The sequence below is a fragment of the Phaethon aethereus genome, assembly GCF_964289735.1.
Source record: "Phaethon aethereus genome assembly, chromosome: 3".
In the NCBI taxonomy this organism is placed as follows: domain Eukaryota; kingdom Metazoa; phylum Chordata; class Aves; order Phaethontiformes; family Phaethontidae; genus Phaethon; species Phaethon aethereus.
The window spans coordinates 21,328,152-21,472,330 of record NC_138576.1 but is presented as its reverse complement, the minus strand read 5'-3'; the positions used below and the strand labels follow the sequence as shown (position 1 = coordinate 21,472,330).

General features: G+C 38.2%; 1 protein-coding gene across 1 annotated transcript; it reads right to left on the bottom strand.

Annotated features, from left to right (window-relative positions):
* Positions 1-46,778: 46,778 nt before the first annotated feature.
* On the bottom strand, positions 46,779-135,235 carry PXDN (peroxidasin; the record flags this gene model as incomplete). The annotated part of the gene is made up of 23 exons (XM_081997757.1): positions 46,779-46,901; positions 47,548-47,661; positions 48,705-48,837; positions 51,305-51,425; positions 62,368-62,576; positions 64,831-64,965; positions 65,880-67,383; positions 71,923-72,080; positions 72,511-72,619; positions 76,314-76,470; positions 77,483-77,595; positions 80,019-80,177; positions 81,171-81,287; positions 82,625-82,897; positions 83,850-84,019; positions 86,136-86,253; positions 87,553-87,722; positions 89,689-89,760; positions 90,352-90,423; positions 97,495-97,566; positions 105,248-105,319; positions 106,755-106,826; positions 135,012-135,235. The coding sequence occupies 23 exons, from the start codon at positions 135,233-135,235 to the stop codon at positions 46,779-46,781; spliced, it is 4,467 nt and encodes a 1,488-aa protein (XP_081853883.1).
* Positions 135,236-144,179: the final 8,944 nt, after the last annotated feature.

The following is a 144,179-nucleotide window of genomic DNA, read 5'->3' as shown; positions in this document are numbered from 1 at the left end:
GTGGACAGGCCAAGGATTGACTAGACACTAGATCAGAGCTGGCAAAAATCCTCATAGTTGTACTAGGTTGATTCATGCTGACTGAAGATCTAACAGTACATCGTCCACTAATAAAGGAAGGCATACACGAGGCAATGTGCTAAAACTTTTGATAGCTTTCTCTGCACTGAATATACATTACTTACAGAAGACTTCAGAATTTATTCTGGCAACATTCAAAAACATCTACTTGCAAAATTTTTGGTCAAGCCATTCTGGCAGCAAATATTTTGGATACATTTGAAAAGTATTGTCCATGGCAATCTTTTATTGAAAAAACCAAATATCTTGGCAAAAAGTGTGCACAAAAACTTTCATCTGCAGACAGCAGAAATGCAAGCACTTTTCATTAGGAATAAAATTTATTTTAGCAATTAGACATTAGAAAAAGAACTTTCAGACTAGCATTACAGTAAATTCAAGGGACTGCTACCGATTACATCTATATATAATTTCAGTGAGATCCTTTCTGATGTGAATTTAACGTATCTAAAGCTGATATTTTAGCTTTTCATCCATCATAAAAATACTGTATAATGCCAAAGGAAGTACTTGCTTCACATACATAGAGTTATTCTTCTGACATCTCTAAGACATTTGCCACCTTCTAATTTAAGCAGGAACATCTATTATTGTAAATAACACTTGTGTAATTTTGTTAATGTAAATAATGTGTCCCCTGTGGCTCTAGAATGCCCTAATTTTAAGATCCCAGTTGCAGCGATTCAACTAAAAGATTCAAATCTGAAATAGAACAGATAAGAAGAAAAATAGCAGATGTTCAAGAATCTGAAGTGTATCTTTGTTCCACAGTTCTTTAAGCTGTTGCATTGTCAGGAAATCTCTTCTGCTAGTTGTTTGGTTTCACCAATTTTTAATTTGATGTCATACAATACCCCCATGAATGATTTTTATATAGATTCTCTTCCCTGTTTCTATGGGACAACTGTTCTTAAATGCTGTTTCTTCGATATGTAAAAAAAAAAAAATTGAACCAACCCTTTTCCCAGATCATAGGGGTTTTTTTCTAATTAAGTATTTACTGTCTTCACCTGTTGATTTATAGCTAATGTAACAGAATTGCAACTATGCAAAAATCATGAAGGTAGGAGTAGTCAAAATTGGCCAGTTAGTGTTGGCCCACTGTCAGGCTGATTTCTGCTTTACTCCTAAACCAAACCTGTGATTCTCTGCCATGATTAAAAGCTGACATAGGAAGTAATTCTTAAAATTAATGTAGCCCTTTATCCTTCAGCTTTCCTTGATGACATGCTCTGCTAGACCTGCATGTAGAGAATACGTTTGAAAGCCCAAAGTCACAAAAAGTAGCAGAAACACAATATTTGAAATCTGTGGTTCGGATCTCCAGCTGGTACAAACTTTACCTCACTGCAAATACTGACATAAGAACCTGTTTGCAGTGTTCTTTGGTTCTACAGTTCTCATGTCCAAGAACATGGAACTGGATTTTTTTAGTTTATTCTCCTCTCCCTGGATTGGGTGCATCATGGAGATGGGAAAGCCATCACTTCACACACAAGTGGGACATTTCTGAACGCATCTGTTTGCACAAACAAAACAACACGGTGCCCAGTGAGGGCTATGTTAAGGTTCACATTAGACAGAGTTATGGAGCTTTACCTGGTGATTCTCCAAGTATTATTCCTACCTACATTGCTACTATGCACACAGCTGCTATTCTTCACAGAATAGCATTTTACCTATGCAAGGTGCAGACACCTCTTCTTGCCTTGAGATAGACTATCTTCTGGAGAAATGTTTTCTAGGCCACAAATGCTTGTGGATATAAAGGCATTCATGGCTGGACAGCATTATGGTAGCACCATACTAAGATTGTCTGAATAGAGTTCCTGAGTAAATGATGGAAAAACAAGTGCTTTATGAAACAAAAAAGAAGTTAGGACATTAAAAATCCTATTATAAAAGAACTTTAAATGTCTTTGTCCATTGACTTCTGTGCAATTACCACTGGGTGATTCCTATTGCATCTTTATGTTACTAAAAAGCTTATTGCCACACATTGTAATTTCCCAGCTTTGAGGTTGGTTTGTACCTTTCAAAAAATTTCCACAAATATTTCTTGAGAACGTTATATTTACCAGTATGTGCCTGATTCACAGCTTACTGTGGTGAATAGAAATACTCCCAGTAACATCACTGTGCATCAGTTTGTAAATTCATTGCAAAACATTAGAAATTATAACAGGAATCAACAAGAAATGATACGATTACGTTATATGACTTAGAATTTGGGGAAAAATAATGAATGGGGAAGACTGCCTGATTTGCATTAATAAACATACAGTATAATTATTCAATTAATCAAATGAATACAATACATTTTTGACAACTGAAATAGTGTGAAACGTTCACAAGAACAGCTCAACTCTCATATATATTGCCTCAGGCAGATATATTGGCAAATGTCCTTCAATATTCCAGCTTCTTTTTGGTTTTGGGTATTCACATGGACAATTAAAACATTCATTGTCTCAGCCTGAAGCCAAGCAAGGCTTTACTGGAATCCTTTAGCTGCCAGATGAGCGGAGTCCCAGTACTTTCACATTTTTTTTTTGCATCCCACTGCAAAAAAATGACTGCCAAGGTTAACTTGTCAGATATTTGTAAAGAGCAGTAAATCTCACAGTGAGAAAGGTATTTCCCATTATTCAGTTAAAAAAAAATAATCTCATTGGAATATGTGTGAGAGGGAACACAAACTGTGCTTTGAAGCCTGAGACTTTTTCAAGACTGAGTGTCTTGAGTCTTTGCACCAAAAAACATTTGTAAAGAATTAATAGGTGAATGGGAGCTAGGAATTCAGCAGCCATTATGGAGCGAATTATAGATAGTAGTCTGAGGCTTTCCAAGGCACAGCCAGTTTTATATACTAAGAGAACAAATATATTAGCTTAATTTCTTCTGGTCTGGCTATGAATATAGCTCACAATTAGTTTATAGTTTCTTTTGGGTGGTTGTTCTGATTTTTCTAAATATCTAAATAAAATTCCTTCATCAGTGTTTTCGGGCCCATACCACTCCTGTTCTTGTATATGGAGCAGTTCCATATTGGATTGCTTATGATATTTTCTTACTGCAAGCTAAAATCAGTCAGAAACACCTGTGATTTTTGCATTCTTTCAGCATCTTGGTATTTATAAGGCAGGATCTGATATTTACACTGTAATAGCAGTAACCTTGCTAGTCCTCTAGGAAAAGAATAAAAAATGTAATCAAAACTGTGGGCAGTATCATTTTTAATCAAGATAAGAATGAAACTGAAATGGGCAAAGGCTTGAGGATTGCTCCACAGACCTAAAAGAAACAACAGAACCTATTGATTTTTTCTACACAACCTTTGTTTCCCCACCCAAGGAATGAGATGGAGTTTCCTATTCTCTTCTAGCTCAAGTGATGGAGCTTTCAGAAAACTTTTTCTACTTGCCCTCATTTGACAGAGGAATTCCACAGATGAGGCTTTACTTTCTTCCCTAGAAACAGTTTCAAATTTCATATAGCCTGTGATCACTACCGTAGATTAGAGAACATACATTTTATCTGAACTTGGGTTATAACTATGGTGATGGACAGTGCATGTGTTCACACTCATCTTCCTATTACTTATTGCAACAGGCTGCCAAAAAAAAGTAAATATCAGATTGTGCATGAGGTTTCATTCAGATTCTTCTCTGTGTTGTCAACCATCACTTATGGGTACGAAAATAGCTCCTTCCATCTCCATTTTCACACATCTTTTAGAATGTAGATGACAGAAGAGAGAAAAAAATAGATGTGATTATTTTCACATTGATAGCACTTAACAACAGTGCTCATAAATAGAAATAGGGAAGTAGAAAAAATAAAATTGAAAAACCAAATGAAAAATTGTAAGTGCAATACAACTGCCATGAACTCAACAGAGTTGACTTGGAACACAGCTGAGCTCTAAACTGTACAATAAGTAAGCCCAAATAATTCAACAGGCTTACTAGCTTCCCTAAGTATGCAAACTGAAACAAGAGAAATTCTCTTTCTACACTCATTCTCATGGTAGATATCAGTAGAACATCAACTGTGATCTAGATTCTGTTTTCTTCCGTACCTGGCGCCAGAAGAAATGTCTTGGATACGAAATTAAATCATTCATTAAATGAAATTAATCTAATTGATTATTAGAATCTTAAAACCAGTAGTATATCACCTATACGGGAATAATTTTCTGGTGAGGTAACTCTTTTCACCAAAAATACTCTGAAAGGTTTAAGGATCAGTGCTTTAGAAGACAGAGTACAAAATGGAATATTACTTGCTGTGTTTTGAAAATCTCTGACTTATTCTACAGACTACGATAAGCAGCTCTGTGAACATCAGCCCAATAAATCAGGAAAAGAAATCTATTTTATGGAGAAATCAATATGAATGAAATGCAAAAATGTGATGCTGACAGTACTTAAATACCCTTGAAATTTCATCATGTATTACACAGTAGTTCTCTCATTCAATGGGAGTGTATACCCAAGAAAGAGAAATCCCATTGTGTGAGATGAAGAGGAATTGGTTGTATGAGTAAAAATTAATGGTAAAGTAAGTACAAAAAATAAGTTTGTTTACGCTTGCTACACCAAGCACAATAAAGTCCAAAGTAGTAAATATCTAATTAGTGCTTTGAAAGGAGACATTTCCCAAAGCTGAAAAGAATTATGAGTCAAGTCAGCAAGCAGAAAGAATTTAAGCAGATAAATCATATGGCAATTGGGAATCAATTATGGACGTTTTGCTCCTTGTCCAGAAAGTCATAATCCTGTAAGCAATAAAGAAATCTGACTAAAAAAACCCCAACAAACAAAATGAGAAGATAGCTATAAAACCAGAGGGATGTCTAGAAAATTGGGAAAACTGATACTAAAAAATATAGATTAGAAGTTGGAAAATGGGAAGGAAAAATATACAAAAAATTAATCCCAAACAAGAATAAGGACAATGAGAAAGCACACTTCAGTACATAAAAACTAAAGTTGCATAGGTCTGTTCTACAGAAATAATACATCCATAAAATGATACAGAAAATGCAAAAAAAGATGGCCAGTATTTGAATGTGGAAGGAATCACAGTAATGCTTCAGCATGGACAGACATAATGCCTTCAGAATGATAGTTCTAAAAACATAGTCCCATTCTTTGTCTCAGAATTTTAAAATCAAATCAGATTAAGCAGTATCTATTTTTTCACCGATCCAACAAAAAATACATTTTTAATGGCAACTTTCATATTTTCCTTCATCCATCACCTTCTCCATCCTTTTGTGTTATTTTTATCCTATGAATGCTTTCATTTTCTACAGAGCTCATCCTTTGCTAGTTGTGTCTCAGGTGTCATCCTAAGTGTCTAAAGCAAAAGGCTTTTGGTTACTTCTGTGTTAACAAATCAAGCAGTGCCAGGGAACATTCCTGGGCACTGGAACTTGAACATGTTAAATTCTCAGAACATTCCCTGGCACCATGTTGCCTGGGCCAACTGTTACTCTATCAAATGATTTCCAGGCATGACCTGAGTGTTAGTGCAAGCTAGGGACTCATCTTGAGGGATGTACACCCTGCTTTGGTGTCTAAGATGGTGATGGATTCTCTTCCATGCCACTCGACCTCAGTGCCAGAGGATAGTCCCAGGTACATAGTTTCCTTGTAAATATGTAGCTTTTTATGCCAGGTCAAATAAAGACATATTCCGAATTAATGCCTCAGATCCTGTGCCAATGCCCTGTCATATTTTTGGCCATGAGTTTTAACTGTTCCCAGAGTGGAGTCACTTTATTTGACTATTTTCAAGCTGTATTTTGGGTTTAATTATCCTGGTACTATAAACCTCAGTTTTCTGTCCACTTTTCTCACTTATTGGGATCCTGATAATATAAGTTTCCCGTAGACAGTTTTATTAGCCATAGCATGCCCCTTTCCCTTGTAAAAACTAGGTTTAGTTCAGAGTGACCCTTGACTCTTTCTCAGTCATTTTAATCTGTCTTACTTTACTTTCTTTTTTCCCTGGCTTTGTTAGTTCCCAGCCCTGCAAAACAAATCTAGGAGCTTTGCAAATTATAGGACACTATGCAAAAACCTTGAAACCTGTAGTTTTCGATATAGTCTTTCAAGCTTAGAATGATCTAGGCAGGGAGCTGCTGACTTTTTCCTGATGAAGGTTCCCATTTAATGACAGTAGTATAGGTATGAAACAAGCATTTCATGAACTCATGGCACAGTCTACCTGAATAACATTTAAAGTATAACCTTTGTGAACCAGAAGTCTGCCTGTCTAAAATCAGTGCCCGAGTTCCCTGTTTAGTGGATGGAGACACCTCCAGAAACCAGAAGAGAGCGAGCCATTCTGCCCTGCAGAAGCACCTTCTACAGCTCCAGTGGCATACAACACGCCCACCTTCCTCTTAAGACTTTGAGTAATTTAGAAGTCTTCATCTGCCTTTAAAAGTACACAGAACAAGGGTGCAGTCTATCCTTGACTTTTACTTGATAAGACTATGTGTAACCATATTCAGTGGACATATTTTATTTTGGCCTAACAGATTAATGATTAGAGAATTCAAGCAGCAAAGAATAAATTTGTGTTCTTGACTCAACTTTGTTCAAAAGAGAAATCTTTAAGCACACAAACATGGAGTAGCTGGGTGGAAGCTCCTTGCCTTCCATTCTCTTTTGAAGGTAAAATGCTAAGCACTGAAGTAAGCCAGATCTTGTGCTGGGACAGTAAGCAAGGAGGCACCACCCTCCTATGCTGTTGCTCAAGTGATCAGGTGAGACAAAGCAGAGACAGAGATCTGGTGCCTGCTTGCAGGAAAGTTTTATTTGTTTTGTTAATTGTCTAAAATAAAACATACGAACCTTCCAAGAAACAAGATCTGAAAACCTAAACTGTCCCAGCACTAGCCATTCAGCAACATCTAGGCACCTCTTCCCTACTCTTTTTTCACACAAAGAAGTTTGTAGACTGAACTGCACAATGGGCTTGAGTTGAATTGAATAATATTCTCCTCCACACTCATGAATTACAAATTAAGTAACCATCTAGCAAGGGGAGTTCAATGTCTTTGCATTGAAACCTGTGCCTCCCACTTTCTGAATTAGCGCTTTAACCATCTGGGTATCTTACAGGAAATAAGTGCTATGGATGTCTGTTGAAACATGGACAAAAGCAAACCTTCCTGAAGAACAAACTTTCTGCAGGTGAATGAAAAATGCCAGAAAAATGTGATGGGAACTTCCAAGCTAAGTTAGGATGTGTGTAATAAATATTGATTGACTTTTAGGCATCTTGAAGTTAAGACTGTTGAGATGCCTGTCTGAAACCTAAATTTGTTTTAGGAATTCAAATTCTAACTTGGGAAGGAAGAAAGACCTTGGGACTACATCTATGCTACTAAGTTAAAAATATCCAGGAACTGTTTTTGACACCTAGGCAACCTGGTTGACAGCCCATGTCATTAGTAATAAATGTTGTTACCCCTCCAAAGCAGGGTGGCTTCATCCAAACTGCAAACTGGAATTATTATAGCACTGTTTAATTTATTGCTATAGATGTTTTAGGTGGAATGGATCTCATCCAAAATTATCAAAGTTCCGTATCTAAAACAATCTTCAGCAAAGTACTGTATTTTACCAGCTGTTTTTCTTCTCTGTTTTCTTCCACAAATCCATACATTTCTTCTATGTTTCATTAATGAAACCCATGCGCCTTAGCTGGGTCTGTGATTATATGATCAATATTGTTAGAACAAAGAAGATATACATTATCCACACTACATATTTTTTCTCATTTTCCAAGAAGTGGTCATCTTAACACACTCACAACCTTCTATTAGCCTGGATCTTCATTTACAGCTGTTATTGCTATAAGTGGGAGTTGGATATGGGGATTAAAAACAAGCTATTTCCTTTGGGGGCTGATGTTAATACTTCTGTTTAACAACACTGAGTCATCATGTTTGCTCCAATGCTGTTCACTTACTGTGTGCTAAACTGAAAAATCCACATAGTTCTGCCATTCCAGCTCACAATTTTAGCAGAATTTCTCTCTCCTCTGAACACCACATTTTGTTTCCAGTGCATGAATTTTGTTAACTTGAATATACTCTGTGTCATGAGACATTCCCATAGGTTTTATGGGCTGTGAAGAGTGAATACATTTTGACAAGATTCAGACATGACATTACTGAAGCCAAAAAGCTTAGCTGTTTTCCAAAAAGTATTAGACCTTTGTATGAATGGTAAAATTATCCAGAGGATAGAAAAGATTCAGAGAACTATTCTTTGATATATAAGTCCTCAGGTTTTAAGGCATGAACCAGCTTCCAGCTGTTGAAGGAGAAGGAACTGTATGTAGTGGACACCAGTGACAAGTGGCATTTCTCAAGGGTTGGTATGGGGACCAGTGCTGTTTAACACCTTTGTCAGCAACGTGGACAGTGGGATTGAGTGCACGCCAAGCAAGTTTGTAGATGACACCAAGCTGAGTGGTGTGGTTGACATGCTGGAGGGACAGGATGCCATCCAGAGGAACCTAGACAGGCTTGAGAGGTGGGCCCATGCGAACCTCATGAAGTTCAACAAGGCCAAGTGCAAGGTCCTGCACATAGGTCAGGACAATCCCAAGCACAAATACAAGCTGGACAGAGAATGGATTGAGAGCAGCCCTGCCTAGAAGGACAGAGGGATGAAAAGCTGGACATGAGGTGGCAATGTACACTCACAGCCTGGAAGGCCAACTGTGTCCTGGGCTGCATCCAAAGAAGCGTGGCCAGCAGGTCGAGGGAAGTGATTCTGCCTCTGTACTCCACTGTGGTGAGACCCCACCTGGAATCCTGCATCCAGCTCTGGAGCTCTCAGCACAGGAAAGACATGGACCTGTTGGAGTGGCTCCAGGTGGAGGCCACAACAATGATCAGAGGGATGGAACAGCTCTGCTGTGAGGACGGGCTGAGACAGTTGGTGTTGTTCAGCCTGGAGAAGAGAAGGCTCCGGGGAGACCTTTTTGCAGCCTTCCAGTACTTCAAGGGGGCTTCTAAGAAAGATGGGGACAGACATTTTAGCAGGCCCTGTTGTGATAGGACAAGGGGTAATGGTTTTAGACTAAAAGAGGGCAGATTTCGACTAGATCTAAGGAAGAAATTTTTCACCATGAGACTGGTGAAAGACTGGCACAGGTTCCCCAGAGAAGTGGTAGATGCCCCATCCCTGGAAGTGTTCAAGGTCAGGGTGGATGGGGCTTTGAGAAACCTGGTCTAGTGCAAGGTGTCTTTGCTCATGGCAGTGGGGTTGGAACTAGATGATCTTTAAGGTCGCTTCCAACACAAACCATTCTGTGATTCTACGATCTGCCACAGCAGCCTGTTACACCAAGCTGAAACATCTGCTTTCAGCCACTGCTGGGCTGAAATACACACAGCTGTCTGACGATAATTAACATCTTTTGTTGCTTTCACCATTATTAACATTCTCCACAAACATTTCCTACAATTATTCAGTTTAACATAGTGAATTTGCCAGTGTCATAGCCATTGTTTATTATCATCTTTCATCATGTATGTCTGTACAAATGACTGCATATGTAAAAAGGTGGGAAACAAGTCAGCGTATGCATCCAAATCAGAAAGTCAAGTGTAAGAAATGCATTCAGCAACAGGGGAAAAAAATAAATCCAGAAAAGTCATGCAAATTTTGCAAGTCAAGCAACAGTGGCTGACTTTTCAGTTTCTCTGTTTGACTGCCAATTGAAAAAGTAGAGAATCAAATAGTAAGATATCCAGTCCTGTCAAAATTTGCTGAGAATCTACTGAAGCTCAAACAGTAAAAATTTCCAGGAAAACTGCAATCACATTGTATGTTTTCTTCAGAGAGGTCTTACAGCAAAGCAGATTGGACCCGTTCACATGATTAATTACAATGGCTTGCCAGGAGTATCCACACCATCAGGATCCAAAAATGAGAGCAGAAGGGATAGCAAAGCTACAAAATAGGCTGTGAAAAAAGTTTGAAGGAAGGCAGAAGTGAATAGGGAGCCAGCAAATTAGCTGTCAGGCCGGAGAAAACAAGACAGGAAAAGGAGTAGCTCAACAGGAGACAGAACGTTCAAGGCTTCAAGCTGTCATAATAGAACAGCTGGAACAGAAGAGCCTTTTCCTATGGTGGCTATTTCTTCACATTTCTCTTTTATGCTGGGATCTTGGGAGAAAAAACAGACTCCATGTATGCCTTCCCTTTTCTTTGTTCAGAAATTCACTGGAATATGGGGACTCAGGTGATGTGAAAATCATTTAAGACAAATAAATTAGAAGTTATATCAGCAAAGATGCTTGCCAGTGAAATGCTTTCTAACATGACCTAGCAAGCTGATGATGTTTCGTCCAAGTGTGAACATGTACAGCATTCACCTAGTTTTGAATATCCATTAAAACTGACGGCAGTTAAAAAAAAAGAGGTCTCCTAACAGGAAACAGGCAAAATTGCCTAAATCTTTGAACGCTGCTCTGGGACGAATGCATTTTTTTCCCAGTTCTGCAAAGAACTGCTGTTTTTTCTCCACCTGTCAAGTTTCTCAGGTCATATTTGACAGTAATGAAGTGTCATATAAGAAATAAATGCACCATAAACTTGATAAAGAGACTCGATTAAAAAATGCTATTAATTTTAATTAAGAGTGTTTGAATTAAAGTAAATATCAGTTGCTGCCATGGGCTTTTGTGGGTTTTCTCAATTAATAAAAGCAAATAGCTTCAGTTACTGGTGTTTCCTACCCTTCTCTTTTTTCTTCTGTTCCCCTATCCCCTAGTTAAAAGTGATGTGAAAGCAATATTAAAGAAACTAAAATCTATCATTGCTTGGTTTGCATGTTGTTAAGGATCAAAGAATTTTAGTTGGTAGATATCTCTGGAGGCCGTCTAACCCAAGGGTGTCTCTGTCCTATTCCCCAGGTTATTGATAAGGGTAGCAAACAGCACTGACCCCAGCATCAGCCCCACAGGAACACAATTTGTAATTAGCCACAACTTAGATTGCAAACCACTGACCACTGTCCTTTGAGACCAGAGAGATCCATCCATTCAGTTCATACAACAATTTTACAGGAATGATATGCAAGATTGCGTTTAAAGCTTTGCTAAAATCAAATGAAACAACATCCACTGTAGCAAAGAGAAGTCATTCTAATGCCAGCAATTAGCCTCAGCAATTTTTCTGCAACGTTGTGGATCCAGGCCTCTGGCAAGCCGTGAATCTCCCAAGACAGCAAGTCTGGTCAGCAGACAGGTGCTGCCTTGCCCCCGCGAAGGCAGTCTCTGACCACTGCCACCCACTGCTTCCTCCTTGCAACAGAGACCCTCAGACCAGGCACGGCCAGCTGCAACACCTCCCTCAGGTAGCCTGGAGCATTTCTTATGAAAGGTGAATTCTAACTGATCTGGAACAAAACTTTGTTTCTATGAACTCCATGCTTTGCCTTGTAAAAATTATTTTTCCTTCAGTTTTAAGGAGTGTGACAAAAAGGTTTGAGGACAGGTGAAAATAATTTATTTTTGGACAGAACAATACAAAAGAAAATACAGAGTGATCAGCTAAGCTTAATCTCTTTATATGAATTTTGGACATGCCAGATGCCTAGATACTGGCTGTCCATTCTGGAGACATTCTGAAGTTAGTGATCAGGATTAAGATATTTTGATAATGAGTCTAAAGAACTGGGTGAGCAAATAATTACATGAAAGAGACATCCTGAAAGCAATACCCAGAAAAGTATGGAGATTATAGCCATCATCCCTGAAACTGAAATATTGTAAGATTTTTTTTGATATATTAATGATCCAGAAATGGAATACAAATGTTTTTCTCATTTAGAATGAAAAATAACCCCAAGAACTAAACAGTCCTACTCCCATATGTTGAAAGAAAATTTGATTTTATTTTTCCTTGACATATCATAAAACATTTCTCTGAAAAAAAAGCATGAAAGAGATGTTGAAAGAGTTCAACAAATTCAGTTCAGAATTTGTTAAAATATTTAATGTTAGGCAACAAAGGGCACTCCTGGAGTTCTCTAACAAGTGAAGACCTTATTAAACTTAGATTGTAAAAGATCATTGCATTTGAAGGAAAATTCCCAGTCATTATTTAGACTTTGGCAAGTAACTCTGTTGAGAAAAACTGAGATTTTGTATCCCTCACCAAGTGTGTACAATCATCTTGTACCTTTAAATGCTCCTTACAAGGACATTCATTATGGATTTTAATTTTTCTCCATAACAAAGAGAAAGTCCATTACCTAACACACCATGTCCTAGAATTTTTGTGAAATCCCTACATTTTCCTTTGTAATCTCAACATCCCATTTTCTCTTTTCAGAGAAGGGAGGAACTATGAGAAAATCCTTTACATTGCATTTACATGAAGATGAAAACGATCATTTCCCTTTCAGCAATGGAGTTCCTCCTCCTGCTAGGATATATTAAAGTCTTAAATTTGCAATTAGAACACATAAGTATCTATCAGGATGACAGGCTAAGTTCCAATTACAGTGTAAGGAGTGCTAAAGTGTGCTGTCAATGGAGCCTGGGGAGCACTTCAGTTCCCCTCTATTAAATGCATAGGTGTTGATTCAGTTTATCAGAGGGTTCCAGTGCTAACTGAAAGGTCCTGTGGTCTCCTGTTTGACACCTTGCTGCCATCCTGTAGGGCACAGACATCCCCAAGTTCCTGTACTCCCTCTCTCATTCTGCTGTGGACGTCTAGGTCAGCCTAGGGCATCTCATATGGCACTCAGGGTCCACTGTGCTGATAGGCTGATTAAGTAAATAATCCTCAAACACTCAGAAATCACACTGAATTGTATCTTCATTGCCTGGAGTGGAAGTTGGCTGCAGTGGAAGTTTAAGCACTTTAAATGCCTGGCGATATTTGCCCCCAAGCATCTCAACGGATGTGTCTCCAGTGCCATCAGTGTCTGGGCTACCCTAATGCAGAGTGGCAGAAGTGGCACTGCCAGACATTACCTGTGGTAATGAGGCATCAGTGACAGTGGCTTTAGCCACCTTCCACTAGCAAGAGTGGTTCTAAAAATAGGCTTACAGCAGAATCACTGAGCACTTTCAGAGAATACAATGTAATTCAGCAAGAATGAATGTCAAGTTCTGCACATAAGTAAGAGCAATCATCTGTATAATGACAGGATGAGTAATTAAGATCTCTGGTGCTACAGAAAAGGGTCTCTGAACTACAGTGAGTCACAAGTTGAAAATGATTCAACGTTAGGCTGCTACAAAACAAAAGAGCATACCATACTAGGATACATAAGCAATAGTTTTGTCTGCAAAACTTGTGAAGTAACTCTCATTCTACTTGTCAGGAGTAAGACGTCAAGGAGAACACTGTGTCCATTTTTGGGTAGCACAGAAGAATGTGGGTCAGTCCAGACGAGCAACAAGAATGACTGAAGGTCTTAAAAATATGGCCCATAAAGAAAGGTTGAAGGAATTAGGATTGGGTAATCTACATAGGGCTGAGGGGAGAAAACTTGGCATGACTTAATTTTTCCTGTCTTTAACAGAGAGAACAAGGAGGAGAGAAAGACAAAGCCATTTCTGATGCTAATCCCTACTGAAGACTTCAGGCCACTATGATTTATTTCTCCCATTCGTGTGCATCAGGAGCAGGGTCCATGCAGCCAGTTCGTCCATCACTACTGCTTAGCTCACCCTCATGAGCCAGACTTTTGGCAGGAGAAGGCGCTCTGGAAACGTGGAGCTACTGCCAAATACTGAGTTCTGTCCAATCTTGTAAGCTTTTTTCCCCCTATACTGGGTATCAGCCTGCATTTGTAGAAAGACTGTTTATACCACATAAAGAGCTGCCTGTGTCAGAAACAGAGGCAAGCTACACAAATCATTTCATGAAGAAGCTTGACCATTTCTCTGTTTCTTTAAAGGCAGAATCAGACTACCAGCTGAGATTTAAACGGTACTGCAGAGTTGTACACAAAATGTATTTCTATCTAAAAAAATAAAAATAAAAAAGAAATCCATTGATCAAAACCTGATGTCAGGGAGCAGCAAGGGCCAACTGCTGCCTAAAGGCATGAGAGTCGAAGGTGATCCAGCATAAGCCATGCCCTCACCAAGAGTGCACAGTCCCACAGGGGTTGAGCACTACAGGCAGAGCGTGGGCTGGTAGCAAGGTCCATCAATGGCCCCAGATCCAAGGTCCACAGTCGATGCTGGGGATCCCATCAGTAGCAAAAGGAGATGGGGGTGGGGAAATGGCTGCGGTCAGTGGCAAAATATTTTGGACAGGGACAGAGCTGAGGCTCTGAAATGAGGTCCTGGGCCTAAAGGCAGGGAAGCGGGGAGGCCCAGTGGAGGCCAGGCAGGACCAGTAAGATCTGTTGGTATGCTCAGGGCCCTGGAAAGTTTCAAAGGAACAAGAAATTACATATTGATTTAACACACACCTGACTGATTGTAAGGATATCTGTATTTCAAAATAGTTGACTCCACATAGCACTTGTAAGTCCTAAAGATGACAGATGAAATTCAATAAATGCAATCATTTCTTCACCACTATTGAATTCAGATATAGACAATTCTACCAAGACCAAAACATCAGATATATTTGCTTGTAAATACGCGCTGAGGGAAAGATTTTTGATCTTGACTTAACCCTGAAGGTTTAAGTTTACCAGAATTACAGTTTGGGTTAATCACAGAACCAACCATACCAACATCTTTTTTAACAGTTATGTGGTTTTAGCAGAAATCTCATTAAATCTCCTGATAATTGTTTGGGGTTTTTTTGCAATCCGGCTGCATCTTAAATGGGAAACAGGCTCATCAAGCTTTGGAATCTTGCTGGAAACCATAAGCATAGGAGTGATGTTGAAGCTGGGAATTCAAATGTTTCCCCGCCCTTCTTGGCCACAGATAAGATGAGCTGGATATGACATCCTAGTTTCGATCCATCTGTTCTTTCAGGCACTATCAGATGCATAGATCATTTAACTGACAGCAAATTCTGAGAATAATTTGTATTACTTGCATTCTGCAATATCCTCAGTGATCTCTTCTCATTCCTCACTTCACCCACGGACACAGACTTAGCTATTCATCATGTGTTCCTCACCTCATTGTACTATGAGACAGCTGTGCTCTCATGACTTGCTTTAGACCACTTGGCTGCAAAAGCTGGCTGGCGATCCTGTACAGCTGTAACCTTGGCCTGCTAACTTTCTAATGAAAGCCATGCCACCGCGGGTACCAGAGGGAAAACAAATACCCTTTTGTCCATGGAAACTCTGGCAGGGAAGCAGATTCACTTTTGTTTCAATAACAAATTTCCTTTGACTGCAGCCCTCCCTCAGTCACTCCTTTGATTTTTTTCACAGTTAGTCAAGTTGACTGAATAGCCAAGGGCAGGAGAAGTTCTACAGTACTTCAGGCTACAGCTGCCAATTATTTGAAACAAAGTCTATGAACAATTAGCAAAGAAACTCTGCTAAAGGAATTCTTAGAGTACTGCCTTATTGGGAGGTGTTTTCATTCCTCGAACTGGTTTCTTTTTCGTACACACACATATTCAATAGAAAAGCCTTGAGCAGTGAGGAATGTCTGGCATTTCTGCTGTCAGTGTGCATGTACATTGGAGTGCGATATTTTTAGAAGCCCATCACATCCAAGTATGCATGAATTCTCACGTAACCTCATAGTGCGAACAGCTCACAAAGTCAGGGATGTGAGGACTTAGATTAAGCACACAACTTGGTTGCTGCTGAGTGTCCAGCAAATACTGAAGATGTGAAGTTTTCCACACAAACACATGCTACATATTCCAATCCAGGGAAAAAATATGCTGTAAGACTCAAACAGAGTAGAGAAGCAGGAAAGGGTATGGTAGCTTGGGTATGGCAGAGCTCTGCAGCACAGAGCTAAAATTCATTAGCCTGCAGCCTGCATGGGGAAAGCTGAACATTCAGTGCACAGTAGATATCCACATGTCTTTTGTAAGCATATCTAAGTTGTTTCTCTCTTAGGGGAGATTTTTTGTAAATAGGAGATTTCTGCTGGGTCTACTGTAGTGTCCTGACCCATACCCAGAAATGAAGCCTTATTTCTTCTCTCTTGCCTTGACCATCTGGCAAAGAGCATTTAAGTGCCTTCACACCAGAAGAAAACAGGGTCAGCTTTATAAAGATGAGCCAGGGAAGGTGTCACAAATAAGTGGTTTAGGCCACTTAGAAAATCACTGCCAAAGATATTAGAAATCAAATTATTTTAATATAAATTGGTAAAAAAGCACAACTTTACAGAATTTGATGGCAAGGTCCACTCAATTACTTATTCAACATGGAAAAAGTATACAAAGAGAAACCAAATTACAATTAACTTTTACATGTGGATAGGGAGGAATGATTTACATGGAGTCAGGGAAATCGAATGGGGTTGGTGTGACTTATGTGTAGGTAGGGAAAGGAAGCGAGGGAGAACCTTCCGTTGAGTGACTAGTTTCAGAGTGGACCGAAATCCACTCCTAGTCCCAGACTTGGTCAATGGTTTATGACTAAGGTTGGGTACAGGGAAAGATAAGGGATGCCCTCCTGTTGAGTCACAAGGTTCAGAGTGGTCCCCCTTGCTTTCTAAACTTTCTCAGAGACGAATCTAGGTGCAGCTGAATCCACTCCGAGTCACAGACTTGGTCAACGGTTTATGACTAAAGAAATTAACTATTGGGGATATTGGTGTGGTGATGTAGTCTATGATTTTGTGCTTTGTGTAACTTTATGATGGTAACAATCTAATACAAAATAGCAGCAATTAAAATTCACTAACACTATTAAGGTAAATCACAGTATTAAATCATACAATTTCCTAATAAAGCTTAGCAACCTAACAACTTAAAACTCACTAAGATTCTCTAATTACACATGCACACACATGCAGACGTAGATATAGAGTTAGAAACATGTAAAGAGATACAAAGAAAAGATATATATACTGAGAGAGAGAGATACAAAGGTACCTATTAAAAGTTCCCCTTGAATACAGTGAAATACTCACATCAAATGCTCTGCATTTCTCAACGTGTGAAGAGTTCAGCTTCAACAGGGATTTCAGCCCAGGTTTGTGCCGTCCTCTGAGTTGATCACAAACTTGAGAGTTCATGATCTCTGAGAGATGTCCCACTCATAGCGAGGTGCTGGTCGCAAGCCCAGGAGACCTCAAAGGGCCTCACTTGGGACTGCTATTTATAGGGACGGGAGATGATTGACTTTAAGCATCAGTGAACTTCCATCCTGACCACAACCCAGACAGGTAATTTCTCAAGTCTTCAGTAGCACTGGTACCGGTAGTTCCAGGGCTGTCAGGTTATAATTAGTCCTGTTCTTGTTCCTCAGCCTGGTCAGACAACCACGTTCCTGATACAATCAGTCCCATCATCCACCTCAGCTGTGCCAGAGTGCTTAGTACGGTCGAGGTGATCTCAACCACCAAACTCTTTGTTCAAAGGCCAAATCTTGCCAGGCAACTGAATTTCTCAGGTTGTAGAGCAGCCCAAGTGCAAGGCGAGGAGGGTGGGGGAGAACACACCACCACAGAAGGTCAGCTTCCAAGAATGTCTAGTTTGAGACATAAGAAGGTGAACTTCAGAGAAAGGGGAAAGTTTGGACTATAACCTTTCTGGAGCATTTTCAATTTCCTTTTATTTTCAAAAGGACAAGAATTCCATTTATTACAATACCAAAGCCTAGCAAATGTAAGGAAAACTTTTAAGAAAATATCCCAGTGTTAGAGATAGAGGTTTTACTGGTTGAGCTCCAGAACAATTTTACAACAAGCTTCCACTTAAAGAGGGTACTGTTTTAAAGATAGGGTGAGAGTTTCTAAATTGCTGAGTGATTTTAGATCCTTGCAATTTTGTAGGCCAAGCAGAGGACAGTTTAAAGAGCCTTGCATCAGCCTAGCACTGAAACATCCAAAATCACTTGACACATAAATGATTAGGTGCACTGAAAAATAAACATGACCATATTCCACCAGGGAACTTTTGAAAAAACTAATTTTTTTGCAGTAAAAGAGGGCAGAAATAAATGTGAACCATGGGTCAAGTATTTTTTAACTTTTTTTCATTAAAGTGCTTAATCAGACTTTAAGTACCTAATTTAATCACCAAAGCTTGGGCCTAAAGCCATTTGCTGAGTGAAATCCAAGTTTAGAACATAAATACAACATTCCTGCATAATACAGCTTTGATCTAATGACTAATAACAAGGAAGGATTCTTGTTCTATTACTCCCAGAACACAAATGAAATGGCCTTTGTGTTAACTTTCTCTAATCTCTATTACATCTGTATGTCTTGTAGGTCCAAGAGAGTGAGACAAAAGTAATTATAATTCTGTTAGCTTAAGGACAATCTCTGCTTTTGGATCCAGAAAAAAAGGGCTGGTTGAAGTGACTTCTTTGCTTTTTTTTTCCTTTTTTAAAGTTTGTTTAAAAAGAGAGAATGAAGAAATGGGAAAAAAGTGTGCTAATGAGATGACCAGTGCTACTCATTGCTTCTTGTGAACTTGTCTAGAATTCAGGCATTTTTCCTTGGGAGAGGAGATAAAGTCTTAAATAAATAAAGATAACGTGGTATCACGCTACTGGAATTGTGCAGGCTCATAGAGCAGCCTGCAAAAATGCTGTGGAAGAATATGCTGAATGTCTTTCTAGTCCCTATGGTAACCACTGGAGCAATAAGTTGTTTTGAGGACAAGTGGAAAAAAATGCTATGAGAAAAACAGACCCTTCCTGCTACAGCAAGGAAAAGGCATGATCTCTGCAGCCTCCTAGCAATAACGTACACTGTGATTATAACTCTGCAAACAGAGATCCAAGTGTCACAAAGGGGATGAAAAATAAAGAGCTGGCCCAAGACTCTGTGGTTTTATGATGGCGCTTGAGGTACAGAGGTAATTTTCAGCCTGTAATTAATATTTCCCTGCTACTGCCAAGGCTTCCACAGACTAATCTCTCCTCTTTCAGGGTTCCTAATTGGATATCCTCTGAACAAAGTCCCATGGCTCTAAGTAATACAATGATCACAATAAAATCACCACTTAGTAGCAGTTCTCCAAATACTTCCCAAGCACCGTAGGTGGCTCTGCTGCTGTTCCTTCATTTCCTAAATTCTCACTTTCTCCCATGACCATTTCATCATTTTGCTCAGTGCTCAACATCAATCATCTTCAGAGGTGCATCCAAGCCACTGCCAGGCATGAGTGGGATTTCCTTACTCCAGGGCAGAAATACCTATTAGCATCAGCATAACATATCTGCAGCATTTCCTGTCAGAGCTCATGAAGCTGAATTTCTTGTCACAGCATTATCTTATGTGAATTTTCACAAGTGAAAAATATGAGTTGCTCATAATTGAATGTGTAAAAGATCGGTTTGGTATACTGAAGGTAAGGAATCATGTTGTTTCTGCTGCAGTGCTCTCAGAGACCAGGAAGGAAATGTTCCCAAGGAACACGGGGGAAAGGAAGAGGATCTGGAGCATGAATTTGCAGCAGAGAATTGGAGGAACTAGCTGGGGAAGATGAACACCTGGCATAGTAATTGAAGTTCATAACATGATCTTACCTTTGGACATCATATATGTACCAAACATTTAAACCCATATATGTTAAATACAATTTCTCAAAACATATATCTATACTCCAAAATATATAAAAATGTCACCAGTATACAATACATTAATAACAATAGTAATGAACAATTCATAAACTGATAAATATTATACCCAATTTAAACGATTGTCTAAATAACTAATTGAGCATCCCACAATCCTCAAACTAGCAAAATAGGTTTTTCTACCAAATTTGTTATTGCTTAAAAGTATTTCCTCACTCCAAAGGTTGAAGAGCTCTCTCCTGCAACTCACCAGAGCAATGACTGCCACTGAAAGAGTCCCTTCATGTTACACCTCTGATCCAGGAAACACTTGCTTTAAATACAAATTTAGAAATTCTTCATCTCCTCATTCGCAGCAGCCATTGCCCCTTGAAATATCTCTCTCCCATCACTTGAAAGGTAGGAAGAAAAAATCCAACATGCTTGGTTTGTTATATAGAGAAAATATATTCTTCCTTCCTGTATAGCACTTCCAGAATTTCAGCAACAGATGTTACTGAACCACCAAAGCTTCTGAGACCAGAAGGGTTGCAAATTCCCTTCCTCCTGCCCCAGATGGGGTAAACTGTTGTCTAGGCATTTTTTGACCGATATCTCCTAGGCAGAAATAGGTGCACATGTGCTCCACAACACAAATAGGATGAGCTGGACACAGATCCAGGACACATGGAGCCCACTGCATATGTGATGCATAGACTGACCTCTCTGAGCAGAAGTGTACATTTGCAGTAGGTCTGGTCCATCCAAAACATGAGCTATCAGTGAACCATATGCACAATACAGTTAATACAGCAGTCCCAATATACACAATGCACTCCTAGCCTCCATTGTAGTAGCTATAGTTAGCGGCTAACATAAGACAAAAAGTCCTCACAGATCACTGTCATCCTCAAATTCTATTCAGATAAAATTTTCAGGTTGAAAAGAGGACATGCCCATGTCCATCTGGTACAGAAGTCTACTTCTAGGGAATATTAACAGCATGTACCAATTTTCCACCCAAATCTAGAAATTATGTTTCATCTATTATATCTCACGAGGCAGAAATTTTTAGTTATTTTTATTATTGCCACTCTTGACACAGGGACCTCAAACCCCCATGCTTAATTTTGCTGCATTTATTTATTTGCCAACACCCCGTCTCTCTCATTGGAGAACACAAGTCTCAGAATAGTCATGGCCATGAAAGAACACCGTTAGCAGCAGCATGAAGAAGATGGTTAGAAGATCCAGTTTTGACAAATCTTCAAAGCAAGGACAGATGCACGCTTATGACCCTTTTATCTCCTTTCTCCTTTATCAAAACTCACTGCTACTCTTAGCAGGGTGTTCCAGGCATCCCAAACAGCATGAGGTCTCTCAGTGTACCTTGTAAAATCAGTGAAAGTCCCTGGGTCTGCAGGGTCATGTGGGAATAAATAGTGTCACTTCAGTCACATGAACACATAATTAATCAGACAATAAAAAAATTGCTGGGCTTACAAAGTTGTACTCTTTCTCCAGTTACACTGGACTTCGTCACTTCCAACAAACTGTTGTGAGAGTATGACAAAAGGAAAGCAAGGTCTTTGGATTATGAGAGCTTGCTAATATGCAGTATGAGGACTGCAAATATTGGTAATATCCTGGACTGGGCACCCAATTCAGATATCCGAGCAAAGGGCTGTTTTTCACTTCTGCACGTGCTGAGGGAGAGCCTAAGGAAGCTGTACAAAGTCAGACTGGAGATCATTGCTCTCCCCCACCACACACTTCCTGGCCAAAAATAGGAAGGGAAATAACGAAGAATATAAATAAGGGAAAACAAATACAACAAGACTGAAAAGAGGTTACAGTAAAACAGAAATTGGAAACTGGCATAAGTTAAAGACAAGAAACAGTCTAAATAGAGGCTGGCTGGCATCAGTTCAAGCTATGGGACTTAAAATAATTTAGACAGTCACCTTTAAAAAGAAGTCATAAAAATGCCTTGGCTGTATCAACAACTTACACCCTTCTATACAGTAAAATCTCTGTTTCTCTTTCTTTCTTTTTCCTTTTTCCTCTGTTTTCTCAGGCATCTTGTCATTTCTCTCTCAGGTCCTAGTCCTCACATATAATTTTCCTCAAGTTCAGAAATGTATTATTTAGACTACTTAAAAACAGGGTTTTTTGATTACACTCATAAGCAATGGTATTTTTCTGGATCTTTGACAAGAGGTGAAATTTTTAAATACGAAGTTAACACAACACAATTATTTGACACAATCATTTTTACAGTATTATGGCTCAAAATAATAACAAGGCAGTTAAAAGTATAAACACTTCCGACGAGATAAAAATGCTTAAACATTGCTATCAAGAAAGATGAACAAATAAGAAAAACTAACATATGAAAATGGGGTTACCATAATAAACAGTCTGGTATCTTCAAGGCGAACTTTTATTTATTGTTTAAATGGGGATAAAATGTTGTAGAAAATTATTTTTAAAAAGCTTTTACAAAATGCTCTGTCACAGAACACATGAATGATGTTGGCTATCAACAGGTAGCCAGGTAGAAATAAGCTAAAATATCCACTGTGAGGTCATAACGATTTCCCAGGACCTGTTTGAAAATGTGAAGTGTGTCACAAGAGGGGTTTTCCTGATGAAATAATGTATAAATAGCTTCAATAAAGTAAGCAAGGGAGTTAATTCTGGCAGAAGGGATCTGCACTGAGTTACTGAGAACTTGCTCTCTCCTCGTGTATCTTTTGCTGACAATTTAAATCAATGGATATTACAACTTAAACCACCAGAGAGGAGTCAAACCTGGGACTGGCAACTTATTACCTCATTCCTAATCATAGATTTTGGGCTGCCAGGAACCTCCTCTGTCCCTTTTTGGCTCAGAAGAGGACACCGTTCAACCCATCTGTCTACCCCACTGCCTTCTTACCCCTTTGCACACACGTACACACAGAGGAAGATCTAGCTACAGCTAGCTAGTTTAGAGAACATAATTTGTTCCAAGCTGTTATGTTTCTCAAGTGAATATCAGATGAATTCATAATTGTGGGAACTCTTGAAACATTTCCAGCTTTACACAACATATTTGTTTTAGGGCTCTGGTGACGTCTGTAAAGTGTGGGTCTGCTGAGATTTGGAACAGATGCATTATTTTCCTCAGCCACCTGGAAGAAAGTAAAATATTGAGAAAAGCTGGTTTATAAGGGCTCCCTGGTGTCCACATACTGGTCTGGTAATAAGGGAAAAAATTATTTCTGATTTTTTTCAACTGCAAAACAAATGGCTAAACATATAATTGTTGCTTTCTTTCAAGGAAATAAAAATGCCAGGAGACTTGCAAGGCTTAAAATTAACACACAGTAGCTTGCCTAGTGTCCTGTTTTGGGGGGACATTAAGGATTTGGGAATGTATTCTTCAGACTGTTCCTGAAACTTGAAACTGAAGAGAGAAAAACCTCAAACCTGTGTGCAAGTCCAGGGTAAACTAGACAGCTTTAGCAGGAGTTAGAGGAAATTCAGGAGGTTGGTTTAAGTTCTTAAACTCTTTTACTGGGGGAAAGACACACTTGAAGTATACACTTGAGGTAGCAAGCAAAAGATCTCTGCAAAAAAAGGGGCCAATTCAAATGGCAGCCCAGAGAGTGGGGTTTTATCAAGACAGAGGGATGTTCAGCTTGTTGCAAATGTCCTTGAAATTAAGAGGCAATCTACGTCCCTGTCGTGGTTTAGCCCCAGCCGGCAACTAAGCACCACGCAGCCGCTCGCTCACTCCCCCTCCCGCAGTGGGACAGGGAAGAGAATTGGGAAAAAAAAACTCGTGGGTTGAGATAAACACGGTTTAATAGGACAGAAAGAAAGAAGGGAACAACAATGATAATACCAACAAAGGAATGTACAAGAACAAGTGATGCCCAATACAGCGATTGCTCACCACACAGTGATCGACAGCCTGTCCCCGAGCAGCGATTTCCGCCCCCCCGGCCAACTCCAGTTTATGTACTGGGCATGACGTTCCATGGTAGGGAATATCTCTTTGGCCAGTCTGGGTCAGCTGTCCCGGCTGTGTCCCCTCCCAGCTCCCCGTGCACCCCCAGCCTGCTCACTGGCAGGCCAGCACAAGAAGCTGGACTGTCCTTGTCTGCTCAGCAACAACCCAAAACATCAGCACATTATCAACAATTTCTCATCCCAAATCCAAAACACAGTCTCACACCAGCTTCTGTGAGGAAAACCAGCTCTATCCTGGCTGAAACCAGGACAGTCCCATACACAAACATCACCAGCCATGTCATTTGCTGAAGTCTTGCTTTGCTTCCCCTCAGTACAATTTATTGTGGCAAAACAGTTTGCAGTCCTCATTCCCTCCTTTGAAAGACATGTGTCTGACTTTATTTTTAGGCTGAAAAAAGGAAGCCTGTGCCCTGCAACCCTGACCCTGTGTGCAGACTGAGTGGACTTCATCTACCGATGATGGTGACTTTGCAGCTGGAGCAGAGCCTCAGGCATGGATCAGGAGCACCTGAGGAAATCCTGCTAAGCTGCAGAGGACTCCAAGGCTTAATTTGCTGTTCCACTCAAAAATAGTTGCATGGCCTCAGAGAGTCAGTGGTGGCCTTCATAACAAGAAATGCCAAAGTTAGCTCAAGATGGAGCTTCTCTTACGTAGTTGTCATTTCTTAACGACTGTGTATAATGAATCTTCCTGTATGCAGAGGCCACAGGTTGCTACAGGCCAATCTACAGAACCTGCATATTTAGTTCAAGCCTTTAAAGCACCCCTGTGGTGTCCCTCAGTTTTGCCCATGCTATAGCACATATCAAATACATGACTCATTTCTTTGTCTCAGATTGCTCTTATTTCTCTGACTTGGAGAAGCCAGCAGTCTGACTTACCTTTGCCTTTTGCATTGATAAGCTATGAACAACCAAGTTACCGCATTATATCCCTAGAATATCAGATTTGCAATCAGGTGAGAAGAGCTGTTTGAGCAAATGACTGATCTTTGCCTTCTCTTTTGTTGACAAAACTTGAAAACACAAATATTTTTGTCTAGATGACTTTAGGATTTCTCAGGTGGCCACGGAGATACTTATTACTTTTTAAAAGTCTTTTAAAATGTCTTCACAGGCCGACCAGAGCTTTCCCACATTAAGATATACAAGGTGTTATTTGAATTTGTTTCACAAATTGACCTGAAATGTCATCACTGTTAAGTAAATGAGGTAAGGTGTTTCTTAACTACTGCTGGGAATAGAGGGGGAGATAGTATACACAGCAAAAAACACTTGTCAGAGACAAGAGATTTTGTCCAAGATATACACATTTCAGCAGCAAATGTAAAAACCTCACCAAACATCCTAACCTGCTGGCCTAAAAATGATATGTTTGAGTAGATAATGTTCTAAAAGAGACAAGTATCTGACCAGCTGTGTTTGCAAGCTTTACGACCCTGAATCTACCTCTCCTTTACCTGTTACAGCTCAGCTCCAAGACATATACATTGGCATTCCCAAAGAACTAGGTTTTAGACCTGTATTTATTTTTTGCATTTTCTTTGGAACTGTGGAATTTTAGAGAAAACAATCTGCATCTATAATCAAGAGAACATCAAGTTTAGCTGAAATTTTGTTTTTTCTCTGCACCTTATAGATTGAATGTCACTGATTAAAATATGATTTTGTAACAAATTTTTATGCATCACTAACAAAATTCTTACATTGTTCTTGTGTGCTGGCCATTGCATAGGACCAACTCTTTTCCACGGTCAGCTCATCTCACCTTTGAATTATTATGACAGTTACATGGCAAGTGCTGTATAAAGGAATCAATGTGAGAGAAGCAGTTGAAAAAAAGATTAATAAAATGCTTCTTTCTCAAGCCTGCCCTCCACAAAGTAAGCTAGAATATGAAGACGTTTAGTTATAATACTAAGAAAATAAAATACAGAATATATTCTTTTCCCCTCACCCCCAAAAGTCTAAATCTTCATTATCTAACAATCTATAATTAACTACATCTGCAAAACTGCATTGCTGCATTTGAAAATCCCAAAGGTCCTAGTGCAATTTCTAACAGATGTATCATTGCTCTTACACAAAGGGAAATAAAGGTTCCATCACTTCTTCAGCCCACTAACCACAAGAAATAGGTCAAGTTATATATCCAACATCTGCTGATGATATCATGTCCCAGTTTGTTTTCCTGCATCTTACATGGACCTAGAACTAGGTCTGACTGTGAAGCTCAGCAAAAAATTGCACTACAGTTCAATTCTTATTGCCTTTTCAGAAATGTTATGAATAATTTCATTAAAATGATAATGTATTTATGAAGTCTATTATTAAATGAGCCATTTGTCATCCTTGTAACATGGAAATAATCCAGGTATCAAGTTTACAGGAAATGTCTGCTTATGTTAGACTCAAAATTGCTCTGCTGGGGCTTGTTGACATGCTTGATTCTTCCAACTAAGCCCAACTTGGAGCCAAGTGGGAGTGAGATGAGCAGACTTGGATAAAAAAGCTAGTGGAAGAAGAAAGATTAAGATGAGGAGTTAAGGATGCAAGGAGGGAAAAAAGAACAAGCAACGAAGGTGGCAGAGCAGTAGAGAAGGCAAGCTGAAGAGTGCATTGAGAACTGACAGCAGGGCTAGATCCAAATAAGGATTGTCAGTTAATGTAGGAATTACATAGAATTGTAGCATGCAAGCAGCTCACATAATTGCCACTTAACCCAGGCATCATCTAGTCCACTGCTTTTTAGATGTCTAAAAATTACCAGCCTTTAAGCCTGATGGTGCTAAGTTTTTGGAGAGTGCTAGTTGTAACGAGCTGAAAGTGTGCAGGTTCTTTCTAACAAAACACTCGAGTTTGCAGGTATGGAGCCTGGCATTGTTTTATTTACTGTCATACAGGTCTTCATCATCCTGATCCCTTGGTGTCTGCTGTGTGTCAGCATCACTGCCCTGGCTGACGATCAGCTGCTCTTGCATTTAGAGCAGCCTGGCCTTGGGATAAAGTTGTTCTCAAGTCACTACAGGATTTTGCTGTGAATTTTCTCTGTGTTCATTCCACAAACATTTAATAGTAGACAACAGCTAGTTCTCAGCCTCTCAAGTACTCCTCTGCCACTTTACAAGTCATCAAATCAGTGTAAAAGCACTAAAAAACATAAAGTCTCAGTAGAGTTTTAAATTAAGTGTTAGCAATTAGCTGAAAATTAGCAGTAGCATGGTTTTTCTCAGTTATATATGAAGGAAAATGTGAATTCATAGAAGTGATTGTTTTAAAAGGATAGCAAAAGTGTATGCTCAGTGCTGTTCCTTGGAACAAGGTATGGTACTTTGGGCTCCATAGAAAATGGAATATAAAGTCCAGACAGGGGTGATATTTAATACATAACCTAAACCTCAGGGCATCCCTTTGGGTTAGTGTAGGTTGCTTACTATCCAGAACATTCTTTTTCATATATCCCATTTTCAGTTTCTTTACTTTCCTTACGCATTTTATTAAGCTTAATATCCAACACGTATATTTCAGACATTTTTGCAGGATCTGAGTACCTTAAAGATAAACATATATTTAAGGAAGTTCTTGAATTTTAAGGCAGTTACTTTTGAATGTTTTCAAGCTACTAGTCAGCTGGTGTGCTGACTTCTGTAGATTCCTAGAATCTTCACACTTGCAATTTGGACCTCTTATTTACCCACAGGCCCAAAAGTCACAGTACCCTCTGACCAATCACTTTGGGTATAAATGAATATAGAAGGGCCATAGAGGGATCCTGTTTAATGTCATTAATGATCTAGATGATGGGGCAGAGTGTACCCTCAGCAAGTTTGTGAGTGACATGAAAATGGGAAGAGAAGCTAATACACCAGAGGGTACCCTGTCATCCAGAGGGACCTCGAGAGGCTGGAAAAATTGGCCAACAGGAATCTCATGAAGTTCAGCAAGAAGTGCTAAGTTCTGCACCTGGGAAGGATATATCCCAGGCACCAGTATATGCTGGGGGCCATCCAGCTGGAAAGCAGCTTTGCATAAGAGGACCTGGGGGTCCTGGTAGACCCCAAGTTGACGATGAGCCAGCATTAAGGGACTGGAGCATCTCTTCTGTGAGGAAAGGCTGAGAGAACCAGGACTGTTTAGCATAAAAAAGAGAAGGCTCAAGGGCCTTATCTTATCAATGTGTATAAACATCTGTAGGGAGGACGCAAAGAGCACAAAGCCAGGCTCTCTTCAGTGGTGTCCAGCAACAGGATCAGTGGCAACGGGCACGAACTGAAACACAGGAGGTTCCCTCTGAACATCAGGAAACACTTTTTTTACTGTGAGGGTGACTGAGCACTGGAACAAGTTGCCCAGAGAAGTTGTGGAATCTCCCTCCTTGGAGATATTCAAAAGTCATCTGGACATGGTCCTGAGCAACCAGCTCTTAGGTGGCCCTGCTTGAACAGGGTTGAAGCAAAGGTCCCTTTCAATCCCAACCATTCTGTGATTCTGTGACCAAGCACTTGATGCCTGAATATAGTTTAAATACTAACATCAACAGCATATTTTCAGTGTTTCTTTTCCTTTGGCAGAATGCAAAGCCAACCTAGGTTCAAAATTTCTACAGATATGAGTAAACCAGTTTGACATTTGTTTAGTCAGACTTGCCCAATGAACTCACAGGAAAGGGAATTTCACTATTACCTTTAGTTTGTAATGATAGCTTGTATTATAGCGTCTAGTGTTTGCAAGCACTACTAAGAGAGTTCAACGTCAAGTGATGTTGGAGTTCATCAAAGAGCGGATACTGGATATTCATACTGCCATATAAAATCAAATAACATGATTTTTACATTTAGTTGTCAATGGATTGATCAAAACCAGAAAAGTTGCTACATTGGAAAAGGCAGGACGATCATGTGATATCAATGTAATTTGTATTTTAATTTGCTCAAAACAATGCATCCCTTTATCTGATAATCCTCTTCCTCATGCTTTTCTTCCTCTATCAGTTTTTGAATACATCCTGTTCCTCAGTGAGAGTTAAGGACACACATCTCTGTTTCAAGGTCCCACTGATGGTTTCAATATTTAGCTACAGAAATTGTTACCCTGTATTAATAATAAAGTAAACCCTTATTTCTATGACGGGTATATATTTTTGCAAAACAGCAAGAGTATTGTAAAAAGATTGCTGATGCTGCACTTTGGGAAGGCCAGTGGGGACTACTACACAGCTAATGCAAATTAAGACACTAATGCTGGTTTTCATTTGGGGATGTCTTATAAAACGCTGTTCTGTAACATGAAATGGGAACGGCGGAAACACAGTCGTGTTATGTGTTTTACCATTAGAAAAGTAGACCAGCACAGTGATAATTCAAGGAGTTTTCAAACAGACTAAAAAGTTGGACTGTTTCTAACATGTATTCTGTTATAACAACAGCATGCTTGTTCCACCATAAGGTACTTAAATGTAAAATGCCCACTGAGCAAGACTGGAATATCACTCCTAGACTCTTGTATACTCTTACACGTATGCTCTTGTATATGTTTGTAAGACAAATTTCACTTAAGCAGAAAAACAAAACAAAACAAACCAAACCCCAAACCACCCCCCCCCCATCTGCAGGTCTCCTGCAATTGTCTTGGCCCCTGAGCAGAGTCTGACAAGGGCAATCTGTGGTGACACTGTGAAAGACACTTCAGTTCTGGCATGAGGCTGCTAGAAACATGATTTCTGTGATGAAAATCCAAATCTGAAGCAAATTCTAAAAGAACAAGAGGGCAGTGCTTAATCCCTATCTAACAACAAATTCCTGAGATGTCCAAAGTGATGTAATTGTAACATTTCTGATGTTGCTATTTTTTACATCACAGTAAAAACAATATTAATGTTTTTACTGAACTGTAATAAAATATCTATGCTGTTAATTTCAAAAAGAAATAGTAAAATCACAGACACAAAAGTAATTAATCATGAATAGTTGCCCTTCCCACAGAATTGGTCTTATTCAGCACTCAGGCAACTCTTTCTTGTGGACCCTGTAAAAATCCCTGAAAAATAGAAAACTTGGATTATTTTATGGAAACGTGCAAAAAGCACACTGTGAAGGTCCAGAGTTGTAAATAAAGCAAAACCTACACGGTATTTCACCTTTCATACCAAGAGGGTTTTATCTCATATCTTTCTCTGACCATAATTTTAGTGGTATTTCTCATACAGTAGCTATCTTCAGACAGAGATCCACTCATTTGAAAAATGCTATATTGATTCTGCTGTCTACTATTGTACACAGTATTTTCTGTCAACAACATCTAGATGACTAGAAGGTTGTTCTTCCTAATAGAAATATATATATTAATATAACTTCACTTGTGATGTTACAACACCAAATAGTTAATGGTCATTCAGAAAATTTGCCACAGTATAACAAGATCACTGCTGATTATCTTATGAATATTACAGTAAAAACACCCAGGCAAATGAGATAAGGAATTTGAAGATTGACAGATGGTAAGAGCACATCTAGGAAATACCTTGCTTAGTTTTACCTCTGCTCAACTTTTTGTAGGGCAACCTCTAACTAAAACTCTTAAATTGAACTAAAACTGTTAATCCCTTTTGGGGGAAGGGAATGAAAATGTAATTCATGCCGAAAAAGATATAGGTATCTTCAGTCAGAAGAATTTTGTGGTGCTTAGTTGCTGGCTGGGGTTAAACCACGACAAATTTGAATTCAACATCAGAATGAATTAACCTGTCTCTCATCCTGCTCTTCACCAGGTGCATTTATGAAATGGGGCATCTCTACAACTTTATCAAGATGCCTATGATGCAGAACTTGAAAGAAATAAACTCTACTGAGGAAGATTGGACATTGCATGGCTGTGGAAGCTCTAGCTTGTTAAGAAAGTGGAAGCATGTCTCATCTGATCCCATGTCTGCCTGGGAAAACTTAAGGAAGGAATGGATGACAACAGGCTGTGAATTCAATGTTTTCTGGAAAAATTCAGACCTAAAGTTGTCTGAAAAAATAAAAATTTTGATGAAAGATGGGCTTGAACATTCATTCAACATCTCAGAAAGTTAAACTGGTGAAAACTTAATTCTATCTGTTAGCAGTGCCAACATGCTTATGTATGTCTTGTCTGACAATGATGATTTTTAGTCCACTAGGGTTCAGGGAAATTCTGGGATGTTCTATGATTATTTTCAAACTATATTAACTGACATTTTTTCTTCAGTTTAATTTCGGTGGGTGAGGTTCAAGTGATTTGATGATTTATTTCTAAACAGGTATAGGCTGTCTGACAGGAACTAGATATATGTAAGTATGGTCTCACTGTTACTAAGTCTTCACATGCCTAATTCCATCTACATTAAAGGAAGAAAGAAAGGACAGAGAATGTAATTTCTAATCCTTAATCTCCCCTGCAGAGCAGCTGCTGGGAAATGACAAGCACTGCAATGGTATTATCAACCACTCTCAGACCTGGAAAACTTCTATGATAATCAGATCATCTAAGACACAGCTTCCCGTTCTGGTTAGAAGTTCAGAGGTGTTATAAATGGTAGATTTGCCTTTGTTTGGTCAACCAAATTCCGATTTGAACTAAAGGCAAAGACAGTAAAAATTAAAAACAAATAGGAAAGGGAAAAAATACAGAAGGGAACAACAGCAAGCTTTCTCTGAGACACAAAATACCACTAGTGAGCTTCAGAAGATTTTAAAAGACTTTAGAGGCCTGCATTACTATGTCTTTTTTACAGATGCAAGACCTAGACATTGAGAGATTAAACGAGTTGCCCAAGCATGCCAAAAGCTAATCCAAGAATAAAACCATCGTGTTTCTTATCTTCAAGGCCACCCTGCCTCCAGTTAACTATCCAAGATTTAGCCAGACAATGGTTAAGAGAGGTTTTTCCCTCTTTCTGACTTGGTCCAGGATATTTTATTAGAATCATGATGACAAATAATATCAATGCAGAACCCGGCAACTCTGGAGAAAGGAGGGCCAGCAGCTCCGTTAGTCACATGTCCCTTCTAACCATCCAGCAATCCAGATGGTTTCTTTAGAGCGCTTCAGATAAACAATCTCTACAAACATGTTGCAGCCAAAACCGTTTAAATTACCCATTCAAAACACAACTCATTTTGATGTGTTTAACAGTAAAACTGCCTCCTCTAAATTCCATTTAACTTCTTGGGCTAACTCACAGCTTAACAGGAAGAGTTGAAAACCATTTTCTCTCTTTCTTATTCTAGTTTGGACAACTAATTCTACTTCTGACATTTACTTAAAATAAAAAAGTTTTATTTTAGTTACATCATTTATATAAAACACATAAAATACAGGATGTTGTATACAGACTGTAGAGTACTCTTAAACAGCACATTTCCACTTCTCAGTACACAGGTCTGTGCTGCTTTCAGGTAAGGGAAACAGAACTGTTACAGAGAATAGAAAAAACAGTTACTGAAAAGCAACTAAATTATGGATCAATATGTAAAAAATACTGAAGTTAATATCAGATTCTGGCAACAGGACTCCTAATCAGGATAATACTGCCATGTTACTATCACTGCTATCATAATCAGTAAAGAAATTTTTCCTAATATCTAGTCTAAACCTCCCCTGGTACAACTTGAGGCCATTTCCTCTTGTTCTATCGTTAGTTACTTGGAAGAAGAGACCAACACCCACCTCACCACAACCCCCTTTCAGGTAGTTGTAGAGAGCGATAAGGTCTCCCCTCAGCCTCCTCTTCTCCAGGCTGAACAACCCCAGTTCCCTCAGCCACTCCTCATAAGACTTGTACTCCAGACCCCTCACCAGCTTCGTTGCCTTCTCTGGACACGCTCCAGCACCTCAGCATCCTTCTTGTAGTGAGGGGCCCAAAACTGAACACAGGATTCGAGGTGCAGCCTCACCAGTGGAGGACCCAGCATTTGATCTTGTTAATCTTCATACAGTTGACCTCAGCCCATTGATCCAGCCTGTCCAGATCCCTCTGCAGAGCCCTCCTACCCTCCAGCAGATCAACACTCCCACCCAGCTTGGTGTCATCTGCAAACTTACTGAGGGAGCACTCGATCCCCTCATCCAGATCACTGATAAAGATATTGAACAAGACCGGCCCCAGAACCGAGCCCTGGGGAACACCGCTTGTGACCAGCTGCCAGCCAGATTTAACAGCATTCACCACAACTCTCTGGGCTCGGCCATCCAGCCAGTTCCTCACCCAGCAGAGTAAAGCTGTCTAAGCCACAAGCCACCAGTTTCTCCAGGAAAATGCTGTGGGAGACGCTGTCAAAGGCTTTACTAAAGTCCAGGTAGACAACATCCACAGCCTTTCCCTCATCCACTAGGCGGGTCACCTGGTCATAGAAGGAGATTAGGTCAGTCAAGCAGGACCTGCCTTTCATGAACCCATGCTGGCTGGGCCTGATCCCTTGGTTGTCCTGCACATGCCCTGTGTACCCTCAAGATGAACCTCTCAATAATCTTCCCCAGCACAGAGGTCAGGCTGACAGGCCTGTAGTTCCCAGCATCCTCCTTCCAGCCCTTCTTGTAGATGGGTGTCACATTGGCAAGCCTCCAGTCTTCTGGGACCTCCCCTGTTAACAAGGTCTGCTGATAAATGATGGAGAGTGGTTTGGCAAGCTCCTCTGCCAGCTCTCTCAGTACTCTCGGGTGGATCCCATCAGGCTCCATAGACTTGTGGGTGTCCAGGTGGCTTAGAAGGTCCTTAACTGCTTCCTCCTGGATTATGGGCAGGTTATTGTGCTCTCCATCCCCATCTTCCAGCTCAGGGGGCTGAATACCCAGTGGATACCTGGTCTGGCTATTAAAGACTGAGGCAAAGAAGGCATTAAGTACCTCAGCCTTGTCCTCCTCCTTGGTGACAATGTTCCCCCCCACATCCAGTAAGGGGTGGAGATTCTCCTTGCCTCTCTTTTTGTTGTTAATATATTTGTAGAAGCATTTTTCGTTATCCTTTACGACTGTGGCCAGATTGAGCTCTAGCTGGGCTTTTGCCTTTCTAATTTTGTCTCTGCTTGACCTAACGAGATCCTTGTACTCTTCTTGAGTAGCCTTCCCCTTCTTCCAGAGGTGATAAACTCTCCTCTTTTCCCTGAGTCCCAGCAAAAGCTCCCTGTTCAGCCAGGCCAGTTGTCTTCCCGACAGCTCTTACAGCACATGGGGATCGCCTGTTCCTGCGCCTTTAAGATTTCCTTCTTGAAGACTGTCCAGCCTTCCTGGACCCCTTTGTCCTTCAGGACTGTCTCCCAAGGGACTCTGTCCACCAGTGACCTGAACAGGCCAAAGTCTGCCCTCCGGAAGTCCATGGTAGCAGTTTTGCTGACCTCTCTCCTTACTTCGCTCACAATTGAGAATTCTGTCACATCATGGTCGCTAAACCCAAAACGACCTCCGACCACCACATCTCCCACCAGTCCTTCTTTGTTCATAAACAGCAGGTTAAGCAGGGCACCTCCCTGGTAGGCTCAGTACCTATCATTAGAACAGGCTGCCCAGGGAGCTGGTGGAGTCATCATCACTGGAAGTATTGGAAAAACATGTGGATGTGGCACTTCAGGACATGGTTTAGTGGCATGGTGGTGTTGGGTTGGTGGTTGGAGTTGATGATCTTAAAGGTCTTTTCCAACCTTAGCGATTCTGTGATTCTGTGATGAGCAAAGTAAATTTAGTAACACAGTAATAGCAACTTACCACCTAAAGAAAACCCATTTCAAATACTGCAGATGATAGTTCTTACACCTTTCACAAAGAACGGCACTTTCTAGATACTGATGAATAAATCAGCATAAAAATAGAAGCAGGTATGATATGTTTAGATATGTTGCAATTCTTGCAACTAAGCAATTATATATTTATTTATTTATTTATGTGCACCCTGCATTTAATTTTGTGAAAATTTTACCATGAACTGAACCAATGAATCTCTTCAGTTTACTTCAGGGATTATTCCACACTTTGAGGAATTGAATAGAGTTGCCCAATGTTCAGGAACCCTTTTTCTCCCCCAAAACTGCATTCTATTTAAACCACCGCAAACAACTCCTTCCTTTCATTCTTCCAAATACTTCCTTCAAAATAACTGTGAATTGTTGTCTTATTTGGTCACTTCATGATGGTTGTTTGGCAAAAGCTCTTTTAACCTTCCTTTTGAAATCAGTCCCTATGGTACCATAAATGTTGTTTTTCTCTTAGATCCACCCCCTTTGACGTAATACTTTGGACAGGACTTTGGATCCTTTTTTTAGGTGCAGGGTCACCAGTGTCATGTAAGAGAGAGTCATGCAGACAATAGATATCTCTAGATAGGCATAAGAAATATATGCATTGTAGAAATAAGTACATGTAATCACTACACTCACAGAAGACTTTAACTCATTATAAAATAAAATACTTCATAATTAAAAGAAAATATGTGTAATAAAGGAATACCATAGTCAGTGGAAGTTTCCTTCCTGCCTCCAGCTGGAAATTCATGTATTCCATAGAGATATTTTAACTAATTGGCTCTCAAGTTTACAAGACAAAAGGGAAGTATAGTTTTTCTGCCTGATTGCCAGAGATTTTATTCAGGGCCTGAGAGACAAATGTATTCATGTAAGTCATGATCCTGTGCATGCTTCCTTGGTGTGCTGTGCCAAGACTGATGTAACAAGCTTTGGGAATCTTCACTGAAGACCAAAATGTGCTAATAGAGATCTGAGATAGCAGCCTTCATCCTGACAGTCTGGCAAGATGCCTAGGAGAATTCACTATATCTGCTGGGAGAGCTACAGATATTCTCTAAAGAGTGAGTGGTTTCCTGAAATCTGGCCAAAAACACATCAGTTAGTTTTTACACAGATTTCAATTTCATTTGTAGCTAGGCGCTCACAGGGATGGACCTTGTGTAATAAAAATTACCTAGAAAAAAATTAAAAATATTTTCTAGGATAATGTCACCAAGGCTTTTATTATAAAATTACAAACCTGACGGTCTGCTGTAAAAGGAATTCCTTTAGTGAAATCCTGTCTGTAAACTGTAGTCACATACTATCCCTAGCAATCTAATTAGGACAGATTTGTAAGTAAATTGGTTATAAATGTTCCTTGGGCTACTTCTGTTTTCAGCAACTGCAACTGCAACTTTTTGGTTTATTCAGTTCTGTTGTACTGGGTACATGTGTAAACAAGCAAGAGTCAGCACACGAGCCTGGGATGTTACAGAGGATGGGATTTCTTCCAGATAAAAGTATATTGTTCAGTTCTATCATACTGACCTATAGTAGACTGACGTTACTGAAACTGATCTTGTGATCCCGTAGCTTAGACACCAAATTCCTTCTCCCTCTTAACACACAAAATCCAGACCTACAGGAATATTATAAGCTCAACGAATGGGCCCATGTGAACCTCATGAGGTTCAACAGAGCCAAGTGCAGGGTCCTGCAACCCGGGTAAGGGCAACCCCCGCTGTCAATACAGGCTGAGGGATGAAGGGATTGAGAGCAGCCCTGCTGAGAAGGACGTGGGGGTACTGGTGGATGAAAAGCTGGACATGAGCTGGCGATGTGCGCTCACAGCCCAGAAGGCCAACCTTATCCTGGGCTGCATCCAAAGCAGCGTGGCCAGCAGGTCGAGGGAGGGGATTCTGCCCCTCTGCTCTGCTCTGGTGAGACCCCACCTGGAGTCCTGTGTCCAGCTCTGGAGCCCTCAGCACAGGAAAGACATGGACCTGTTGGAGTGGGTCCAGATGAAGGCCACAACAATGATCAGAAGGATGGAACACCTCTCCTGTGAAGACAGGCTGAGAGAGTTGGGGTTGTTCAGCCTGGAGAAGAGAAGGCTCCGGGGACACCTTATAGCAGCTTTCCAGTACTTCAAGGGGGCTTCTAAGAAAGATGGGGACAGACTTTTTAGCAGGGCCTGAAGCAACAGGACAAGTGGTAATGGTTTTAAACTAAAAAAGGGTAGATTTTGACTAGATATAAGGAAGAAATCTTTCACCATGAGAGTGGTGGAACCCTGTCCCAGGTTGCCCAGAGAGGTGGTAGATGCCTCATCCCTGGAAACATTGAAGGTCAGGCTGGATGGGGGCTGGACGGTCAATCTGATCTAGTTGCAGATGTCCCTACTCATGGCAGTGGGGTTGGACTAGATGACCTTTAAAGGTCCCTTCCAACACAAACTATTCTATGATTCTATGATTAGACTATTTGGGGTGCAATCCTGGCCCTGTGAGGGTCCCTCCCAGGACTGATCATTCAGTGTTGATGACAATACCATGTTTTCTTAGCAGAGACCAGATTCCAGCCCTGTCTTCTATCTCCTGTTAACAGATTTTAATGTGATTTCAGAATGAAAAACATGCCACCTGGATGGGTGAAGACAGGAAGGCAAAATAGAAAAATAACGGTCCATTTAGGGAAGCAGTTTCTCCAGCATTTTTGCAAGAACATACATTATCAAAATCTTAAATCATAAGTGCTTAAAATTTCCATAATCCCACAGGAAAATTAAAGAACATAATTTTAAAACAGCTGAAATGAGCTGGCAGTCATTGCCCTCAGCTTTCTTCAGACCAGACTTAGCACTGCTATCTTGTTTGCTTTGCAAGAATCTGTAAATGTGAAACTATACCATTTTCTATGAAGTCTGGGATGAACACTCTAGTTTGTATTATAGTAATAAGCAGTCAACCACTCAGTGTTTGGTTTACAAAATAAATGTCTGACTGTTGTGGTATTTGCATTTTCTTCTATCCCACAATCTCTCTTTTATTTTTACTGTTGAAAGTAGCAATTAATATAAAAATGCTAGTAACACTTATGTGTATAAATATTCTCATTTTCCAAATAATAAATATTACAGGTTTTAAGGTAGCCATAGTTATATACTATTGCTAATCTGAATGCTTCTAGAAGACAGGTAAAATGGTTTGCGGTGTTTCTAATGGAGAAGCAAAGCCATTATCAGTAATTCTGCACAGAACAGAGTGATACTCCTTTCTACCCTTTTGTAAGCAAGTAATTATCACAAAACCTGCCAAGACTGGCACTTACTTGCAGTGTTAGTCTCAACAGAGACACCAAGGCTTGAATAAACTCAGGTCTTTGTCTGTGTCTGAATAATTTTCCAGAGCTGTGGTGGAGTTCACTGGCACTGGGAAGTTCTCACATCTGCAAACCACGGCTGTTCAGTAGGCCAACAAGGCATTTTATTTTCCAGTGGTGCAAATCCAACACTAAAATATGCAAAATTCCTAACCACAGCTATAGCTTAATGTAGCCCAAACTCTTTAAACTTCTAATATAAACATTTTCCTAAAACATATTTTTCTGCTCTTTCATAAGTGTGGGCTATTCTTGTTTTAATTTAATTTAAATTAAAAACAGAACTACAGGCTGCCATACAGACAAGCTTGTGGCCTGAAAGAGAGACAAGATTATCGCTAGGAACACACAACCTACATAGTATGTTACTACAGTGCAAATCCCGACTTTCCTATCAAAGCCTCTCTCTAAAAGCTGTCGTACTGTTATATAGGGTATCAAGGGTGAAGCAAACAGCAGCAGATGGGGAAAAAACACCAGCGACTGTCACCAGCCTTTTTCTTTTTGTGAACAACTTCTTACCATAGAAAGGAAGCAGCAGCTCAGCCTTTCTTTATTTTTCCTTTACTTTCCTGCTTTCTCAAGTATGATCAGTCATACTTGGCTGATTTTTGCTACAAGGACTGTCAGAGAGGGACTCACCTGTAGCTGCAGCAGAAGGTTTATAGCAGATTAAATAATTTGAAACCTTAAGTAAATTACTTTAATGAAAATCAAAACAATTACAGATAAATATGGATTGCTTTCTAGACTGTGTTTATACAATTAGCATAACACAGATAAATACAAGATTATGCATGGGGGAATAAGGAATGTCACTCCTACTAACATAATTTGGGGCTGTAAAATAGCTAAAACCAGGTTTAGGATCTGACTGAATATGAATTTTTGGTGAGATATAGTAAGTGTGATCTTAAACTCTGAATGTGCACCCATAAAGCCTTGAAATTTTTAAAATACAAAATAAGAAGCAGGATCTACTTTGCAAACAGAAGTGAAAGTAAGGGTCAGGATGAGCAGTGCAGGGCTGAATACCTGCACATACACACATAAACTGTTGCAGGCTGAAATTCTTTGCGAAAGTAAGTAACCCACTATTAAAATTTACATTATGGTGATGCAGAAGTAAGATTTTAAAACTTTCAGTCAATGTATTTTTAAGACATTATTAAAACACAAGTCAGTGTCTTAATGTAGTGAACACTGTATGAATTGAGATTAACATGCTGTGCAGACACTAGATAAGACTGCAGTGACTTTAAAAAGGGCTTTAAAAGTCTATTAATGTAAATCGATAGGTAGAAGCTATGCCCATTTTTATTATTCCCAATGTGCAAAATGCTTGATCTTAAAGGTGATGTTTCCTGAATACATCTGAAGTTCAAATGGAAAACATTAGCTGCTTGTGAGGTGAGATGTGGGGTAACAGCAGCATTCCACCACAGAAAAAAAGAAAGAACAGAAGATGAAGGTTTGAAAAATCCACATTAATATTTGCCTGCACCAGAAACAAGCTGTCATTTTCTGACCTCAAGGCACTTATTGTTTGTTATTGACTGAATTGATCACCGATATAAAAGAAAATCCAAATAATCCCATGGCAATCTTTAAATCCTCTCGATATAAGAGCCTAGCCTGGCAACAAGCTGTATGCAATCATGCAAAGCCAGTTCAGCTGAAAGAAAATATATATTCCACTCCTACGATGTCTCCAGTCTGCTGCCCTGCATTCAAGAAAGTCTTTCTACAAAGCTTAATTAAAAAAAAAAAAAGTCTTCATTTTCAGTGACAGCATTTGAGATTTTAAATAAAAGCATAGGCTGCAAAATAACTCAATTTCAGCCAGAGGGAGAGAAAACCCTTGATTAAAACAGTTTGAGTAGTCCTTCGGTAGCTGGAATTGTTCTCTACATACGAAAGCTGTCACCCTTGCCTCCCACGTGTAGCAAGAAGATGGCTTTCTACAGCAAAGATGACTCAGGAAAGAGCGAGCCCTCAGCTTGGTGTCTCCTCACAGAGTTCCTTGGAACTGTGAAACCCGTATTATGGAAATTCGTGACAGTGCCAAATCTGGCACCTAAGCACGGGGAAAGGACAGGAACCCCAGGATGCCCCTTTGGCTAATGTTTCTGACTGGCTGGCTCTGAACCCTCTTCTGAAGTAGCCCGTTCAGGCCTCCAAGTCCTCCTTCAGCAGCTAGGACCTGCTGTTCTGAGGGGTCAGGCTGATGACTTGCCCCAATAAACCTTTTGTCTCATAGTCTGGAGTTCATATTCAAGTCCCTTGGCTGTGGAAGCATGGAGGAGAAAAAAAGAAAAGGTGTTCTTCACCGGAAGAGAGGCAATGCCTCCCAGCGGAGGCAGGGGACTAAAAGCCTGCCTTACTACCACGCCAGCAGCCGGTCCAGTGAGCGAAATTGATTCCCGGTGCCTGGGGATTCTCTGTTGCAGTCTAGTATATGTGTTGCTGTGGTATATTTAATCAGTTCCTATATTCCTGATGAGCTGTTGCATTCTGCCCGAAAAAATTCAGAGTACTTGATGAAATCTTTCTGGTTTTTCTCCCCACCAAAACAAAGCAATAGTTTCTTTTCCTTTCTCAGGACAACTCCTGATTACTTTTTCCCTCTGGGTACTTTTTTCATGCTAATCTCTATGAAAAGAGACATGAAGCACTTTACTGTGCTGATCCTTGGATGGCTGCGAGCCAGGTTAACAACAGACAACATCTCATAAAGATATAAGTAGGTAATGGGATTTATTTTGGCAACAGAGCAACATTTTTAAAGCATGTGACTTGTGGGAATGTAAAGTTCTATCACTGAGGGAGGCATCAAATAGACAGAAACATCTTTACTTGAAGGCAACAATTAGGTTTATTCCTTTATCACAGGAATTGCTGTTCTGTTCCATTTCTGAATCTAAACAGAGATATTCAATTCATAACTTCTCAGCTAAACACAGCTGGCCAGATCTGCTTGTGACTAGACACATCGGATCTGTACTCTGCTCCATCTGTTAGCAGGCTGGAATGCTAAAGCGCAATGAAAGGACCATTCATAACACTGCTGGGTGGACAGCAAAGATGTTGGGCAGAAAAGAAAAGGAGAAATATGTTGGAGGTGCAGGTTTCCTTGCCTTGTCATGGCAGGCTGAGTGTGAAAAACGGAAGGAAAAGGAACCACTGCTTGAAATTAAGCAGCCAGGGTAATTGCAAAATAACAGTCTGATAATTGCTAGGATGTCTGCTTTAGAATATGGTATTAGCAGACAACGCTGCCTTTTCATGACTCAGTACAATCTCCTGACAGGTACATCATAATGCATAACTGATTACAACAGTATTAGTATCTAGTAATTCATTACATGATTAGTAATTTATTGGTTCCCATCAGAACATTTTTTCCTTCCACTGAGAGTCTGACAAATTTTCAGCATGAATGAGATATGTGTATATGGTCATATTGGTGTTTTTTGTTGACATATTCTACCAAGCTTTTTGTCACATATCAGATCTCTTTTTTTTTTTTGTACATAACAAAAATTAGCATAGTGAATTCTGAAATATACTTCACTGAACCCCACATTGTAGATGAGAGAACTCATGAGAAGACAGTAAACAGTCTTTCTTTCTACTGGTAATTTTATAATTGTACTACCCTGTACATGCAAAACATTTAATCTGTTTTAACAATATTACAACAGAATAATGCAGACTTTTTGAGAAAATTGGTCAAATACCCCAGCTTTTGATACCTTATTCTAGTTTCCAAACTAAAACCATGGAACAGTCCCAACATGTCTAAAAATTTCACTGTAAAGATTACTGATTTGGTAAAAACTACAGGGAAAAAAGCATGGAACTAGTAGCGGATTAAAAAGAAAGTATAAGGAAAAATATTTTTAGATCATATAATGACATGCATTATGGCAGCAAAATATTATTTTACAAAACAAAGTTACTGAGTATGGGAGGTCATTCCCTATAAGACAACTTTAATCATACTGCAGCCAAATGATTCTTAGCTGTAATCAACCTAAAGGAATAAGGTCAATTTACCCAGTTTATTTCAAATATAACTGAAACTTTCTCAGCATATATCAGTATCAACCCAAGAGTTTTATTCTAAATGTCTAAACTTTGTGGTTTGCTTTTTTTTTTATAACTGTTAGCAAACTTCTGGTCAATTAACTCTGTTGAACCTTGGCTGTTGTCTTGTTTGGACTAAGGCAAAGTTACTTACTGAAACAAAACGTTCTCTTCAAGTCTCTGCCTGCTTTAGTCTCATGGTAAACAAAAAAGTTGTTGAAATGTAAATATTGGCGTATTATTAGATTAGGCTTAGCAATTCAGGAACTGACTATGTCTGTTAAAAGAAGCATGCATGACTCATTTAAATTATGAGAAAAATGTATACCAGTACTTTGCCAAACTAGTTTTATCTGAATTTGGAGAAAAAAGTAATCTGCCCTAAAATTTTTATAGGATCGTGACTGAACACTATTCATCAACATTTTGGAAGAGCAACAGAATATTTCAGCAGCCTGCTGGAAAATACATAAATTACCCTATTGCAGTTCTGCTTTTCTAGATTTCCCTTATCAAATACTCAAACTACAGTGAACCACAGCCAACTGCAACTTGAAAACGATTCTTAATTGTATATCTTAAAGTCCATCTTTAATTTCTCCCATTTCACTGTAAGGCAACTTAGAATTATATTCATTGTAATGATATTGTATCACAAAATGCTTTACTGTATGAAGTTGTGAAGAAACAGATGAATCTCAGGTGGATCTAACAAAGGAATGGACCCAGTGCCCTAGGGATCCCAACACTTCACCAAGGGATGCGATGGTTTAACCCCAGTCGGCAACTAAGCCCAACACAGCTGCTCACTCACTCCCTCCCATCAGGATGGGGGAGAGAATCCTTGTGGGTTGAGAGAAAGATAGTTTAATAAATAAAGCAAAAGCTGCGCACTTAAGCAAAGCAAAATAAGGAATTCATTCACTGCTTCCTATCGGCAGGCAGGTGTTCAGCCATCTCCAGGAAAGCAGGGCTCCATCACATGTAACGTTTACCTGAGAAGACAAACGTCCCCTCTTCTTCCCCCAGCTTTATCTGCTGAGCATGACATCAAATGTCGTGGGATATCCCTTTGGTCTGTTGGGGTCAGCTGTCCCAGCTGTGTCCCTTCCCAACATCTTGTGCACCCCCATCCTACTCGCTGGTGGGGTGGGGTGAGGAGCAGAAAAGGCCTTGACTCTGTGTAAGCACTGCCCAGCAATAGCGTAAACCTCCCTGTGTTATCAACACTGTTTTCAGCACAAATCCAAAACATAACCCCATACTAGCTGCTATGAAGAAAATTGACTCTATCCCAGCCAAAATCAGCTCATGGTGTGAGTAAACAATGAATGTAGACTCAAGTGCATTGGAAGACACGTCATGACTGGATCTATGTGAAGACATGAAGAAGTGAAGAAAGTGTGTAATAGCAGGCTGTATGTAAGTATTATGAAATTCCCATAAAAATTGGGAAAAAAATGTTCATCACTAGGAGTTTTCAAATACACATTTGTGCTAGGAAGAAAATGTATTTTTGTATATCCTTTCTGAGTATACATGTATTTTTTTCCCATCACCTAGAAGAAAACAATGAATAGATACTTAAATTCTATGTGTCATAATATTAAAGAACTTACTGAATCTACATGATTTGTTACCTCATTGTTTAGTTCCCAGAAAAGGAGTCTTCATGATGAGCATGGTGAGACAGTGGAACAGGTTGCCGAAAGAAGTTGTGGATGCCCCATCCCAGGAAGTGTTCAAGGTCAGGTTGGATGGGGCTTTGAGCAACTTGGTCTAGTGTCCCTGCCCATGGCAGGGTGGTGGAAGTAGATGATCATTAAGGTCCCTTCCAACCCAAACCATTCTATGATTCTATGACAATCCTGCATAAAGTAAGTAACATGGATCTTTGATAAAAGCCTGCACCCTGGACTCTTCAGTCAATAATCTAAACAACATGTGTATTAAGAAGAAATCACTTGGAATTTACTTGGAAATGTGGCCCATTTTATTTTAATTGAAAAGCATTCATTATACAGTGCAAACAGTTCTTTGGTAAATTTACTGATTAAAACAAAAACAACAAAGACTTTGTTTTAGGTAACATTAAAAAAGAAAATAAATATGTAAATTTGCAACATATTACAGCAATATTCTCACAGTGGATACTGAGGAAATGGTCATCTAGCCATTGGCCACTGTTTCAGAAATGTTGAAATCAATGCTGATTCTGCAGACACTGCAATAATACTGAATTAGTACAACCCATGACTGATTACATTTTAAACTGTGGATAAAGACCTGTTTTTCCTGAATGGTTTATACTCAGTTGGATGGCAGAAAATAACTCAATATTACACTTTTTTAAGCACATCCAGACTCCTAAGCCCACTTTATATACCATATGAATAAACAGTGAACAATGAAGAAAACCTCCCACTTTACTCTGGAGGCTGGAGAAAAGGAACAATCAGATATAAGGTACTATTTTATAATGTATAAATGGAAACTCTCTTCTCCTATAAGCGGAAATCTTGAGAAAGTTTATTTAATATAAAATTGGAATAAAAGAATGCAAGTAGTAACCAGCTGGATGTATTACTGCCTTATTTAACTGTTTAGACAGTTAAATTATATTTGGGTTAGCTCTGCAATCCTTCCTCTTTGAGGAATTCCTGCTATAGGTCAATGGGAGTTCCATCTGAGTTGGAATTACAGGACGAGACATGTGGTTTGGACTCTCAACAAAAGTCAACAAAATACCAGAGTATCAAAGAAATACAGGAATGACAGCCTCTAGGAACCATATGATACTCAAACACGCTCGCCACACACAATTTCTAAAAGTATTAACATAGAAAAATTACATAAGTCAAAACATTGTATATAAAATCAATTAAAATATTCTTAAAAATATAAATTGTAGTTCCATGTGTACCTCTACCACACACCTTTAACACACCATTCACATGTACATATTGCTCCTACCATAGTACGAAACAAGTTTCTGTAGCTTTAAAGATACACCAAAGTTTGAATGTGTTTCACGGTATCAGTTTATCAAATTAGAAATTATTAATGTTAGTAATCAGAGAAATTATGTGCCAAAATATTATAGTGGAACTCATATTGCTGTGCTAGGTTAGTTATTAGACAGGTATTTGATCTACCATGCAATAATTAAGTATTCAGTCTGTTGGCATAATCTGAAATGTTTAAGATGAGAATGTTTTATTTTGTGCAGATTTCTTTGATACCCAAATCTCTGTTCCCTAAATTTGAACAATAAACACAGAGGTCAGTGAACTATATAACTAAAGAAGAGCTCTGGTTCTAGTTAGTCCTGACTTAGGACTTAAGAACAGAGCCACAAATTCTAACATATTAAGTATTCAGGGAGAGAATCAATTCTGAATAAAGACAAAAAAGCTGTAAAATGAGGTATGATAGTTGCCCTTCAATGAATATGGCATATAACTCCTGGTCAAAAATATGCAGTTTGTATTCTAAAAAGTACAACTTTGAAATGCTAGTGTAGACATATACTCTATAATGTTAAAACATTTATTAAATGGGAAGTCCATTGGCAGACCATTTTTAACATGAATGATAAAAATATCGAGGTAAAAATATATATGTATTAGATGAAACTGGAAAAAAACCCTAAAAAATCAAATACCTTGTCAGAAAAAGTAGTCAATCCACAATTAATCATGATGCTTGATTTTGATTGTTCTTTTTTTCAACAAACAGTGCCACAATATAATCAGGAACATATGCCTATTGACAATATGCACAATGAATCAGTAGGAATCTTTGTATACAAAATGGCATGTGACATCTTTTCACATTTTTATAACAGGGCCATACAAATACATGAGATCTTGATCTGACATCAAGAGAAGCATGCTTTAAAATGGGACTGGATGGTCATGTTACAATGATTTAAAATAAATGAAACAAAAAAAAAAAGTTGCCAAGCAAGTACATATGTTTTGACAAAAAGGATTATGTTGATTTTAAGATCAAATGCTACTCTGTCATGTGTTTTCCTAGAATGAGGAACACTGTCAATTACATCTGTAATATGCATTCATTTGCTTTTTGTATCTTCCAATTACATTTATTTATATTTCCTTACTAATTCTAGCTTATTTGGTTTGAAATTTTTGATTAATTTTGCTCCTTGCATTAATGAAAGGATGTCGAAAGGTGTCATGTAGTTTTCTTTATTTCCTTGCTGGACCAGATGCAGAAATGATAGTGTGATTCAACAGAATTTCCACGCGTAGATGGGTTTGCAGAAACTGGCCCTCTACGGCATTGCTCTGGGCACAGTGACCTTGTGTTTTCCTTTTCCCTGCATTTACTAAAAATAACAAAGAGCTAAATATCAAGTCAGACTGGTACTGAAAAGGGATAGTAAACTTTTAATATTGCTAATTAAAGATAGGAAACAAAGTGTTCATTTTAGAGTAAGTCTTAAGCTCAGTCGTTTTGGGTACCTAAAACTACCTGACAGTGTTCTTTTAAAGTAGCACCACTTTGAGTTTGTCTAACCTGAGAAGTTTAACAGACGATTAACTTTGACCTGTTTGCTAATTTCCCTTTCATTAATTTTTGCATTGTGATTACCTTCATGGGCAGAAAATAAAGTGATACATTATGTTATACTGTTACAGCACCATTAGAATGTTGTAAATCTTGATTTATAGCTGTTGTTAAGACTGTAGTTACCTGTTTTTGCCATCAGCAGGCATTGATATGATTTGAGGAGTATGCACCCTAAATTCTTAAAAAGCAGACTTATGGCTTCTTTTTATTAATATTTTGTTTTAAGCAGACTGGACAGCAATCTCCTTTAACCTTCACAGGTGCTTCGCAGTCAGCCAGAGGGCATGATTCTACAAAACAGGTAATCTGACCAACCTGTGTCAAGAAAAAAAAGTAACAAACCCAGAACATACTTAGCTACAAGTACCAAGCAAGAAATATATTTTTCATAGTACTGAAGAATATGTTCTCATTCATCCTCTCCAAGATCTTGGCTACTAATATCTACTCCATGTAGTTTACTTCAGTGTAAACTGATACTGAGAAGGCTCTTTGTATTTTACCATCTTTAATGGGGCCGTATACCATTTTATCTAACATTCAGGCAAGAAACTCTGGGATATCAAGTACTGACATATTTCTTTAACTACCTTCTTTACAATTTCACCGCGATAAAAGAAAATTAAAGTCTAGCACTAAGTTAGATGAGCCTTCATTGATTTTTATCCATTTTAGTAGACCTTTTCAAGAAGTCTCTTACTTCGCAGTTAATTTCGCCAGTTACAACTATACATCAGTGAAAATGAAAATATAATAAAAATATATAAAGGCTGGATTGAAAACTGGTGTCAAGGGCAGGGTTATCTGAACAATATACTCTTTCGCACCACATAACTAAAGGTCCATAAAAAAACAATTAGCAACTATTACCCAGAAATTAGAAAGCACAAAACTGGAACTGCTGTTTTAGAAGCAGAACCTGATATAATTTCTATCTCAAAATGGATTTCCACATACTTACTTTGCATTCACACACAGTACAAGGGTCCCTTTTCCAGGTTTCATTGCTGGAATACGATTTACCCTTTTCATCAGTGCAATCAGTTTTACTGAGGCGTGATTCAAGTTTTTTTATCTGAAAACATTAAAAAAAGTTAATAACTGAATCCAATAAAGGTTTTATTTTATTTTTATTTCCTCTTATGCTACATAATCCGTGATAATACTTGTCTGGGTTTTTCTTCTCAGTACTTAGTTTTCATAATGCTAAAAGATTGGAAACAGGTAATACGTATGGAAACAGCCTTTCAAAAGAAAACTAATAAAAGATACGTATTTCCAACCATGGATACATCTTTTCCTACCATTGGTTTGCGGATTGTGTGCTTCTTGGGAACAATAATTAGGAAGGCACAATTTTTAATTTAATTTAATCCCTCAGTCTTTTTTACATACAAAAAAGACAGAACTGACTGTGAACACAGCATTTCCACTGTCAAAAAGGAAGCATTGAAGATGAGTGCAACAATGATTAAGTAACATCATCAACGATGGAATCAGGTTACCATGCAAACAAATATAAAATTCATATCTGTAAATTACATGGAAAAGCTGCTTTGAAGGAACTTAATTATTCTAGGCAAACATTTTGGCCTACTTTGGATATTCTGTCTTATCTGGTATACATTTTTAAAACTGAATCCCATTATGTCTGAGTTATTCTGAATAGAGAGTTTATGCCACATCATAAAGGCCTTCTCCAAGTGATCTAGATCTTAACTATGTTAACAGCTGTATGTAGTCTGGCATATTCTTATTAAGTCTACATTTTAATAACAGTTTTACACAGGTTCTATACATTTCAGGTAGGAAAAAAAGATTTTACTAACTCTACAGACAAATATTCAGAGAAAGGCTAATCCCATGTTTAGTATACAATGGTTACACAAGGCTTCAGGTTCAAAAGTCAAGAGGGTCTAAATGTAGAACATTTCAGTATGATTTCAAAAGAACATAGGGATAAAGAACAATAACACACCATGTTCTGTGTTGTGTTTTGTTTGAGTTACTATGTGGTGCTTTTTGGCTGCAGTCGATGTCTAAACATGAGAGGACTAATGTTAGGAAAACATTATAAATTAAATCTACAATTAGAAACTATCCATTATAGCACCTTACCTGGTTTCTGAGACTTGAAATAGTTTTCTGCATTTCCAAAACAAATTCTTTGAAGTCATTCACTGCAGGCATGTTTGTATTCTCATTAGGTGCTGATGTGGCATTACGAAAATATTTACTCTGTTTCACAGAACTGCAACAAATGAATGCCAAGTCAGGGTATTCATCTAACCCATTTTTATTTGGCTAGATATTTGAGAACACACAGCAAAAATGTAAAAGAGCAACCAGCAAAGGTAGGAATTGTATGAACCACAACAGCACACGAGACCCACTGGTGCTGAAGACAGCCTCAGGTCAGGTGAGCTGTGAATTACTGTTAATATCAGAGCAACAGGGAATTTCTTGTACTTGGAAGAATAAAGTATGTATTTCACGCAGTGGGACACACAAAGTTGCCATCAGTGACACTGTAGAGCATCACTGGGTAATCTCTTGAGCCTCCAATATGAAAGCAGACAAAAGTGAGAGAGTCTTAAAAAAATATTACTTCCACATGAAATTCACAATTCGCATTCGGATTCCTAGTTTCTCCCTCTATGTGCTCATTAGCAAAATATGTATTTAAAGAAATATGACTTTAAAAAGGAAAAAGTTGGTTTTCATAAATAAATGAGAAGTACTTTTGGATATGAACATATTCCTGTGTTCCATTTTAACTAACATTTGAAATCAATACTGCTTATCGTACACAAAATCTAGAGTCTATTGTCTATAGCACTTCCCAGCTGATATCTGAGAAGAGATGTACAACACTAAATTATGTTAATCAATTCAGTCTGTTCATGGGAAAAAGTTATCAAAGGAACTGTCCATAACTAATAATATATTATTTGGCACTACTTAAAAAACGTGTATTGGAAACCAAAGATAACACTAATTATTAAGTCACTTATTACATTAAGATCCTCAAATCCATACAAGCGTTCCTATTTTGTTAGTGTGTTTTCTCCAGAGCTAAGGGATACCCAAAGAATGAACTGGCAAAGAAACCCTCGCTCATATAATAAAGGTCAAGATTTATAATCTTTTTTCAAAAATTAAAACAGCACTTATTGGCAGGTATTCAAACTACTTGGTTTCCCATAGTTTTTCATCTAAATTAAAGAAAAAGAACTCTAAACAACGTAACATGCCAAAATTCAAGTAAACCAGCTGCTATTGTACAACAAAAGGTTTAATCTTCCCCACCTGCTCAAGTTATTGAAAATGAGAAGGAAAAAAAAGGAGAAAAAATCTTCTCACCACAAATGCAATTTAAGTACAACAAGGAGCATGAGAACTGACGAGAATGTTAAACGACTGAGGTTGTTTTAGCTTTATTTATGCTATAAATAAAGTATTGTAAATTTAGTATTTTGTAGCCCTAATTTGTAATTGGACAGTTTTTGAGCTTCATTTCTGAAACACAATCAAACAGCAAGTTAACAAAAACAAGATGCTTCTCAGATATAAGCATTTATTTTTTCTTGCTTTCATTTTTGATGTAACCTTTCTGCAGTTTTAGAATTATGGTACTAGCATCTTCAAGAAGTGAATTGCTGTTTCATAAGTTTAAAAAATTCTAACAATTTACTTGCAAAGATGGATGAAACATCCTTTTTCAATGTTTACTTCAAAGGAACCTTTCTTTTTCTATTGTTTGTAAGTAAGCTTATACTATAGGCTTATACTTTAACTTATACCTTATACCTAAAGGCTCTGTTACTTCAGGAGAGTTTCCTATTAATTAAGTGAAATATAATGGTGGTGTTTCTTCAGTGTTATAACATACACATGAGTATTTGAAACTGCTGAAATAAATTTACTTGTCTACATATCTGTCTGGCCAGAGTGGGTATGCTCCTGCCTGGTTGTCTCAGCCAAGCAGATGATTTTATTTGCTGAAAGGACACATGCTATATGGAAAGAGCTATAATTCGAAAGAGTCTCAGATTCACTCATCATGAAGGATCTTCACAAGAAATGTTCGGTCTAAGCAGAAATAATTTCATTTCTCTGATTCATAGATAAATTTTGATTCTGTGGAAATTGCAGGGACCCTGTGCAGTTGATCACTTTTGACTGACATTGTGATTTACTTCCTTGATAGAGTATTTGTGGATTAGGGAGTTATAAACAACATTGTCTATAGCACTACTATTCTCCATTCCTGCTCTGAGTATTTTGGTAATAGAAGCAATCCCTACAATTATCACAGATTTTTACGCTAGTGTTGTCAACACTTGGTTTCCTCCTAGTTCTACAGAAGGACCTAGCAGCTCCAAGGAGGAAAGGAAATAACTCAGTTTGGTTACTGCAGGCATAGCAGGAATGTGGGATTCCAAATCTCCCAAATTATGCTTCCTCACTGAGTTTTTTCATGAAAAGCACAGGAAGAACAAAAGCACTATACTGTGTCACTCACAATTTGCACTTGAAAAAAAAAGTGGTTTACTGTTAGCAGACATGCAGAAGTGTCCGAATGAAATACATCAACCATAAACTTGAGAAAGCAGATGCTGGAAAAAAGTGGTATGCACATACAAAGAAATCATTCCGTTTCATTCAATTTTTAAAACAAATGTTTTTTCATACTTCTTTAAAAAAAAAAATCTCACCTTACTGTTTTGGACATTTTCATTTTCTTCAAGGGCTTGTCCTCCTGAAAGCTGTAATCAAGAGAACGTCTCCCCCGAAAATGATATGAAAATGCATTAAACTGTCCTCTAGTTCTGCAGTCTGAAATTAGACAAGAAATTAAACATTATAAACCACAGTATAATCCAGCAGTTATAATATTAATAGGGTTTTACAGTATCTTCTGAATTGGCAAAGGCAATTCATACACTCAGTCTGATTCCTCTGGAATCAGTTTGACGGCAGCTGAATATGTCTCAGTGATACAACATTTAAGCCAGCTGGATACAGAGAATTTTATTATTCACAGACCAGCTTTTTGGTATGAAACAAAGGAATAAAGATTATTTTCACAAATATATCAGTGCTACTTTAACTATTCTTTTCACTTCTGAAATTACCACTCTCTTGGCTTTTAATTATTTCTGCTTTTTGGAATGGAGTAGTTACATATGGAGGAAAACAGTAACAGAAAAAACAGCCTGTTGCTTCCTCATCTATTCCAGGCATTATTACTTGTTATTTTTGGCATTTGAAAAAGAATCTTTAATTAAATCCTGGAGAATATTTGCAGACACACTATATTGGTTGACCAGCCCTATTTCCAAATTTGAGGGATTTGAAGGTATCACCAGTCACTTAGACTCTAAGACCCCACTGCAGAGTGAAAACCTCAAGCCTGAGATAATCATGACAAATCTTCTCTGAAGATTCTAAGGGGAAGTCTTCACAGGATGAAGTATGTTTTTCCTTCAATTCACTTATTTAGCCTTCCAAACACAGTGAGTATTTGGAAGGCATCCCATTTAAAAAAGAAAAGGAATACAAAACAAAACTGGAACAGCATTTTGGAGAAGAGACAATGAGAAAATAGAAGTTTTCTCATTTTTGTTCACAGAAGCTTTAAAACAAAAAGTTACAATGGGCCAAGCTGCAGCGGTAACCAACAGCATGTTCAACTGTTAGGAGCAGAGAATCTGCTAAAAAAACAGAAGGGAAAGAGAAATGCAGAATCCCATGGACATACCCCAGCTAAGTCTGGTATTAGCAGAATGAGCCATCAAAGCAACTGGACAGGGGAAAAAGTCATTTCCCCTAAAGTTTCTCTTAACTTGCACCAGAACAAATTTATTCAGAAAGTCAATAACATTTTATAAAGTATTTTTCTGGAATTTAGGAGTAGCTAGATGGAATACCTACAGTATTAACACATATTATTGCACAAGTTTCAAGTCAAGAAAAGAGCCTCAAAACACTGTTGGACTGAGCGACTTGAGAAACTAATATAAAGTTCTTGTCTCATGTAAAATGAAAAAATAATACCATTGATTGCTCTGTGATTATGCAAAAGTAAGTATCTTGGACTACTTTTAATTGTACTGGACTTTTACTTAAATTGGACTATTTCAGTTTCCCTGTTAGGAAAAACTTTCTTTGTCCATGGCTTAATATCAATTAGAGATAGAAAAAAAAAAGACTGACAAAAAAAAAAAGTACTGATTGATTTTCAGTTCAAAACCAATACCTACAGACCATTCTTGAACATGATCTATTCACGCAATTCTTCTTCCCTTTTCTTTCCTTGCAGCTTGGCCCATTCTTCAGTATATTACCTTCCTCCTATAATAACACCACCACCAAAGGACTAGAATATATTTACTGCCAACATATTGTTCATTCTTCTTGGGTGTTCTGCCGTTTCTCAGACAATCTTCTTGCTGCTTACTCAGAAACTAAGGTCCTTCAGACAGGAACAGACCGCTGTGTCTGTAAGATGCTTAGCATCAAGGCTTTTTTAATCACCCTTAGACATTTCTATATTTAGTATGGTGAGAAAGGGGGTCACACTGAAGGGCTGTGCTGATTTTGGCTGGGATAGAGTTAATTTTCTTCATAGTCCTAGTATGGGGCTATGTTATGGATTTGTGCTGAAAAGAGTGTTGATAACACAGGGATGTTTTCGTTACTGCTAAGCAGTGCTTACACAGCATCAAGGTCTCTTCTGCTCCTCACACCACCCCACCAGCAAGTAGGATGGGGGTGTACAAGACTCTGGGAGGGGACAGAGCTGGGACAGCTGACCCCAACTGACCGAAGCAATATCCCACGCCATCTGATGTCATGCTTAGCAAATAAAGATGGAGGAAGAAGAAAGGGGGGATGTTCGGAGTGATGCCGTTTGTCTTCCCAAGTCACCGTTATGTGTGACAGAGCCCTGCTTTCCTGGAGATGGCTGAACACCTGCCTGCCCATGGGAAGTGGTGAATGAATTCCTTGTCTTGCTTTGCTTGTATGCGCAGCTTTTGCTTTGCCTATTAAACTGTCCTTATCTCAACCCACGAGGTTTCTCATTTTTACTCTTCAGATTCTCTCCCCTGCCCCACCAGGGGGGAGTGAGTGAGCGACTGTGGGGAGCTTAGTTGCTGGCTGGGGTTAAACCATGACAAACGCCATTGGAGAAAGAACTAGTTTTGGTCAGATGCATTTCCTTCTTAAAGCAATCTCTTGCTTAAAGTTTTCCTGATTGTCACAGAAATTTTAGTTTCTCTTGGAAGCAATCTGTGAAAGGTTTCTGCTATTCTCCTTTGTTTAATAACTGCTATAGTTTAAAAAATTCTACATAATACAGAAGATTATTTTGGGAGAAAAATTTCCCCAAATTAGCCATAACCAGTTCAACTCATTTTCTGCACAAAAGCTGAATGTTTAAGTGCAACCTAATAATCTCTTTTCTCCATGGAAGTTTTGTTCTACAGTCTAGGTATTGTTACACTCCAAGTGTCAAGATAATTCATTTGTATATTGAAGCCATGTTCACATCTTCAGTAAATCGCCTAAGTGCCGGGTCCTGCACTTGGGTCACAACAACCCCACACAAGGATACAGCCTTGGGGAAGAGTGGCCGGAGAGCTGCCTGACAGGAAAAGACCTGGGGGTGCTGGTTGACAGCCGGCTGAACATGAGCCGGCAGTGTGCCCAGGTGGCCAAGAAGGCCAACAGCGTCCTGGCCTGTATCAGAAATGGTGTGGCCAGCAGGAGTAGGGAAGTGATTGTGCCCCTGTACTCGGCACTGGTGAGGCCGCACCTTGAATACTGTGTTCAGTTTTGGGCCCCTCACTACAAGAAGGATGCTGAGGTGCTGGAGCGTGTCCAGAGAAGGGCAACGAAGCTGGTGAGGGGTCTGGAGCACAAGTCTTATGAGGAGCGGCTGAGGGAACTGGGGTTGTTTAGTCTGGAGAAGAGGAGGCTGAGGGGAGACCTCATTGCTCTCTACAACTACCTGAAAGGAGGTTGTGGTGAGGTGGGTGTTGGTCTCTTCTCCCAAGTAACAAGCGACAGGATGAGAAGAAATGGCCTCAAGTTGTGCCAGGGAGGTTTAGATTGGATATTAGAAAAAATGTTTTCACTGAAAGTGTTGTTAAGCACTGGAACAGGCTGCCCAGGGCGGTGGTGGAGTCACCATCCCTGGAGGTATTTAAAAGACATGTAGATGTGGTGCTTAGGGACACAGTTTATTGGTGGACTTGGCAGTGCTAGGTTAACATTTGAACTTGATCATTTGAAAGATCTTTTCCGACCTAAATGATTCTATGATTGTATTTCCCAGAAGGTTTTAAAAATCCACCTATAATGTAAATGAGATAGAAAAAACTTGATGTTTAGAAGTATTGAGCACTCTTAATTCCCAGTCAATCACTTCTCAAAGTCTCTGTCAAGGAGATTTAACAAATTGAGAGACTAAGGGAATGTGAAGAAAAGCACATATCATGTAACTATTGCTTCTATTTGATTATACTTCAGTTTTCTGAGATTTAGTGTAGGGAATTATGTTGCTGTTACTGTAAGCAGTTCTATGTATCTAAGAACACTTAGTTGTGCCAGTGGGAGCAATAAAAGGGAGGAGAAACACTGAAAATGTCTGAAATGTCAAAAGATTTTTTTGACTAGATGTTTTAACAAAGCAACTACTTAAAAATTACACAACATAGGAAAAAGACTTTTCACTCCAAATGAAGTCCTAACTCAAAATAGCTGGGTTTGTTATTGCTAAGTAGGCCGCATCCCTTCACATTACAATGCACCTCTTCTTTTTGTCAGTTGAATAAGACTTTCTAACAAATGATACATTAAATACCAGCAAAAATTGTAATATGTTCGTCTAAAATTCAACAGTAATCTCCTCTGATTGGAACAGATGTATTTTGCATAAGCATTATTTAAACATCTGGACAAAAATAACAGCATAGAATGTAGAAGATTAAGTGACAACCCAGACTTTCATCTCCCCGCTGACATACTCAGGAATTCTAATAATAAAGACGTTCTCTGTAGTTGACCTTGAAGCTCAGAGACTGATGCTACCAAAACTAGAAGGCCCAGACATTGGAGAGAAAGCAAATATCCAGATAATTTAAAGAACATGACTATATAAATTGTTAATATACAGCAAATGGTAACCTAAAAACATTTAAAAACATAACCTGTCTTCATGATCTGAACAGGTTTTTGACAGCCCACAGGATGGTAAAGGAGAACCATAAGGTTCTTAACACCACACCAAAGCAAATCCAATCTCCCCAGCAGAAAAATTAAACAGACTATTTAGAAAAAGTTGCAAATTAAAAACATGCACCTTTTTGAATATAAAAATCAAAGATCAGTGAGAAAAAATAATTTCAGACAGACTGAAAATCCATGAAAACTTGGAAGTTTGAAAAGTAAGGACTCTAAGGACCCTAAGAACTGACCTAAGAACTGACCGGCCCATTAGACTGTGAAGGTATTAGTGTCTTAGAAAGGTAGTAACAGTCCACAGAGAAGAAGGAAAGATTCCGACTGCCTAGTTTTGCAGAAATCACCGAGACACTTCCATTAGAATCAGAGAATCACAGAATCACTAAGGTTGGAAAGGACCTTCAAGATCATCAAGTCCAACCATTATTAATCCAGCGCCACCATGTTCCCTAAACCATGCCCTGAAGCGCCACATCCACACGTTTTCCTACCCTTTTTCCTACCCCTATCCATGTTTCCTTTACAGTCTATGGACAGTGACACAGGAGTCAGCCTGAATCGTCCTCTAGAGACATCTCTTTCTCTACTGCCTTCAGCGGGACTTCAAGAGGCTGAGATCTTACCTTTGGGGACTCGTTTAGGAGTTTAGGGTTAAATGTTATGACTGACAACCTATTGCTTTCACTAGGGATGGTAACTACTGGCATGAGACCCCTGGCAGCAAAGACAAAGTACTGTCACAGCTCAAGGTCTAATCTATATCTAATTAAGATTTAAGTTTATGAATTACAACTGTATTTTATTGATCATAGATACATCAAAAAGATAAAATATTCTTCATTTGGATGAAATATAAATAAAAGTACTGATTCTCTCAATAAAATTTATATCATAGTGAAATGCTGGACTACATTAAATGTACTACTATTCAAAGAAAAAAGGATATAATCTTTAAAATTACAGACCATGGAACTTTATTTTAGTAGCCTGGCATAGTCTGAATTGTTATTAAGCTAATAGACACTGTCTTTAAATGTAAATTTTAATGTAAAAAGATACATTTGAATGTAGAAAGCAAAAATAATTATGACAAGACAGAAGCAAACCACAAGATCTGTGTAAAGAGAAAACATGTTCAGGCCTAAATTGCACCATTTTGGTATTTTGAAGAGTTCTTGGTAAAGAATTTCTATTGTCACAGAAGATCTTGCAGTCTCATACTGAGGCTGCTGTTAACATTTTAAAACATTAAAGTCTTCCACAGCATTTAGGGTGTAGCCCAGTGCTGCTTAGTATTTTCACTGAAGATGAAAGGGCATAAAGAGAAGCACATAATCAGATATAATACTAGAAGTAAAAGCCAACCAATTTTGAATGTAGAATAAAGCACAATTGTTACAACAAACAGTTGACGGCTTTCTGGAAGCAATTCTTAAATCACAGAGATTAATGTGGTCAGTACAGAAGCAACAGATGGCATAATTGTTGGTCTGGTCTTAAAATGCAAAAATTCATAAATACAGGTCTATCCTACTGGAAGACCATGTATAAACGCACTCAGATTAAGAGTGTGTCTTAAGTCTTCTAATAAAATTCAGTGGGATTTAAACATGTTTAATCATAATTTCTATAAGGCTGTTTTCCTGAATTAGATAAAAAAACAATATCTGATACAGGAGATATGTTGGTTGCTAACTGAGAACCAGTTAAGAAAAATTGGCCTTCTAAATCAGTTTAGGCTTATAAAGATGACTTCCTACTGAGTCATTGTTCGACATAAAACAAAAGGCTAAAGAAATTTTTCATTTTGATTTACAAAAAAAAAGTGTGAAACCATTAAAGACTCACAATGGAAAACATTTTGAAATTACATACTTGGAGTAACATCATGTTTCCATTTCAGCCAATACGTCTTTGCACCCAATTTCTATTCTTTTTTTAACATAAATCATTTCACAAAAACATTTGGCATATCCATAACAGAATGCTTATATTTGAGGGAAGAGAGAGTTATCATTTCTGTGTTTTGGGTTCAGAACTGAGATACAAAGTCAGCAAGAGTAATCATGGAAACATACACTGAGTACTTAAAAAAAAGGGGGGGAGGGGAAGTCTTTTTTTGCACTAGAGAGCCTGAAAAAAAACACCAAAAGTTTCTTCTTTGAAAAACTTGAAGCTTGGATGCTCTTTGCTCAAATAAAGAGCTGAAGTAAATCTGCAGTAATTACTCACCATCTCTGACAAGACAAACAAAGGTAGAAAGTGAAGGAAACCAGAAGAAAAACTTGCATACCTTAGTGGAACCCCTTCTTTTTCCCATCATAAACTAGTAATTCTGTTGTATCATTCGTTAACTGAAATCTAAAGGCAATCTGGTATTGTTGTTATATAAAGGAATAATGCTTTTCTTTATAGGTAATAAATACTAGCTTTACTCAAGAAATCTATGGAGTAGCTTTTTGTAGCTAAGAAATTTTTCTATTCTTCATACGGAAAAGTATTTCGACTTGAACAAAACAGGAAGGTTAACAAAAACAGATGTGTTTTTTAACCAAGCTGAAACAGCTGAACATATGGGTGACTTATTCAACATACATAAAGTGAAACGAACAGTATTCTCTTTTCTAAATTTTAACTTACAGGGATTTTAATTATAAAATAATCAGAAGTATTCTAAATATGGAGAATGATACAATATTTTTCTTCTAAATAAACAAACAACAAATACAAATTCAAAGGAAGAAAGTAAACTTAAAGTATTTAACTTGAAGAAAATTTATGTAAGTTAAAAAAAATGCTGTTCCTGAACATATGCTGTGTATGCCCCCTACTCCACAGTAGTGGTACGTCCCCAGTGCCACAGAATGAAAGACAAATTTTAAATTAATTGCTTAACCTTGAATTCCCACAGAAAACATCACACCTATTCACCCGTGCAAGAAAGCAGTTCATGTCATACATACTTTGTTTTTTCTTAATTAACCTCTGCATAGAATAGAATCATAAAATCATAGAATAGTTTGGGTTGGAAGAAACCCTTAAAGGTCATCTAGTCCAAACTCCCCGACATGGGCAGGGATATCTTCAACTGGATCATGTTGCTCAAAGCCCCATCCAACCTGACCTTCAATGTTTCCAGGGACAGGGCATCTACCACCTCTTTGGGCAACCTGGGACAGGGTTTCACCACCCTCATAGTGAAAAATTTCTTCCTTATATCTAGTCGAAATCTAGCGTTTTTTAGTTTAAAACCATTAACCCTTGTCCTACTGCTACAGGCCCTGAAAAAAGTCTGTCCCCATCTTTCTTAGAAGCCCCCTTTAAGTACTGGAAGGCTGCAAAAAGGTCTCCCTGGAGCCTTCTCTTCTCCAGGCTGAACAACCCCAACTCTCTCAGACTGTCCTCATAGGAGAGGTGTTCCATCCCTCTGATCATTGTTGTGGCCTTCATCTGGACCCACTCCAACAGGTCCATGTCTTTCCTGTGCTGAGGGCTCCAGAGCTGGACACAGGACTCCAGGTGGGGTCTCACCAGAGCAGAGTAGAGGGGCAGAATCACCTCCCTCGACCTGCTGGCCACGCTGCTTTGGATGCAGCCCAGGATGAGGTTGGCCTTCTGGGCTGTGAGCGCACATTGCTGGCTCATGTCCAGCTTGTCATTCACCAGTACCCCCAAGACCTTCTCGGCAAGGCTGCTCTCTATCCCTTCATTCCCTGGCCTGTATTGGTACCCGGGGTTGTCCTGACCCAGATTGCAGGACCCTGAACTTGGCCCTGTTGAACCTCATAAGGTTCACATGGGCCCATGCCTTGAGCTTGTCCAGGTCCCTCTGGATGGCATCCCGTCCCTCAGGCGTGTCAACCACATCATTAAGCTTGGTGTCATCTGCAAACTTGCTGAGGGTGCACTCAATCCCACTGTCTGTGTGGATGAAGATATTAAACAGTACTGGTCCCAGTACAGACCCCTGAGGGACACCACTTGTCACTGATCCCCATTTGGATTTCAAAAGAGTTCAGAAAAAGTGGGATACAGATAGGAAATTTTTTAAAGAACCTGAGTTATTTACCCTTTCTTTTGCTTGGCAGTTTTCTAACTGTATTGCATCCAGTAGTACTCTCTGGTAGTAACATTCTTGAATGAAAATACAAGCTGGGCTTGTTGAATGGCTGAATACTCTAAAGACTTTCCAAAGATAACATCTGCTCGAAAAGGCTCAGTGATAACATAACATTTAGAGAATCAACACACAATTTCTCAGAAGAGCTTTACAATTTTTCCAAATCGATATAATTAATGTATTTGTGAAACATCTGCCAAGTATGTGTTTGTGAAACTGTCTGCCAGGTTGCATGAACCATGGCAAAGTGAACTTAGCCTGAACTGGTAGAATATGATTTCTCTGCTAATGGTAAAGCATTTGAAGAGTGATAATTGATTTTCTCTGAATGCTTCTGACATATGTCAGGATTACTTTTAAGAGATTCTGGAAGACTTTGCATTAAAATTACAATGTGTCAACCATATCTAGAGTTTTATAAGCTATTATGATCTGTGTGGGAATGGCAAACCTAGTAAATATATTGTTTACAAAACCTGAGTAATCTAAAAAAAACCCTGGTGAAAATTAGGGTATGACCTGAACGAACTATCCGGGGGAAAATTGTACAAGATTTCATTGAAATCTGAAGTATTTATTTCTCCTAGTGTCAGACAGATAACTGAGATTTTGAGCCTAGACTTCCAAGGGTGAATGTTCTTAGACAGCAATTTTATTACAGTGATTTATTATTTAAAGAGGTGTTTAATGGACAAGGCAGTCATCAGTTTAAAAGCTAAATTGTGTAATATCTTTGATTAGTAAATCTCTATCTACTTTTTTTCATTTTTAACGGTACCTGAGTTTGTTCCCAGGGTAAAGTCAGACTAGTTAGAACCATTCCTCAGTATTTATGCCCTGTCCCGGGAAACGTTCCAGGTCAGGTTGGACGACGCTCTGAGAAACCTGATCTAGTTGAACATGTCCCTGCTCATTGCAGGGGGGGGTTGACCAGGTGACCTTAAAAGGTCCCTTTCAACTCAAAGATTCTATGATTTCATGATTTACAGTATCTGTACCAGGTTGAAGCGACATCCTCCATCAGTTTACACTTTACCTACTGCCTTAAATTCTGAGCTATATCACCAAAGGACCCTCTGTCATTGGCGACAATTGTATCTTACCAAAAGTGTTAAACAGATACTAGAAGAAGAGTGTGACCTCTCTCTCAGAAATACAATCTACTGGTTCTTTATTCATGCATATCTTTTGACAGAATATTGAATAGCCTACTCATAAGTAGTAAACTCAAGTAGCAAACTCAAGAGAATCAGCAGGAGAAAAGATTAAGAACTCAGAGATAGGTAACTTTCATCAGCAAATCTACAAGATACCGGTATTGAAAACCAGGTTCTTACTAGGTAAATTATAGGATCCTAATACTTGTCAGCTGATAGTACCATTACCCTCTGCAATGAGCAAGTTTTTTTTTTCGAGTTAGTAATTTGTTTGACAGCAATTTCTAGAAAATCAGAGTTCCACAGAGAATTCCCCCAAATTCCTGAATATACTTTTTCAGCCAGACCATGTCATTTGAGTTTTCTCAAAAGAAAATTATACCAACACTGTCAAGGAGATTTCAATAAAGAGAGGTCATTGTCCTCTGAAGTATTTTGTTGTTGATCATACTGCAAATCATTCTGCAAATCTGTGTGATCCAGAAGATTCTCTTGGGAAGGGATCTTCTAATTATGTTACAGATGCAGTGAAGTCTGATGTTATAGAGGCTAAAGAGAGGCCATGCAGAAAATCTGTATGTGAGCTAACAGCCAACATACAGGCTACGAAGCAACATGGGATTCTCAATGTCCTGCACTTCATGTAGAGAAGTAAACCTTGTTTCTGGAGAAAAAAAGTTTACTTCTGAAGAAAAACAAATCACCCCACTGTCCTAACTTTTGAAGGAGATGGCAAGGAACAAGAATGTTTATCCACAAAAGGAAGAAAACAGGAAAACAGTTATTTACACCATGCAATGCTCAAACCTATGCTATGTTTAGCATGTGTCTATATCATATAAAATATGGAATGTTCACTCACTTAACAAGGGTTGTAGTAACTGCCTTATACCCTTATTAATAAGCAAGGAACATTATTCTACCTCTCCCCTTTAAAGCCTCACAGTTAATGAAGACAAAAAGGTTATCTCAAATAAATTGTTCAGCACCACAGTTGATCAGCAATGAGACAGAACCCAGCCTTTGGTACCGAGTCAGATGAGTAGACATCTCAAAGAAGACACTTCAGTAAATAAGAATCTTTCTCACTCTTCTTCTTCAATTGGGAAGTTCAATAGTAATGCTCTGCTCCAGATTTGAGTTTGTAACATCTTAACAAAACCAGAACAATAGTTGAATATCTTCTTAAAATAAATTTAACAGACACTAAACAAAATGCACATTAATACACACAAATCCACTGTATACAGACCTTCACAGCAATCTTGCCACATCCTGAGGTCCAGTTTAGGAATATCTTCACAGCTACTATATCCATGTGGGAATTCAGCCACCTTAAAGACATCATGTTGCACCCTGGTTATGTTGTCACCATTGTCACACAAAACTCTGGCAAGAGATGTCTGCTTGATCTGAGTCAGCTGAGCAGGCGTGAACACACCAGGGTTCTCATACCATAACCTGTAATCTCACAGAAAATACAAGTTTGCTAGTGAAAAATCAAAACGTGCAGTTTTCCAGAGATATTGCAATACTGTATTCAGATAAATCCTGTTTTCTACTTTACATTGTATCTGAGGGAGTGATCCAGATCCCAAAATGTAAGTGCCCGGTGTTATTTCAGCCCCACTGGGCATCATGCTGACACTGAAAGGGTCCCATTTCAATGTCTTGGCTATCTTTGGACATCTAAAATGGCACTAGACTGCCAAATTTAGCATTCTTTTAAGGTAGAGGCTTAAACTACCACAGATTTCTTTCTCCAGGCAACTTTCCTATGGGTATGAAAAAATTTTGATAGAATTGCTGAGATTAGATGAATGGTTAATCTATACCTAGTTTATTATCAAGATAAATGAGACTGCTTAATTTACTAAGGATTTTTTTTCTGTAAAACTATTTTAGTGACTATACTAATTCAGGGACTTACTAATATATGCTCAGTTAATTCATTATATTCAAGGAGGAAACATTGTGGTTATCAAGAGAAAATATAAATAATACATTACTATCAAAAGCATGCCAGCCCTTGTAAAAGAAAATGTTTTAAGTTACTGTCCAGGATTTGAAAACATTTTACCCTAACATACAAGAATTGTTCACTGTGATATTGCTTACATCTTACAAAACTGTAAAGTTGTAATTCTATATTGATACTTTTTGCACCTATTTCAACCAAAAATAAGTAGGAGACTCTTAAAACTTTATGAAAAATCACTAATAATTTTATATTAAACTTAGAAGAATGGTCAACAAATTTCATTTTACCTACTTATTGTATCATTTCATAAGGCATTGGACAGTGGCCAATGTATTTCCAAGTACTGTGATCGGAATAGCACATTCTGAAATTTCCATCTTGACATGAAGTTAGGCTCCCTTCAAACATCACTTCTTTTCCCTGCATAGGCACATTTGTTTTGCATGGTGCTGTCAGCTTTGATCCTCTGCCCATTGTAAAGGCTTTTCAAAGAAGTGAGAGTTGCTTTCCTTATGTCTAATAATATTTTACTGTTTGCTGGCATGTTGCTTCAAAACATTTGTATTCTTTGGACAGCAGAATCCCATTTCCTAAATATTGAATTTTTGTTGTTTCAGGAAAAAAAAAAGTCTTTTGCTGGAAAAATGCAAACAGACATACACAGAAAAGCAGTATCATCATCCTGTTGTGACATAAATAGGTACCTGTCACCAGCAATCTGGAGCTCATACTGCATATACTCTACCTCCAGGCATGAGAGTTTTATGTTTCACAGCTTAATGTTTAAACAGACTTTATGTAAGAAAGTTGTTTGAAAAAAAACATACAAAAAGGCTTGTGTTATGGAGTACAGAAATAAAAAAGCCTTTAGACTCTATTAAGTAGCAATTTTATAACTTATATAAAGCAAATGACATCAGAGAGAGTGAATCAAATCCAATTTCCTAATTATTCCTCTGTTTCCCTTTCACTAGGATGGGTCTAATCAGCGTAAGTCTTTCTACCCTCATGCCATCCAAAACCAGGATTCTAGGTCACAAATTATGTTAAAATGAAGGAAATGTTCATTTTCAGATTCCAAACAAGTGTGCAGAAAGTATGCAAGGGAGATGTGGCTGCTCTAACAACAGCAATGGCCATTGTTTTATTTCAGGTACTGCAGAAACTGAAAATGAGAAATTGCTCATAATGTGCGTGTAAAGTAATTTAGGAACAATTATCAAATTGTGTTCTTTGGGATAACCTCTCTGCTTTTAAGACTCTTTTTGTGCACAGATTGCTTGTATTGAAATATATGTATAGGGGTTATACACACAGAATGATACTTTTCCAACCTACGCTTAAGTAATGCAGATGGTGAAAGTGTCTCAACCACCAAAACTCCTTTGCCAATAAAATAATTAAATACCAATGAAATGAGATGAGTAACATCCATTTTTCAGAAAGGTAAGTGACTTGAATAACTGGCAGAAAGGAAACTTTTGTTGTTTGTGTTGGCTGTGGTGCTTTTTGGAGCTGAGTATGACCTATTCACCATAAAAAGTAACAGATTTAAAAAATAAATTAATCATAGCTTCTAACAATGTTTTAAACCTGGATTCTTCATCTTTTCAACTATGTATTTAAATCATAAGTGAAAATAAAATGCAGCTTGATTTGGAAAAAAACATTGCAACTGTTATTAAGCATCCTCAATTTAAAATTACTTTTGGTTTCCATGGTATTTCAATTTACCTGTCTCCATCCCGAATGCGCCTAAACTGTGTGCTTAACAGACACATCAAAGTTGGCCCCAGTCGGCTCCCTGGAACTAAGTCTTCTACCATTAGAGCAGGAAATAGGTCTATGTTCAGTGGGGAACCATACAACCTATAAAGAGAAAACCATGAATATTTAATAACAAGTATTTTACATTTACAAAATAATCAGTATGTGGCAAAACTAAGGGCAAGAGATATGAACAACTCACAGTAAAAACGAAAGTGATAGTGCTACATGCTTTGTGAACAACCTGTGGGTGTATACTCAAGAAATCCTGCAATGTAGGTTGTATGTGTGAGTAACATCACAGGGGTCTGCAAGTCTACCCCACAATTTCCTTTCTCCTAGTAGCTTTCTTCTGATTTCTTAGAACCATTTCTTTTTCAATAACTTCTCTTCCCTGCCCCCCTGTACACTTTTTCTTTTACTGTTGCTGAGACTAATTCTTTGTCTTTGATTTTGTGTAGATAAGCTAGGGGTAGCAGGTAGCTGAAGACTGATTTTCAAACACTGATGCTCTAAAGAAGAACAGATTACCAGTAATGAAGGCTGCCCACATGAAAATAGAGTGAACAATATTCCCATTTGTTTTAGTGTACGGAATGGATGGAACTGAACATGTAAATACTTACACGAGACTGACAACCTGATCTAGTTGAAGGTGACCCTGCTGATTGCAGGGGGGGTTGGACTAGATGACCTTTGAGTGTCCCTTCCAACCCAAACTATTCTATGATTCTATGAAATATGACCTTACACAAAAGAAATATTCATATTTAACAGCATTTATAAAACCAGACATTTCAAATCAGTAATTTCATGAACACACAGAGAGATGTCGAAGTGGAGAAATTATCTGCATGTGAGAACTTTCCACATCTATTTCCTGTTATGGATGGAAATTTTTTTTAAAATCCCTTTACCCCTTTCTTAACAAATGTTTTCTTCTGGATAAGACATTTAGCTACTAATTTTGCATGCACATTTAGATAATTGATTGTTTTTCTTCACCTCAGGCTCACCTGCTAAGTTTCTCCCTGATTTCAGGATTCTTAATTTCATTTTTCAGATCTTCAAAAGTCTGAGCTGAAGAAAGATTACAGTAAACTCTAAAATCATGGTAGGGAGGAATTCCATGATCTCTGCCTCTCTGAATATTCATAGCTGCCAGATCTAAAGCCACAGTACGTGCCATGGAGAAGAGTCTTTCTGTTAATTCTGTATTGAGTAATTGTGATGGGACACGCATCTTACCAGCAACACCAAACAATCCCCTTAGAAGTGGATCAATGCCTCCTTCATTTACAATCCGAAATGGAGAGAAGAATGCCTTATGAAGAGGTAGATGGCCTTGTGGAATAGGTTCAAAGTTTTCATCCAGTCGATACAGAAAAGGATTAATGAGTGTGTGACCAAACCTAAAAGCGGCAGTTGCAAACTCATTAGTTATGCCAGAATTAACACTGGGATCATAACCCTTATATTCGCCAAGCATCTTCATGCCTACCTCTCCAAAGATCTTAGGTAGCCAGTGGCTAAATGTTATGTGTTGCATTTCTGCACCAACAATTTTGCGTGTTTCATGATATATTGTGTCACCATCCCAGTGTGGATTGAGTTTCAGTAGCTCTGTGGCAATTCTGTTGTGTTCTCTAAACCACAACGTGTGGATGCTGGTAAGACCCAGCTGTTCGTTAGAACGCTGATCACCAGCTAAAAAGCAGGGAATTGGGCTCTCATTTTCATCTCTCATACATTCTGTTGGTGGGCCAGTAGCAAATGGAAGAAGGGGCTTGCCAGATCTCTGCACGATGCCCTGTCTCAGAAGACCCCTTTGACTCGCCAGGTCTCTGATTTCTAGTGCTTCATGGTCTGAACTGCCATAAACATTAGATGCATCGATGTATGAAGTCAGCTGGTTGATCTGTTCTCGTGGGTACACAGAATTCATCAGGAGAGATGTCATGCCACTTCCACAAACCGGACTGGAGCGCACGAAAAACATGCAGCGTGCACCATTTCGAACTCTGGGATCATTTGGTGGTATCATGATTGAAAAGCATGGAGGATCATTTGTACAAACTGAACTGCAATGCTGACCATCCGAAAACCTGGCCTCACTTAGGGCAGCCACGGTGAGGTCAAGGTCATGGTCAAGAAACTGACCCCACTGCATGAGCATGTGAGTGTACTGGTCATCAGGAGTTATTGTTTCTGTTCCAATCAGGGTAGTTGAAACCAAGCGAGGCATGGGGAGTGCGTAGCCATTAGAGAGCCTCTTGGGTTCAATTCCCCGAGGCAAATTAAATCCATTTTCGTAGACTGACTTTAACAGACGTTCAAAGGCTGTCAGAGAAGCGCCCCACATGGGATGCTGAAGGTTGTTGCAGGTTCCATCATGTGTCCTGTATTTCTGGTGGAAGCACATATCTGAGCAGTTGTTCACTCGTCGATGGGCTGTACAGCCTGAGAGGTTAGCTATCAGATTCAAGTACTGTGGGGATACAAGGTCATTATAGTGATAACCTGAAACCAGAAGAAAAGACAGAACAAAAATCAAAGACTTCATAGACTCATGGTCCCCACAGATCATTAATTTCTTTGCAATGTTATTTTACTATATTATATTTTCCACCAGATTAAATACCCCTATTGTTTAAAAGGACCAGTAATAATCATGTATGAATATAAGAGCATTAGGTCATTTGAAAAACCACTATTAGGTCAGGAGGGAACTTTCTTAATGCAAATTCAAGTACAACTTTTACAAAATGTTCACAAAAGGAGCTCATCACTTATTTGGACACCTAAAAAAGCAGAGATATTTTCAGAAATAAAAGCTTCATATTGAGACAAATGGGAAAATTTTCCCCAAGTTAGTTAAAGCATTTTAGAAACTGTCAGTAACATTTACACGGACTCCAAGACTTTATATTTTGAGACTTGGTAATTCACTGAACATTACTATTTTGTTTTGCTTTATTACAGTGAAAGTTGCAGAATTTTAAGAAAAAAATTCAGCAAAACACAAAAAAAAAAAAAAACCCCAGGCAATATAGCTAAACAGAGGAGTGAGCTCTAGGACAAGTGTTATGGAGTAACTCACATTCACATTACCCAAGACTAGTTTCTAAAGAAAACTGTGTTTGCATAACACTTGGCAGAGGTTTCCTCTGCAATCCACACCATTCACTTCTGGGACTACAATATACTTATCGCATTCCTGCATTTTTTCTCAATTCATAGAAAAATAGTATATATAAAATATATACTGTAACTAATGAGAATTATGTTTTTGTAACTTCAGACTAAGGTTATGTGTTGCATGATCTCTGCTGTGGTATGACGGCATGTGGAAGAACTGAAGACCATAAGGAAGGCCTCCTAGTACAGTGCTGGGTGACTGCAAATAGCAGAACAGTCAGGCTGTACCTTGTCCATGCTGCCTATTAGGAGCCATTCTAAAAGTGATTTTTTCTCATAAACATTTGGGCTTCATTTCAGGGGAAAAAAGTAATTAATTTGGGCTATATCTACATTACCAACTTGTGTAGACCAACAGAAATGTGTCTATAGAGTGAAATTTTTGATGCTAAGACAGACACCCCTACTGCATCCATTGTGCAATAGGAGCGGGTTTCCTTCAGAAAAGCTTTGCTTTGTTTTCCTGAACTGAACGTATCCCTGGACCACATCCTTCACTTAATTTGAAAAGAATCCATGCTGTTCAAGACCATACCACAACTCATAACAATGTACCGTGAGTGGGGACAACTGGGAGATTCACTTCAAATGGGCACTGCTGATCCAGAGCATAGGCACACCTTGAGTGATTAACAGATACACAGCGTGGATGAACGAGGTTCCAGGATCCAGGAGAGAGCCCAGGAGGTAGAGTATTTGGCAGTGTAGGTGTACTTTTAGCTAACTATGAGCCACCATACACCACCGTGGTTGTTGATCTGGAAAGTCTTGCAGTCAGGGGTAAAACCAGACAAGCAGAATAAAGGCAGAAATAAAAAAGGAAATGAGCGCGCATACAGTGGTACTGTGTTCCCACAGGCTCATGGGGTTGCCACCATGACGGTAATCACTCAAGACTATGAACTGAACGCAGTGTTGCAAGAGGTCAGTGCAGGCTAATTGCACACAGTCGGGAAACATTCCTTTTAGTCCTGAGCTCAGTCCCAGCGTGCCTGCAAAGACACTGACCTTCATCTCCATTCAACACATAAACGGGTCCTAGACACGTAGGTGCTCTGCCGATTTTTGCAATGCAGGGCAATTTCAAACAAACCACCTAAAGCCCCTCTTTGTCTTTGCCTTGAAAGGGACTGGATTGCTCATAGCCGCTCAGCTGGGACAGGACCTGTGCTCAGTCAGGGGATCTATGTTTTCTCAGCCTCAGGCTACCTGTACTCCGAGTGGTTTACAAGTCAAAGCAAAGATACTAGAGACCTAGTGCTTGCATTAGGCAAAAAACTAACCTGTTCTTGTGGACATGCATAAGTTATTTTATGGAATAATTCAGACTAGGAAAAAGAAAAATAAAACCACAGAGAAAAACCAGTAAGTGCCACTGGGTAATGCAGCAAAATACACACTTTGAGGATATTATTGATAACATATTATAATATGCTGATTACTAGGGCAGTTTATTTCTAAAACTACACCCAGAAAACATATCTTCTTTATAATGACACCCCTTTTTTAAATGATCTTTATTCCTCATGGACTTCTTTCCTTATGGTCATTATTGATGAAGTCTTTACGTAAACATTTGTCTGCAGTGGTTATCCTGGTTGCCACCCACATTTCTGAAATCAAGTTGTAACTTGACTATGCATATTTTGGGTGGAATGACCTTCATTACCAATTTAAAATAAAAGGTTCAGCTTCTCTGTTTAGAACTTCAAGTTGGAGGCAATGTCTCATCTATGGATTAGATTTGATGGCTTTCTGAGCAGAGTGGAGGCTGACATAAATTGCAGATCCTTAATTACCCCTCACATTGTAGGTATTAACTCTGGCTCTGCTTTCTAAAAGGCTGGGCATTGAGCATTTCCGGTGCTTAGAAGCTGGCTAGCTCAATTCGCATAATATTAGCTCTATTTTTTCCAAACTGCAAGAAAGATGTTTCATAGAATCATAGAAATATTGATTAGAAGGGACCTCTTACCCAGACCAAGCTCCTGCTTGAAGCAAGGCTGTCTCCAGCACTGGATCAGCTCAGCTGTTTCCCTGCCTAGCGGGCTTGAAAACCTCCAAAGACTGAGTCTTCTCAGCCTTTCTAGATAAGCTGTTCCAGTGCTGCACTGGCCTCCTGGTGAGAAAGCGTTTCCTAACATCCAATCTGAACCTTCCAAGAAGCAATTTGTGGCTATTCCCCTTGTTATAGGGTCTGGCATTGCAGAGAATTTGGCTCCGTAGTCTTTCCTTGGGATATTCCAAGATTTTACATTAAAAAAAGTCTCTGAATAGTAAATTGTCAAGTTTCTCAACTGTTCCCAGTGCAAAAGTGCTAAATAACACCTTTCATTGGGCTCTGCATTTTGAAATAAAACCAAATAAGGACAAGTATGAGTATTTAAATCCGAGCATTAGGCTATTAAATGAAAACAGATTTACTTAACCATTCAAGTTTCCCTAAAAGCCAGGTTTCTGTGGATTTTGTAGGGCTCAGCAGCAAGCTCTGGTTGTGAACAGAATTTCCAGTATCACAGAAAGTTGCCTGATTTTGTGTTCATTAATTTGTATTAGTATGCTTTAATGCCAAGTTTTGGTAAACTTTAGATGATTGAACTTAACTATTACAAATCCTAGTGAAAAGTAGTCAGGCAATTCTCACACATCAGATTTCATATATTCCTAGTATTATGCTCAATATGCTTGCATACGCATCTAATCAGAGAACCAAATTAACTTGGGTTGCTCTTATAAAACACAAGCCTTCAAAGAATTTTGAATAAGTTTTTGTGGTAAACTATTCATCACAAACTATTTACTCAGCTCTAATAATGAGTAACAAGCTTCTTTTACTATCAAATGTTACAGTACTCCACAAAGTTTGCAGTCTTTGGTCTTATAAATACTTGCCTAGTTCACAGTCAGAGTTAAAGTTTTCAGAAGTTACAATAAATACTCAATTATAAACATCAAAAACAATATAATAAGCAAAAATATTTCCTCTAGATATTCAGTGTAGTTTTTGGCTATGTCTCAAGTCGCAAAAGTTCTCCCAAAATGCTATCATTACTTCCAAATGCTTCAGTCCTATGTTTCAAGCTTATCCACATACATATCTACACACATTAGTTGTATATGCTCCAGCTAGACTTCATGAATTTGAACTTGGAATTCAATAACTAAAAGGTAGAAATATTGAACCTCGTATTTTTCTGCTATTTATAAAAAGCAGCAAAAACTGTATTTCTCATTACATCAGATCGGTGTTAAGGGAAACAGTTAACTTAGTTTGATATGCACTTAAAGAATGAGTGGCAAATACTTCTTTGAATACTATTGTGGTACATGCAGAAACCTTGGTTTGTAAAGTATACAAATACTTCTTGTTTCATCATCTTTTCTCCTTGCCAAAGCACGCTGACAATAAATGGTTTTACTTAAAGAAACATAAACAAAATACTGATTATTTTTAATACATAACAGAAAAGTCTGTTCTGCTATGAAACAATGGTTTTAATGAATTAACACACAGGGAGTTAATAAACAGGATGTATTATGCACTTCCATTATACCAAATTTGACCAGTAGAATCTGAATATAATTTTTTCCCTAATACGTCAACGTGACGAAAAATAAAAACACTCTATTCGGAGAGCCCAAACAAATCGAGTTACACCACAACGTAGCAACATGCAAACCAAGGACTGAATTTGGCAAACATATATTTGGTAAAGTTTTGCAAAGCCAAATACTCCACTGATTTCAATGTAATGGTTCTGCAGTTGGGACCCAGACTCGGAAAATAAATGTCTCTTGAAGTATAATGACTTGAGAATGCAAATACACTTCAACACAAAAAAATAAGGAAAGAGTACTGACTTGTTCCATTCAGGTCAACCATTAGACCATCTTGTACATGATCTTGAATAAGCTGTAATGTCCTTTCAAATATTTCCCCAGCTCTTGCTTGCTCAACAGTGTATGGATCCCTTGGGTATCGAAATAAGGCTAGCAAATCATTCGGAGAACGAGGACGACTGATAGATAATTTGAAAAAAATAGTAAGTGTACACAGGAGTTACAAAATAACAGTACTACATAAATCATGTAAACGTTCAGCAACATGATTAGTACATACCTTCGTTACTCATCTCAAAATGGAAGGCAAACAAAAAAAATATTTAATAAAATAATGAAACATTAAACATTTAGTAGCAATTAAACATTTAGTAGCCTTTTAATACACATTATCTCAGTGGAAAAAATGCTGCAGCAAACAGAGATCTCAACAGAAGTGTTTAAACAATATGAATCCTTACGTGTTGAACTGTTAGTATTCCCAGAACTAACCAGATATTAACAATGCCATTATAATAAGAAAATGGCTTCTTGCTTAATAAATGTTCCATTATTTCTAGCATACACAAAATTAATTTTGACTTCACGATATAAAAAAAAACAGGATACCTGTCAAACAGATGTGTACGTGTTGAATTTATTGCTCTGTCAACAGTGGCAATTGCTTCCACAATTGATGTTTGTACAAAAGGATCTCCATTTCGGCTGACATTAGGGACTACAGAAAGAGGAATTCACGTTATTGCAAAAATGGCCACACACAAAAAGATACTTCTATAAAACAGAGTCTAGACACGACATCATTTCAGTTTTACAAAGTAAACCCCTGTTCTTTAAGCATTAGTTCGTCCAAATATAAAATTCTTAACCATTTTGGAATTCTATCAAAGCATATTACAGTAGAGCAAAACTCATTTAAAACAAAAGTTAATGTAAGTTTAAAAGTCATCTTGCTTATAATTCCAAATCAAAATAAAGTGAAGATAAATGCATACAGTGTTTAACTGTCTATTAATTAGTCCCACAATTTCAAGTAAAAATAACCGAAGAAAAAATTATTATTAAGGGTTTTCTTCTGGTGTGGTTTATTATAAGCTTTCAGGTGTTGATATGGAAAGCTTGACCTATATCCACTGAAATCAATGCAAGTATTCCCTTTAATTTCAATTAGTACTGAGTTAGTACTGAATTCAATGTAAGAATTTAAAGCGTTTACAGGAATGTGTTACAAGTGGAAAATACTGACCGATTTAGTTTGCCTTTTAGAATACATGCATCACATGAGATTAATAAAAGAGATTTCACAAAAAAATGAATAAAACACACCCAAAAAATCCCTACAGAATTTTATATATTCCCAAATACCTACAGCAATTTAACATAGTTCCTCTCCTGAGCTTAGTCTAGTAAGCAATACACATTGATTTTAAAGAGATATGTTTTATTTGTTTTGATCACTACTTTGTTTTCTACTGTAAAAGTATCTATCTTTTTAATACTACATTAAAAATCACATGCTTTAAAGGTATTTAATGACTCTGCATAATACTGGAAACTCACTAATGCATAGGTCCATTCATCTGCCTTTTTATACAGTACTCAGTTGCAGCTGGATGTTTGTACAACGTATCTAAGGCTAATAACCTTCCTTTCAGACTAAACCAAGAACTACCAGGGGCAGCAACTAGCAGTTTCCAGAGTGTGTTTAGATTGGAAAAATCACACAGGAAGAAAGGTAAAGTAGGGAAAAGTCCAAAGAAAATACACCAGAATAAAATCAGCAGATGTACAAAATCAGCTGACATAAAAAACATTGTTTGCAAGCTTTTCATTACACTTCTTTTTTTTTCTTTTCTAGGCAATATTTCATTATTCCTTCATAATTGGCAGTTTAGGCTGTGTCTATACGAATTTCAGAGTCTAGACCTGGGTAATCAAACTTAACCATCTATACTGTCAAATAAAACAGCCCCCGGCACTCTAAAGCTGTAGCTGAAGCCCCTTTCTCTGCCCTGAGGCCAGCTGCCTTGGGCTACAGACAACATACTCCCAGCATCCAAAACGGGGTGACCACTTCCACAGTCCCTGATCCATCCTGATTGCCAACGGTCCTCCTTGCTTGGCAGCTGCATTTTCATGGCAACCGTACAGAAATATTTTCAGAGAAACTACTTATTTTAAGGAGAAATATCATTTACAGCTTTGATACCCTTGTTTTAGTATTTCAGAGAGTGCTTGTGCGGCATGAACCATCTTAACACTGCAATATCGCAGACTGTAAAAATCCAGTGGCCAGTTACCTTCCCTAGTGCTGTCTACGATAGGTGTAATCTTGGTGTTCATTTTAGATATGTGTTTTGCAGAGCTATCTTTCTGATTAATGGGCTGAGTCATAAACCTTGGTCAGATGTTAACTATATTGTACTTTTTTTTTTGTTTGGACTATTTGCTGCCAGTGGTTCACCTTTTACAGTGATAAATATTAAAAGTTAAAGCTCCCTGAAAGCCTTTCACACAATAACTTTTTTGGGATGGGGAGGGGGGTGAAGAAAAATAGCAAATTTTCTAAGCAACGAAAATATAATCCACACACATCCTGCCTTAAATTTAATGCAGAAATTCTTACAGAACAACAGAAAAGGACAGAAGAAAATGGCAAAAGAAAAGTATCTTTAAAATATTCTCAAACATGGCCAACAAAACTTGCCCCTCAGTTTCTATACACTTGCCTTTATACTGTCTCAATGTTGAGAAAATACTTTTATGCATTAGGAACATTCATAAAACATTAACTTTGTTTAAAAGAAATGTTGACATGCAAGTTTTTAGGGATTTCTGGCTACACCATTGTTAATACTATCCAGAGAGCAAGTAGCCCGTATTTCTGATCTGTCTGCTTGTCCTTGCTTCTCTGACAGCTTCATTTTTATAGCAACCATAGAGAAACCGTATCTGATATCCCACTAGTTTTAAGGAGAAACATCATTTACAATTTCATACTGAATGCAGACTAATCAAGGGTAGTTTCACTAATTTTAGTTTTATTAATGTTACAGTTTACGAGAAAAACAACCACATTACAATTAAATACTGCAGATCGGCTAACATCAAGTTTTGTAGTTTGCCAATTTCAGCAGATGAGAATAAGCAGCTGACCCTTGCACTAGGTGAATGAAACTGGTTTCCACTGGGGCTATAGTTCACCGTTTCATTTTTCAGAGCTCTTATAGATTTGAGAAAATCAATAATTTTGGCTAATCTTTTTTTTTTTAAATGAAAAACTTTTTTTAATGCATCTGCAGAGTAACCAAGATTAACTGATCTTTATGGACTTTCTTTTATTTGCAGACTTCATATATGTAGATGAAACCTTATTATTGAATGATTCCCAGTCCTGCAATTTTTCTCTCAGAAATCATATTTACAGATTGAAGAAATATTATTTTTTATAAAGAAGAGAATAGATTGATAGTCTACTAAAAGTAACTTAAGCCAGGGAACATAATAATTTTATTGAAACCATGTGATTGGTATCATGCTAATCAAAACATTAGAAAAATCACTGATACATATTTATGGATTTAGCAAACAAAATAGAGAACATCAGACATAACACTGGGAAAAAATATTCAATGTGTTAAAGAAATCACTGCTCAAGACTCATTTTTCAATGATACAAAAATATCGTGTCATATTTTCTACCAAAAGACAAAAAAACACAGTTTCCTTAATATTTTCCATCAAAAAGAGTCTGAAAAATCAGCAGTTTTACTCAATAAGTCAGAAAAGCATTAGGGTCAATCTGTGTAACAAAGTTATTTCCTTAGTCTCTTTGGCTGCTTTATTACCAATTATTACATGTTAATAATTGATAACTACTATTTGGCATTATTACTTACAAATAATTAGAATAAGTTCAAATATTCTCCTTTTCTTTCTGTTTTCTCCTTTAGCTTCTTAAGATTGTTATGACTTTCCTGAATTCTTTCACCGTGGTTGAAGCCTAATTTTCAACCAAGGGCTGTTAAGTGTCACTTTAAAGATGCCACAGGACTGTTTGTCAAGTTATTCCTAAAGATTATACTGTGTATTCGACTAGCAAATTCTAATAGGTCCAAATAATATCTCAAGAGGAAAGTAGTATGACTAACTGGAGCACAAAGCATTGTTTGTTTTGAAGCTTAGCTCTTAGAGACATTTTGACTGACATATTCCCATCCTACTCACATCTGTGCAGATAGTTGCCTGAATTAAATGAAGAAAAAATAAAAAATAAAAAAAGAGGATTATGGGAGAAGTAGAAAAGTATGAATAAAAGAAGGAATTTAACATTCGATTAACTTTTTTGCATCTTACAAATCAAGCAATTAGAACGAGTAATCTAACTCATATCTCTGATTCATAGACCTTACCGTTAACACTAAGCACCATACTAACAGAGGAGTATCCTATGGTATTCCGGGCAACACATTCATATCGACCTTCATCAGCTGTTCCAACATCGCGAATGGTAAGAAATCCCTCCGGACTAACATGAAATTTTCCACTCTCAGTTACCTGTACTCCATCCTGCAGCAAAGCACAATGTTAGTTATTCTAAACACTCTTTGTTTTAAAATGTGAATTTTTGTCTTCTTTTTCTCTTTTATTTTTACTTTTTATTTTATATTTCTATTTTATATGCCAAGATAATAGTCAAACAGATTAGATAAACTTCTATAAAAAACTCACACACTATTATGTTGACAGGAGGACTTGCATGTACAGTGTATTTATGTATTTACTCATTACTATAAAACAAAGTATTTTAGTAGTTACAGGTCCTCATCACATAAAATTTAAAAGATAAAAATAAGATAGCACCTCTTGAGAACATGTATATTTGATTTCACTCAAAATTAACCAACTAAAAAAGATCTCAAGAGCTTTATACATATCTATTCGTCATGTGCTATGCATTTAGAAGCTCTTTAAGGTACATCAAGGTACATTTTCTAATGCTCACTAATTGAAGAGAAGAATATATCAGGAAAACTGAAGATCAATATTAGCAACCCGTTAATTCACCAGTAACTCTGTTAATAGCTCTAACTAACAGTTTGATATAACAATTATTGCACTAATGGAAGTCAAAGCCACAGAGAGGTTACCAAAGAGTTACCAAAACACGTCCTGGTTGAAGTGTCAACCTAGCAGTATCAGAGGGCTCAGCAATACAATAATTTTTATTGGTTTATATCTATAATATCATTGAAAGTGTGAATATTAAAAGGATATTTGCACAGAATTGTCACTAAAATACATAGACCTTTTAAGGCCCACGGTATGAATTTTGGCTGGTCTGTATAATCATTTGTAAAACCATATATATATATATTTCTATACAGATATATATATAAAATTCAGGTTTGGTATCTATATACATGCTCTGTGTTAAAGAAGATTTGCTGATCAAACTTCAGGTAATGTTTTCAGACACTAGAGGAAGCAATAATTTGACAATGTGCACTTTAAATAGCTAGTTATGAAGAGGTTGGAAAGGCCACTGCCTTTCTGCAAAAACCAGACAAATATCTAGTACCTTATTCCACGTAATTACTGGCTCTGGCTCTCCTTGAGCACTGCATGGGATCTGCACGTTTGTGCCAACCTCCACTGTCATGTCACTGGGAACACTGGCAAATACAGGAGTCACTAAAAAAACAAATGATGCATTGACAAGGTATGAAATACCACTTGTGCAGTAGACAATCTGAAAAGAGGTCAGCAAGGTTTGGTTTTTTTCAGTTACCCAGCATTTCTTAATCTATAACCCTATTCTGTCTGCAAGTTTTTAGTTGCTCATTAGTTTGTTTTAGAGATAAAATTCCTTATTCCTGATGTCTGCTTCAGGCAGAGTTTTAAGTACTCTTAGCTTCTAACACAACAGGCTAGTAGTTGCCAAAAACACTTAATTTCCATACATAAAAAGCTCTGAAAAAAACTTCTGTGAATAGCTACATTTGAACAAAGTGACCAGAATTAATATCCCATCAACTTCTGAAAATTTTTTAAGTTTTAATTTTTTAAATAACAGCAACAGAGATTTCTTAGATGATAAAAGCAAAACTTTCCAGAACTCATTCAACTGTGATTCCCCCAGCCCGACTTGCTGAGGTGCTAAGCCTTCACAGAGCTCCTACCGCCCGACACCAACCTAGGCCTTAAAACATAAAAAAAACACCTTCCATATTAAGGACACGGGGTACACAGTTACCTAAATCGAGTGAGAACAAAATTAATGTATTTTTTAATCCTGATTTCCTTAAATGCAGATTGACATCCAGCACTCAGATATCATCATGAGGAGCACATCCAAGATAATGAAGTCATTAAGAATTGCATTTCTGCTGTAACACATCAGTATTTTGGGGAGACTGAGAGGGGGCTGTTCTTTACAGAGAATTATGTGGCCACAGAGCATACATTTTTACTACTAACCAAACCTGGCCCTGGTGTTAAGTTGTTTGTATGGAAATGGCTATCAAGGACCAGAAACCATTTCAAATAAGGCACCTAGAGGCAGGCGGCCAGCACTGGGAGGTAAGCGAGTCTGGATCTGTGGGTGTGAGCCATGTCATGCCAGCAAACAGACCTGAACCGTTAATCTGTATTCATTAATACAGATTTAGCCACAGTGACCACTGACCAGACATTCCTCAGATGAACAGTCCTTTTGTTAGAAGCCCAGAAGAAAAAGTTTTCCCTTCTTGCACAATTGAAAATAGCATTGCAGTGAATGTATAGAGAGCTCCAATATCAGGCTGCATATGCAGCCTTCAGTCTTGTACTTATTATCTTTTGGGGGCTGGATTTTGCAAGCTGAGTTACACAAAAATAACTTTATTAAACATCACTTAAGTTCAGTGAAGTTTAACACAGCTGGAAGACTATAAAACTTTCTAAAATTGAGTTTTGTTTTATGAAATTTTAGTCAACAATTTTATATAGGTGAAAAAAATCTCAATTTTGACAAATTGATCTCCCAGTACTACTCTCAACTAAGAAAAATTAACAGAATATTTTTCTGACAAACATCTAAGCTCAGGAAGACGTGTGAGCCCCTTTCACTAAAACACTGTTTGAAATGAGGTAACTAACAACAAATGCTTTGAATTAAATGTTTAATCTCCTTGAATTTAGTTAACCACCAAAGTACGTAATTAAATTAGAAATATTAATATGATTCTAATTAATCCTAGAAGTGGCTTACTTAGAGTTTACTTGAAGAGATGAAAAAGAAAAATTGAGCTTTTTTTTTTTTTTTTCCTGTGTCAGCTTATTTTAAGTATAAGGAATGACTTTTCATTCTGGTGTTGTAAAATAGAATGTTCTGTTTCTGGACATCAAAACATTATGTTAATAACACTATATAGTTAACTGCATAGAGTCTCATAAGAAACTAGCCTTTTCACAAACAAAATATTTTCCCAAGCATAGGAATACTGTCATCCTCAAAGGAAACCTCCATTCTTTACAAAAAAGAGTAAATCAGATAAACCTCTTTCACAGAAGACAGACTGTTATAAAGGAATGATACTCTGTACAAATACTGATAAGTATCCATGCATGTTATTTATTAAAAACCACTTGGAATCTAAAAGTAGATATACTCAGAAATAATGATCAGAAATGTGAAATGTTAGCAATACCCTCAACAGCAAGATTTTTAACTATCAAAAGATCAAGCCTCATTCTAACAAGCTTTTATCAAAAAAGGTCATGTTTAGTTGTAAGCTCATGTAGGCTCCAAGTGACTTTGAACAAAGTCTCTCTCACATGCTCAATTTATAGAAACTAATAAAACACCTTATAATTCAAAACCAGCAACTTAGAACCATTGTAAAATGCAGAAGTCCTGAAGAAAAACTCAAGCACTATTCAAGCTCTGTTTCAAAAGTTTTTTGAATTCTAAACAAAGATAAACTACTTCAGATTAACATTTCGTGCCATCCAAAATAATTAATTCTCAATCTTACATTTGAGGAAAAAAAAGGAAATCAAACACAGCACCGTGTATTTACTGTACGCTTTTTTCCCTGCCCGCCCCCCCCATCAGTTGTACATGGAGAACATACCTCTAGGCTGTACGGTCAGATATACAACAATTCGCTGAGATCCAATAATGTTGACAGCTTGGCATTCATACTGTCCCTGGTCATGCAGAGCAACCCTGGAAATCCTTAGAGTTCCAGAAGATAGAACTAAGTGTCTTCTGTCAACAGACAACTGGCCTCCTGAAACACAGAGCGACATCATTTGCTATTTGTAGCAGTGCAGAACAAAGTCCCTTTTGTGTCAGAAAACAGGAAATCTACATGATTTTAAATTTGATAATACATTGGAAAAAAGTAGTCTTTTTAAAAAAAATGTTTGAAACCTTTAGTTCTCAGAAGATAAACATGCAAGGCAAACAAAACATACATATGCACACAATCATAATCCTGATCTCTTCTTTGTTTGTGGTAGAAATAAATATTTTCATTTAAGGAGCATGATAAACATCCGAATGAGAAGGCATCCTAAGAAGAACACCAACAGGTATTACTGTTCATGTCATACTATTGCCATGTGTGTAAGACACAATCCATCTCATCTGCCTAGGCCATCTAAAGAATCCATAGAAAAACACATACAGCCCTGAAAAAATGGAATATGATGAAAATTAAATAAAAGGCACATCAGTCTCTCTACCCTATTCTTCCTTTCTGAGAATTTCATTTGACTGGAGCAATCTTGGCAGAGGAAGAAACAGGGACATTATCAGCACCAAAATTATCAAGAGTTTGTTAAAAACCTGCTTTACCTACCACAATTTAGAATTTCTGAAGTGTCGTTTTGCCTACTAGAGCTATTTCATATGATTCAGCTGGAATATTTACTTCTTGATACAAAATCCACTACAGTGTTTCTTCCCACTGGATTTGGCTTAATGCCTTTACGGCTACAACCTGATAAAACAGCCAGCAGAGTGCACCGGGTGTTCCTGTCAATGCGCATTAAGCGACAGAAATGCAGTTATACTGATGCCAGTTACAGGGTGGGCTGTTCTGGTTTCTGAAGGGAGCACATTGCATTTTCTAGCTAAAGCAGAGAGAGATGAGTCCTGTTTCCTTCAGAGACTGAAGGCATCTAAACAGATACATGCAATTCCTTTCAATGCATGAGTGATTCCAAAATGACAGCTAAACTATTCTAGTAATGTAAAAGTAAAAATGGAACGTGCTTACCTCCTTTAGTCCAGGCAATAACAGGCTGGGGATAGCCTTGCGCTTCACAAGGGAAGTCAACAGTTTGTCCCTCAATCACTGTTTTGTCTTGAGGAGTGACAGTAAACTGAGGTAGAGCTACAGAAGATAAAATAAACCGGTTAAAAACAAAAAACTGAAAAACGCACGACTGTCTCAAATTACGTACTGTTTCCTGTGTGACTTGAATAGCTCATATTGGCGGGAAAAGAGATGTTAATGGGACTCTTTTAGAATGTGAATGCTACAGGGCAGAGTTAGGGCAGCCACCTGTGCAACGGGAACATCTCCCTCACAACTTGGCCCTGGTGTCAGTGAAGGTCTCTGGGATCTACTGCCATAGATCCAAAATAAGAGGTACAGCAAGACTTCCAAAATCAAACCCAGATTGTTCCCTGGATTAAAAATACCTTCTTCTCTTTCTCTCAAAAAATCCTCAGCTAAATTGTGAAGGAAATGCAATGTAGTCAAAACCATCCTGAGCTGCTTGTTTTCTTCTTTACACAAACGGAAAACAGTGAGTGGAGTGTGGGACAATTTCTGCAGTAACATCATGGCATTAACAGCGTGAGAAGTAATTTGTTCAGTTCTCAAAACACAATCACCCGTTGGTGAATAATAAATTAACAAACCACACAGACAAGTTGTTTAAAAATTGAACTCATCAACAAAGCATTTGCAACCTAAACTGTTTGCCAACTAGAGATCTTAATGTAAGAACAGAAACAAACTTAAATGTAAAGGTTCCTCATAATGTCTTGCAAATAAAAGTTTCAGCGTGAAAACAATTGCAAAAAATATTCTCCATATATACAGGACGCTTTTGATATATTGTTCTTGAAATACTTTATATTCATACTATTGACAAACAGTACCAAAATTATTGTGATCACAGTAAGTTAGAGTACTTTTGACTTCTGTTTGGCAGAAAAGCTATGCTAACATCTCAACTGCCAGAGTGATAGTTTCCACGAAACTCAGCAGAAAATGTTCCCACATTGACGGAAGTGTCTACAAAAGAAAGGCAGCACAGAACTGTACTCGAAACTCCATTTCTAGTACTCCAGGCACAAATTCTAATCTCTGGGATTGCTGCCTGTTACCTGAAAAAATGTAATCCCCCACAAATTTGACACTGCATGTTTATTCCTACAGGCAAACAAAACATAATTAGAATTAACATTTTAAAACACCAATTATTAACTTCTGAGAATAATCAATGAAAAGACTTTCAGAGTATTAGTATATATCTTACTCTGAGTGAAATGTATAGCAGCTTTCCTATGGACTACACTAGAATAGTGTAATTAAAAAACTCTTATGGTTTTTGTTCAGCTCTGGCAATTCAGAAAAAAAGACAAAACCACACAATTTAAAGTAATATACACTTCCTAATATGTTTTACAGCATGTCACTCCTAGTTTAATGTTACTCACCTTGGACTATGATGTACGCAGTCGCATGGATATTATCTATGCTGTTAGTTGCAAAACAGGTATACTCGCCACTGTCCTCCTGCTTCACATTTTGTATGTAAAGTCCTCCTGACGGAGTTATCGTGACACGAGGGTCACTTGGTAAAGGGGTTCTGTCACCTTTGGTCCAGGTAATTCGCGGCTGAGGGTGCCCGGTTGCGCTGCACTCCAAGGTAACACTCTCTCCAACTAGCACTTCGGTATTTTGTGGGTGAATCACAAAACTTGGCCGGGCTGTGAGAAAAGAACAATGGCTAAATATGACTTTTAGCTCACATAGTGTTACTTTGGCTGAATATTGCAATAGTTTGGGGAATTTAGGGTTTTTTTTAATAGCTCTGTTCCAACATACTTCTAATCTTCGTGGAAACTTTGCCTTGCTTTAAGGCTAATTTAGCTGCAGACATTTATAAGTTTCAACAGATAAAAGTAAAAGCTCATATAATTGCACTGATATTTTTTCTTAACTCTCATGAAAACAATTTTCAAACATTTCCTTCTCATTTGCTGATGTTTATAAAAGTCTCTTCGAAGGCATAGACACTGAGACACAGAAAACAAACTGGCTAAAAAGTTCTGTAAGTGTACAAAAAGACAAAACCGATTAAGCTACTTTTTAGTAACCTTTCCCAACTACAGGTCTAAGTTGCAGTGACATTTTAAGTTTACCTGATGCTGAGTGTCGGAACAAATTTTCTCACAACCAAGTTTGGAATTTAAAAACATTACAGTCCTGGCCAGGAATTCAGTGCTTGCAAACACAAAGCACTGCCTAGACAGAGATTCAGGCTAAAAGGCTCCTGAGCAAGGACAGCTGCACTGGGTGTGCCCAAGTTTTCAGGAGTGGTCTCTTCAGCAGCTTCTGGTTTTCAGGAATCCAGAGAGAACATTATTGCACGGAGCAACATCGCAATGCAACAGCCTCTTTTCCTGTCCCTTTCGTACTTCTACAAACAGCTCATATGACTATCCATCAGAATTGTGTACTGCAATAAAGATTTTAATTAACTGGCTGATTTGCATTTTCCAGGGATATTATAACTTCATTATCTGGTTCTTAAGATGTCCAAGCACAAGAAATCTACATAGCAATAACAAACAACACCCAAAGTATCCTATTTTTAACAACTTTATTATCAAAACAATTCTCTATCTGAATGCAAAATTCAGACTAGATATTCTTTACCTGGTGACTCAAAGTATCTAAGAGTAACTTCCTGAGTTTTCACTTCTCCAGCCACATTTTTTGCCATGCACTGATAAATGCCTTGGTCTGTTTCTTGAGTATTCTGAATCATTAACGTGCCATCATCTAGCAAGTTTAGACGGGAATCTTCTTTCATACTGAGCTCATTACTGTGAAGAAAAGAATCTGCTGGAGTTAAACCTTTAAATCACTAGCACAGAAAACTTCCAAATAATAAAACCAAAAATATATTACTCAAAATAACTTAGGGAAAAAATAATGTACTGTGTAAGTAAAATAATAGAACTTTGAGTTTTTTCCTAAAGAGAACAAGAAGAGGAAAAAGAAAAAGTGAACCAATTTTGCTTATGCAAGTATTACATCTTCAAAATGAAAAGACAAAATACTTTTATGAGTAAAAGCTTACAGGGAAATAAAATTAACAAAATACATATATCTGGTCTCATTTTCTTTTAAGGCTGCTCTAACTAGCAAATCACTTTAAAATGTTTCTGCTGGAAGCAGATCATGTAAGTACAACACTTATTTTCTACTAGGAGAGGGGTTAGTTGCTATAAAACCATCTTTGTGCCAACCTCTGTGTGGATTGCTTGAGGAGCAGTAATGAACCTGATTGTAATTTGTACTGGCTTGAACAGAAGTTAAGATCAGGTCTTCAGGCTCTGTCATGGATAAATTTCTGTGATATTAACTAAGAATAGTTGCGGCTTATTAAAGAAACTGTTTCTCACTCCATCCCTCACTACATGATGAAGAAAGCACAGAGGAGGGATGAGATCTCACTCCCTATGTAGCAAACCCGGCCTGACCGCTGATCTATTTAACATACTGCTCAATAGGTCAATGGCTTTTGACTGAAATCTTGCCATATTCAACGACCTTGCAAAGAGCTTTGCTCTCATTCATGCAGCCAGGAAACAAGCCAGAGTCAATAATCCCACACCCCAAGCTCAAATTTCTTAAAACTCTTTCATATGTGTATTCTGAATGCATGTTTTCTTTGTTTATTATAAAAAGTACAGGAGCCAAAGAAAATTTTAACAAAATAATTATACCATGCAAGTTCAAGGCTCTGTTCTTGACATACTCCATAAATGCTGTACACTTGCTGCACGTGGGGTTCTCACTGTAGCACAACGCTACAGAACCAGGACTCTACATTGTTCTATTTTATCAGCAACTAACAAACCAAAATGGTTCATTTGCTAATATAAAATGGGAGGGAATGTATTCCCAGATCAGGTTCTCCATTTGTATAAGAGCATTATTAAGCCGAAGTCTGATTAAGCTATAGCAAACTCACAGTTCATGTGTCCATCATAAATCCACAGCAGTTTAAGAGGGGCAATGTGCTGCCACGTGGCTGGTTGAGCTGTGCTGTGCCCAGCACTGCTGGAGGGAGCCCCGCTCTGGCAGAGCTCGAGCAGCCACTCTGCAGCAGGCTGGTCCTTGAGCTACTGAAAGACGTATGTCCTTTATAAGCCCTTCCTTCCATCCCCTAAGCAGTGAGGAGAAGCAATGGAGCAGGTTGCCCAGAGAGCTTGTGCCACCTCCATCCTTGGAGACTTTTAAGACCCAACTAGATAAAGCAACCATGTATGATCCTGCTTGGAGCAGAAGGCTGCACTGGAGAACTCCCGAGGTCCCCTCCAACCTGAATTACCAATTCTGTGATAGAAGTACTTGCCTGCCCTCCATGTACTGGTCTGGGGAGCCTCAAAATTGATATGACTCCCCTCTCCTGGAATGGAGCTACACCTTGGAGGAATGCTGCCGCCAAGGGGCTGGGGGTCAGGGGAGACCTCCTCTGAAACCTAACTCTCATCCAGCTAGAGTCCTTTAAAAAAGTAGCTTTTGTTCTTCCTCAAAATGTAATGCAAACAGACCTGCGCAGAGTGTGTTAATACTAGCTAACCCCACAGACTGCAAGTGCATCATGTCCACCTTGGATTGCCTGGTACTTGCATATAAATGATTTACAGTTTCACAGGTGTGAGCACCTTTGCAGGTATAACTACAGTTCAAAATCTTACCAATAGTATTGTAGTCACAAATTAGTATTTTCTAAAGTTACCAGCTCTTAAGTCTTTAGAATTACTAATAAAACAGATCTGGGCCATTATTACTTCATATGCTTCTTTTAATTATGTTTCTGCTGTAACTGTTCCATATATTAGCAAGTAATGTGTGTGGACATGCACCCAGAAATGCACACACACCTAGACAAACATACGTCAAGTTTCTCTCTTCCTCTCTTAAACTTACTTGTTTCGAAGCCAGATAATTTCTGGTTTAGGATTGCCTTCAGCTCTGCAAGTGAAGTACACTGTATTCCCTGAGGTAACGTCCACATCCTGAGGCTCTGATGTAATCCTTGGCCTCTCTGTAACAACAATGAAACGTATAAGGAACTCTTACTTGTTTTAAAACTACTCAAGAACGGTAAGTAAAAAATTTTCCATACACCTTGTAGAAAAATTTTTTTCAAAAATATTTTAACTTAAAATATTTATATGCTTAGTTGGGATTAAACATACTTTTCCCTACGCAAAAGTGACTGTGGGCTTTTTGACCTCCTCCATTGTTCCTTAGGAATTTTTAGCAGACTGGTAATGGATCGTACAAATTTGCATCATGTTCTAAAGTAGCTGTTTTATTTATTTGAACAGAGGCTCAATTTGCTTATGAAGGAAAAACTTTAAAGCAGCAAGCACAAGTGCCATTTAAAATAACTTCCTCTAGATAAGCATCAGTGCCTAACCTGCCTCCTACAGAATAATTTGTCCAGCTTGCTTCCTGCAGTTTCCATATTCAGGCTCCTTAGATGTGCAGAGAGCTGGTAGGATGCCATGTGAATTACTCTTGCAGCAAATCCCTTTCTACTATCATTTTTAAAAACCTTGTAGATGCTTATGGTCATAATTAATTGTCAGAACTATTTCCAACACATAACCAAAAATACAGTTTACTTATTTTATATCTTGGCCTCATCACACGGCTGGGTGGGCAAATGCCCATCGCGTGCTGAGAAATCTGCATTTTGGTTTTGGAACAGGAGAGATGCCAGGCTGAGCATAGCCTGTGCACCCCTAGCTGAAAGAATACAGATGAACAAAAGGATTATAATAAAAGTGATTATTCATTAATCTTTCAGTGATATAGGATTTCAGTGCCTGTGCAGGGCACTCCTTGTAAGTATAACTGAGTAAAAAAGAAATCCCCGTTTTCAAAAATATCAACAGGAGTTTTAACAATAAGATCTGTGAAATCAGGAGCAATTCCCTATAGTTTTTTTCTCCCCTTTCCCTTGTACACAAGGGAATAAGGGACACCAAACAATATTAACATAACACCAAAGACTCTAGTCCTTTTATGATCAAATCTGAAATATAAAAAGGAGAAACAAACACTTTCAGGATAATCACATTTATTTCCTCAATAAGAAATTACAAACCTGGCTATGTTTCTTTCATTAAAGATAGGCTGAGAGGTAAAAGCAATCAGTTCAGTCAGAAGCTGAGAAAAATTGAGAAGGAACACAAAGAAATTTCTGGAAATAACCAATATTGACCAGAGGTGGCCAGTATTATCGAAAAGAACAGAAGAACAAATTCTAACAGAAAAAAAAAGAGTTAGGTACATCTGACACATTAAAGAAGGCAGAAGGAAGTGGCAAACCCACCACAGTTAAGTTCTTCTGGTGTTATCGTGGCCACTGATCTTCCCTGGATCCTTCGTGGATACTCACAGGTAGCTGCTGCTTGAGCATTACCCGACTCTGCGTACGTCTTCAACAGCTCCGCCAGCCACAGGATTTCACAGTCACAGTGAAGAGCATTTGAATCCAAACGCCTGCACAAAACAAGAAGCAGCCACAACACTTGTTAGCAAGCTCCGACTATTTTGCTAGGATCAAAATGGTTCTGCAATAGCAGCAGCGCCTTTATCTGTGAGTACGGACAATGGGCAATCTGGAATACAGGTGACAATGCTTACATGCATTCTGGTAGTCTTTATGACAAAAATGTGTATTACTTTTACTGCACAGATAGGATTGTGTTCAACATAGCAAGCATCTAAACAGCGTTTCTTTTTTAACCCCAGCATTCAGTGAATAAATCAGGTTTTATTTGGGTGTTCCACAAACCTTGCTTAAATAAGGAACTTACACCATTCTCCTCACATCTTTTGCTGTTTATACTTATTACTGCAGTAACTTCACAGCTAACCTGACATTTTTACAACTTCCCATTTTGCTGATCAGGCAACTGAAACAAAGACCCACAGTTTTATTTAAGCATTAAGCTCTCGTTGAGTTCAGTGGGTCAGTAACTTCGTAAAACACCTGCCTATTGCAGGTAACAAGAACCCATAAATTCTGTTGACTCTTTCCAGTTGTGGAGGGCCCTGTTACTACGCAGAGCACTGTACTTTCTGGTGCAGGGCCCTGTGGGAAAAAAAATACATTAAATACAGAAATCTGTACGATTAAGTATATCTATATATAGATTGGAAATAAAGTTGCATGGCAAAGCAACATCAGTTTGGGAGTAGTAAACTTTTTGATTATTTTGTCATTTAAAATTTTTTCTAACCTTTTGTACAAATGCGCAGATATTTCTTCTTCCCTGTTATATAAAAAACAGGCAAGAACAAGCAAAATTATTTTACAAGCTACTGTACAAATGTTTCTCAGCATATCAGATGGTACTGGTAGAATTTAAATCTGGAAACATCAAAGTCACGATGTGACCTTTAGGGATAAGCTGCCCCAGGTCAGAAGACACCGGGTCTAGTGTCCTATTCCACGAACAGCCACTATTAAAACTCCCCTTTACCTAGGAATCATGTGAAGAAGCATCCCTTTCTGTTCGCTTGAACTGCAGAGGAATTTAAGGAAGGTATGTGAAACAGCTACTACTGGAAGGTGCACACAGCATGAAAAGTTACTTCATTCTGCCTTTTGCCCACAGTTAAAGGTATGGCTTCACAACTGTCCTAACGCAGCAGGACAGTCTTCCCGTTACGCCCCTTGAGATCTCTTTTCCCGGTAGAGCCAGCGCTGTGACGTGCTGCGCAGCACACCCTCAGCAGCGCTCCCAGAAAGCGGGGTATGAACGCGTGACTGCCTTTCTAAAAACAGCAGTCTTGGATAATTTAAAGAATGTTTATCCTAGATCGGTGGAGATACAAAGCGAGGGATAAGCAAACCCTCTGAAAGTCACCTTACTGTGGTACTCTTATTGAGTTCAAGTTTCCAAATGCTACTGAGGGACTCAGAAGCCTCTAATTTTCCAAGTTAATGGCATTTCAAGAAGAACTGGCTTCTGGAGTTGCTTTTGAAAGTAATACTTATATTCTTAAACCACCGAGCACATTTTTATAACCATGAGTTTATCATCAGATAAGGACAGATAAAACAATTAAAAGAAAATATCAAAATAATCAAATATTGAAAGAGATCACCCAGTAAGACGTAGAGAAGAGGGGGAAAAAACAACAAAACAAACCAAAAAAACAAACCAAAGGAGGAGCTGTGTATATTATTTGGCCTACAAAACAAGACTATATGACTACAAATAATTCCAGATCAGGAAAAAGTAAATGGATTTAGTCATTAAAGACAGTAGAATGTGAAGCAACGCTCTCAATCTATGTATGTCAACAACTGGAGCATAGCTTAGGAAAAAATATTTAATGTTTAAAACAATTACAGAATTAAAGGCATTTTCAAGGAAGATAAATATTGCAAGATGAGATACAGTATAATTAGATTATTTAAACTTTCTTTAGTTCAATAATAATTCAATTTACTTACAGTCTCTTCATAGATTCTAAGTGACTAAATGTTCCAGGAATCAAATGAGCTATTCTGTTGTTATGCAAAAATCTGTTGAAAAGCACAGAAATATGCATGTAATAATTCAGATTTGGCACGTACTTATTTAATTTACATTCTTCTGAAAGCCCTTTAAGAGAAAGTAATTTTACTAAATAACAAAAAAATTGAACCTTTTTCAGCAATTGATTGGCTGTTATTTTTAAGTGGCCTTCAAGGTGCATTTGGTATGTCCATAAGGGGAAAAAAATCCATAAAAAGACAAAGTAACTAAAAGGAAAGGAGTTCATCAATATTCAAATGAGAAACTAAAAAAAAAAAACCCCAAAAGTCATAATATAAATCTTCTACATCTTCATTCATAACATTTATTTTGGGCTAAACATCGATCACAGCTATTTGGGAGACAGTTTTGCAACAGAAAAATATACCACAGGCAATGCTCATGTCTGCATGCTTATAAGGTCAGCCTGACCAAGGTGTTCTTGGCAAAGACTAGGTAGTAGTTACAATAAAAAATTCAGATTAAAAATAATCTACAGGAATGATAAAAATATTATTTTCCAGTTTCAAACATTTGATTTAATTCAAACAAAGAAGCAAGCTGACTTCTGAATCTTACCCCAAGAAAAACAAACTTACAGCCTTTCAAGTTTTGGAAGATGGGTAAAGGATTCAGGTTCCAATGTTTCTATTTGATTAAAGTGCAGATACCTGAAAATATGTTAAACAAAAAGAAAAATACTGAAACAGTTTTCTTAATAAAGGTGAAATATTATAAAGCATTTACTGTTTACACACTGTTTACACATCTAAATGGTGATAGTGATGTAGTGGCTTATCTTTTTTCTGTTATCGTCTGAATTCTGTACTTGAACCTGAGAAATACAAGATGTGACAAATAAGAAAGGTTTGCAGACCACTACATAGTGTGTGTGTGTCTGTACATGTATGTGCAAAAAAATGGTTTGAAACCATTACTTTGGAGATTTTGGAGATACTACTTCAAATGCTCTTTTGCCAAGATCCATTTTCATTAGTACGCATACTTGAATAAATACATACGGAAAAAAGAAAACTGTTGTTTTTTACAGGAAAACTGTGCAGGTTGTTTAAAAAACATTTACAATTTCTGACAGAATAACACTTTTAGTGGGCAACTGTTTTCATTGCTATCACAGTGGGTGAAAATTTCAAAGGATGCTGAGAAGTAGCCTGTTCTAGCCCATGAACACTGGCACTGTATCCCAGCAACTGGGGTACAATTAACCACCACAGGCATCCACACTTGACGTTCTGTTGACACTTATGTAAGCTGTTAATATTACACAGCAACCACGTATTACACAGTTGTTAATCATGTAAAACTGAAAAAGTCTAACATAACAAGATGATTAACCAGATTATTAATCTGTAACTGCTGTGAAAATGGACCACAAAGGCAGGATCATTCCAGTCTTGACTATGTTGTGGAGGTACTCCATAACCTTGCAGACGGGAAAACAAGAAGTTATTGATAAGACTCGCACAAGGAACTTTGAAAATGATTTATAGTCTCTGGATCCTGATTATATCCAAACCTCCGCAGGTTTCCTGTTTCATCTCTGACAAACTCAGGAACACGTGGAGAACGCGCATATATGGAAACCACTGTGGGCTGAAGAACGAAAAAGCCCATCTCTTAAAAACAAAGAGAAAATCTCAGACCACAAAATCTCCTGAAAAATCAACCCTTCAGCACGAAAAGCAAAAGGACACGGGAACTCCCTTGCGCGGAAACACCACGCGTGCTCTACTCCCTGAGCTGCGCCCAGCGCTCACCCCCGAGAGAGGAAGAGGCGGCGGTTAGGGCGGCCGCCGAGCGAGCCCGGGGAGGCGCGGGCGGTGGGGAAGCCGGGCACGTGCCTGGCAGCCTCCCAGATCCCCCGCCGGCAGTGGCACGGCCCGAGCGCGAGCCAGCGAGCGATGCCAGGGAGCAATGAATGGGGACGACGGAAAAAGCCAATAAATCAGCACGGATGCGATCAGGCACGTCAGAGTGTCAAGTCTGCCTACCGCCAGCGTGGCCACGGAGCGTAGCGAGCATAGAGCGTGACCCTGCTTGCATACGGAAACGAGAAGCGCGTAACCATGCTGTGCCTGCCGGTCTTCATCTCCCTTTTGAAAATATAGGCCAATTTCATCTAAATTAAAAAGACAGATATCGCAAAGGCAGGTATTTCCTGCAAGGTTCGTGCAAATCCCGCAGAGGGGAGAGAGACCTCAGTCAGGTCCAGCCCTGAGGAAGGACTGGCAGGACCCGGCCGCGGTGGGCAGGCACAGCTCCCAAGGAGTCAGGGCTCTGCTTGCCCACCTTCCCAGCATCAGCAGCGTTTGGGAGAGGGCAAGGCAAGGTGAGGATCACTGCAGTGAAAGAGGACAAAGGGAAAAACCAGACCCAGCTGTAGGGTTTGGTAATTCTTCTGAAGCAGCTTTGATTTGGGAAAAAATTACATACTCCACTTCTTGCCATGAGGGATTTTTTCCTTTTTAACTTCGTTAATTCTTCTTGCATCTTTATGATTCATAAGCACCTTGCAAACTTATTTCCTTATCTTCTCAATAAATTAGTCTCTTGTACTTCTTTGACATTGACAAGGCAAGATTTGTAGGTACAAGTAGGACCTCTTCCTAGAACAGCAAATAACGTTGGTAAAATCAGGCCCAGTGAGGCACAGGACCCCTTCTTCAGATCCATGGATGAGAGGTGAGATTGGCAAAGACAGAAAAAGAAAGAACACCTCTCTCAGATGGTTTAAGTGATGTATCCATCGTTAAAGCAACAGCTCATAACTGCTGTTGAGTATTCAAGATTACTATAATTACAGATGTAAAGAATACTTTATATGACTGAAAACTCATCTTGTTTTTCCAACCAAATCAATCAGTCAAATTAAAACAATACTTCTGTTATAAACCTTGCCTTGTTTACAACCTCAAATAGTCACAGATACAACTACAATAATTCAGGCACTGAAGCACATTATAACAGTTAACGTTACCTCATCAGAAATTACACTGCCTAAATTACTGTAGCTAAAAAAATCAAATCATGAAGTCCAACTGGAAAATACTATTAACAGCTTCATATGACAAATTACTTGTGTTTTGCAGGTCTTTAAATTATGACCTCAAAAAAGTTCTGAGCAACTTGTCAGGCAATTTATGAGCAGAACAAGGTGTTAAATATGTGGACAAAGTAATTAGCAACAAGTGTTAATTCTAAAAAAATAAGACGCGGGAACCAAATTGCATTGTAATTCTACAATAAAAAGAATAAAAAAATCCTTGGTTTTACAACTTATCGTTTAATCATATTTTATCACTTAGGTTTATCACTTACATTCTTTTCTTCTATGTACCACATTAATTTTTTTAAAGAATTTTTAATATTTCAATTAATATGAGAATTTCTTGGAATGGAAATTCACTTTAAAGGTAATAATATTCAGGAAATAATATCACACTGACATGTCTTTATAGACAGCCTTTATGTTCAGAGTATAAAATGCTATTAAAAATAGTACTGTCATGTAATAAATTGGATTTTAAAAGGCTTTCGTAATGGAAATTTAAAGAAAAAGCATGGAAGCGTGATTTCTAAATAACCCTGTGTCTTCCTTTTTAAATTCTGGATTCAGTATCAAGGATGAAACAGAAGGAAAGGAAATACTTAATGGAACAAAGAAGTCCAAACCAAACACACCTAAAGGAAAATAAAGATTTGATCAAATAAGCATGCTGCAGATTTTCTCTTTGTTATTGTAAATCTTGGAGATATTATATATAAATACTGTAAATTAAACATTTACAGTAAAATTCAGTCCCAGTGGTATTTTTCACAGCACTAAATTCAGGATTGTATCTTCTGTAGCACAATATTTTTGTAGAGGATTACTTTTACCATGTATGCCAATTGTTCATTTCTAATAGCATTGCCACATCTTTGGGGAAGTCCTTAAAATCCATTATCTGAGTAAAATCTATGTTTCGAATATTTAAATAGCACATGTGCCCTTTTGATTATTTGAAAGAGAATGAACAAACATATTTTTTCCACGTTTATCAAAGAGCTTTCCCTGACCAGCAGTATGACAAGAGGTAAGAGGCTTAAACCACAAGGAATGAGATTTAAATGAGATGTTACAGTAATGATATAAAATATTGGAACAGGATACTTAAGGACATTATGGAATCCTCTCCTTAAAGACTTTTAAAATAAGGCTAGATAGATATCTGTTTCCAGCCATCTAGGTTTGTTGTCCCTAGCTGTTCTTATTTTAGAATTAGAAGGATGTACTTCTTAAGAACTCTTTCATACCTTTAGGGTTTGTTTGTTTGTTTATTAATTAATTCTCTTTCATTATTCCTTACCATAGGCTTTTTTAGCACCAACGAGACTTTAATCAGGCTCCATTGTGTTAAATGTGCATAACTGCTCACATACAGTTATGCAAAACACCAGGAACTCTTTGTAATATAAAACTTAAAAAAAATTATAGCAACATTTCAAAGCTACTGAAAATTGAATTGAGGGAAATTAAATGAATATAACAAGTTGCATCACTATATGCAATATAACGTTTTTATCTATTAATATCTGCCAATATATGTACACGTGTACACAAACTACAGCATAACTCTAATAACAGCTTATAAGGGGAAAAATTAGTATCTTAATATAAAAGTTAAAAGAAAATGCATAATTAGTATTCCACTAAGATTAGGTAAACAGATTTAAATAATTCCATCAGTATTCGGGGATCCCACTAGTCAAGGATTGCAGAGAACACTTTTTGTCCCTGATACATACAGCTCTTAAGCCAAGATCTCAAAAAATATAGTAGATATTTGGAAGAAAAGCAACGTACACACATCTGGAAATAGACTGCATTTAGAACTCCATCTTGGGATCCAGATACAGCAAGCTCGTGACTTCCCAAGCCAGGTATTTGCAACATTTCAGGTGGGATTCAGCTGTCTATGAACAGCATATAGAGGCATATAGCGGTTGTCTAAGCGCAAGCATATAGAGGCAGCTCCCGTTGCCTTTCGGGTGCTCCGGCTGCCTTCCGGCTGCTGCTCCGAAAAAACGTAAGTTTCCTGCAGCTTTGTGTCGCAGTTGCCAGACCCAGACATATGTCTTGCAGATTTGACAGGGTCTAAACTGGTACCAAGAGGCCACTTTTCATCAGCTGACTTTCTCCCTTCATGCCCTACCATGACTGAAGAGCTGGGTGACGAAATACGTACGGCTCAGTACGCTCGAGCATCTAAAACTGTCAAGTTTTTTCAGAATTTACTCCAGCACAAGCCAATTCCAAGACCCGATTCAAAGATCTTATTCCCTTGGCAGAAATTTCAGAAGAAAAAGGTTTTTCTGCTACATCAGCAGCTAAGAATTCTGCCACGGAGGTTTCAGAAGGATCCTGCCAGCCTCAGTAAACTCTCTTTTTTTCTTCCCTTATACAAGCAACAGGCCTCCTAACTCAATCTACATTTACAGTTTCTCTCAAAGAACAACAAAAAACAAAACCAAACCAGAAAACATTTGTTTTGCTGTTCAGTTTTTTTAAAAAAGCAACTACCAGTTTCATTCTGCTTCATCAGAGTAATAGAAATTACTATGAGTCAAGCCTCTTCCTGAGATGTGGACCACAGCATCCACTTCTGAGAACTCTGCTGAGCGTTGAGAATAGCATTTGGCTGAGCCAACACACCCAGTAGCAAAATGTATTTGATAACGTGAGGCCACAGAAGCCTCAAATGCAGAAACATCGATTCAGTAGTCGATACAGTCCCAAATTAAAGTTATAACACTTGGTAACTTGTTCACAAAGGCTAACTTTTGTCTTGTGAACGCAGGCTTTCTCCGAAGATAATGTGATAAAACAGACGCTGTAGCGTCCGAACCCATTTTATTCTAAAGATGCATAAACCACAAATCTCTCATAAATTCCCATAAACTACAAATCTCAACGAATACCCTCCACTAACTTTATTTCCAGGCTTCCCGTGCTCCCATTTTCCCACCTGGTGAGCCTTCTTTTTAAGATCTGCCCAGGAGAAGGGCTGCAACAGAAGTCAACTTTCTGATGTGCACCCAGCAGGGCAGCAGCCCTCCCCGGCAGCTCACCAGCCATAGGCGCTGCTTACAGCAGCTGAGGCCGCGACAGTGCCAGGCTCCGCTTCCATATTCCCCAGCTTAAAACCTTGTTTAAAACTTAATTTCAGGCAGAATAATATTGGTGTCTCAAGTTAGAGCTTAAGCTGATACCGTGTGGTATCACTGCAGGCAGAGAGGCTTAACTGCAACCTGGGGGAAAAGTACATTCAGAAGGTGTTAATATTGCAGTGATTTATGTTTTTCAGTCATAACACAGATCAACAGGAAATACAAAAGAAAAAAGGACAACTGTTGCCACTTGCAGCACATCAGGCTTGTGGCATGTGGAAAAATATTATTTGGAAGAATTAGTAATTCAATAAATGGGCCTCAATACTTAACGTTCTACACAGAAAATAAGAAAAGCTATTAGCATGCAAGGAAGCCCTACCAGCTGCTGCGAATATGCTGCAGTAATCATTTCTGGAGTAGGAGGAAGAGGAACAGAAAGGCATTAAGGAATTAACTGACATATTTTTATATATTTTATAATTATCACTTTTGTTTTGTATAGAAGCTCTTCCTTGAAAAGGCATCTATTGCTCTCCAAAATGAGCTTGTACACCCATCTGAAGTGTCATTTTATGTCAGATACACACTGTGTCCACTAATATCCACTACAGGCTTATAGTAACAAGGAAACTGGTACATATCATAAAAAATCTGTAATACACTGATAACTGAGTTTCAAAATCTATGTTGGTCCTAGAAGAAAGATATTCAGCCCCCAAAATATATATGCTACAAAACTCATTGGTCTAGTACCATTATTTGGCAGTCAAACTGTGAAATAGCTATACATTTACAGCGCGCTCTGTTTTTCTAAACATTACCACAATGAATGTATAGCGATGCTTTCTGATTATAAAATAACATATAGTTAAACTTAATGGAATCAATACAATCAGTTCTTGTCATGCTAATGACTGCATTTTTCATTCTTTTTCAATAGAAATTTTTCTTCAGTCACTATACAAGAAAAGGAATATGATTTTAATCAATCTTTCTAGAAGACATTACTGAAACATCTACATTACAGTGAACTTTCTTACTTTTTAAACATCTCTACATGGCAACGATTAACATGAGTCAGTAATAGGTTTTCATTTTAAAATCTCTTGTTTTAAAATATAACAAAACTGTGTTAAACTTCAAGAGACTAATTCAGCTTTAGTTATGCTGGCATAAAACAAAGTAACTGCTGCAGTCAAAGGAATTGCAAAGTTATAAAACCTACAGAAATTAAATCAGAATCTCTCTCTAAGCAATACACATTAGCTTTCAACATTTCCCACAATAACGCTGCTTCTTTGTCAAAGCTATGTAACAATGTATAGGGACACTGGGAATGCAAATCACACACACACAAAAAAAAAAAAAAAAGACAAACACAGAAATGAGGAATTTGACACAGAGATCGATTTTGGTTTTCCACATGCAAATGATTATGGGACTCTGCCTAACAACCCGGGGAGTGCAGACATGCAGGGCATGCAGGCAGGATGTCCGGATCGAGGCGTGCACTTTGCCTCTGCAGGGGAACCATGGAGATGACAGCACAGAAGAGAAAAGGCACTTACAGTTGCTCTAGAGAGGCAAGTCCTTTAAATGCTTGCCTGTCAATTGACTGGATTTCATTCTTGTACAAATAGCTGAAACAAGAAACAATCAGTAATATTAGTACACAAACAAGAGCTACATGAAGGTGGAAAAGAAGAATTAAGTTGACACATGAAGACAGTTTTTCAACTACATATTAGAAAAAAATACAAAACAAAAACTAAACACATACACATAAAAATACTTTGTCATTGAGATTTCATCCCAAATGTTTGCCAGGTAAGACAAAGGTCTGGGGCCTTGTAGGCCCTGAGGCTGTCACCCGGATGGCTTGGCCTTCCCAGTGCTCACTGTTATTACTTACTGTTTCTTTGCCCCTCAGTTTCTTGATGGGCTTGCCAAAAGTCAAAATAAATTCAACTTAATGGGATAGAATTGCATCAGAAGTGCCTTTACTAGAACACAGCGCAGATGCCATTCGCCTCTTACTTTCTTTAAAATATCTCCTCTGGATACTGGTACAAATATTCAAATTATGACAGAAGTGGTTTTTACTGGACTTGGAAAACAAACAGTGAGAAATTCTATAACTCTGCCTGTGTCACCTTTTGAATATTTACCAAAACATACAAGTTAGAATATTGGTATTGCATCCATAAAACAGCATTCTCTATTTGTTTTATCACTATGTAGAAGATGGACATTAGGTCCCCATTGATACTCTATAATATAAACAGAATAAACACATGCAGAGTACCAGTACGTTCACGTGTGCTGTCTGTACCTTTTCTATAGAATAAAAATAAATCGGCATGGATCAGTGTATGTGCTCACATTCATCATGTTTGAACAATAAGGATGGTTTAGTGAGAGGGTGTTGGAGAAAAATCACACATTTTAGCTGATGACTGCAGTTTCCGCATGGAGGCAGCAAATAAAAATACTGTTGGGGTTCGGCGTCAGTCACTCTTTTTGTGTTAGGTTAGGAACAGGTTTGCAGTAAGAACTTTCTCATAATTATCTGACAAATGGTTTGACACTCAGTTAATCAGGCATGGATTTCTATGAAAAAGGGATGAAGAGACTTCGGATCACAAATGGTTTTATTAGCAGGCATTTTATTAGTAGTGGTTTTGGCTTTTCTATTATTACAGTTTTCAATAACTTACTGGAAATACTGCAAACTTCTTTTGATGCAACAGATAAAATACTGGCTTTACTGGGTTGGTGGTAGTTTTTACACTGACTTGACAAAGGGCAATATTTCACAATAATCCCTAATAAGGAAAAAAGTGTAGACATCTGATGTTCACCTCATGACAACTTTGGGGGGACAATATGGAGTAGTATCTTTCCCTTGAGTCTAAATTTAGTTTTCCAATGTATCGCTTGCGGAGATTCCAACACATGAATATATAGCAACGTAAGTGTGTTTAATTAACATAAGACATCAATCTGAACAAAAAGCAGGGCTCCTCCAGTAACTGATTAACTAATAAGCAAAAATTTGTGAGGTTTTTTTAATGCTTAAATTCTGAACAAATTAAGCTGGAAAAAATACTGTGATGTGAAATGACTGTAAAAGCTTTAAAAATAATTTAAAAGAGAGAGAATAGGTATACTACACTTACTTTGTATGTAGAACTGTTTTTTGTTCTATTTGCAAAAAATACCATTTCATTGGTATTCAAATATTTGTTTTGATTTAGATTTACCAATCCATTTGAGGGTCATAGTCATTACAATTCTGTCTCTCCTTAATTTTCCTCTCTATATGATATTAAATTCCTACCTTATTTTCCAGTGAGAATTTTAAATGCACCATTTCTTCTCACTCCTTAGAAAATTTTAAAGATTGAACAGCCAAAGTGTTATTTACCTTTCTTAACAAATTCCACTTGGCAGTTTGGAAACTTCTCTTATTCCTCCGAGAGCTAAACTTCTGATCAGACCACTGAACCAGAGTGGGCAAAGATGCTTTTAATAACTGACCTCAGAACTGGTCTCTTGTGGGTATTTGAAGAATTTTATTCAAGAAGTTTGAAAAATCCATTAAAAAAAAAAAGTTTTACCAGAATCACTGATGTAACTTTTATTTAGTTTCTGCAGACAAAGTAAGGCAGAGTGAAGAACAAGGGCGAGTTAGAGGAAGACCAGGATAATGACTTCGTAGTTTTGCAGACTTTTACCACCACACTGCAGGGAAGGGAGCGGCCTTTCATGTCCACTTTTGGAGCTCTTACCAAGCCCCTGTGGTGGGGCTTTATTTGGGATTCAACTTTAAACTACATTTTCCATGTCCATCAGAAAACCCTCAAGCTGCAGGACATTCAACTGACCTCAGTCCATCACGTCCCTCCCTCCACAGAGAAATGCCAGCAATCCAAGGCTACAAAAACGTATGACAAATGTGTTAACCACACTTTCATTTAGTTGTGTAGATGTTTCCTTCAGGATATTAACAGAAAGATAAAAAAATATATATTTGCTTAATGAAGACAGACATGAAGAAGAAGACATGGCTCCAGCGAGACCTTATTGCAGCCTTCCAGTACGTAAAGGGGGCCTATAAGAAAGATGGGGACAGACTTTTTAGCAGGACCTGTAGCGGGGTAAGGGCTTTAAACTAAAAGAGGGCTAACTAATGGCTAACTAAAAGATTTAGACTAGATCTAAGGCAGAAATGTTTCACCATGAGGGTGGTGAAACCCTGTCCCAGGTTTCCCAGAGAGGTGGTAGATGCCCCATCCCTGGAAACATTCCAGGTCAGGTTGGATGGGGCTCTGAGCAACCTGCTCTAGTTGAAGATGTCACTGCTCACTGCAGGGGAGTTGGACTAAATGACCTCAAAAGGTCACTTCCAATGCGAAGTATTCTGTGATTCTATGACAGAATACAAAATACAACTAAGTAACACTCAAAAAATATTTATGTCTTTCTAAAAAGTTATTGTGCCTAAGAAGTGAATGTTTGTAAACACTGCACTAAAAAGAAATCTCAAAATTTATCCCAGTCACATTAGCAGAAAATTGATTTAAAGTATAATTAAAGAGAAAGTAGTTTATCGTTTGCTTTACCTAAAAGCTCTATTACACAAATGAACCATTAGACCTTTTCAAAGGATGAATAAACAATGGATTAAGATGACAGAAGATATATTCTGTTACGACATTAAATTATTTTCTGGCAATTACTACTACCTGTTTTCAGAAAAGTTAAAAAAAAACCCTCTTTCCAGAAATTCAAGCAAGGCTGATAGAGGCCAGAAGTACTGGCCATACACTTGGGAAATGAATCAAAAAATAGGTAACCAGTTATCAGAAAATTAGAAAAAATTAGTTTTAATTGAAAAGTTTTATAGATTCCCTGTGAGGATAATTTTTTTGTTGTACGGACTGTATTACAAGTCATGTGATTTAAGGAAAGCAAGACCCAGATATATTTGTTTGGAACAAGAGAAAAAAAAATGTTCAAAGTAATGGCAATAGCAGGCAGTGTAGTGTAAAAATGTGAAGTAAATAAATGTAGTAAAGAGAGATTTATATAGAAACATTAAAGAGACACTGTTGGTGGAATCAGCAATGTGAATTTCAAAGAAATGAGATCCGTCATCACAGGAGGTATTTAAAGGAAAAAGTAACATGACCATGACAGCAAAGATGGCAGAAGGCACAGAAGGAAACCTGACCTGATCCCATTTCTGGAAAGGTGAGGTGAGCAGCTCCGCACTTTGGTGAACCTACAATATATCTTCTACCACTATTACTTCATTCACCAACTACAAAACAAATCTTGCGTGTTCCCTTTAAGTATTTCCAGAACTGATAAATTTAATACAGTCTTAACCTCCATTTATCATTTGTTTATCACACTGTTGCTATCTCTGCTTCCTCATCTCTCCATTTCTTACTACAGGAACATGTCAGTGTTGTTGCCAAAGTCATTTTCATTCTCCAATTTTATTTCCTTCACTTCCTTCACACTTGCTTCTAGTTTACTGCTCTGCAAATATCAAGCACCTTCTCTTTATCTGAAAGCTCTTTGGAATCACTAATTTATATTTTATATTTTTCCATATCTCCTCCCTAAATTCTTTTTTATCTTAACCTCATTTTTTCCACTGCTGACTCCAAATCTTCTAATATCCTACATATTAAAACTGTAATATGTCTCTACCTTCGGTTCCCAATTATCTTCTGTTTTGGAGTATAAACTGTTGACTTTCAGGATCAGGAAGAATTATCCAATTATCCTACCAAGTTTCCACAAATCTGCCTGCATCTACATTGTAAGGTTGGGAATATTTTCTTTCTCATCTTTCTGTACTACCACCTCTAGTGAGTAACTCATAGGAAGTCAATTAAATATATTCAGTGCACCATATACATCATGTATGCGTATACATAAACATCTTGTAACAGGAGCAACAAATCACAAACAAGTTACCAATTATTTTGCTCATATGAAGACAACTTTTTGAGTTTATTTTAGACAGGACTGTTTACATTACCCTTTGCAGAAGGAGAACATAAGACCAAAAAAATTATACAGAATCACTGAAGTGCAGAAAGAAACTATGTTATGCATGGGGTCCAAGCTACTAATGCCTTTTTTATCCTTATTAAAGAACTGTAGTGCCAACATTAAGGTATATGAAATAAGACAGACAGACAGAAAGGCAGAAAGGCAGAAAGAAAAAGTTGGTTTCATAGCAAAACAATAATAATGCCAACTATTTCTTTCCAACTTCTAGCATGTGAATTCAAAGAAAAATTACCACAAACAGCACAGTAAGATCACACAAAACTGTTTATACAACTGTCAAAATTTCAATTACATAAAGAACAAGAAAACAAATAATCCTAAAAAATAAGATTCAAAAATCATATGTGCATAATTTTCTTTTTATAATGTAAGGACCAACTTTTACAATGATGAATATTTTTAATGCACAGAAAATTGAGAAAATAGTATTACTCTGTCAAAGTCTGTTCTCCAGGCAGACAATTCTGAAAACATATATACCTCATAAAACTCTAAGCTCAATTTCAGAAACAAACAGTACAAAGAAGCATTTGAAAATACCAGGGCTTCTTTGAGACTTGCTACAAAAAGGTTTCTCTAGAAGACCAAGAACTGCAGCAGAGATATAGGAATGGGCCTTCACATCTCTCTCTCAGACACTGGCTTTTTTTTTAATACTGTATTATGTTTTCTATTTATATATTTTATATATAAGTATATGTAATTATACATACATTTACAAGTATTTTATACATACTTTATAGTTATATATTTTCTATTTATATATACTTATATTTAGCTAAATCAAAGCCATTGAGAAATTACAGGTTTTCTAAAATTACTCAGTGAATTATACATTTTCAGAACCATCTGCAATCCATTACTTCAGTTCTCATAAGAACACAAATAACATCGTGGACTAATGACTTCATTTTATGAAATAGGACAATACAAGTTAGGTTTGCAAACATCTGTAGGATCAGACCATTTGCCTGATGTATGATCATATGTATTATTTGGCTATATAATGTTAAAATGCTGGAGCGTGTCCAGAGAAGGGCAACAAAGCTGGTGAGGGGTCTGGAGCACAAGTCTTATGAGGAGTGGCTGAGGGAACTGGGGTTGTTCAGTCTGGAGAAGAGAAGGCTGAGGGGAGACCTTATCGCTCTCTACAACTACCTGAAAGGGGGTTGTGGAGAGGTGGGTGTTGGTCTCTTCTCCCAAGTAACTAGCGATAGGACAAGAGGAAATGGCCTCAAGTTGCGCCAGGGGAGGTTTAGGTTGGATATTAGGAAAAATTTCTTCACTGAGAGAGTGATCAGGCATTGGAACAGGCTGCCCAGGGAGGTGGTGGAGTCACCATCACTGGAAGTGTTCAAAAAACGTGTAGACATGGCACTTCATGACATGGTTTAGTGGGTATGGTGGTGTTGGGTTGACGGTTTCACTTGATGATCTTAAAGGTCGTTTCCAACATTAATGATTCTGTGATTCTGTGAAATTTTAAACAATATTTTTCACTTTTAAGACATAATATGGTTTCCATCCCCCTAATTTCTACTGCAGTTCATCCTGTTGGGAAAACGTAGTTCATTTTGTTTCCTTTGTTCCATAGAATACACTTAGCATGTACTTATTCAGCTAACATTTTCACAGATGAACTGTATTTATTTGGTACATTTGTGCCTCCTCTATTGATATCTGACCAGTACCAGCATTTTTATAACTTTAAGGCTGTACAGTTTAAGGCTAAATATTTATACCACAGCTACTGAAGTAGGAAAAAAAAATTTAAAGTTTATTTTAGCAAAATGGGGGATGGCTATAAAGAAGAGTTCCCTGCAGTTGAATGAACTACCACATTGAACTTTATATTCCAGTTTTCCAGGGAACAGGAGGAAAAGATAAAGGTCTTCCTCTCAACAGCATAGATATAAATAAACATTACTACACATATATGAAAAGAGAGAAATCGTAGTTCAGTTACCTATTTTCACTCTTACATTGAACTGAACAGAGTGCATAGTTGATTTTTATGTCATGTTTACCATAGCGAGGAGAAGGCAAGCATGTGAAAATAAAGAACTTGTAAGAACCAAGTAGTATTTCTGCACAGTTGCTGACTATGGGGAAAAAGCTTAGCCATCCTGAATTAGTACACCTTACCTACTGCACTACCATAGAAACACATCTTGTAACAAATACAATCATCATGGGCTTTAATAATTCATTGGGGACAGTCTGTTCAGTATTTTTTTCCTCCAGTTGTATATAGTTTTAAAAATTACTGAAACACAATACACATAAAAATGAGACCATGAAATGTAATCAAACACAGTGTGGAAAACCAGGTAATGCATCTGCACAAATCTATGTGATTTTTATTTTCCTCCCTTCTCCCACCTCCTTAGAACTATTCAGGTTGCATTCTTGAGAAGTAGTTCCTGAATTGTTTCCAAAACAATGAAATCTCAAAGTGACCATTTTTTCTGTAGAGCACTCAAGCAATGATCAATACTCCAAAACAATGGAGTGAAACTTTTCAATGTGACACTACATAAGGTGGACTCCAGAGACTAGAGTTGAGAATCCATGATAATTTACTATTCAACTTAAGGTCCTTTTTGCAGATAAAAATAACAATTTTTTGATGCTTTTTGTTTATTTGGATAATTAATACACTTGGTATGTTTGTTAAAAATGGGAGGAATTATTCATAAAATATACAGGTTGCCTGAAGACACAGACCTTACGGCCAATCACATAGGTACTTTTCTATGACTTGATTTTTCTCTTATAAATTTATACTGCATCCAGTGAACAATTCAGGAATAGTTAAAAAGCTTATGTAAATTACAAGCTTCTGTAAACACAAATCTTGGACTACCTGCTTTTAAACCGCTTTTCAAAACACAAACTTATAAAGTACTTGTAAGAAGGTTTCAGTGAACCTTTAAAGAGGTGACCTCCTAAATCTTTAAACATATCTCTTTTTAAATTATCTTTTAAATTGCATATAGTAAACAGCAACTAGTAATTCCTTTAAAATCTACTGCCTAGAGATGTCACAGTAGCAAATCTCAAAGCATCTACTTAGAGAAATATTCACAGTTGCCCCTACACCACAAATTCATTTCACAGATTTTCTAAGCAGTTTATCTCCTAAAATAGTGACTCAGATTAAAACACTTTGCTATTGAAGAAGTTCAATTACATATTGATGCAAAAAATGACATTCATTTAACTTACAGATATTTCAGATTTTCGAGGTCTTCAAATGCCCCACTAGGTATTCTTTTAATTTGATTGTTGTTTAGAAGCCTATGAAGAGAAATAAATAGCTGTTTATTTTGACATACGTGAACAGTAGGGAAAAAACCAAAATGCGTAACAGCAGGTGTAAATGTAGCATTAAAATGAAAACTTAAAAAAATAACAAACCAAAAAGCTTTTTCCCTAACAGTAACTCTTAGAAGAAAAAAAATTATGTGCTTAGAGCTGCTCAGTCACTACCTTGCAGGAAAACACTGAAAAAAATAGACAGAAATAAAAAAAAAATTAAAAATCTAAAAACTTAAATTATGTGGCTTTTTGTGGGTACCTGAGATGAAAATGAAGCAAAAAAAAAATCCTGGTCCCAAGTCTATGCAGGGGGTTGAAAGCAATAAAATCGACATTAACAAAGATATGTCATTAACAGGTGCACTGAAGTGATTTTTCCTAGATGTTTCTTAGTGATATTCTGTGTACTGGGTCCTCTGCATCATAAAGGAACAGAAACAGAAGTATGATCAAAGGTGAGTGGGAGTAGGGATAGCTAGTAAAAACATCTTGGTAGCACAGATTTGCATAACATACTTTTTGGGGAAAGTCCTGTCTTCTTCTGGTGTGAATATATAGTACAAGACGTCTCAATACATTTTTTGTTATGTGCTTGCAGGGTAAACAGATAGTAATGATTGAAAGCTCACTGATATCACTGTATTCTATTTCAGTTCACACAATACTTGTGTTCTAGAAAAAAAATTTGCAATCATAAATTACGTACATTTAAAAGTAAGAACAATTGTCCATCGTAATTCCTCCTCGTGTCTGCTAATATAGTAGAGAAGAGAAACATGCATGCATCTGTTCAAAGTGATGCTTGAAGGAATGACAAAGGAGATACTAAGTTAAAACTGTAACACACATACTATTGGCATTAGGGGTTTGTAAAAAGTCTTAGAAAACATGGACTTCTCTTCAGAAACGTATATGGTAGTAGAGACCCCTGCAAAAGGAAGCTCAGTAGGCACTAAACCTTCCAACTTCTGGCAGTCCTGGTGAGCACATTACAGTAGGAAAGTTCAAAACATCAGAGTGTCAAATATTTTGTAACTGCAACACATTGGCACATCTGAGCCTTTGAACAGCTTTGTTGTAACTCCATGATTTAGTATGTAATATCCCACCACAGTAATTTAGCACAATTTGGAAAAAATTAAATACTAAATAAAGGACTGTATTTTTCATACTTCCAGTTAAAGAATGCTAATAAATCATTAGGAAGTAAATTCCTTTTTTATTTTAATAGACTTATACCTGGTTTTGCTTTCATATACTTTGGGCCTAAACCTCACTCTCTCACCTGTGTAAATACTACAGATGAAATTTGTGAGACTACTTACCTGTGAAAAGTGAGCAAATTTGGCATATTATCAAATTAATCACATTAAATCAAAAGAGGAAAGGGCCTTAGGGTTGAAAAAGAACTTACAGTGTGTTCAGGTTTTTAAGCCGTCTAAACTCTCCAGGCTGGATTTCTTTAATCCTATTAAATCTTAGGTCTCTGTAGAATATAGAAAAGGAAACATGTTGTTAAAATAATCCACATACTTTTTCATATGAAAAACTGAACTAAGTATGAGTCTTTTGTGACCACCATGACCAGACCTCTGTCCACGAACTATAGCTTTTGACAAAAGGAGAAGGCAAAACAAATTCAAACACTGTTTGACAACTTTAAGCAGAGGATTGACCAAATCCAGCCTCAGCAGTCAGTGCTGAAGGTTGTATCTAAGTTGAACGCGTGGTCATGAAGGGTGTTCTCTTCCAGAGTGAAGCATCTTGTAACAAGATGTTGAATTGCATTTCACTAAATTGAACTGTCTTCGTATTTTAAAAGTTGCTTGTAAATAATACAGTGAAACAAAAAAAGAAAAACTGGGATCAGAAAAAAGGTCAGGAAGAAAGAGACAGCTTTCAAGACTCTTACGCTACTCTGTTCTTCTCCTTTTGGGTAAGGAGGCTTTAAGTGCTTTATGTTGGCCTGCTTTTAAAACTTGTAAATCCAGCTGCATGAAGCTATTGATTTTCTTATTTCATTTTATTTTCTCCTACTTTTGGATATGTTTTTACCATCTTTAATTTCTTATTATAGCCACAGCTTAATGAGAACTTCTCCAAGAAGAGGGAAACTTTGATTTCTCAAGCGAGGTTCTGCCAAGCAAGCAGGGACCGGGAACGAGGTGGCAGTGGCATGCAGATGTGGGGAAACACCACCAGTCTCACACCTCTATCTTGCTGAGAGAAGTGGCAGCGTTTTTCACCTCTGGCCATCTCCTTTCCTTCCCTGGCTCCAAGTTGCACCATCTTGCTGCTTGCTCACACTGGCTTTTGTACTCTCAGCGGCTCAGAAACTGATTGAACCAACTCATCTGATCTAGCAAAAAACCCATGGAAAAAAAAAGAAATAATTTTCTGCCTGATTAGCAAACTGAATGGGCTTCCTGGGAGGCCACACAGGTGAGAGAAGGACTGTGAGGAAAGGTGGAGACCAGGGGAAAGGAAGGAGGGCAGCAGGTCCTCTTCCCTAGTAGCAGACCAAGGACACCAGGGCGTTATATTCTCTGGCAAGCAAACAGAAGGGAAGCAAATGGAAAGTAAGGAAAATCTGAAAGACTGTGATCACACTTATTACACTGCCCTTCCTAGAACACTTACCAATTGCTTTCAAAAAGTAGGACATAAACATGTCATAACTTCAATCTTGGCACAAAAACCAGTCCTAATTAAAACATAAATATGCACTGCATTTTAGTAGGTAGTACATTATCAAGAAGTCTCTCTGATATTTGGCATTTAGTCAAAGGAAATACAGAAAAGCAGACAAAAAGTCAACTGCATACTAATCCCATATAACCTCACTGGCTGAGGTTGTAGGTAATGGGGGGTATAGATGCCTGAAGTCTTTTGCAAAGTACATACTTAAGCATCATTCCTCATGAATCAGTCCATCAGGGCTCATTCAGCTCTGGAATAATGGCCTGAGAAGGACTTTTTCTACATAAGTGTTTTAGGATGTGGCCTACTGTTCATTGTAAGGAAAGGATTAGACGTGGTTTTGTTTGCATTACACTCTACCAAAATACTTGATCAGTGACTGGAATAAATGAGGGATGCAAACTGCTATCCCTTATTTAGGTGTGCAGTTAAACTGCATGTAGACATGCAGGACAGTCCCCTTACTCAACTCCCAACTGAACTGAGGATTTCCAGATTTAGAAGCACAAATTGTCACAGCTTGAATTTGTCCTTTACAAAAGCACCTTCTTTAGTTATAGCTAAAGAGAGTTACATTTTGTTCATCACTCACACACGAAATACTCACTTATCACACATGAAATACAAAAGTACCAGCTGAGAAAGAGATGTTGCCTATGAGTCGCTGAATCTCAGGTGCTGAGATTTTCTAAACAAGCATTTAATGTCGTAGTGTGCACCGAGAGAAGATACAGCAGATCCCTCTGTAAGCATCATTGGACATGACATTCCACTTCACTGAGAGCTTTTTCTAGATTTTCTGAAAGTTTACTGTGTTTCAAGGAAGCAACTTACTTTTTATTAAAATAATCAAAAGTGCAAAAATCCAATATTCATGAATGGAATCTTGAAAACTGAGTATTTTTCAAAAGCCTCAAAATACCATTACAACTAGTAGTAGCTCCTAAGCAACATGGAACTTCTCAAATTGATTTTTTTTTTATGTTCCACAATTAAAAATAAATCACCCAAAGTAGGCATAGACAGAATGCAGAATGTCTTTTTAGTTATAAAAGAATATAGATTCGTCCATATGAAAAGCAAGCCTATTCACTACAGTGAAGAGAAGCTGATAAATAAGTATGTAACTGTCATGAATGCCATGAAGGAGCAAGTCCTCTGAATCAGCATCAAAATGGGCACCCTTTTGATGTGTCAAATCCATTCTGCAGTAACTCATTAGGATAACTAGGGATTAGGAACACCAGTCAAAATAATTTATATTATTTTACTATTGCTTCATATAGTGATATTTTATCCCAACTCCTGACACTATTGCCCTTCTCATATGAAGTTGTTAAGTATGTAATAATACATCATGTTTGAAACTCAGTTTTCATTCTGCATAAAGGTATTAAAAAAGAGCTGTAATAAAACACAGGACCCAAATTTTCTCTAGAGCCCAGTACAGTTGGTTTCTATAAGTAAAATGCTTCATAGAAAGCTATGATGACAACAAGACATTTTTATAAAGATTAATTATATGTTCTGTTTAAAGTTAGTACCATAATTACATTAAAATTGGAGAAAAAAAAATGTTAATCTTACTAAATGTAGGATTACGATTTTGGTACATTCCTTCAAAGGGGAGTTCTTTCTTCAAAGGAAGTAACACTTCTAAGTGTTAACTTGAAGTTTTTTCCTTAATTTTTCAGTACAAAATCCCCCCAAAATAAAGAGTGATCACAAATGCTGCTCAAAGTAAAGAACACACAACCTCTTTTGTTCTCCAAATTAATATAATTATACTTCATGAGGTATTTTTTGTACACAGGAGATAAAAGTTATTAAATCATAACTATAGATTTCTCAAGAAGAAATTCTGTCAAACTGTCCTAATTTCCTCATACAACAGGATAATAAGCCAGTGGATAAAGGAAATAGAGTATACATTGCATAGATTAGTTTCAGGGTTTTGATACAGGCCATTCACATAAACAAACCAGAGAAATATGGTTTAGAGGAAATCTCTGTAAACCAAGTGTTCAACTGGTAGGGAAAAAGAGGATAAGCAAAGACTGGTTACTGAATCGAAAGGCTATGTCAAGTAGAATTGGGTAGAAATCTGCCATAAGGTATTAAATATTTTAAGACAAGGTTGGTATAAGAAAAAATAAGCTCATGAAGTTTGCAGATGTTGGCAAATTTGGAGTGGCTGCAAATCTTCTGGAAGATGTCTGAGATTAGAAACAAGCCTGAAGTTATAAATCCCTTAGGAGTGGAAATAATTAACTGAACAGCAAGGAGACGGGGAAGAAGCAGACAGCCACACAATCTTTCAAAGCCAATTAAGGTTTCAGTAGATGATAAAAAAAAAATGTAAAAAGCCTCAGTCACCACTGCCATACCACTGTAGAAAAAAACTATTCCATACAAACATGATCACCATTTTGCAGGCTTGAAATGTCATCCTCCCATGGTACAGCCCCCATATCCAGCTTGTGAGAACCAACTGCATTTCAGGCGACGGGAGAAGAGCTCAGAGGAAAAGCTTTTTCCTTCGCAAAAGGAAACATCATCTCAGAGAACGGATGGCAGGAATGAGGACTGTATAAAGACTGAAAAATTATATCGGTAGCTCAGGTGAGGCCATTACACTCCAGATCATCACAGACATTTTGTATTGCTGAATTAACGTGCGGTTAATCAGCACGATGAGGTTTCTTGTCCCTTTTTTTTCAGACCAGTTCCTGCCAAACCACACTGCCACATGACCATTTACTCACAAAAGCCTGCTCCCCTGTCATTTCTCTTTCACCTCTTTCGTTGTCCCCCGTGTTGCTCTCACAAAGTGACCGCACCCTGGCTGTATGCTGCGCTTGGTGGCTCTGCAAGCCTGACCTCCACTGACTGCCCAGACCGCACCAAAAGGTTAAAATGGCAGACTGAGGGAGTCCAGCCCAGTTGCTGACTCTCATTTTTCGCCTTCTTAATCTCTAAATAATAAATGAAACAACCAATAAAAATTAGGCAAACACCTATGATGACGGCATGTTATTTTAGGGTGATATAATAACTTCTGAATAATAATCCAACCCCAAATGTCATGCATTCAGTTTTTCAAATAAAAATCTAGTACACCTAACTCCTAATTCAGATTGTCTCCTTTATTACGTGTTTCACAGTGAAATCATTTACTTCTTAAAATCATACCTAGGCAACACAGTAATGCTTTTATGGAAGTGTATGCTACTGCTGCTTTCTTGTATAGAATTCTCTTAGCTTGTGGTCCTGTACCTAAGCATCTTCCTTCAGAGGAACTCTGCCTGACCTAGCAAAACACATTACCTCTTAGCTCTCGCTCTCAGGCACGGCCACATGTATATACATCTGTGAAAAAAAAGAAGTCATTACGACGAAAATGAACTTTCCCTTCTACATAAAGCCCTAAAACTTGTCTTTCTGTCAATTCACAAAAAGTTCTTAAATACTAACGGTTACCGTTTTCCTCCTCCTTGCAACCCTCCACAGCTTAACGATTTCAGTTTTAAAAACACAATACAGCCGTACAGACTTCCACAGAAGAGAAACCCATCACTTTGAAGCATTACATCTCCCCTGCATAACACAAACAAAACAACACGTTGAAGCTGCCTAGTAAACTGAATACTCTCAGGATTATTTTCCTGGCCCCGCATCATCTGCTCTGCGCTAATTCATGGAGCGCGACCAGGAAATTTTCGGCAGAGCGTGAGGCCGCGTGGGGCCAAGAACGTGCCAGGGAGCGCGCCGACAATTTAGCAACTGGACGCTCCTGAGAGTCGCGTTCCAGCTATTGGGAACGGTCGGGGTCCCACGGCACTGCGAACAGCCGCGAGTCGGGGAGCGTGCCAAGTGCTTGGCAGCAAACGGGTGCGCGCGCACAGCTGCTTAGCAGGCTTCCCGTGCGCTGTTACGTGAAGATCTAGATCTACGGCATATAAATAAATACAGTATTCATATGCTTTCTTTCCTGTGACAAAGCAAACAAGAGCTGCGCTGCGGACAGTTTGTCTGGAGAAAAATAAATTCTGTTCCTGATAAATTCTATATTTGAATGAACTGCACCAATTTGTCTCCCCTCCCTTAGACTGCCCATTCTTAACATCAGAAAACTATTTCCAGTCCAGCATTGAAAATTAAGTTTTAACAATACTTTTATCTAATTAAACACAGTGAAAACTTCTAAATATATAAATATGCAAACATGCAACTGTCCCATACCACCCAGTGCTCCTATGGCAGCTCCTGGCACTCCAGAATGCCCTGTTTAAAGTCAGCACAGACAGTGCTCAGTAATGAAAACCACGGGCTCTCTGTTAACGGGGGGGGAAGGCAAGGCAAAGCAACATTCTGGCATATAAATGCCAGTCTACAAAATAATATTTTATAAAATAAATAAAGTAATAAATACTAAAAGGCATTAATAAATACTGGGAATATGAAAAACACACAGGATACACAGCAAACAGTACAGCTTTCAAATACATTGCCCTTAAACATCAAGCAACTTACGAAAAAAGTCATTTAAAGAAGTTTCATATCACACTCTGTTTGAAATACAGGAATCCCTTTTAGAGAAGGGACTGTTTTTACTCAGAACAAACCATGCACTGAAATTAAAACTGTAACTTTTTAATAAAAATACATGAATTGCCATTTTCCTTTATTCCTTTGTTTTCTGATGATTGCAAAACAACATACAGGGAGGAGTTAAGGTTTTACATTTCAATACTTTTACAAAAGCTAGACTTGGTGTACTTTAATAAACTTAATTCAGATTCCTTTTTGCATGTTTGACTTTTAAAGATTCTGTTGCTTCATCAAACTAAGAAAAATCATCAACTGTTCTAAATCAAACTGCCTTTAGGGCTGCCAAGACAACGTCGTGTATCCCTGCCATGTACCTCAAAAGGTGGCAGCCTGCGGATCAAGTTGTAGATACTCAACACCAAAACAGGTCACCCCCAGTCATCACCCCACTGATGATAACCTATTTGTGGCCAAGTAATAAGCACCCAGTAATCAGTGGCTAATACAAAAGGTGTTGACCTAAGCGGGGTAAATGGGCAAATTCTTTATGAAAAATTGCTGGAGCAGCAGCAGGAAAGAGGACACCAGGGCTTCTCCTCTGCTTGCTCCAGCACGGCCATGTCCTTTTCATCTCTGTCTGCAGACTGGGTATCCTACCACTTATTAGGGCTTGGAGGATTTCCCTGAGATCCCTTCATTGCTATAGAGAGAATATGACTTTCTGTTGGCTTTCCATTTTTTCCATTTTAATTTCTGACAGAAAAAAATTATCATGACACGAACACATTATATTAAGATCTTTAATTAAAAAAGGAAAAACAAAATATAACATGTTGAGCTACTGCTTCATTCATAGCCATGTCTCTCTATACATATATGTATAATTAGCCAGTTCTAACACGGATATAGAAACACTGTATAATGTGATGATTTATGTTGTAACATAATGTATGTATGCAAAGCATACCATCAGGGCATTAGCAAAGAACTCTACATGTCACACTCACATCTGACAGAAATGATGCAATTACAGAGATTTCAAATCTAGTACCACAACGACAAGTATTCTTGCCATTTTTAAAGGTTATGCAAGTTTTTATTATATACAGTCTTCTATGAATTAATTCTAGTGCACTTAAATCCAAATGCAAAAGCTTTCAGAACATTAACTTTAAATAATATATTTCGTAAGAGCAAAGACAGTTGAAAACATTCAGAATTTTTGTTATCCATCTCCCATCCTCCTGGCTGCAGGATTGAGATGAAAGCAAAAATAAAACTGAAGGCTTATTTGCTAGGGTGTGACAATAAGATTTACAAAATGTAATGTGAGAAAATAGTTTCCAATTTTAATAGCTAGAACCACCAACATACCTCCCAAATAACAATATGTGCAAAATTTTAGACCAAAGGAAGGAAGATAGCTTATTTTGCTTGGGACGCTTTTCGTTCTATTATTAAAAAATGCTTAAGAGAACTCTATGTGCAAATGGAAAATGTTAGGCACAAAGTGTAATTTCATCTTCTCTTTATAGCCCTCACGATTTTGATAAAGATCAATGAAAAAATATGTTATTAATCCTATTTCTGTCTCAGATGAAAGAATAAATATACATTTATTTGTTACTGTTTTCACTGCTGACACTGAGGAAGACAAGTAGCTAGTCTAACCAAGCATTCATTGCTTGTACTTACCCCAAATAATTCTGTGACATGAGACTGTACCTTTCCTAGTACTATTTTAGACCTGCTGTTCTACATCACCTATATCTCTGAACTTTAGAAGATCCCTTTAATCATTTGGTAATCTCCCAGCATTTGTCATAAGTTTTTCTTGTCCACAAATGAAAATATTCTCTTGCTTTGATTAATAATGTGTAGATGCAATCAACAGAACAACCTAAACACCATGTTACACTTATACTTGCTAAATTTGCTCTGGAGAACTATTTTCCAGCATACTACTCTCAGTTTTAATAGAGATAGAGATAGTTTTAATAGAAACTTATAGATTATGAGTCATATTCATATATTCATGTTAAGAAACACTCCCTGGAAAAAAAGTGAAACAAACAAACAAGCAAACAAACAAACAAAATTAGGACAGCCAAGTTTCTCCAAACGCAGTATCCATGAAGACAGAATAAAGCCAAAGCATCAGATTTACCATTGGAAAACTAGAACAATGCATTTAAACTCAAGTTTAGAAGATCTGCATTTGTATTACCCTATCATATTGAAAGCATCTGATTTCATCCTTTAAACTGACAATATTTGTATTTCTAGCTTTGGACAAGAAAAAAGCAATGTGGATGAAATCAACAGTCATGTAATACACTGATGTTTGAAACATGGTGTTGACACATTAATGACTTCTATTATCAATCTTCATTAAAAAGAAAAACACTAAAGCATTTACCAATGAAATCAAACCTTGATTTTTTTATTTAACAGTGAAGGTAAATATCTTATTACCTTGTGTCAAGGGTTAACCAGTACTTCAGCATTGATTTAGGACAGAAACCAACTTAAATTCAGAAATATTTCCTTAGATAAGCAAAATCACCACTGCAACAAAATGGAAATATCTGAAAGGATACCATGGTCTTAAGTATCTTAAAAACAGAAAGGTACTCAAATGCTAAGTGTGGATCATAAAAGAACAAGCCCCACGCCCAACTCCCTGCCTCAAAGGGAGACACTTTTAAAAGGCCCAGTTAAAACCATTTAAAGATAAAACTCTTCCCCATATGTGATCATAAACTGTATAGTAATATAATCGTTATTACTTTAATTTGAAAAATTAAAAGAAGGCAGTGGCTTTGGATGTTAAGAATAAGTAGGAATAATGCAAACTATTTTCAATGGATGGATTTCTCATTGTTCTAACTTTCTGATATTGAGAGATATAAAAAGTCTGAAAAAGATGTATATGTGAAAGACAGTGCACTCACTCATATGTAAGACTAGTTATGAAATGCTGACTGGCAGCAAGAAGTGACAAAACAGAAAAATAACAATTCCTTCAGCTGTGTGATATATACTGAATCTGTAAAAAAGTGCAAACTAGTTCATCTCCTCTTCCTTTAAAAAAATGAGGGAGCAATTTAATAGAGAAATATTAGATTTGTAGAGCTTTTAGATTTTATAGGTTAAATTCATAATCTAAGTCAAAGGATGACCACTGCATTTACCATTTGTTTAGCTATCTTCAGATGTTTTAGTAAAGTAGGAATTGTCATAACCGGATCAGTTTGCCATTGGCAAATTCAAAAGAACAAAATAAGAGAAAAACATTAATTTTTTCTAACTGTTGAAGATTAATTACTACCCAGCAGAAATAACCTATACCATAAATGCCAAACTACTATGTTTCTCAACACAGAACGAAAGGTCTGCAAATGCCAGCAAGACTACATTGCTTATGTCTACTTTATTCTTATTCTTTTTTTATTCAAGGTCATCCCAGCAGGAAATGAAAAACAGCCATCAGCATAGTAAAAACATTCAAACAGAGCAGAGCATGAAAATTGCACAAAAGAGGTTATATAATCAAGTCAGTGCAGTAACTGGATGATGTCAATGACACTTTAATGCTGCTTTAACTACTGCCCTGTAAAAAAATATGTCACTTTGTTGAACAAAGAGAGGGCAACCACTCTAAAAAAAATAAAACCAAACCCCACTTTCAGCTATAGCACTACTTATAGTAATCCTCACCGCTAGCAGCATAAGGCTTTCTAGAATTACAGAGGAACCAAGATTTTTTTTTTTCCCACCTGGTTTTAAGATTTAGCCTAGTGATTCTTTTACAAACAACATTACATCGTTCCCCTTTTTCTTGACAATTAATTTTCTGGATGAATTCTTCCTCAGTCTAATTACTAGATACAATATGTGATTTTCTCTAATTTACATTGAGAGTTTATTATCTGTACATCAGCACTCAGCATATAAAATAAAGCCACTGCATTTTCAGATGGGAAACTAAAACATAATTCTTACATGGTGACTGTGTATCATAGCAACAATATTTAGTATACCATAATTTTAGTAACAGAAGTAAATGGTAGGATCACAAAAATATTGACATCTGTAGAAAAGGATGCAGAACATTTCACAGTACTTACCTTGATCATAAAACCATCCTTACGAAAATACAAAGAATTAAATCTGGATGATTTATCGATTATCTAATTAAAATACTACCTGATTTGCACAAATATGTAGGATTTCTTGAAAGGGACTTAGAGTTTATAAGTCTTAAAAAACATATTTATCAGGTACAGCTTCGGTGAAGGGAAAGCTTATGATACAGCCTTCTCCAAGAGCTAAGGATTTGTTTTAACTAACAATTATTTTGCCATTAGAGTCAAAAGGAAAACATTTAAATGTGAAGCCAATGAAAAGCAATACAGTATTGTCTTACTAAGTCTGTAGATCCCTCTGTTGCCCTTGTTGCCAATTTTTCCAACCAGCTATGCAGTGCCATTAATAGGACTCAAGGGGGATTTGCTAGTTCAAAGTTTAAGGCACGTAGGCTCAATTGTCAAGAATTACACATGGAAATTTTACTCTGGCATGATCATGGCTCTTTGTCTCATCCACCTTCAGAGTCTTCCAAAATCCATCCACTACAGAAATACAGTATTTTGAAATTAGAAATTTTATTTTATTATTGTTTCTAATTCTCATGCTATCTTTAAAAAAACCAAGCAAAGAACAACAAAGCAAAACCAAAACACACAACAAAAAAACCTCCTTTTAACAGTATCGGTAGGATTCAAAGAGATGGAATGCTATTTCTGTAGTCTGAAGAAATAATAAGAAAAGGCGACATCTGTCTTTATTCCTCTCAGAAAGATCTATTTCTAAAACCAGACAATGAAAAGGTTGTTGACAGTGCAGCCATATGATTCATTACTGATTATTTTTGACACAAATATCCTTGGGAAAGGGCTGCCTTTTGTTCTGCATTTGTGCCATGCCCAATAAAATAGAGCACAATAGCTGCACGAGTGCTGTGTTAAAAGAAATGCATGATGGTTAAGGTCAAGCACAGAGTGAACTGATGGTTGGCACAGTCTGTATTGTAAAGCGCTACGGTAGACTGAAATATTTTTAGAAGAATAGCAACAGTTGGAGAATGCAACCTCGGTTTCCTTCTCAATATTTATTGTTTCAACTGTACTTTACAAACAAGAAAAAAAGTTTCTCCCCTACAGCAAACTAAAGAAGACATCAAAAAGGGAAGCCAACTAGTTTACGACATAGCATGAAGCTCTGAAACAAATGCAGTAACAGTTTCATTTGGTTTTGTAGTTAATAGTCATGTGAATTACTACTGTGGAAAAATACCACAGAAATACTGCTTTTATGCTCTAGTCATAAGTTAGCCTTTTTTCCCCCCTATCTACCATTTTGCAAAATAAATGATGCTTCTGCACTTCTCTGTCTCACAGGGATGCCTAAGACTAAATTCTATATCCATGAAATATTGATATTCTCAGAGGAAAGAACTGAAAGCCAGAAAGAAACATTATCATCCCCTGACCTCCCACACAGGACAGGTCACACAACGGTAGAGAAGTTCCTGTCTTAAGGCAATTATTGCTGTCAGAGCTGAACCATCCCTTTGAGAAAAATATAAAACTGTGATTCAAAAGACCATGAATCAAGCAAAACATAAAGCAAGTCATTCTGGTGGTTAACTATACTCACTGTTAAAAATGGGATAGTCTAACCCTGCATCCAGCTTGAGTGTGTTTATCTTCAGATTCCACTCACTAGAAGCAAACAGCTGTAAGTGAGGAGTAGCATTGACTATTATTCTTAAAATAGGTCCAGAGGAGTTAAGCACTGAAGTTCATACTTTTTTTTTTTTGCAGCAGCAGTTCTTAAAGACTAATTAAAAAAAAATTCTAATACACCAAATATAGGTGGGCACAAGTCTTTGTAACAACAATTTTTCTGATTTTGTTCTACAGCTGATGAGTTCTTTCTTTCTTTCTTTCCTGTCAGGAAAATGGATGCAGGTATAATGCAAGTAAATGAGAATGCATATTCAAGGAAGAAAATACGCACTGATGAAGAAGAGTGACCTGCATTTTACCAGAGTGCCAGAGGTCAGATCGCTTCTTAAGCCTCCTTCGAGCTCTGACACATCAGGCCCTCTCCTGCAGGAGCACCTGGCTGGGTACCCACCGCACTGGGCGAGTATCAGCAGAGATCTGAGGGCAACTAGCTCTCAGCAACCGAAGATCCTAGAGCTGAAAACAGCTATGTGAGTGAGGGCTGGGAAAGAAGTAACAAACTGGGAAGGTAAATTCCTAAAAAGCTAAACTAATATACTCTTATGGAAGTATGACTTCCCCATCGGGGCTTTTCTTTCCTCAGGACAGACAGCCTCACTGATGCAGTGCATGTGAGTGTGCATTATATTTATTCTACCAATAAAAAACATCCAGCATCTACAATGCCAGTGACCTTACTAAAGAATGCCCATTTTGTCTCCTTCAATTCAAAAAGAAGTCTTGCAATACAAGATCAACATCAAGCCAAAGGCTGTGGAAAATTGAAGGAATTACTGCATCTAAAAATAACATCTAAATCTGACTCAAAAGCCTTTATTCATTGTAAATCTATGCGTCACTCTTCCCTCTCTACTAGGCAGATTTTAACAGAACATATTTCCAACAATTATGTACTTTCCAGTTATTTCCAACACAGCAATCACCATATTAGATTCAAACAGACTCAGAGGTGTTGTTAGAATTTACCTGGATACTGGTTCTTATAGAATGCCAAGGACATTTTACTATTAATATGGAAAGCACTATTGGCTTGCATAAAGAGTAAAAACAAAAACTCAGGTACTCTTGGCTACAGACTGGCTTCCTGGTTTCAGACAAAGTGACAGGTCTTCCTTCCAATTCATGGAAAATCCCAGGTCAACTCACTGGAAAAGCTGCAGCTCTTGGAATCATATTTTCTGCTTCCTGGGGTTAACGACAGGCTGCCAGAGCAGATAAGATAGCTATTTTCTTGCTCTGCCTCCAGCTCCTCCTGCTCCTGGCAAAGCAAACGCAGAAGAACTGGGAGTGACGGGGCTCCGTTAGGACTCCTCCACTATTTATCTCCTCCTTCCCCATCAGCGCAGACAGCCTCAGCACAGGCATCTGTGCATTCCTGTCTCTTGGGACAAGAGAACCTGCTTTCTGCCTACAAAAACCAGTGGAAGCAGCTACTAGATTCTTCTACCTTAAAGACATTCAACCTTAAAGTACCCAGCTGAATGACTTTCAGGGAAGGGAATGTTTCGGAACAGAGATTATTCCTTCATTTTTCTTCTTGCTATGTCCATCCTAACATCAGTATCAAAATTATAAACAAAAAACAATTACAGAAATTTTAGAGCTATTACTCATTTCCAGCTCCTGCTTGCTACTCATTAGGGAACAAGTTACCTTACAGAATGCATCAAGAGAATAAATTAAAGATTAATAATAAATATTATGTTTTATACATTTTTACCATATTCCGTAACTTGAATCAATCAACACCCATCTCTACCTCACATTGCAAAAGTAGAACTGAACTAAATAAAATGCCTACAACTTCTTTCCCTGCACATTTCTTCTCTTCTTTCTCTACCTAAATTAAATCTGGATTGACCAGGTTTAAAAAATTTGCAAAATTGGATTGCTGCAAATGATAGATGTGTCTGAAATTTCCAAATAAGCATCCCTAGTTTTGTGTGTGTTTGTTAGTTATTTTAAATTTCAGTGGCCTCAGGAGATCACATCTGTTTCGCTTTAAGTCATGCACCCTCTTCCTAGCAGTTCTAATATTGGCAGTATTAAGTCAACAATTAATTAGAAAGCACTTTTTAATATCTCTGTAATTATTCCATCATATTAACAAAGCACTAAAAATACCAGAAAAAAGCATGAAACGCTTTTTGAAGGAAAATGTTTTTACACACTTACATCTTGTTCCTAAGGCCAAAAAGTACATTTCTGAGTGTAAGTGAAGACAGTTCTGTACTCCTTTAGTATTCACAGTTTAATGCCATTTTTAAAGTTATAATTCAATCTGTTTTTTCCATTTTGAACATGTTTCAACTTAGATTCTTGTTTTCATCACCTCGTATCAGTTACAAACTAGCTCTCACTCAGGCCATATAAATACCATTTGGGCCACATGAAGAGCAACTCCATATGCTTCCCAGTAACACATCATAGCTAACGTGGACTCTCGAGGGCTCTTTCCTAGTGTTCAAACAGAAAGAAAGAAGACTTTTAACCACGTGCATATGCAAAAAAGGGAAAAATTAAAATATTGGATTAGTCTTGCCAAAGTAGAATGAAAAGAAACATTAGAAGAATCTCTAAACAATTAAATACAAACCTGCCTTTTAGGAAAATCAGATGGTTTAAAATAGACACATAATAAATACCCAGCATGACAGCTCAATAGATGGGAGATTAATTCAAAATTAATTAGGGAAAGTTAAAATCGTAAACATTTCTGAAGTAAGACATTTGCTTCGGCTGCCGGGCGGGAGCAGCAGGCCCGGGGAAGTGTGGCGCGGGGCTCGGGTGGCTCTCGCTGCCCCGGCACGGAGGGAACGTGGAAGGCGACTTTTTCTGCACGGAGGCCGCAGCAGGGGCATTCACAGTCCTCTGTGAGTGCCGAACGTGGCGGCCCTTCCAGTTGTATCACAAAGTCGGCTTATTCTTATGGTTTTCCTGAAGGGCAGGCCTACGTTGGTGAGGCCCCAGGGGCCGGCTAACAGGTTCCCTCAGGAAGCGGTTCCTCCCCTCCTGCCGCCTGCCAGGCCACTGCTTCATCGGGGCTAACACGAGTGGCCACCGACATCGCAGGCCACCAAATCAGGGAAATGATTCAGAGTGAAACCAATGCTTTCCCCTTGTTTATTTTCCAGCTAACTCTGAGAACCGACTGTGAAGACTGAGGGCAGGAACGAGCAACTACTGTTGGCACCCAGCAGCCAAAGGAAACCCAAGTAGCACTCACAGGGTGTTTCTGGTTTGGCTTTTTTTAACTGGAAAGGGGTGCGATCTCTATCTATTTTGTAAATTAAAACAGAAAATTGAAACAGAAGAGTTAGGTCATACTAGCATTAACATACTAAATAGACCAGCTACTTAAATACATTAGACATACTACTTTGTTTTAACATACAGTATAAAAAGTCATCTCAAAAAAAGAAGTCTGAGTACTAGCTGCGGCCAAAAATTTTAAAAAAACCTTACTTTCAATAAGCCGCTATGTTAAAGGAGATATATATACTAATTACTTTTCAGCTTTAAATAATAGATTCTTAGAATGTTTCTACTACCCAAAAATACGTCTTTACATGTCTTGGAAATGTATAAACTACTAGCACTCTGCTTGACTAAGCACACTGCAGTGTATATGGCTTAAAAGCCAATGAAAAAATTCTTTCCCACAAATGTTATTTACCAAATTTTAAGTTCACCTGAAAAAGAGGCCTCTCGACCCACAGCTAAACTATCATTGCTGTAAGACAGGTCAGAAGTACAAATATACCCTCTGATCCAGAGATATACGAACGCCAATTTATGGCTGGGATTTCCACAAATGCTCAAGACACCTTAAGTAGAATTTAAGAGGCTGAAAAATGCATGCCACAAACCCAGCACTTAACCTCCTAAGCGTATAAATTTCTACTTGGTAAAGTTTCCTTAGGCATCGGATGCTGTGCTACTGCAGTAGTGTCCTGGCTGAAATCTACCCTGAGAGATTATACACTTGCTCTGCTCTGGAGGGACAAATCCTTCCCATGTCCAAACCACAGGGCTAAAGATAAGGCTGAACTGAATGGACATTTTCTTTCCCACCCATTGAAGCTTTGTCACTATGCAGTTAAAAACAACAGATTTAGTGAACAAAAGAGACACCAACCAAGAGAAAAGAAAGCAAATTTTAAATCCACAAGGGCATTCAAAATTTTTTCAAATCCTGATGCTATCAGAAATTTCTTACATGTGGGTCCAGATCTTAAAAAGAATTTATTTAATGAGCATCTACCATCATGTCCAATTATCTGTAAAGTTCAAAGTTAAAAAATAAAATAAATTAAAACCACCCCAATCATCAGCTTTTTTTAAAAGCATTTTTGTTTATACTGTCCAGAAGATTGGCTCCTGAAAAATCAAATTTCCTTTCAGAAAAATAAAGATATTTTTAAAAGCAAAGTCAACCTGCAAAAGCCAATATGTAAAAAAAGGATATTTTAATATTTAAGGATCCTATAAATGCTAATTCTGCTTCAAATAACAGACTAAGATGTATTTATTATTATAGACTAATGATAAGGTATCTATTTTTTCTGATTTTCAGGAAAAGAGTTTGGGAAGGTAGTTATGGGAAAAAACACAAAAAACAAACAAACACACCAAAAAACCCCCCACACAAAACAAAAACAACCAGGATACAAATTCTGTCATAAATAATGTCTGACAAACAAGACCGGTACTTGCTCTATGCTAATGCTATTACAAAACAATTCCTCATGGATAGCCACAGAAAAAAAGTACATGAAAGGTAAAAGAAAACCGTTACCTGAAGAACCTGGGTTGCACAGGTATTACTCGGTTCATATATATTGTGGGAATTCAAAATTTTACCAGTATTGAAAAGACAGAACTAGTTTGAATTCAACTCGATATTGTTGAATGGTGAGCGCCAAACCACAAATAGTTCTTACTCATTTCTTTGATGAATAAGGGATTATAAACACATGCCATGGAGTTACAAAACTGACCTACAAAATAGACCTGAGTACCTGAGTGTGTGGGCTGTACACAAGTTATTTTCCTCCCTCTTATATCTGTTCTCTAAGTGTTCTTCACATTGCAAGTTCATCAAAAATGGAAAACTTCCTCTGTACTATCGAAAGTGTTTGGCATACCCACAAATACCTTCAAAAGATTGTTTTTTTATTATAAACCTTGCTTTGTGCCGCTTAATTATTTTGCCAAGCTGTTCCTTTGGAAATCTCCAATGAATACTGTGTCTCAATACTATTATTGTGTTTTAGATAATTTTTTTTCTGTTTCCACTTCTTTTATGCAATTCTTCACATGCAAGATGTCAAAAAGAAAACATCTACTCCAGAAATAACATGAAGTTGACACAGTATGAAACATCTCAGAAAATACTCGTATCATGATGGGAGGATTAGAGAATTTTCTGGCTAAGTCTTCAAAACTGTTGTTTACTGAATCAAGAAAGATGCTTCAGCATGTATCAATATTTTAGAAATGCCAAGTGATTTAGCTTATTGATAGAGCACTCAGGAAAAAGAATATCCTGAGTTTTAAAAAATGCTTTAAATAAAGTATAGGAGATGTTTCTATACTAAGAAAGGTCTTTACAGACCTCTAGTAATCTCCTGGTAGCAATTGTTTACGCTCCTGACAGCTATGTCTTCAATCTACACATAAAACATGCTTTATCTATACATAAAAATCTAACTAGCAAACATTTTAACTTATTTACTTGAGCTGATTCTACCCCCTACATGGGTGCTATTACACTTACTTAAGCTTTGCCCAGGCTAATAAAATTAAATCAGAAGGTTAATGACTTGAATCCGCCAGAGCAAACCACCTACTCACATAATCAAATTGATCTCACTGGCTCTTGCAGCCCTGTTGCAGCTCTGCAGTTTTTCTTGCCCGATGGAAGTCTGCCTTTTTTCTGGCACTTTAAACCAAATGCCTAGACCTTTTTTATTAGAGATTGAGAACGTTATCTAAGTCAAAGATATTAATTTTACGACTTTAAAAATTAACTTAAAATACTCTCACCTCTCAAATTTCTCAGAGAGTTTATCAAAATGTCACCAAACCAAAGCTTTTTTCTTCAACCTAAATTAGTTATTATCCCAAAGAATAACAAAATATCCCTTAAAAATCATCCTGCTTTGATACTTTGATAGGCAGCTTCCCACCAGCAAATCAACCACTGTGTATATTTTATATACATAAGCCGCATCATCACACTGCTGCTCCAGCTTTTTACATCATCTTAGCAGACAACGTAATGCAGCATTTCTTTGTATTTGAGTTTTTAATGGCTCACTAGAGTTATCTGTGCACCAGACCACACACTGCCCCACATATATTCCAAAATATTTTTGAAAATCTGGGAGAAAAAAGTTTCCTTACTTGCCATTAAAACATTATAGGACCTTGATTCAGACACACTTTAGAGATTTGGATATTGATGACAAATTTCATCTGATTATCATGAAATTTACCTGATTATCATGATAATCGGTCATTAAATAGAAGCCACCATGAGATATCAAAAAGTGAGACCTTTATACTGAAGTGGCTGACCAAAATCATGTAAAAACAAAATATTTACCTTCTATAGAGCACGGTGGACCTTGGACAGAGGCTGTCTATATAACTGTTTTGAGAAGCCTACACTGAATTTCATGCTGCCCCAGCTATGATGCTCACACTGCCTGGAGATAAGTCAAAGCAAGCATGGACTTGTTTATTCTATACTTTTTCTCCCAGGAAGGAAACCAGCAGCCATATGGCTAATAAAAGGCTATTAAATCCATCAGTCTGGCTAACACAATGCAAATAACTTGACACTGAGCAGTCATCATCCTGGTTACCAAAAACAGTCATTAATTAAGGTAATGTTGTGTACAAAGTAATATTCTTTTCCTTTTTTAGACCAGCCAGGCCATCAGCAGACTGTTGTAATAAGTGATTTAAGGGGAAGGAATGCTGAAAGAAAATGTTTCTGAAAGATCGGGGGAGTGGCAATTGGAAAGAGAATAAAAGATCTGAAAGTCCGAAAAACAACAGATCACAACAGAAAAGGGAGCAATGTCACAGTCATTAAAACTAGTTTTGGAGTTAAATACATATGCTCATTGTTTTGCATAGTAAAACTTAGAAAACAACTCAGGAAAATAACAAGTGAGAACACTACATTGTACCAAACTTCACAGTTTTCATTCTACAAACTTTCACAAGGTTCAAGAAGCCATGCCAGGCACTGCACAAACTCTGCAATGTCCTAATCTTCGCTAATCTTTGCAAATACAGATTGAAGAAAAAGACATGCAGCTGAGAGCCCACACCGGTTTCATGTGTCTTTCTCAAGAAGTTTGAGGATCTTTGTTATTTGCAATAAATTAAACATTCATTCAATTTTCATTTTAAAAGAATCACTTGACTCTCATTATCAACACTAATAATTCCATACCAAAAAGAAATCAAATTTGGCAGCCTGATAAACAGAGGAAGGAAAAGGAAATATTTGAGTCATTCCATTCCAGCTCAGCCAGCTCTCATTGCACCATCTCTTTGGATTGTCTTGAAACTCTGCCCGCGTTTGCAGTAATAAAGCCTGTAAAGCTATTTTTGTTTTGTTTTTGGTTTCTTTCATCAGACCCAAATGGAACAAGTGATAAAGACAATTTGGCTCAGTTGTTTCTATTTTACTGTATATACACACACGCGTAGTATGTATAGCATGTGTGTATATATATGTAAACACAGACATACACACAAGTATTTAAAATATTAACTTATTTTTATATATAAACTTCTCCAGAAAAACAAGCAACTATAAATATTTAGCTTGTGAGATATAGATTATAAATGTCACATTTATAAATTGACCTTTTCTGTAAGTGAAATCTTAGCATATAGGGCTGTAAACACTTTGGCTTGCTGGAAAGAGACTCAGCAAACGTCCAGGCCCAGGAAGAATCAGAAGCCTGAGGATTCCTCAGGTATACAAAGCTAAGCATAAATTCACATTTGCAAGATGATGTCTAGAGTGTACAAAATATTTGATCACAAAATAATACATGAAGTGGGGAAAAATACTGTAAACAAACTACAATAAGCTTTGAAAGTCTCAGAAATTTGAATCAAAAAAGAAATAATTGAAAAAATACCATTTTAAGAGATGAATCAAGATGGATGAAAATTTACAGTTTGTTTGTAATTGTTCAAAACAGAATTCAGGTCTGAAAACATTAATCTAGCATTTTCATCTTACCTATTATACACACTAAAATATTCCTGTAAAAGGACATTTTGTAATTCAAAAAATAAAATATTATGCAATTTTACACATCATGCACTATTTCTCGTCTTCTTTTGTTATTTTCTGAAGAGTTGTCTGCTATTTTTTTCATATCGTAATAGCAATAGCAATTTCTTCTATTATGTTGTTTTCTTTCCATCGCTTCCTTCTGTCTTTACCCTGAGCTCTGTTCTCTTCTTTACTGGCTATACTTTCTATTTTTCTTCTCTGCAGACTTTCTACCTTTTAATTTAAACTTAGTTTACTTACAAGCCAGTCCATAAGCACACGTCAGCAGCCTAACACTTATTTAATATGTAAATGGCCAAACTTTCTGCTGGCTAATGATATCCCCATCTCATCTCTTCACGAGCACCAACCTCACCTGGGAGAGAAGTCAGCAGAACCACTAAGAAAAATGGAAGAAGTTGGAATATTTATTAGTCATATTTTTCTCTTAGGCATATGTTTACGACAATGCTAGACGAAACACTCACTCCTCTCCTTGTGTCTCAGATCCAGACCCTCCTGATGATGCAAGAGATAGGCATCTCCCTGTTGTTTTTCCATCAGCCTTGTCTGGGAATTAGGAGAGAAAGAGTGTATTTACTCATGTCCAAACATCCATTTCTTACTCTTTCCAGTGAGTAATCCCATGTTTGTCTCTGTTACTCAAAATTTTCTTATTCAATGTCCCTCACGCCCATAAATTCCCCAAAGTAATGATGAAAATTGGTATAACTCGTCACTTTTAATTTTGCTGTTGTTGGGGAAAACTGAGTAACAGCAGAGACACTGCAGCTGTCTGTTAGCAGAATCAAGAAGACAGAAAAATGTTTAAAACTGTGATTGGGGACCTAGACAACAATACCAAGCAATCCACTAATTTATATAATCTTCATGGATTCCTAAAACATTTCTGTAGAATGAACAAAAAAATTTTGTGCTGGCCACAGTCCAAACTCCCAAAGCTTTGGGAATTAGAAGACAATCTTTTGAAACAGCTAGGGAGCAAATATCCTATACAGTCCTGGTGAGCATATATAGAAATGTTGGTAGTAAATGGCAAATTTTTATAGTGAGGGAAGGTCACCCATAGAGTTTCACAGAGAGCTGTGCTGGGTTCTATGCTGTTCAATTTATTCATAAGTGGAAGAGGGATGAACAACAGAGACAACAAAGTTTTTTACATCTGTTTGAGCAAAGACTGACTAGAAAGAACAGCAGAAGAACCTGTCAACAGTCCATGAATGGCTATTAAAACGCAGACCTAATGCATATTAGTACAAAGCAATGTATATGGAGAAAAACCAAACCTTACAAATAAAATGGTGGGCCTAGAACTGATCGTTACTACTTATGGACAAGATCTTAAGCTACCTTTGGAAAATTCCATGAAAACAAACAGTTCAAGAGAAGGAGATATGATGTCGGGAATTATTAGCAAAGGAACAGAAAATAAAACCAGAGACAATCCTGATGCTGCTCTATAAATCCCCAAGTTAGCCTACATACCAGATCTGTCCATGCAAATACTGGGGAAAGTTATAATTCCCTCACCTCAAAACACAGCAGAGTGGGGAAGAAGCAATTCAGATGATGAGGGGTTAAGAACACTGACCTTTCAGTGAGAAGATTCCTCAACTTTAAAAAGAAATTAATGGAAAAGCATAGGATCAAAGTTCATGAAATCATGGCTGGCACTGAGATGACAGAGAGGGATCGAGTATTCACTGTCTCTTCCAGTAGAAGAAATGGGGGACATCAAGGGAAGCTAGCAACTTGCAGGCTTCAAACAAAAGGAGAGAGCAATTTACACCATGTAGTTTGTGTAATACTCCTTGTCACCAAAAGTTATGAGTGTAAGTAACAGGTAAATTAGTTGAAAAAAAGAGGTTAAACAATTTGTGGAGGAGAAATCCATCAAGATTTACATATAATATGGAAATAATCATTAGCTCAGAAAATCTCTAAGCTGCAAATTTTTATAGGAATGAGCCACTATATGCTGCTCTATGCTGTCTACTTGTTTATAAACTGCATTTTCAGCCACCCTCAAAGAACAGACATTAGGTGAAATGGATCTTTGGGTTTACTCATTACACACATCTTTCTGTAAATAAATACATATTTAGCATTTGAACACTCAAATGTTAAGTATTGACTGGTCAAAAATACATCATAGTAAAAAAGATGAAAACCAGAAATTATATTTATTAACTGTAACATAAGACAATGTATTCCTCTGATGACAGTGTGTTAAATATACAGTAAGATACTTGCAGGAAACGATGGGTATAATTTTGCTCCACATGTTTTACCTTTCTTCAACAAAGAATTTGATGAAGCTTAACTTGCTGCTGAGATGACAAAAATACTTTCCCACTAGTGATCTAGTGACTTGGGGATACGTTCTTGAAACAAAGATTTGTTTGGGTCTTCCGCTGCACCTCTCAGCAGCTTTGCCTAATGTCTCCCAGTAAATGCCAAACACTCTATTAATGTTGTGCCCTTCTGCCCTCTGCCAACAACCAAGTACATTCTGCAACCTCTGCAAATGTCTCCTCAACACTTGGTCTTGGCTCATTCCATCAGCAGTACCAGGAATGACTTCAGCTGGGTTCACATCCTGTACACAACTCTCCAAAGTTGCTTTGCTGGGGAGGTTTGGTATCTTTTGCAGTATCCATTTGATTTGTTGGTACTAGGAGAATAGGGCTTAATGGAGGAGAAATACTCTCCTTTTAGCAACAATTAACATACATTAAGTCACTTTCTGTATTGTGTATGACTCCTTAGCCTGATTTTTGCAAGTAGTTTGTTTCTGTCAAAAAGAAAACATTCTCTTCTCAAAAATATTTTAAGCTTTTGTTTAGACAAGTAAACATCAACATTTATATACAGATGTTTAAACTCCTTTTATTGTCAACAGAAGACTAGTCAACACACTCACGCTACAAAAGGCTGGAGAATGAATAAACTGCCCAAACAGTAGCAGCTTAATTCAGTTGCCCGAACAGTGGTACCTAGTTTAGATGTCCCAGGCTATCCGAGACACCTGTTGGGAGCAAGCAGGTACGACACAGGCCCCATGGGAGACCTGTGTCCTTTTTGGAGCCTCCTAGCTGGAGGCTACAAATTATTTTCTCAAGGGAATTAAAATGGTGCTAGATACTATAGCTAGCAAATGAATCGAGTCTTAAGGGTACCCTTCCAGGTGAGACAAGTTCTGCTCCAGGCACCATGGACTGTATTGGCTAAGTTGCTACTCACTAGAAGAGAAGCTCAGACACTACACATGGCTGTAGACTCCTGCGTATAGAGACCTAAATGTAGGTGTTTTAATCTCAAATTGAATTCTGCACTTGGTCATAAAATTTCCATGAAGGAAGACCTAAGATAATTGAAATAATCTTATGCTTTGCCCCAGCTTTGTGTAATTCAAGCAAATCATCACTGGCATCTAATAGAGTTTGCTGCCCAGCCAAGAGTCTGTCAAGATCTGTGTCTGTATTCAGTTATTCTCAAACACTTCGAGTAAACCTTAAGTATCTGCTCTTTTTTTTTGAACACTACCTCTGTGTCTTACCTAAAAACTTATACCAGTGTCATATCTCTCGACTATCTCCTATATGTAAATTGATGCTCAGCAGTGATCAAGCTTACTCACGGTCCAGATTTGAGACTACAATCCTTTGTCCTTCACAGTGTTGAGGTCTATTTATTTGCTGTCTTAATTGCTTCATGGACTGCAAGTGTTCTAAAAGAGTTTCAAAGATCTCATTCAAAGCAAGGATCCCGCATTTTTCAGATGAGAATGGGATGGTGGTTTGCTGACTGATAATGCATGATTTGCAAACAGCTGATCTGCAAATAGCATTCATCCTTCTGCTATGATAGCCCAGAGACTCCTGCACTGACAGAATTCATACATATCACCCATTTCTTTTCCCTAAATGCCTCTGTTAAGAGGCATAATGTTATCACAAATCAACACTGAAGTGCAAAATGTCATTACTTTTCCATTACCCCAACCTCTTTGGTAATTCATGTACACTCCAAACATATGGGTGATTTGTGTAATTCAGATTTCTTTTTTAATTGTATTAAGGTAGATGCTCTTGAAAAGCATCAGTAATGGTTTTCACTGGCATTGTGAGTGTATGTCAGATTGCACAAAAATTCTCATGTAAGTACTTCTTATACAGCTGTCTAGAAAGTCACCATAGAATTAAACAACTAACATTTTCCCCTTTCCCTTAGGATGGATCCTTGACACTTACACTACAAACCAGAAATTAAAATAAATAAATAAATAAATAAATAGCTATGCACTGTAAACTATTAAATTTTTAGAATAATGTAAACAAAAGCAGTAACAAACAACACCAAAACTGTTCCCTTCGGTTTTATTTCAGTAACTACCTTCAAAACTTACTCACCTGGAATGATTGCAATTTTATAAGTCTTATTAAGGTCTGATCATTGAAAATTATACTTGCATATGGAAAAGGTCTTTTATTCATAGGAGGCATGCAGGACAGTCAAAGTAATAATTTTCTGTAGCAAATATTATTACGAGTGATTTACTTCAAAGTATATTTTCCTCAGTAATTTGCATGCCATTCTTAGTGCAAATCAAGTCCACTTCCTTTTGTGACAATTACTTTTTGTCAATTTTTACGTTTTCTGCTTACAACAGAATGTTAGTTTCTATTCTTATTCAGTCTTGAGACCCAACTGCAGTGAATGCAATTATGCTTGTACAGCTAGCAAAAAATGGGAGAGCATCCAGGTGCTGCCAAGAAAAACTGAACAAGTTTTAATATTGGTCTAAGTATGTGTAACTAGTCCTGTAGAGAAGTTTGGATTTTGGTCATGTTTAGGCAAGATACAAATAGTAACATATTGCATCGATACTCAAAGGACCCCTGTTAGAATTACAAACACCATGAACTAGAAATGGCTGCAAAACACAGAAATCCCCTAAATAAATGTAAGATAGGATACAATTCAGGGAAGACAGGACAGCAATAGTACTATATCCAGAATTTTACATTCCTCAACCATTTAAATGGTCTAATATAAATATGTTTCAGCAATTTCTGTGAACACCTGAGCACTCTATATTTAGTCAGGGTTGAAAGGAAACTTCCAGGACTGCACTTAAGGCATGAAGTGGTTTTGCAAACCGCTTTGGAGGTGGGTCTCCATTCTGAAGGGAAGTCAGCACAGGACCTGCTGACTGGGATGATGACCCTAAAAAGAGTCTGGGCAAAAATCTCATCTTGGGTGAAACCACGTGCTCACGCAAGGCTCCACGAGCGCTTTCGAAGCTGGCAGAATCCACCCTGCGGAAGATATCTAAGCCATGGATCCCAGCCTGCAGCAGGGAAGGGGGAAGCGCCAGAAAGCGGGGGAAGCAGGAGAGAGTGAGAAAATGTACAGCCAGAAGTAGCACTGGCAAGGTCAGCAACTAGTAATGTTATGAACAGTTTTCAAAAGAGAGCCTGAGATTAGGAGTAGACATTTTTGATATGTGGGGAAAAACATTTGGCTGCACTGCTGGTCTGGGCCCCATGCTGTTTTAATCCATATAACAAATTATATGTGAAGTAGAGCAAAGTCAACTCAGCTTCCAAAATGGGACAGTTTTCAGAACCAGTGCTCAGCAAAAAACAATATAACTATATACTTCTCAACAAGGAAAAACTTATGGTGAATTTTTTTTGTTTTACAAAAACTAGTTTTTACAAAACTACTTTGCATGGTCAATCTGTGTCCTAAGGAAGAAATAAAACAGACAAGAATGTGGAATTTACCAATGCAAGTAAAAATGGACTTAATTCATCAGCAACACACTTTGCAGGAGTTCATAAGTCCATGCTTTAAAGGGGAAGGCGTTCAATTGACATTAATTATTTCTTTCTAATTATCTACCTATCAACACCGCTACTAAAGAAAATACATTTAATATGCAGGCTCCACATGACAGACAAACTGAGAGTCAAAACCAGAGACGAAATAACTGCTTCTGATTTTCATGCATAAAAAAGAAACTATTTTTGAGTGTAGAAAGCCTTCCGTGGGTGATGGGATACCTCCATGAAGCATAACACTGCTGTGTAGAGCTGCAGTAAGGTAAAAATGAGTGGTCACCATCTGGTAATTCAGTGAGTACCTCAGCCATGTAATAACTGTTCTGAAAGTACACCCTACAGCTAAAGGTAGGCAATTCATATACAGTAAGCTATTTATGTATAATTGGTACCTTCAAACTACTGATTACTAAATAAATTGTACCATTGTTCTTTGCCCCAGAGATTCATAATGCTTGACTATCTTCTGGCCCATCTCCTCCCCACTCACAGCCATTCAGCAGAACTGTAGCAGGAGCAATTGTGCATTTACAGATGTAGAACTACTTATTTTATTTATAACAGTCCCCTGGACAGTTGGTGGAAAAGGAGAACACCCATTACCAGATGACAAGTAAGGCCACCATTATGTTTTGAAGAATGCTGGTCACCCGCAGACCAAACAAGAATCGCTGTTCTTTGTCAGGCTGAAAAACCGTTTTAACTTCTTTTTCATTACTTCTGCTGCACTGTAGCTTGCATTATACCGGAATGATAATTCAGATTTGGGATAGTAGACAATTTGATATATTAGTGGAGTTAGAAGAGTATAATGCTTGCATTGTTCACACACTCTCCTCTGACTCACTGCAGGATTATAAATACCCACCGTAAGGGGAGCTCCACCCTGGCTAGTTTTAATCTAATACTTTCTGCTGTTGCAGGCCCTTCTACCTTTAATACAAAACCAAGCCATACGCTAAACCTTTTTTTTTTTTTTTACATTTAAGATGAATCACAAAACTAGCTTTACACAGTTTCCTGCAATCTCAAGGCAAAAGGTGTTCTGTAAATGTACTTTGTTTCAAATGTAAGAAACATTAACCACCCACTTCCTGTATTGTTCCCTAAAAGGTTTACAAGTACTGCAGGACTAATCCCATTCTGCCAAAAGGCTGCGCTTCTTGCCAAAGAGCGACTCAGTTAACGTTAAATGACTGTACTCTTCACATTAGAAAGACTTGGAAGCTGAAACACACCAAGGCTTTATAGATCCCTTTTGAAAATATCTGACAAAGTCACAAGTCCATTTATTACAGGAGGCCCCGCAGAAAATTCCCAGGGCCGAGCTCCACTCAGAGCTCCACAGGCTGCGTGTGTGCAAGAGAAGGGCAGGGCTGCTGCCAAGAGCTTTCTGAGCCCAAGTAACATATAAGCGGGTCAGTGGAACAAGTCCGTTCCTCCCAGTAAGCACCGAAAAAAAATAGCTTGTGATGTTCGTTTAGAACTTTGCGTTTATTACAGGCAGATGAGGCTGGAAAGGTAACTGTTTCAGGAAAATCAATGTGAATGAAATAAACGTTAATCATTGTCAATACTGAATTTTATTACCAACACCATCCCACGCAAAACAGTGACCAGACCCTGGAGAGGAATGGCCGGACACTTCAACTGACACGTTAGTGCCTGAATTAAGAGAACAGGACATAGGACATTAAATAAAGTCCACAAGTCTCCGCAGGAACTTGAGCCGGGTGAGTTTTCAGCAAGCCCAGGGTTTGGGTCACGGTTTGCTCACACATCCCCACCACGTCTCAGAACCGAAGAGAAAGTGCTACGTATATCCCTGTCGATCCTCCCGCCAACCCAATACGCTCTGTCTACGCAGGACACCAAGGAAGCAGCAAAGTCCTTCTAGGGACGACCGTCCCCGCTCACTGCGGGGGGCTGGGCTAGCTGACCTCTCACGGTGCCTTCCAACCCAAACCCTTCTATCATCCTGTTCTACGCTTCGACAGCTGCGCTGGAGACCCCGTGCCCCCAGGTTAACCGGAATACACCCACCTCTAACCGCCCCCGCAAAACCCGGACACCGGACAGACCCCGCCGGCCCCCCGCGCTGCCAAAGCCGGGCAGGGGTGAGCCGGGCGCCGCCACTCCCCGGGACGGGCCGAGCAGGCAGCAGCGACGGGGAGCGGCCGGCCCGGCCCGGCCTAGGCGATCCCAGCCCAGCGCCGGGCAGCCGCGGGCCCGCCGGGGCAGAGTCACCGCCGCGGGCCCCAAGCCCCCTCCCCCGACCGCAGACAAAGGGCTGAGGCTCCACCGCCACCCAAAGTGCCTCCCACCCCCAGGTATCCCCTCCTCCTCCTCTGCCCTCCCTCCGCCCCTCTCCCTGCCCGCCGGGCCGCCGCTCGCCCCGCCGCGGCCGCCCCCGCCCGGCTACTCACAGGATGGTGGTTTGGGGCGAGACGGCGGGGACGCTCTCCAGCATCAGATGCATACAGCGCACCGTGGTGCGGAAGCAGAGGCAGCGGCTGGGGCACCACACGCTCCCGCGCTGCGGCGGCGGCGGGGGCTGCGCGGCGGCGGGGGGGGCGAGGCCCCCGCTGCGGAGCAGCAGCAGGAGCAGGAGGCAGAGGCCGCGGGCGGCCGCCGCTTCGCGCCGGGCCATGCCGCGGGGCAGCAGCAGCAGGAGGAGGAGGAGGAGAGGGGCTCCGGCAGGTCCGCGTCGCGCCCGCTCCGCTCCCCGGCCGCGGCTGCCGCTCTGGTCGGCGGCGGGGCGATCCCGTCCCCCCGCGCAGGCTGGAGGAGGGGACGGCGGTGGGCCCGCCCCGGCCGGCGGCGGGCTGGGCGGCCGCCCCGCCGCGGGGGCTCCGCGCCGCCCTGCGCACCGCACCGCGGGGCAGCGCCGCGCCCCGGGGCGAGGGGCCCGTCCGCCGCCGCCCCCGGGCTGCTGCTCCCTGGCCCTCGTCTGCATCCCCGGGAAGGGCGGGGGTGAAGGTGTCCCCGCAGACGGACGGCTGCGTTGCACCCCGGGAGAGGAGGGAAGGAAGGGAAAACGGAGGGAAGTGAGAGGAGCGGAGAAGGAAAAAGGGAGGGAAAGGAGAGGCAGAGAGACAGAAAACGAAGAGATGAGATGAGGGGGGAAAGGGAGGGCGCAGAGAAACCCTTACGGGAAGAAGCAAATTCAACAAATTTAAGTGCCGTTTCTGCCCCGGTCTGAAAGACTCGCGTACACAACCCTTGGACTACCCCCTCTTAGTGCTGCAATTTTTTCCGCTGAACCAGGAGAATCTGTCAGATTTGCCTGTAACGACATTCAGTTGATGTGTTTGGGTAGGTGCATACCCTGGCAAGGAGGTGTAAGAGGACCGCCAGAATGTAACTGTACTTACAAGAGCAATGGTTCCCATGGTCTCAATGCTTTCTCGAAACAAATCTTGAGTAAGAACACAAAACTGGATTACCTTTGAAATTAGTAACATTGCCCTAAGTACGCTGTTGTTCTTCTGTGGTGTCGGGTCCAAAGTAGGTGGAATACCTTTTCTCCAACCGTCTCCATGCTTTGACTGTCCGAGGTGAAAACACTGGGATGTCATTTCCATGATGACAATAACAGTGATCACAACTAACCTGTTAAGTGTAAGAACATATTCCCTTAGAAATGTCGGGTGTCAGCACCCCCATTTCCACCCCCAGAAATAAGCCATGGCACTTCTGCAGGTCTGCCTTTTTCTTCAAGGAACAATGCAGAGGCCATTCTTGCCTAAAATTTAACTATAGTAATTCTTACTCTGAATTTTGCTGTGAAAACTTGGTCTTAGCACGAGTCAGGGAATGACTTTTTTTTTTTTAAACACCAAGTCAAACACCTCATGTAGGAAATCAGAGCCTGGAAGTGTGCTACAAGTGCTCGAAATCACTGATGGGCCCAGAATCAAAATACGCCGAGATGAGTCATTATCTGTAACTGTCTTTCTGCAGAAGTGCTATTTGACCATGTTTTTCCTGAGTCACTATGTCTCTCTTCCCTAAAGTGAGACAAGACTGCTTATGCCTTCAAAAAGGAGTTAGCTAATGGAAACACAGAAGTGTTTTTCTTGTTCTAAGGAGTCCCAAGTCCTTTAAAACATCCTTCAACCTCCTCATGAGCTGGAGGATGGCTAACTGGGAGCCTGGAGAGGCTTGTGAGTGTTTACAGAAGCAGCAGGTTAAAATGTGCATCACCTCAATGTTGATTCAGCAAGCAGCTGCTATGTGTATCACCTCCTCTGCATTTGTAATCAGTGCTGGGCTGTGTCCATGTCTTAATCTTAAAATTAAATTTGTTTCCAGGTCCAGGAAAAGCTCGGGCACTTTTGACCTACAGAGTGCAAGTGTTGGCACAAGAAAGTTTTTGCCCCGGAAATGCCACTCACATTAGAGCATCTTGGCGGTTGTAAATCTGTCATCCTGCAGCGCCCATACTAAAAGCAGCAGAACATCTGAGGTTAGATAATTAAACACAGTAAAATAGAGATACCACTAAATTGGGATATTCGTAGCGTTTAGGAAAATATGATGACAGTTTATTTTGCGGCATGTTGGCGCTTTGTGATGATTCTTTTAAAAAATAAAGTACATAGTCAAAAGTGATTATGTTTCCTATAGGAAATTAAAGTTGTTCTGGAAAGTTTTTAGCATTTGGGGACTTGCTAGGCCACTGTACTATGCATTAGAAGTACCTATGCTATACATACGTAATTCTGAGAGTGAGGATTAAAAGTGCATAGACATTTTCACTCTAATTAGGCAATTTAGCCTTAACATGCTATATAGCATTCTTGCCATTTACTTTAAGTTACATGTAACCTCCAGGCTCTTGGTTAATATATTATTAATGCCTCATAAGTCATTTAAGTTAGACTTTATTCATGCCCTATGGAATCCAGTAGAGTATCAGGTGGCATGCAATTAGCTCAGCACTAGACACTGGATAGAATATTAATGCTTCTGATTAAAATATAATGCAGATCAACTTGATATTCATTGAGATGCTGAGACAGCAGTCAGCTCCTTCCTTGTGTGTACACTGATTAAAGATTCAAGGCTACATTTTCTGAGGCCAAGAACCGCATCTTGCTTTCAGTCTACAAAATGCTAGTTTGGCAGGGAAAAGAAGAGAGAAATATGGGTAGAATGAAAAGTCTTCGCAGAGGTGAGTAAGAAGTTCCAAAAAAGCTTTCAAAAGATTTTCTCCAGTAGTGAAGGGGCAGTTTAAAAAGATGCTTAGAGACTGGGTTAAGAAGGAAATACATTTTACTTAAAGCTGCATTAGGAAAGGTAGTTACATTTGGAAGTGTTGTAAGTTAAGCTGATTTTTGGAAGTCCTCACAGTTTCTTAGTTGTTCTTCACAAACTTTCTGGAATAAAAGAGTTTTCATCCTCAAATTATGATTTATTCTTTGAACTAAATAAAGTAGAAAACTTATGGAAAAATGTATTTTATTAAGTTAACTGGAGACTATTTTAATGCAGTTGCACCAGGGAGAAGGCAAATTTCTGGTGTTTCCTACGTTTTTTATTGTTTTGTTTTACAACCTCAAAACTTTTCTATTTCTTTATTTTTTCCTCCACAAACAGCTTTTGTGTAAAAAATAACAGGAGTAGGAAGTTTGTCCTGAGCAAACTTGAGCCACAAACTATTCAGGGCTACTATAGCTGAAATCAATGAGAAACAGTTCAGTGACTTCATTAAGTAGAAAATTGGGCCCAAAGGCTATTTCCATGTGATCTTTTGTGGTATTCATGAAACCACAGTTTTTAAAGATTGGAGAAAAACTTCTGCTATAAATTTAATTTAACTATCGGTCCTCTGGTCCTTGCATGTTTTTGGTGTTGCGAATATAGACATCACTCCATAATTATATTTTTCATTAAAGCTGGCATCCATTTTGGCTTCTGACACCTCTGTTACGATTTAAAATTACAGTTTTGTTTTTTTTTTTCTGGTTTATTTATGTCTTATTTTCTTTTACAAAATGCACTGCAAAAAAAAGTATAAGGATTTTAATATTCATTGCCTGCTATTCTAAATTGGTGGCAGAGAAGGTTTCTGACAAATAAGTCTTCCAAATGGTTTTGAAATATCTTTCTATTCTTAACCAGTTTTCATAGAAGAATTTTTATAAAATGTGTAGGGTCATTTTTGTTGACCCTGCATATAAATATCCATGGGAAATTTGTCTTCTGTTTCCAATTTCTCTAGTTGAGGAGAAAAAAAAATACACAAAAAAAGCTATTTATGCTGGAAATGAGCTATCTTTCTGAATGCTAGGAGAAATGCTTACCTTATAGCTAGATACAGTGTAAATCTCCATTTGCTTTTAAAAGTTTCCTACTTACCTCTCAGATTTTTGTCAAATACTGCCACTTGCTGGTTTTACTCCATACCAGTAATTTAGTTTTATAGCTTTTGCTTTGTTGAAGTAATAATAATTAAAAAAACCTTTCTAAAATATCAAACAGTTAATACTTTTCTCCTTTGTCTGGCTAAAAATTCAGATATAAGAAATATAAGCTTAAATGCCCTTCAGTTTAGTTCATATCTCCATGTTAACATTCTATCCCTGGTTATAAAACAAGGCATTCAAGACATTTCAATATGTCTTCAGACACCTGACAATGAAAATGCTTTGCATTGACTTTGGCAGACACAGAATCATGACCTAGTTTATTATGGTCAACAATAACAGTAACAGTTAAGAGGAACAGATCGTCAAAATAACTGGTGAAAAAGCACCATAGAAACCTATATTTAAAGTGTTTTCATTACAGTATATCAACAAAGGACTCCAAAGTTTAAACACATCTGATCTTTAATTTTTTTAAAGGCAGAAGCAAAACTCAAACTGTTTTCGAAAACATATAATCTTGCCTTTTATTTCTATTATATATGCAAAGTGAATGTCATGGGGCAGCTGGATAACATGTCAGCAATGTGTTAAACTCAGCTAAATCAACTATTTAAATTCATATATGCTTGTTCGTAAGTTTTTCTCAACTATCCAGGGAAGCTTATGCTATACTCAGATACATACTGCTTGAAATACCTCATGCTTCTTCATAGTCAGACCAGTCAGAGGCAATATAATTCCTTCTCTGACCATGGACATTCAACAGTTTATGATACCTGCTTGCCCAGCAAAGAAGATTGAGGATGTTGACTCCACAGAAGCCAGACTCACATATCCTTTTTCCTCTCAGTTCAGAAAGTGATGCTGATATCTTTAAAAGCTGCCATTCTCCTTTCCTGAATATAATATGAATTTCTGGGGAAAATTACTCCTTCACTGGTTACATTATGAAAAATCTTCTTTCCAAGTTCAAACAAGAGTGTACCCAGCACTGGAATATGCTAGTGTTATCTTTATTTGCCTCATGTCTTGCACATCACCTGAACAGGCTTTCTTAGTTTCTTTATAATATAATAAGAAATTCCTGGGGCAGGCTCTATATAAACTGGCAAATAAAGAAAAGGTTGTCTTCCAAATTATCTTTGAATCTTCACTTCAGCCAGGCTACCTGCTGCTAGCGTATGGGTCGAAGGAATGATGCTTGCCATATCTTAAATCAGACGTATAACTTACGTTTGCCAGATACTTCTGTTGTTTTGGACGTGTTTTAATGTGTCCTCCCTTTCAAAGAGAGAGTTTGTTAGGTATAGCTATAGGAAATGGACCTTGCTAACCTGTTATCTGATATTTAGGAAAATGACCATAGGTTTTGTTCTTTACTAAATGTGCAATATGGATCTATTAGATCTAATTGCCTTTTTTTTTTTTTTTTGATCCCACACAACTGTCACAGGTAACGCAGTGGGGGAAAACACTTATCAACCTGCATTGGCTAGGGAAGTCAGGCTTGAAAAGTAGATAGTGCAATAGGATAACCTGCTTTTTTTCCTTCTGGCTTTTCAAACAGTACACTAAGAAAAAATATTAAATAAAAAATTAAAATAATATTAATCCCCGCTTTGGCAAGCTGCTTAAAATGTAGGAAACCATAGGTCCTTGCTCAATAGCCAGACGACATACCTAGTGGAAGAATTAGCCTGTAATGATAAAGGAAAATGGGAAAAGTCCCCTGAAGAGACTTTCCCCAAGGAAAATGTACTCGAACCAACGAGCTCCTGGTTTTCCACAGAGTAATTTTCCTTAATATCAGCATAACGGGAAATTGGGTGTTATTAGTTTAATCCCTTGCCTACACTGAGGAAATACCTCACCCAGAAGAGATTCCAGGCTATTATTTGTACTACAGCTGTGCCTGGAGGCCTCAGCCAGGATCAGAGCCACCCGGCCACATGTTTTACAGACATAAATAAAAAACAGTGCTTCTCTGAAGACAGACAAATGCGGTAGGACTGTGCCCGTTTCCCAGATGGATACTGTCAGGGTCCTGGGCACCCTGAGCCCAGGGGCCTGGCAGCTGGGGTGCAGGGCCAGCCTGGGAAGAGCAGAGCTGGTCCCTGAGGAGGGGGAGAGGCTGTGGGGAAAGCCAGGGCCTTCTGCAAGGGCAACCAGCCCTACTTCTAAGCTAACTGCCATTTCCAGCCTGGCCTCAGCTCAACCCCATCCCCACAGCCCTGCCCCGCCATCCCAGGGCTGTGTCTGTCCCCGGTTCCCCCAGTGGGCCTGATCCCAACCCCACCCCATGGGTCAAAATCCTGGCCCAGCCTTGGCTCATCCCCTTCCCCGGGGAGGTGCCTAATGCCCAGGGCTGCCCCAGTGCCCCCCAGCTGTCCTGCTCCTGGCTGGGGAGTGGGACAGGCCTGGCTGCCAGGCCCTGCCCTGCTGCCCCAGGGAGCCCCTGCTGCTCCTGACCATGGGGATACCAAATCCTAGGAAAGGTTCTAGATATAGTGTTGAACAAACCCTTCTGAACTCTCCAGAGCAGTGTAAATGTTTTCTGTTCTTAATTTTAACAAGATGAGCATCATCAGGAGAAACATAGTCAGCAGATCAAGAGAAGCTGCTTTCCTCCTCAGCTGGTGCATGTGAGGTCCCTCCTGGAAGGACACATCCCGTTCTGGGCTCTTCAGATCAAAGGGGATGATGAGAAAATGGAAAGAGGACCACCAAGGTGCCCAAAGGCCTTGAGTACATGACCTGTAAGCACAGGCTGAGGGATCTGGGCTTGTTTCTTCTGGTGAAGTGGGAGCAAGGTTGTGATCCAACAGCAACCTATGACACCTTGAAGAGAAACTACAAAAATCAGTAAAGCAAAACAATTCTTTGCAGTGGCAGATGATATATATAGCAAGGTGCACTGATTGTAAACTGTGACTTGAAAAGTTTAGGCTGGATAATGCATAAAAATATTTTTCACTAGGATAGTAGTGTGGCACTGGCACAGGTTACACAGAAATGCTGGGAATCCTCTTTCTGAGAGATTCTCAAGATTTGATTAGACAAAGCCATGGCTGATATAAGATAGTGCTGGCAATAGTCTTTGTCTGAGCAGGAGGCTGTCCAAGAGGGTTTCAGACATCCCCTCCAGCCAACATCTCTGTGGTTTTGTCATCAGCTGATATGCCATTTGGAAATGCCCATCTTGCTGTTAACAATAGTGTGAGCCAAGGTGACTAGCTTGGACAAGATGCCTCACAAGCCTAAAAAGGTGGGTCATTAGCAAATTTACCAGTATGACACAATCTGGGATGGAACAGGCTGCTCTAGTCATTGTGGCCTTAGCTTCCAGTGAAATGCAACAGTTTTTCTGGAGCAAAATCAATTTACCACAGTTTGGTCAGAGTAATAGTTAAACAAAGGTCTTTGAAAAAACAAGAGTAATGTGATACTTTAACAGGACATTCAGAAGAAAAAAAAATCTTTTTTCCACATAGATTTTTGTGTTTAAAAATAATAAACCAGAAAGATACAGTTCCTCAAACTTTCAAGTCAGATACCAAAGTACACTAAGAGGCAAGAGGGTGTGTTCAGCTAGGTTGTCTGAGATTTGGGCTATCAACAGACCTCCCTCAACTCATCTATGTTTTCCTGGCTGATCAAAGTCAATAGGATTGTTCAAGTAGGGTGGGCTAGCTCAGTCCTGTTCTCTCCCTCAGGGTAGTTTGATGTCCTCTAATTGCTCCCTGGGTTGCCTAATTCCTGTCTGATCTTCCTCCTTTAGTCACCTTTGATGTTCTGTTGTTGTTTGTTACAGGATCTCTGGTTAGAATTAAGTCATATTAGACAATAAGACTTTCCTGCAAAGGGGAATACAGACAAATAAGTACTAAAAAGAGAACAAAACAAAAAGGTGTTCTTTGCTCCTGGTGACCAACCCTGAGTTACAGTAGCAGTGAAATCAGGGGTCTTCATTTGTAACTCAGGTTATTGTACCATGACCAACATTTAATGTATGTTGGCTATGCTCTCTTCCTATTAGCCCCTGAATTTTAGAATGACCTGTCAGAGAGCAAAACAGCCTTTCCAGATGCAAGGCTTAGATACAAGTAAGCAAAACAAAGCCCGCTTAAGGAACAAATGGAGAAAAAACACCACTTCTAAAACCTGTAGCAATACTGGTACGGCTTGCATGCAAATCGACGTAATGTACAATCCTCTTCGGTTGCGCAGACAATAATTATATTCTCAACGATCCTTGCTGTATCTCCTCCTCTGTCCTCCACTAATCATTCTGTACTACACTCATCCACAAAATGGACATTTAGCTGGTTTGTTCTTTGTTTATTTTTGCATAACCTGTGGAAAGCAAAATGATTCCCATCCACTTCTGACTGGAAGTGACGATATCTTTAAAATATGCCTGGTTTACGTGAGTTAAGGTTCTATTATTTATCCTTATCATACAGTTTGAAACTTTAGTTAGTTGGAAAAGTTTTAGAAAAGTAACAAATTTTAGATTTTTTCCTGGTGATTCTTTCTGCTTGTCTTTGTTTTTCTTTCATTTTTATTCCTCGTTCTACTCTCCTCCTATTCTCCTCACTGTCTCTTTTTTCTAACAGAACAATACCAGCTAAAAAAAGCTGTCAGGAAGTAATGAGGGTGAGGGAGGAAGGTTTTTTAAAAAACTTTTTTTTTTAATCAAAAAAACAAATATTTTAAAAAATCCAGTGCAATTGAAATCTTCTGTTCATTTGAAATGTTTCATAGTAAAGATACATCCTTTAAATCTGAAACATTTACTCATGACTTCTTTCCCCACTGAAAAAAATGAAAATATTTTTATTGTAAATATGCACCAAAGGTGTGCTACCTGGCAAATATATATTGAACCAGTAGCAAAATGGCATATTATAATTTGCACAATATTTTTTCAATTATGTTGAATTATAATTGCATTTAAATTCAGTGAGCTAAAGTCTAATACAGAATTTTGCGGGGAAACAGGCAAGAAAAGACCTTGTCCTCTTTAACAGGAGTTTATGAGCAAACCAACAGTTGACTGGCATTTCAGTACAAAATACTAGCCCTTAAAATAAAAAAATAAATTTCAGTATAATTTGTAAGACCATCATGAACAACATACTTTTAGTATTTTAGTTTGTAACTTTTGCAGAGGCACCAGAATTAAAAGGACACAGTCATTAATTCTTCATTTCAGACTTT